At 36.0% G+C, this 144,179-nt stretch overlaps 1 protein-coding gene and 2 long non-coding RNA genes across 4 annotated transcripts; 2 read left to right on the top strand and 1 right to left on the bottom strand.

The window, feature by feature from the left end:
* Nucleotides 1–28,386: 28,386 nt before the first annotated feature.
* LOC116419374 lies at nucleotides 28,387–88,576 on the bottom strand. Of its 2 annotated transcripts, XR_004229670.1 has the most exons (4): nucleotides 88,053–88,576; nucleotides 59,479–59,568; nucleotides 30,610–30,811; nucleotides 28,387–29,369 (listed from the first exon to the last, which is right to left on the bottom strand). It is a non-coding gene; the product is annotated as an uncharacterized LOC116419374 (long non-coding RNA). The 2 variants fall into 2 exon arrangements; XR_004229671.1 differs by lacking the exon at nucleotides 59,479–59,568 and having other exon boundaries at nucleotides 88,053–88,571.
* On the top strand, nucleotides 75,426–91,275 carry LOC116419373. Its single transcript, XR_004229669.1, has 3 exons — nucleotides 75,426–75,526; nucleotides 78,755–78,886; nucleotides 90,206–91,275. It is a non-coding gene; the product is annotated as an uncharacterized LOC116419373 (long non-coding RNA).
* Nucleotides 91,276–93,092: 1,817 nt separating this feature from the next.
* Nucleotides 93,093–130,149, top strand: CCND2 (cyclin D2). Its single transcript, XM_031939014.1, has 5 exons — nucleotides 93,093–93,534; nucleotides 95,392–95,607; nucleotides 100,721–100,880; nucleotides 114,762–114,907; nucleotides 127,994–130,149. The coding sequence occupies exons 1-5, from the start codon at nucleotides 93,340–93,342 to the stop codon at nucleotides 128,147–128,149; spliced, it is 873 nt and encodes a 290-aa protein (XP_031794874.1). The 5' UTR covers nucleotides 93,093–93,339; the 3' UTR covers nucleotides 128,150–130,149.
* Nucleotides 130,150–144,179: the final 14,030 nt, after the last annotated feature.

Here is a 144,179-nt window from a genome sequence, read left to right as displayed (position 1 = left end):
AAAGAAAAGAAATACATAAAAAAAATCCTTTTCTTCAAGGAGTTAAGAATCTTTGAGGGCAGGGCAGGTAGGTGACACAGTGGATAGAGCATCAGCCCTGGAGTCAGGAGGACCTGAGTTCAAATTTGACCTCAGACACTTAACACTTCTTAGCTGTGTGACCCTGGGCAAGTCACTTAACCCCAATTGCCTCAGACCAAAAAAAAAAATCTTTTGAGGGAAAAGATGAAGAAATCTGAACCACTTAGAAATAAATATCAACAGTATATAATTAAGTGATCAATTGACTATCAAGGAGTGCCAAAATCTATGTGGGATGAAGTCACTTTTATTTGTTAACATTCTTCTTTTTAAATTTCAAAAATGGTTTGGTATGAATATACTCTCAGGAAACCATTTCTGTTTAAGCTAATATTTTTGTAACTTCAAGGAATAGATATTTTTAAGTAATAATAAATGTGTCTGGTTCTATCTGAAGAAAAAAAAAGGCATGCTGGTCAATGTTATTAACAACCAGCTCTCTGGGGGGGAAATATGCATGATACACTTTTAAGTTTACTCTGTGTTATTGATATTTTTCCCACTGCTTTTTAAATTCTAGATAATCAACAAAACAAATAAATCAAGCCTTGATTTGTAATGTTTGGTGATTTCCAAGCTATCACCATTACTAAGATCATTAGGATCACATAGCATTGAGACACAATTTACTATTATAAGACTAGCATTCTATCTACTATAACATTTAGCTGCTTGTCATGTTAAGCTTGAGGAGACTATGGTGCATCCAGAAGAATCTGCCCTTGGCATGGTAGGAATCAATTAGGAAAGAATTGATTATATAGAAATGGGAATCATTTTCACAATATGATAATTGAATAAAAAGATCTGATGAGATTAAAAATTTTGAATTTTTAGAAAAAAGTCTTTGGCAAAGCTTTGTGGGATGACTATAGACAATGGTAAACAAATGATGATTTAGAAAAAGAGGCTACGAAGTGGTCAGACTGGTAAGGGTAAAACCAGTAAAGAGTATTGTAACGAAAGCTGAAAAAGGAAGTGGTACCTAGGAGGAGGCAAGAGTTAACAAAGGCAAAAGTGAGATGGTGAGATAAGATAAGGAGTGGAAGGATTACTCCTGGGTTGCAAGCTTGAAGATGGTGTTGTTCTCTAAAGTAATAGAGAAGGTTAGAAAGGAAAAAGTTTTCAGGAGAAAGATAATGAGTTTTGTTTGGACATACTGAATTTGAGATGTCTAGTGGACATTAAATTTGAGATGTCTGAAAGAGAAACAAATTGGAGTTAGCTGAATTCCTCTGTTGGAATAGCACAGTTTTGTCTTAAGAATTTAAGAATCATCAGTATTGAGATGATAATTAAATCCATGGTACCTACGATTGGCCAGAGAAGTAGTATACAGAGAAAAGAAAAGGAACCAGGACAAAACCCTAAGGGACACTTATGGTTAAAGGTCATTATATGGAAGACTATCAAACAAAGGTGACTGAGAAGGAGTAGTCATAGAGGTATGAGGAAAACCAGGAAAGACTGTTGTCCCAAAAAACCTAGAGAGATGACAGTATCAAAGAGGGATGGGTAAACAATAGTACCAAAAGTAGCAGAGAAGTCAAAGAGAATGAGACTTGAAATACCATTGGCAACTAAGATCACTAGTGACTTAACAGTTTTGGTGAAATGATAAGGTTAGAAGCCAAATTATAAGAAATTAAGATGAGAATAAGAGAAGAGAAAGTAGAGGCACCTATTATAGATGTTAAGATTACAAAAACACACAAAACCCCCCCAAAATTTTATTTGTTAATCAGATATATTGATAAAATCAGGAAATGATAGCAGAAACCTAGGGAAAGACAAAAGATCTATAAAGTACCAGTTCAGGAGCTCAAAAAGCACAACAGTTTGGGGAACCATTTAGTCAACGAACTTTGTAAACCTTGAATATCTCTCTATAGAAATGTGTTATTTTTATTAGGGCAAATAGCTCTATCCACTTTATTAATACATGATGGCATCATTTGATTATAGCCCAGTAAAATAATGGGTATTTTCAATGCTAATCCCAAGTCATCATGAAACAGTTATTTTCAATATAGGCTGTTTCTGAAAAAATAGTACAGTCTATATTTTTTAATCTATAAAATTTTTCATAAAAATTATGACCTTCAAAATTCTTCATACTTAAAAAGTTAAAATAACAACTATATATATATATATATACATATATATATGTGTGTGTGTGTATATATATATATATATATATATATATATAATATATATATCAAGACTATTCTTTACAACCATGTGGGAGGTAGGCTATTTAGCTATAACTAATCCTCCCACTTTATGGAAGTGAAAAGACTCTGAAGAGTTAACTGATTGGTTCAAAATAATAATAATCAGTGTAGCACTGTCTTTGGGACTGTTCCTCCAATCTTTACGCAAAGGTTACATCTAGGCGGGGTCACCCAGGAGTGATCAAATTGCCCCATGGATTCACATACCTAAAACTGTAGTTCACAAGTCCCTACCATTGTATTTGCTTTTAGTAGTCAAAAGGCAAATACAATTAGCTCAAAGAAAGGAATTTACTGAGATGGTATAGTCAGAATAGTAGTTATAAAACATTCCTTTCATAAATCTGGAACATGCTCCCCTCTAAATACCCACAACTTAGTGGAAAGAAGGAACATATACAAATAGTACATCAGGAGATTGGGGACATAAGAGGATAAGTGGGCTTTCATCCATTTATAAGTCATTTAAACAGCAAAATGGTGACTCTTAAGATTAATCCTAATAACCAATGACTTATGGGGTCAGTTCAGAATTTTTGTCAGTTGAAGAGTTCCATTAAAATTGGAGAGATTATAGAGAATTTGTTGTTGGCCAGTTGAACCAGTCAGAGGTTGAGATAGATAACAGGTGATAGATAGATAGATAAGTACATTAGATAGGTACATACATAGATATATAGAAAGAGAGAGAGAGAGAGAGAGAATGAAAGGAAGGAAGGAAGGAAGGAAAGAAAAAGAAAGACACAAACATAGATACATTAGATAGGTACATACATAGATATATAGAAAGACACATACATAGATCTATTAAATAAGTACATAGATAGATAGATAAAGCAATCAGAAAGAAACATAGAATCATTGTACACTGAAGCATGGTGGAATATCAAACAAATAGAGATTTCTAGGTTCCAGAAGCCAGGTTGCTATTATTCCAAGGGATCCTCTATATCTCTGTAAGGGCATACCAGTTTCCGTTGCAATTTTGTAGAGAAGAAAACTGAAAGAAGGTGCACTATTGCTCAGATGGAATCAAGTCATTCGACTAATGAGGAGAAGGTATAGATTTTTATGAGTTTTTGGAAACGAGTACTTCTGTGCGTGCTTATGGCAGCCTCTATGCCATTTATTGTAGGAAGGGCTAAATGGAAGTCCTTAAAGTTGCGTGTAGTTAATACTAAAAATAACGAGTGCACAGGTTGGGGATGGAGGCGGGGGAATAATAGAGAAAGTTCCTCCCCAGTAATTAAGATAAAATAAGCCAGAGCATACCCACTATTCAAACTCTTCTTATAACATCCCTGTGTGATCAAATGATATCTATTGATTTAGATTATCAAGAGTTGAATAAAATTGTTATGTCAATTGCTAGGACAAAGATAAGTGGTATGGAGTTATTGATACAGTCATTGGCTTTGTCTCTATTCCCATGAATGAGACTCATCTGAAGCAGTTTGCTTTTACTAGGGAAAGAGTTCAATATACCTTCATTGACCAAGCTCAGGATCAACTGTGTTGTTATTGTTCATCCTTCATTCTCAAAGAAGATTAATGACATCAGAATTATCTGAATCCAGTGACAAGACATAGGTCAGGATGACTGGCAATGGCTCCAGATGGAGTGAGACTTTAGACTTTTTAAGCTAAGGTCTCAATTTATCTGAGGCAAATCCCATTCAGAAATTAAAGGCTAGGTAAGAATTGAGGTGAAAGCTGGCTTAATTTGCCTTCATAAAAGAATCAGTCTGAGAGGAAAAGACTCTCAGAGTTGCTCATCGAAGTAGAAACAATTATATTTACCGTTTCGTAGTCCTTTGGGATGAATTCTTCTCCCCCCACAGGCAAGAACAGCCGCTCAGACCTGAATTACAATTCTGGAGTATGAAGGTTTTACTTATTTCTCAATCAAGGAACAATCATATTCCAGTGATTAGATTGTTCTGTGAAGAATTATGTAAATCCACCGCAAACAATAGTGTTGAGAAGTCCTGGTGTGTGACTGTATTTTTCCTTTCTTCAGGACACAATGCTTGAGCAACGTGGGCTTTCTCCCTCTAGCAGCAGCGAACAAGCAGTAGAATTAGTGGTGGCGGGGGCAATAAGGAGGACAATGGTCATAATCAGAGAGGTGTAAGGACTGTTTCTAGTTAGAAAGTGTCACTTGTGCAGCAAGAGCTCCTCATCAGGAGGAAATGCCTTCAAGAAAAGACCAATGAACTGAACAGTACAACTCTGCCCAGCCCCATTTCTTACCCGTGCACTTAGGCTTTTAATAGGTATTCATTTACAATTTTTTTTTTTTGTTTATTGGATTCTAAGTTACGATCTTTGTGTTGATTATTACTTTTTTTTTTTTTTTAACTGTAAGTTGGGACTTCAATTGAAGTGAGGCCGTGCCCAGAGGGGAAGTCAGGGCTGCTGGTTTACATAATACTTAATTATCTGGGAATTTCACTTTCCACCTTGGTGGCTAGAAGTCACCTGGAGGCCATGAGTTATTGATTTTTATTTTCTAATAATAATCCAATAAATCTCCCAACAGGCAAAATCTTCTAAAATTGGAATACTGGCATTCCTTTTCCACTAGAAAAAGGAGATTATTGTTATAAAGCAGACGTGACCTGCTGGGAAAGGGCACAGCATTGAGGCACCTGGAACTGGGAAATTTCTCTTTCTGCCAGTCTCTAGAGAGAGAAATACCAAGTGGAAAGAAAAGAGAGTATAGTTGCCAGATGCCAGAAGGGAGGACTCCATCCTAAACCAATCCTACTGTGAGATCTGGGATGATTATGTTTTTACTCCTTTCCTAGAAGGAATAAGATGGAGGAATGAATTTCCCAGGCAGATATCTTTGTTCTTTACACTAATACTAAGTAACTGCATTTGAATTTTCCTTCATATCGCCACAATTTGCTGAGCAGAGTCTTGAAAGAGACCCTATTCCCAACAATGTTGTTCACCGTTATACTGATGGTACAATATTAAGCTGTCTACATGAAGTTCTTATGAGAGCCAATGGAAGGGAGAACATTATGGGATCTGCCATATTGAAATTCAAGTTATAGGCCATATTTGGGGAAACTGGATGGGAAAGCCCATAATAAGATACTGATATTTGTTCCTTCACAGTCCAACAAGGAGACTCAGAAAATCCATATTGGATTTACACAATCCACTTGGATATTTTTACTGAATCACTCATAAGTCTGCTTCTCTTGAGTAGGGCCTTAAAAACCTAAAAGAGGCTGTTCAGGCATCTCTCCCTGGGTATTTATGAATCTATGATCACATACTCTTGTAAGTATCTGTATATAAGGATCAGACTAAATGGAACAGTCTTTAGTAGGAAGGAATGGAAGAAACAAATACTTAGTAAATACCTACTATGTATCAGGTATTTATGCGAAGCACTTTCCAAATATTTTCGCCTTTCACAGCATCTGAGGTGCTATCATCCCCATTTAATAGTTGAGGAAAATGAGACAGATAAAGTGACTTGACCAAAATTATATTAGTGTCTGAGCTTACTTTTGAACTGAGACCATTGAGACTTCAGTTCCAGCACTCTATTCACTGTGCTATCTAAAAGAACAACAGTTGAAAAATTATAAAAATCATGAAAGTCCATCACCCAGAGCCTCAACTTCATTCCTTTGCAGATCTACTGGTGAGAAACATCACATATAACATCTAACTTTTTCTAGGTATTGACTGATTTTACTGAATTTTTTCTCTTCTTTTAAAAAAATCTTATATTGTAGGGAATGGTTCTTTGGCAAGTAAAAAGGGAAAGATGTAAGGAGAAATGCAGGCAATAACAAAACATAAAATATCAATAAAGTCATATTTTTTTAAAGAAAGTGGCAGAATCTCAAACTATTGCAAAGCAGTAATTATCAAAACAATCTGGTATTGACTAACAAATAAAATGATGAATCAGTGGAATATATTAGATATGCAATACAAGAAGTAAATAATTAGTTTTTGATAAATGCAAAGATGCAAGCTTTTCAGACAAGAACTCATGACTTGACAAAAACTGCTTGGAAAATTGGAAAAGAGTTTGGCAGAAACTAGATAAAGACCAGCTTTTTATACAATAAACCTAGATAAGGTTAAAATGGGTTGATGATTTAGACATAGTGATACCATAAGCAAATTAGGGGAGCATGGAATAATGTACCTGTCAGATCTATGGGTAAGGAGAAAATATATGACCATAAAGAGATAAGTATTACAGCATATAAAGTGGAAATTTTTTTTATTACATTAAGTTTTAAAGAGCTTACACAAATAAAATCAATATATCAAGACTAGAAGGCAAGCAGAAAATTGGTGGAAATTTTTTTAAAGTCTTTTTGATAAAGCTCATATCTCAACTATATAAAGAACTGAATTGAATTTACAAGAATATAAGTCATTCCACAATTAATACATGGTCAGTGACCCTGGGCAAGCCAATTGCCTCAGCAAAAAAAAAAAATAATAATATATGGTCAAAAGATATGAACAGGTAGTTTTCAGACAAAGAAATCAAAGTTATTTATATTCGTATAAAAATGTTCTAAATCACTATTGAGTAGAGAAATGCAAATTAAAATAACTCTGAGGTACCACCTCACACATATCAGAAAAGTAAAATGAAAAATATTGAAGAAAATGTAGAAAAACTGGGACATTAATACATTGTTGGTGGAGGTGTGAGCTGATCCAACCATTCTGGAAAGCAATTTGGAACTTGCCCAAAGAATTATAAAGTGACCCAATAGTTAGTCATAGTCTCGGTTAGGAGAGAGAGAGAGAGAGAGAGAGAGAGAGAGAGAGAGAGAGAGAGAAGGAAAGGAAGGAAGGAAGGAAGGAAGGAAGGAAGGAAGGAAGGAAGGAAGGAAGGAAGGAAGGATGGAAGGAAGGAAGGATGGAAGGAAGGAAGGAAGGAAGGAAGGAAGGAAGGAAGACAGATGGGGGAGGAAAGAAGAGATAAATAAGGGTGAGGGAGTGAGGGAATAATGGAATAAATAAATGACTTGGCTATTCTCAGCAATAAAATGATCCAAAATATTTCTGAAGGATTTATAATGAAAAATTCTACCCACTTGCAGAGAAATAACTGTTAGAATATGAATGTAGATTGAAACATACTATTTTTTCACCTTTATTTTTCTTCTTTAGGAGCAAGGGTGATCCTGTTTTCTTTCACAATAGGATTAACATGGAAATATGTTTTGAAGACTTCAAATGTATAATCTGTTTCAAATTGCTTGCCTTCTCATTAATGGGGAAAAAGAGGAAGAGAATTTGAAACTCAAAATTTAAAAAAAAAATTTTTAAGTTGTTTTTACATGTAAGTGGAAAAAATTGAAAATAAAAAAAAGCAAACAAACAAAACAAGTAGCAGAGATAAGACTTAAGTTTGTCTATTTGAGAATTCAGAATCTGAAGATCTGGGACTTGACTTCATTTTCTGCAAGTGTTTAAATTCTTAGAAGCTCAGTTTTCTTATCTATTAAAAGCAAGACAATAACACTCACTTTCAAGAGGCAATTTGGTACAGTGGATTAAAAATTGACTTCTAGAAATGATGACTGTCATGATTTCAGAAAAGCCTGGAAAGATTTATATGAATTGATACTAAGTGAAGTGAGCAGAACCAAGAGAACATTGTACACAATAACAAGATTATGTGATGATTAGCTGTGATGGAGTTGGCGCTTCTTAATTCAAAACAATTCCAATAGACTTGGGTTGGAAAATACCATCCACATCCAAAAAGAGAACTATGGAGACTGAAGGAGGACTGAAGCACAGTATTTTCACCTTTTTTATTGTTTTTTTCTTTCCATGGATTTTTCCCTTTTGGTCTAAGTTTTCTGACACAATATGACAAATATGGAAATGTGTTTAAAAGGATTGCCCATATTTAACCTTTATCAGATTGCTTGCAGTCTTAGGAGAGGGGAGGTAAGGGAGGAAGAAAGAAAAATTTGGAATACAAAATCTTACAGAAATGAAGGTTGAAAACTGTTTTTATATGTATTTGAGGAAATAATATACTATTGAAAATTTAAAAAAAAAGAATTTATGTCTACACCAGGAAGACCTGAGTTTAAGTTTTTCCTTTGACACATCCCTGATGCATGATGACTTAATTTCTCAGTGTTCTAGGTCAGATGGCTCAAGTATTTAGCCTGAAAGTCACAATGAAGCCTAAATCAGATTAAAATAAAACTGGGAAGTATTTTACAAAATAATTGTAAATACAATAAAACATGGATAATATTTTAAAATTAGGTCAATGTGAGGCTGGCAAGGATCTTTGTACAGATTTCTGTTTGAGTTGGACACCATAGTTCTAGGCTACTTCTCTAAGACTATGAGTTATAGGGAAATACTAATCTACATTGGAAGAGAGTATTTCCTCCCTGGAAATATTTTACAGAAATGAAATAAAAAGCTACATGATCATATTAGGCAAAGTCCAGCCCTAACAATGGATGTCTGGAACAGAAAGGATAAAAACTCTTTCTTATCCTGGATAGCCTACTACTAGTAGCAAAGGGAGGGAGGGGGATGGAAATGCTATGAAAGACTGCCCATCACAAATCTAGAAGTTTGAATATAGTTTCTTATCTGCACCTTCTGAGCATATTCATATCGCTTTTAATGTTGTCCAATGAATTATGTTTTCTTTCTTATTTGACACCCCATTTCCCACTATTTCAGGAATCCAGTGCCTTTATGATACTCACTGTGCCATTGATAATTGAAGGGATTGTAGGATTTAAACCTGAAATCTGATTCAATATAATTATAAATTAGAATACAAAGAAAAAAAAAATAAAACCATCATATTCCCTTATAGAACTTGGAAATTCTAAAGGGAATCAACACGAATCCAGAGAGCATATATAAAATGTACAAAAAATCATTTTGATATGGTAGGGACTAAGAAGGGTCTTCATATAGAAGTACAAAAATGTTATCTTACAGAATCATAAGGATTCTAAGTAAAGGTGAATAAGGAGGAATTATTGATATGGATTACAGACTGCATAAAGGCAAAGGCAATAAAATGCATGGAAAATAGAAAAAAATTACATAGAGCATAGAGTAATGTGAAATTAATCTGGAAAAATAAGTGGAAGACAGATTACAAAGTACTTTTAATATCCTATAGAAGTATCTAAATTTTATCCTGAGACAAGAAGGAGCCACAAAAATTTCTTGAGCTTGGGAATGCCAGAACTATATAGCTATAAAGTACAGAGCAGGATATTTACTGGTAAAAGTTTTCTCATACAACTGAAATCACAAGTCTAAATCCTCCAAAATATAGTAATAATCAATGTAAAATATTATTGTTATTATTATTACTGCCCATCCCAGGGGAATTTTCATGTTACAATATTGTTTTATCATTTTGTGTGTTTATAGTTTTGTAGATACTCATCCGTTTTTTTTACATTCTATTTTGTGGGCATAGTGTAACAATTTATAATAATTTTCTTTATTTCTTTTTTAATTATGATTTCTTCTTCATTTAAATTTTGTTAACTTGATTTTCTTTTTTTTTTAATTTTTAGTTAAATTAACATAATATATGACCAGGAATCCTCTAAGAATTTGAGCACACAAACTAACACACAAACTGATCTTGGAACCTGACAACAAGTTGGGTCATGGGTCATTATCTTTATTTGGGTCATTGCTCTCATCTGCAATTACTACCAGAAGTCCCAACTCTGAGTATAATTAGGTTTCCCCGAATTGACTTAAAGGGATCCCCAGTCCCTGTCTAAATATTTATATGCAAATAAGGCATGTGACAACCTTTATTAAACCTCACATGTAGAAGTCTCAAAAGATTTATTGGAGCCCATAAATAGACACAGAAACACATAAAGTACCCAAATAACTAATCAGCTCACTCCAGGATAGAAAGGAACTCAGGGTTGTTATAGCAAAATCCATTGATATTTGGGTGACTATTTCTCACAGGATCCTCAATAGTTCCCCAACCCACAAGACACTGGGAAGAGAAAATTCAGCAACAATCTACCAAGAATGGACAATGAATAAATTTGACAAACAAGATTACAAGATAAAATGTGATAGATGCATAAGAGAGATACCAAGAAAGGAAAATGTAATTCCAACAAAAGAAAATTCATTTACAATTATGGGAATCAAGAAAACTTTCATGGGGAAGCTGGAGCTTCCTTGCCTAGATTTCTTGCCTAGATAAGTTGAAAGATTCCCTTGATACAAGAACTGTTGTGAGTAAAGTTAGGAGGACCCAGAATCCATGCAGGGGGTAGTTGATAGTAGTCACAGTGGCAGTTAGGTGAGACATAGAGCACTGGCTTTGGAGTTCAAATCTCAAATATGAATTGGCTATGTGATTTTTGGCAAGTCACTTAACCTCTGTCTGCCTCAATTTCTATTTCTGTAAAATGGGGATAATAATAGGACCCAATAGGCCCCTAGGATTCAGAGCTGGGGGTAGGGAGTTTTTTTTTTCTTTTTTTAATTGGATTTTTAATTTTTTTATTATAGCTTTTTATTGATAGAACATATGCATGGGTAATTTTTCAACATTGTCCCTTGCAATCACTTCTATTTCAATTTTTCCCTTCCTTCTTTCCACCCCTTCCCCTAAATGGCAGGCAGTCTTATACATGTTAATCATGTTAAAGTATATTTTAAATACAATATATGTGTATACATCTGTACAGTTCTCTTGTTGCACAAGAAAAAACAGATTTAGAAAGGTAAAAATAAACTGGGAAGAAAAACAAAAATGCAAGCAAACAATAACAAAAAGAGTGTAAATGCTATGCTGTGGTTTTCACTCACCAGTTCTTCCGGTGGGTATAGCTGGTTCTATGCATTACTGATCAATTGGAACTGAATTGGATCCTCTCACTGCCAAAGAAATCCACTTCCATCAGAATACATCCTCATACAGTATCGTTGTTGAGGTATATAATGATCTCCTGATCCTGCTCATTTCACCCAGCATCAGTTCATGTAAGACTCTCCAAGCCTCTCTATATTCATCCTGCTGGTCGTTTCTTACAGAACAATAATATCCCATAACATTCATATAACACAATTTACCCAACCATTCTCCCAGTGATGAGCACCCACTCAGTTTCCAGTTTCTTGCCCCTACAAACAGGGCTGCCACACACATTTTGGCACATGTGGGTTCCTTTCCCTCCTTTAAGATCAGGGTAGAAACACTGATGGATCAAAGGGTATGCACAGTTTGATAACTTTTGGGGCATAATTCCAGATTGGTCTCCAGAATGGTTGGATCTGTTCACAACTCCACCAACAATGTATCAGTGTCCCAGTTTTCCCACATCCCCTCCAACATTCATCATTATCTTTACCTGTCATTTTAGCCAATCTGACAGGTGTGTAGTGGTATCTCAGAGTTGTCTTAATTTGCATTTTTCTGATCAATAGTGATTTGGAGCACCTTTTCATATGAATAGAAATAGTTTCAATTTCATTATTTGAAAATTGTTTATATCCTTTGACCATTTATCAATTGGAGAATGGCCTGATTTCTTATAAATTAGTCAGTTCTCTATATATTTTGGAAATGAGGCCTTTATCAGAACCTTTAGGTAGGGGGTTCTTAAAAATCATTTTATCGAGTGCTGTCAAACTCAAATAAAATTGAATCCTTGCCAGTGCTTAATATTGCTTTAGAAAATCACAAATTAACACTGTTTATTTTGTATTACATTTTGACTTTTTAAACATCTCCCAATTATATTTTAATCCAAACTAGATTATACTTGAGAGTATTGCTATCTCATGTGGCTCATAGCCTGATTTTAATATCTCTGAACTGAGATCTACCAGCTCCAAACGCAGGACTCTTTATACCATAACACACTAGTAAGCATTCATCTTTTTATGGTGGTTCAGATTAATTCCAGGTTAGAGATAAGGAGAAGGGTGAAATTACATCTGGAGAGCCCTGTGATCCTAAAGAATCTAAGTTTTCCAAGTTCGTTCATTACCTAGTCAAGAAAAATAATATAATAAAGAATGCATAATTTTTAACCTCAAATGATTTAATTATGTTCTTATTTCCAAAATATGTCCATTTTTTAAAATCTAGCAAAAAATGAATTATGTTAGAGGAACACCCATTCATAATGCAGTAACAAGATGATCAACAGAAATCCCACTTATTTTGTTATGTATTTGTCAGATGAGTCTTAACCAGCTCAAAAGCTGAATAAATCATTGTAGCACAATTCTCTCTTAATGGAAAATAGCCTGTGCTCCAACACAACAAACTGTAGAAAGATACTTTATGTATGTCTATGGAACATGTTGTAAAAAGTATTTTCCTGATTTATTCATTAAAAGCAATTCCTGCTTATTATTCCTCTTATTATCACTGTAATAACAATCAAATAGTGTTTGAACATGTTACCTTAGCACTGGGAGTGGCCTGAAGGTCCAGTATTATTTAAGAGCATTTATTACTCATCTAATAAGGGAAACATGTGAATCAACTGGTATGACAAGGAAACAGAGAGGATGTCTTTTCCCAGAAAAAATGGAAGTTCAGTGGAAAATTGTACAAATGTAGAACAAACATGTTGTTCCATTGCTACATGATCCTAATTGAGTTTCTCAATTTTGGGGTGCCTGTGGCAGTATATACAAGTGTTGGCAATAATGTCTCCTACGGGCCCCTTTCTTTCCTATGATATTGTTACCACTTTGGTGCAGATCCTCATGGCTTTCACACCTGGACTATTCCTGGTTCTCCTGTGAGAAGACTTTCCCCATTCCAGTTCTTCTTTCACTTGGATGTCAAAGTAATCTTTCTAAAAGACTGATCTGACCATGCCAACCTCCTATTCAATAAACTTCATGACTCTCTATTATCTCCAATATCAGATAGAAAATCCTGTCTGGCATTCGAAGTCCTCCCATAATCTGGCCCACTTTTACCTTTAATCTTTTTATACCTAACTCCATCTCCCCACTCCTGCCACTTACTCTACAATTCTCCACAAGAAACTCCCTCAAGTAGACGCCATGTGTTTTTCCCCATAAAGAAGACTCCAGGGTAGAACAGTTGTCCTCTGTGTCAGGAATTTTTTTCTTCATCTCTTTCTTCTGGATTCCTTTGAATAATTTCATTTAACCCCTCATCCTCTATAGTAAGAAACTTTTCCTGATTCTCCTTAGAGCTAGTGCCCTCCTTTTAAGAATTGGAGCAAGTCCCCACAGTTCTGACTTTTTCTCCACCCTTCAGTCTTGATATTCCAATGGGAAAAGCCAGTGTCTGATGCAAGCTAGATATGAGTGGGAAGAAGGGAGGAAAGGTCGGAGTAACCCAAGAAGATCTGAGGTCTGGAAAGAATGGATATAGTCAGTTTGGGGGCAAATTGGTCTATAAAAACTTTCTTTCATCCATGGTTCAGAGATTTTCTGGCAAAAAATCAACTATATAAGAGAGAGAAGGGAGAATAAGAGGTACACATGGAAACCTTTCCCCACTAAGACAAATGTGTGTCAGGCATTGTGCTAAAATTCAAAAAAGCAGAAAAAGCAGGCCCTGATCTCAAGGAACTCACAGTCTAAGGGGGGAGACAACATGCAAACAACTATCTATAAACAAGATACAGATAGGCTAAATAGAAGAGAATAAACAGAAGGAAGACACTAGTATCTGTAAAACCTTTTTCTTGCACCCAGTGGATTGATGTGGATATTTCTCATTCCAACAGAAAAGCTTGTCTGTGGTAGAGAGATTCCAAAATCCAGCAGGAAAGACTTAAGAACCAAGGGCCCTCCATCCTTTTCTGGCTCTCCTTGTTGGTTCTTCCTGTGCCTTCTGGCCAATTGCTCAACATCTTGGGAAATTGGTCTCTCCGGATGCTAATAACAGTAGGAATGAGTTTAGTTAGCTCTGATGTTTTTATAGCACTTTCCCTCTGAGGAATCTGAAGAGCTTTCACATCTACCCATTATCTCAATGATGTTTACAACAGCCCTGCAGGACAAAGTATGATATAGCATGTTCCAGCCACCATGAAGTTCAGAGATTCAATGATTTCCTCAAGATCACATAATAAAACTGAAGCTGAGTTGGAGCTCGAACCTATTCTCGCAGGATCCCTTTCAGTATTCTTTCAACTTGCAAGGAATTGGATTATCTATTGGCTCTATGAGCCCTTTTCAAAGTCTGAATTAATTGAAATTAGCTGTGGCATTGAAAAGCTAGGTGGTGCAGCCAGGTGATATAGAGTGCCAGGCTTGGAAGACTCATCTTTCTGAGTTAAAATCCATCTTCATTTATTAGTTATGGGTAAGTCATTTAACCTTGCTTGCCTCAGTTTCCTGATTTGTCAAATGAGCTGAAAAGGAAATGGCAAACTACTCCAGTATCTTTGCCAAAAAAACCCAAATAAGATCAAAGGAGAGTCCAACATGACTAAAAAGATTGAATAGCAACAATTTGTATCATAAAACTGTTGCTGAAATGCAGATATGACTACAAATGCATTCATTCCAATATCAATTTTTTCAATATTTTTAACTATACGTTCTTTTTCTTCTTTTATTACACTTTTAATATATACTTACCATTCTACTTCTCTGAAAAAGATAAAACAATTAAGTAAAAACAACTATCACAAAAACCATGTTTAATAACATTCCCTATTATTATTGGAAAACTCTGTCAAATGAAATGTTTCCTTATTACTTCTCTGAGTCAAAAGTGATCATTATACTTATCTAGAATTCAGCTTGTTTTATTTTTTAAATTTCATTTACATGTGTGTAGTCATTGTGTACATTATATTTTTGGCTCTGTTTAAATTACCTGTATAGTCTCTACATATTTTCCTATGGTTGTTTAAATTCTAAAATACTTACATGCCACAATATATTTAGTCATTTTCCAATCTAAAGACACCCACTTTGTTTCCAGTCTTTACTGCTACAAATAGTGTCTGAGTATTTTGATTTGTGTATTGTCTTTGGTCTCCTTCAGACACATCCTAAGAATGAGGTTTTTTGGTCAAGTAAGAACATTTAGTCACTTTTCTCTTATAAATTCAAACTGTTTTCCAAAAATAATTAGAGATATTCATAGTACCAACAGTAGTACACTAGTGTTACTATCTTTCTAAAACCCCTTCAATATTGACTGCTTTGTGATCCAACCATTCTGGAGAGCAATTTGGAACTCTGCCCAAAAGGTTATAAAATTGTGCATACCCTTTGATGCAATAGTCACACTACTAGGTTTATATCCCAAAGAGATCATAAAAAAGGAAAAAGAACCCACATGTGCAAAAATGTTTGCAGCAGCCCTTTTTGTAGTGGCAAGAAAGTGGAAATCCAGTGGCTGTCCAAAGATTGGGAAATGGTTAAATAAGTTATGGCATATGAATATTATGGAATACTATTGTTCTATAATAAATTATGAGCAAGCTGATTTCAGTAAAGCCTGGAAAGACTTAAATGAACTTATTCTGAGTGAAGTGAACAGAACCAAGAGAATATTGTACACCGTAACAAGAAGATTATGTGATGATCAACTGTGATGAACTTGGCTTTTTTCTACAATGAGAGAATTCAAGGCAATTCCAATAGACTTTGGATAGAAAGAGCCATCTGCAATCAGAGAGAGACCTGTGGAGACTGAACATGGATCAAATCATAATATTTTCACCTTTTGTTGTTGTTTACTTGTTTCCCTTGTCTTTCTCATTTTCCCCCCCTTTTGATCTGATTTTTCTTGCGCAATATGATCAATATATAAATATGTTTAGAAGAACTGAACCTGTTTAATCTGCATAGTATTGCTTGCTATCTTAGAGCAGTGGTGGGGTGGGAGGGTGGCACAAGACCAGAGAGGGAGAAAAATTTGGAACACAAAGTCTTACAAAAATGAATGTTGAAAACTATCTTTTCATGTATTTGAAAAAATAAAATACTATAAAATATATTGACTATTTCTGTTTTTTTCCATCTTTGACGATTATATGCCAGTCTCTTCTTTTTATAGATGATGACACTGAAAACTTAAAGGGGAAAGTGAGTTTTTCAAATTCACACACTTAGTCGCAGAGCCAAGACTAGAACCCAATTCTCCTAACTTCTTCTTCAGGACTCTTTCTATTATATCATGAGCTGCTTTAATGTTTAAGGATCAGGAGCTCAAAATTTTAGGTACTATCTAGTTCAAAAAATAATCCATTCCATTTATGAAACTTTCCTCAATTTAATCCACAAAATCCGTTTTGTGGATTTTGTGCATTAAATTGAGGAAAGTTTCATTGGATTTTGTGCATTAAATTGAGGAAAGTTTCATAAATGGAATGAGTTTGATTGATACTTGATAATTTCCTCCATTATAAAAGCACACTTAAATTATCAAGTAAAAACTCCATTCTTAAAGCAGCTTGAATTTGCCTTTTCTGATGGGTAATATAGAGAGCATGCTAGGATATTTCCTGCCTATTTTAAATCCAACAGATAGAGACTCGGTGAACATACTTCTGCTAATGAATGATGATAAGGCTGGTACTGTGTTTCAGGTGTTCTCCCAGTCTCTTTTCTGGAAGCTTTTAAGATTCCTTTGAGATGACAGGTGAGAGTACGGGAGATGGTAGATTTGGAAACTTTCTCCCCACATGGCGAATGTCATCTCTTTTTCTTTGATGTTCCTTATTTCCTAATCTCAGGTGAATGAATATCCTGAGATGGAAGTGACTGGTAATTCAAACGGTCCATCAGAGACACCTACTGGGTCCCCCTGGCAAACAGAATCATTGGCAGAGCCCTCAAGAGTGGTAATAGCCAACAATAAAAGATGGAAAGATAATTCCAAAAGTATGGCAGTAATTTCATGGATTGCAAGCCTTTCTGACAGAGAAGTCAGTATGGATGGGTATGGATGCTATATCGGCATCCATTCATCTTGCTCAGCAGACAGCTACACCTAAGAAGAACTTCATGAGGAGTCCATGAAGGAATAAAAGAACTTTTAGATCTTGGAGGCAAAAGGCATCTGTTGGCCACATGTGTTTTCTACATATATACCTCTCATTATATTTTTAATTTGAGCCTAAGAGGATTAGTGTACCCAAGTGTTACAGAGGAAGGCGGGATTTGTACTTTTATTCTTCCTACATTCTCACAGTAAAAGTCTCTTTGTAAAAGTGAATTGATGTAAATTGGTTAATTGGAACTTGGGCATTAATCAATGATTAGTGGGGAGAATATGCTAGAATGGCGGGTCAGGCCAGAGATATTGGAAAAGAAATACTACAGAAGTTTCAAGAGTACACTAAACTCTTGGAAAGAAAATGTAAGTAACCTCACTCTGGAAAAGTAAGTTGTCTCATTGACAATAGAGCAAATGCTATCATTTCATTTTATTCAAGGAGGAAACTTGGGTTCTGATATGTGCAGTAACTTGTTCTAGGGAAATCAAAAGGACTGGACTAGAACTTAAATCTCTCCCTCTCTCTGTCTCTCTCTGTCTCTCTCTGTGTTTCTGTCTCTCTGTCTCTGTCTGTCTGTCTCTCCCTTTCTCTCTCTCTCTTTCTCCCTCTCCCTTTTTCCCTCTCCCTCTCTCTGTCTCTCTCTCTCCCTCTTCCTTTCTCCCTCTCCCTTTCTCCCTCTCCCTTTCTCTCCCTCTCCTCTCTCTCTCTCTCTTCCTTTCTCTCTTCCTTTCTCTCTCTCTCTTTCTCTCTCTCTTCCTTTCTCTCTCTCTCTTTCTCTCTCTCTCTTCCTTTCTCTCTCTCTCTCTCTCTCTTTCTCTCTCTATTTTTCTCTCTTTCTCTCTCTCTGTCTCTGTCTCTCTGTCTTTCTGTGTGTATCTCTCTCCCCCCTTCTCTCTCCCTCTGTCTCTGAGTGTCTCTGTTTCTCTCTGTGTCTTTCTCCCCCTCCTTCCCTTTTCTTTCCCTCTGTCTCTATCTGTTTCTCTCCCCCCCCCTTCTTTCTCCTATCTCTGTGTGTGTGTGTGTCTGTCTTCTCTGTCTTTCTCCCCTTTCCTCCCTTCTCCTTCCTTGTCTCTGTCTCTCTTTCTGAATAATCAGGGTTTAGTGACTTGTCCAAGATCATGCAGCTAATAAATAATCTGAGGCCAAATTTGAATGGAGAGACTCCTGACTCTAAGTGCTCTATTCACTGTTCCACCTAAATGCTCCTGAACCTGTATCTCTTGATTGCAAATCCAGGTTTCTTCCCACTCCATTATGGATACAAATGAGGAAGTTGGGCAAGATGACTTTCAAGGACCCTTTCAACTCTAAAATCCTAACTGCTGTATTTTAACTGATTAAACAGCCATGTCAGGGCTTCTGCTCTAAAATTCTTTGGAGATAAGGGTGAAAAAAAACTTCAGTGGTCTCTTCTGACCCTAAAGGTTTCATGATCCCTAAGGAGGGATGAATTGACTAATGTTAGATAGTCATTTGATGCCAGGAATTATAAAGTCTCTGTTTTAGATTGTTAAAATAAGGAGTAATATTTGGGCTAGGAATTTTTTAAAAAGCCTCTGGCAAATTTTTTTTTAAAATCCTGACCTTAAGGATCCTTAATTTTACTGGTGAATGCAAGTAAATAGATAAGTCAATACCAGATAATGTAAGGATAATGAGAACAGTAATAATTGGAGTGATCAGAAAAGTCATGTAGATAGGCTGAATACTAAAGCAAGCTAGGAATTCTAAGAAATGTAGGTTGCTACTATGCAATGGAAATGCTTGTTTTATTTTTTAAGATCATAATAAAATTAATTTTTAAAAAAGAAAGAAACAGGTGAGGAAAGAGGGCAAGCAGGGGAAGGGAGAGCAGTCTATGGAAACAGAAGGTGAAGTAATCAATGGGATAATAGCTACTATATTAGCTGCAACCTAGGATGTATGAAAGGGATAATAAGAAAACTCTGAAAAGGTAAGTAGAAGCCAGATTATGGAGGACTGACAGCTTTAATGTTAGGCTAGGGAGTTTGCATTTTATCCTAGAGGCAAAATACAGCCAACTAACTGTTTTGTTTTGTTTTGTATAACATGGGAATGGTGTAGCCAGACCCACCTCTTCGAATATTATTTGGCAGCTGTATTTTAAAGGAAAGGAGGTGAAATAATATTGTATATTAAGAAAATACACAGATGTGAGGAAATCCAGGAAATAGAAGCGGAAGCCATGGTAAAGAGCATTTGGATGAAGAAGCAGAAAGGAAAACAGTCTTGTCATCAGCACATATTACAGACCACATGGGCAGAAAGGAAATAGATGAGGAGTTTGAGAAACAGATCACGAGCCTGACACAGAGGTATGTAATAGCAGTTGTGGAAGATTTCAATTATCCAGACATCTGCTGGAGAGAGATTTTTCCTCTTTCCCCACCCCCAAACAGACCAAATAACAATTCCTTGACTAGTCTTCATGATAATTTTTTTCTTCAAAACCTGGAGAAATCAACAAGGAAAGCTTCTGTTCTGGATCTTATTATCGCAAACAGGGAAGCACTCATTTCTGGGGTGGACATAACTGGAATTCTGAAAGGGAAGTGACCATTACCTGTTAGAATCTGGGATAAAAATGGAGAGGAAATCCTGGCATGATAAGACATGTACCCTATTTTGGGAGAAAACTTTTCAAAAATAGGATTCTATAGCTTAAAATTCTACAAGGAAAATTAATCCAAGAGGGAAAGGGTCCCCCAAGATAAAAATTTTGAAAGAAAAAAGATTTCAATGATAAAGGAAAAAATGGAGATGTCTAAAGAAACTAATGTGGATACACAGGACATTCATCAACTAAAATATATTTTTTTTTAACTAAAATAGATTTTTAAAGAACATGAATAGATATGGAAGCCAGGGCAAGTACCAAAGGATAAATATAGAGATATGCTATAGTCCTGTAAGATGGCATAAAGAATGCCACAGATCAAAATGAGTTGAGGTTAGCAAGAAAGACTAAGAAGTAGTAAAAGGTTGGTTTGGGGCCATACCAAATTCAAGAAGATCTAAGAAGGGATAGGATTTCTATTTAGGGTAAATGGAATGATGAACATAGACAACAGAGAAAAAGCAGACCTGCCAAACTTTTAGTTTACTTCTCTTTTCCCTACCAAGGAGAACAATATTTGGACTTGAAAGGATAGGGGTGAAATGGTAAATATGAAAATGAAACCAACAGAATCTGTGAGACAAAAAGAGAATTTAGAAAGCCTTAATTGGGTTCAAGTTACCAGGCTGAGATTAACTAAATCTCATCACCTTTATTGCTCTGTTTTTCTGTGAAGCTCCTTATGAGATGATGGTCAGTAAAGGATAAACTCATGGCCACTGGAAGATGAGTTCCTTAAATTCTAGGAAAGCTTCTCATATTCTACTCAAGGTTATAAGAAATTCCTATCCCTATGAAAGCAAACCCAGGAATAGAGGTGATTCTGATTAATATAATATGAAAAATTTCTAGGAGAATCAATTGAAGACATCTCTAAGGACATCACTCTCAGTTCAGGTTCAATGTTGGGATGAAATGAGGCATTTTAAAGTCACTGAACAATTGACAAGAAGGAAGTTTACTTTTCTCTAACTCTTATGCAACAAGTATACTGCAGCACTTCTTTTTAACTTTTGGTAAATGGAATCTCTCTTTCCCCCTTATGGAAATGCATATGAATCAGCAGGACATCAAGGTAGAGCATTGCATTTCTCATGGTCTCAGACAACTACCAAGTCTGAAAGGCTCAGAATCCTTGTGTGGGGGACTTTTTGTGTACTCGGGTGAGCAGGAAGCTGCAAGGAAACCAGAACCAATCAGGTCCAGGGTCAATTTTTAGGAAAAGCTAATCTTTGTCACAGGAAAGGAGGAGGCTCTTGGGCCTATGCCATTTTGGAGACATTTAGGGGTAAGGAAGTTTTATTGGGGATATGTTCAGGATAAGGATGACAGAATTATAATGTCACATCAATAAGCTTGTGGGAGAGTTTTAGCAGCTAGTTCTAATTAGAATTGGATGTGGCTAAGCTTTAAGTATGTCAGCTTTGTGTAACAAAAGCCAAGCCTAGGAGAATAGGATCATCATTTCTTCTGGCTATTCACCAATTAAAACTAGAATAAAGCTTATATGTAATTGAGAAAAGTTAGAAACCTTTCCAGTAAATCAAGGGTAAACCAAGGATGTCCACTATCACAATTATTCTTTAAAATAGTTCTAGAAATGCTAGCTATAATAATAAAACAACAACAAAAAAGAAACCAAAAGAATAAACATAAGGAAGAGGAAACAATACTCACTTTTTTGGCATATGTTATATAGCCTATATAAAAAACCCTGAAAATATACTAAACAATTAATTGAAACAACTGCTTAAAGTTGCAGAATATAAAATAAATATGCATAAATTAGCATTTCTGTATATAACTTACAAAAACCAGCAGAAACAGAGACTATTTGACATTCACAACAGCCTTATGGGATAGATAATTCTTTACTGATGAGGAAATTGAAAGTGAAAGAGATTAAATAATTCACTTTGGATCAAACATCTAATAAGTCTCTGAGGCAGGATTCAAACTTGTCTTCTTGACTACATTTTGTCCATTATGCCCCAGCTTCTTAAACTGTGATTTGAGACCCCATATGGGATCATATAACTGAATGTGGGGGTCGTAAAATTATGATTTATTGTCAGTAAATGTTTGATTTATATACCTATTTTACATACCTATATACACAGGGTCACATAAAAATTTTTCAGACAAAAAGGATTTGTGAGTAGAAAAAGTTTAAGAAACCCTGCACTATGGCTCCAGGTCTCCTGCATAGATACTATGCTTATCAAACTTGCAAACAACAAAAAATTAGCCAGTATATGAGAACAAAAACTTGGGATTTTAAAAGATTTTCATGAATTAGAAGATGGGGCTATATGTAATTAGCTGAGATTCAATTTTTTGCTCTTGTCGAGGCATTTCAATCATGTCTAACTCTTACTGACTTCTTTTGGGGTTTTCTTGGCAAAGATACTGGAGTAGTTTGTCATTTGCTTCTCCAGCTCATTTGACAGATGAGGAAACAGAGTTAAATGACTTGCCCAGGGACATGCAGCTAGTAAGTGTCTGAAACTGGATTTGAACTCAGGAAGATGAGTTTTTCTGATTCCAGATACAGCATTCTCTCTATCCACTGTGTCACCTACCTGTCCTAAAATTCAAAAAATAAAAACTATAAAATCTTATACTCAAGTAGTACAAAAAAATATCAGCTTTATAAATATAAAATGAGGCTGGCATAGAGAGCAATTTTTTGGGAAAAAAAATCTGAGGGTGTTAGTGGAGTACAACCTCAATATAAATTAGCACTTTGGATGTAATAGACAAAAAATGTAATTCCATTGTGGGATGCAAACTCTGGGGGGAGAGGGAGATTGGATAATCCGCTCCATACTCTGTTCTTACCAGATTCTATCTGGAGTGCTTTTTTTCCCAGATCTGGGGTGCCTCAGTTTAAGTAAATTGAAAAACTGGAGAGTGTCCAGACTATAACAACCAGGAAAGTTTAGGGGGCCTAATTCTATGTCATGTGAAGATCCATGAAAGGAACAGGATGTGTTTAGCCTAGAGGAAAAAAAAAAAAAAAAGATTCTAAGGACACATGATAACTATTTTCCAGTATTCGAAAGGCTGTGTTGAAAAGGAGATATAACACTTGATCTGTTTGATCCTTGAGAATAACAGGCAGATGATCCAAAGGGGCCAATTTAGATTGATTCAGGGGAAAAAATCTCCCCCCAAAAAAACTTCCTAATAATTAAAGCTGCCCCAAAATGCAATGGACTTCTTCAAGCGATGATAGGTGTCCCTTTTAGGAGAGTCTTTAAGCAGATCCTAGACAACTATTTATCAGGTATGCTATAATGGGGATTCCTTTCACATATGGGTTAGATTAGAGAACTGTCGAGTTCTTTTTTAACTCTCCAATTCTGTGATTCTGTGATAAATCATAGATTTAGAACTGGAACAAACCTTAGATGCCAATATCTATCTATGTGACCATGGGAAAATCATTTAGTCTTGCTGGACCTCAGATACCCTCTATTTAAAATAAATAGATTAAATTATGTGATATGTTTTATCAATCCATTATAAATGGAGTGCCCTATATCTCATAAAAGCCCTAGGGAAAAAAAAAAGAACTTAGATGGAAATTACTTTCAAAATCTGGGTTAATGTAGTGAGAAAAATAACTTAGGCTGTAAAGATATAGAAATACAGAACTGCAGGGAACTTTGCAAAATTGTCTAGACTATAGTAAAAGCCAAGAAGAGGCCTGTGGTTACCATTTGCCTCTGGGCTGCATATGTTCTTCCTTTAAGGCACTGCCCAAATCCTTGTATTGCTTTGCTTTCTGTTTCCTTATGACAGAGGTTGAATGCTGGTGGGTGGGGGAAAACCTGGCCCTTCACGTATTCTGTAACGCTTAATAAGCATGCAATTAACGGTAATAGCACTGGGGCCTCTGATACACTCCCAAGTCCTGCACCTTAACTTGTTCAAACTTAGACAACACCCAGATTGCTCTGGGAGCACCTGGCCCCAGTTCAAGGTTCTGACCCTTATCTATAAGGGCCTTAATAAAAATTTGAACAATACCCTTAATGGCCCCTTCCCTCTGCTCACCTGGCCCACCATTGTATCCTGACCAGATTAGAAGCAGGAGTTTTTCTCAGCCATGTGTATATGCAAGGGAGAGAGAGGATAAGAAGGTATCTACTTCCACTGAATTATAGAATTTAAAAAAAAAAAAGTTGAACTGAAAGAGACACAGAACCAAAGAACTTTAAGGGACCTCAGCCATCTAGTCCAATCTCTCCCACTGCAAAAATTCTCTCTGGAATACATCTATCAGATAGTCATCTGAGGCATCTTTGAATTCCTCCAATGACAGGGAATTCGTTATCCCTGAGCTGTCTGCTCCATTTTCAGATGACTCAACCTGTTAGGGAATTCTTTCTTTTATTGGGCTGAAATCTACCTCACTCCAACTTCCACCCATTGCTCCTCATTCTGCCCTCTGGGGCCAAACAGAACTCAGTCCCTCTGCCAAATAACAACCCCTCACATGTGTAAAGATGGCTATCATTTCCCAGACTCACAGAATCTGAGAAGTGGAAGGGTCCTTGGAAGTCATCTTCTCTCCCCTACACTAAGAGATTCCTCACTGCAATATACTCAACATGTAGCTTGAACACCTTCACGGAGGAGAGGAGGTGCCTCTCAAGGCAGGCAATTCTATCTTTCGATTGCCCTGATTATTAGGAAATTCTCCCAAATCAACTCTTCTCTAAAGTAAACATCCTCAGTTCCTTTGCCTGATATCCTTATACTTTGCCCAAAGATTATCATTCCCTTGTTTCTAGGCAGAATTGTAGCAACATTACCAGTGATCTCTCAATTGTACCTAGACATGGGTACAAATGAACCCAGACAATCAATGAACTTTTGTATGCCTCAGCTTCCTAAACTGTAAAGAAGGGCTAATAATAGCAACTACAGGTTAAAATATTTGTAAAGCATTTAGCACAGTGTCTTTATCTAACTTGACTTCCAGTCACCTTTTTCTTGATAATCTTTTCTCTCTAGGTTTTTGTGACCTGGCTCTCTATGGCTCTTCACCTGTCTAACCTTTCTTCTTTTAGTTTCCTTTGCTCTGGGTCTTTATCCAGAGCATAACTGCTATCTGCGAATTGAATGTCCCCCAAAGCTCTCTCCTGGGCCCTCTTCTCTGCTCCCTCTATACTATTTTGATTGATGATCTTATCAACTCCCAAGGATTCAGTTATCATTCCTCTGTGTTGATTCTGAGATCTATTTATCTAGATCTAAACTTTCTCCTGATCTCCAGTCCTACATGTCTATTATTATTAGTCTTCTTGAATCTTACTCTCTCACCCCACCCTGATATACTTTCTGAATTAGTGATGCATACCGATCTCTTTGCTGTTCACCTCACAAGACACTTCATTTCCTGACTCCATATTTTTTACCTTGCTGTCTTCCATTCATCCCCCCTCTCCTGGCTTCCCTAGGATCCTTCTGATCTCAGCTAAAATCTCAATTCTCTAAGAAGTTTTTCCCAATCCTTCTCAATGCTAGTGCCTTCCCTCTAGATTATTTGTAATTTTATCAAGCCTATTATCTTGCTTTTTACATAATTACTTGCATGTTGTCTTCCCCATTAGACTGTGAAAGGAGGAACTATTTTTTGCCTCTCTTTTATAACTAGTACTCAGTACTGTTCCTGACATAGGTGTTGCTTTATTATCCCGTGTTGACTTGACTATCAAAACTTGCCCCAACCAACTTATCTTCTCTGGATCCGTCTCTATGTTTACTTTCTGGATTCCTTCTGTCCTAAGTGTTGGTAGTAGTCTTTTTGCAAGATGCATGAATAATGAACTAGTACTTCCATCTTCAGTAAAAGGATGTTCCCAGAGAAGAGGAATTGCTAAATCAATAGCTGAATGCCTTATGATCAATGTTTTTTTCTCTTTGCCTAGCCCAACCAAAAGTGAATTTTGTCTCCTCAGAATTCCTACTATTTATCTAACTCTTAGAAACATGAAATCTTAAAGCAAGAAAGAGATCTCAAGATATCATCTATTTCACTTATATGAATATATGAATGTGACCAATTGTGTTTGCTTTTCCCATGTCATCTTCCCCAACTGAACTACAAGGTTCTTAAGAACAGGAATTAATCTTGTACTATTATTTCATCCACAACATCTACCACAATATGGGTAGATATTCACTAAATACAAAAAAAAAAAAAAAAAAAAAATCAATCAAACCCCAATTTGTGGCGTTTGCCAATTTCCAAGGAATAAATTCTCACAGTGAAAGTTTAACTCTCCATTTTTATGAACTGACATGAATTGGTTATAGCACAAATTCACAAGGTCCCTCAAACCTGGACTCATCCATCCCAAGAATGACATTCAATTACTTATTTAAAAAAAAGAAATACAAAGCCAAAAAATGGAGCCAGTGTCCCAGGTACAGGCTAACCTAATTGAATTGTCATTCCATATAGAAGTTTTCATGATGTTGGGGTGAGAATGGCCAGCTCATCCCCTACCCCTCACTAAAAATCAAAGAATTATCTGATTCCTCTTGGAGGGTTGAAGGAAGAGTGAATGTTTTAAATGACAAAGGATCCTTTCATGGAGTAGAGGAAAGATCAATTAGATAATCCTGGATTTACCAAGTCATACCAAAATGCCAAAACCTTTCAATTTTGGAAAATCAAATAGCCAGAAGTTCCCAAGGAACTTGTCATCTCCAGTGTGCCTAAATTTTGAGTTATATATACGATTAGCTCAAAGTCAAGTTGCAAATACTTGCGTGATCTGGGTTGAGCCTGAGTCAAGTCAATCCCCAGGTAATTTATGTTCAATACTGGAATGAAATGCCTAACATGGGTCATCTAGCAGTCAATGAAAGGAGATTTTCTTCACCATATCAAGAGGAAGTTATTCAACAAGCATATTTATTGAAGTCTCTCCGAGTTGCCTATCAGTCTGAGAGCTAAGCTTCAGAGAGTACCTGGAATTCCTTGTGTCTGCTGTGTTGTGTAGGAAATAACATCAAAATCCTGAGCCTTTAGTCCCAAGAATAGTTTCAATACCTTGTAAGGAAAAAACTATCCTAATGTGGGAGGGGAAAGGTTAGAATAATAGCCTCCATCACACTGCACATGATCAGTTATACTTGTCTTATGTGAGTTCAGCTGATCAGATTCATCCACTTTCTTTAGTTTTCTCTTTCAACAGCCACTCAAATTCATTAAAAAGTCACTGCCCCCTTCCTATCTACTTCAAAAATTTTGGGGGACTGAAACCAAAGAAGAGGGGAATGAAATCTCTCCAGTTCTGAGTTTCATGTTTCCTAAGATTTCACTGCTCCCCCCCCACCCCCCCAGCCTCAACCAGCGTGATGATTATTCTCTTTCTCACACTCTTGAAACAGCATACTCTTGTCAGACAGCTGTTGCTTGCTAGCTCTTCTCTTTGGCTTAGGTCATTTTTTTCCCATGTTTGTATCCCCAGATTGTTCCTTTTTCTTCTCCTTTTCCTCCAAATTTCTTTTGCTTTTTTTTCCCCCCCTTCAACTCTTTCTTTCACTGAACAGCTGTGTGCTGAGAATACTTTCTGTACTCAACAGCAAGCTTACAAACAAAAGGGTTTTAAGAACTCTAATAAGTGAACAAGGTCTCTGGGAAGATGAACTGTTACCAGGATTTCAAACAATCAGAATCCTTGTGAATTTTGAAGAGTTTGCCCTTTCAAGGCAGCGCAAGCCCAGTGCTGCATATTTTCTCTCTAAGCTTCCATGACTGTTCACTTTTTAAAAATTTGGTTGTATATGTGCATGCATGTGAGTCTGTCTTTTTTTAATAACCTCCCGATCACATTGACATTGGAAAGTTGGTCAGTAGTCAAGCCATTCTAAGAATCAAACCTATTCTGTCAAAAACTATTGTGTTATAAGGAATGGGTCTTCTGCTACTGAGTGATGGGCAGACAGACTTCAAGGGAACAGTACTAAGATGAATATGATAGAATAAAAAGAAACTGGAGCTAAGTCAGGACTTCATTGGAGAATAAACTTCACCACCATATGACCTTCTGAACATCGACTTCCTTATCTTTAAAATAAAGAGTAGATTAGATTATCTCTGAGTTAGCTCAACTCCCAGGGTTTTCAAGTATAGATATATAAAAATATATTTGTGTATATGTATGTATACATATTATATATATATATATATATATGTGAGTATATGTATGTACATACACATATATGTGTGTACATGCATGTGAGCATGAGTTTGTATATGTATATATTTATGACTATGTGTATGTACACATGCAAACATATATGTGTATATATGTGTGTGAGCATGTGTGTGTGTGTATGTATGGCAAAGATAGAGTGGTTTGCCATTTCCTTCTCATGTGGTAGATAAGGAAACTGAGCTAAACAGGGTTTGGTGACTTGCCCAAAGTCACACAGTTAGTACGTGTCTGAGAAAAGATAAGTCTTCTTGACTTTGGGCCCAGCATTCTATCATTGAATCAGAACAAAACAATAAACAGAAATGAGCATAAAAACAGAGCCTCTCAATGCTAGAAGGGATCCACAAAAGGGAAGCTTCAAAATTCCCTGATCTTTAATCAGTGCTGCTTCCCAAACATACGACTGGATTTGTGACCTTGAAAAAGTCCATTTCTGCTCTGAGCTTCAATTTTCTTATTTCCAAAAATGGGGTGTGGACTAACGGAACTCTAAGGTCCTTTCCAGTGTTAGCATTTATCATCTTTTAACCTTAGGTATGTCCTTTTTGAAACAGACCCTGAGAAGGACAGTTTTTATGCTTCCTTTTCCTCTCCTATTTCAGTATCATGAGGACCTCTGGCAAATTGCTCCAGTTCACACAGCAGAGAATTCAAGGGGGCCAAGACCAACCATTTGGTTACCGCGTTCAGACCTCTTCTCCAGCACTGCCTTACATGGGAACAGAGAGGTCAAGGCTTAAAGTAAAATGACAGATGGGAAGAAAAACCCCCTTCAGTCTGTAGAGCTCCGTGAAATCCTTCATTATGGGATTTCCCTTGTCAGGACTTTACAAGAAGCCTGGAGGCTCCTAGCTAAAATATACAAGACAGAAAGACACTATATACACAAGCATTGCTCATTGGAGTGAACACATCTGACAAACAGTAGAGTATGAGAGAGCTTTGGAAGGAAAAGAACCTAGGGAGTCAGAAGAAGGGAGAGAGTGAAATGATCAGCTTCTTTTCCTGATCAAAAATGTCTTGCCAGTGGTCTTCTTCCTCTGAGGTCAAAACAAGATGACTCTTTTTTAATGCAATAGAAAGGAGTCAAGCACAACCTAAGAGATAATGTCACTCTCATTTCTATGGTACTTCAAGGTTTACACAGCAAAAGACTTCCCTTGAAACAATCCTGTAAGACAGAAAGACAAGATTAGTTAGTATTATTATTCCTGTTTTACAAATGGAGAAACTTTCAAAGAGCTTCAGTCATTCGCCCCAAATAACAGCTGATATATGACAGAGCCAGGACATGGACACAAAGCTTTTGATTCCAAATCTAATGTCCTTTCCATTCTACTGTACTCCCTTTGGCAAGTGGTGAAACTGCAGAACAGATTCATGACATATTTTTCCATGAAACTGTTTAAGAAAAGGATTTGAAATAGGCATTGATAGAATTGTCAGCGTTGGCAGCTCCTTCCACTGAAGTCAAAGTGGACCAAAAATATACAGAGACAGCATTTGGAATTAAATAAGGATAGAGGAATCCTCTCCAGTTTCTTTATACTTTCTGGTCTTCCTTCCAAGAAGATGTGCTATAACAACCAGTTATGTTTTCCATGATCTTTGGCAAATCACCTAAGTTCTCTGGGCTTCAGTTTCCTCCTATGAAAATTAAGGAATTTAATTAAGGAATAAGCTCTGAATATAAAAATATAAAGCATCTTCTAGTGCTCCATATGCTCTGTGAGTCGATCTAAGTTTCTATTGTCATTGCAGAAAAGTAGTATAACATGTCATTGGTCATGATACTACTCTAAATCAGAAGTGTCAAATGTCAAACTCAATGTCCCAAGAAAATTTAAATGTAATAGGGAAATTTTTAACAAAATAAATAAAAATATAACACAATTTAATTTGTGGTTTTCTAAGTCAATATGAGATCTGCTTCTATTTGAGTTTAATACAACTGCTCTAAACTTTCTATCTCCTAAAAGGAATTATGTACAAGTTGCCCCAAAGAATAATAGGGATATACTCTGTCTGATCTATCTTGCCTAGGATTATGGTTTTGTGGAAAGGGTATAGCATCATTTTTTTGCTTACTTTCCCAAGTATAGCTCTCAGGTTGGGACTCTACAAGGCAAAAGACTTCTTTTACTCCCGTGATTTCTAGAAGTAACTCTGAGGAGTTGAAGTTTCTATTAGAATCTCTTATGAGACCCATCTGGTGTCCTTCCTAATATCAATCAATTAGTTAACATCAATTAGTTTTTACAAAGAAATAATCAGGACAGAAGTTACAAAACACCACCCCCAAACAAGGAATATATTCTCTCCTCTGCACATATAGTTATTGGAAAGAGTGGGCTAAGAGTCTCTACCAAATTTATTTCAGGGCAAGGTCTAAGCAATAGATGAACTACAACCTTGTTTAGTTGGGTTGGTTCCTTGGGAAGCAAGGCATCTCAGCTGATGGATAAATCAAGTTGGGATGGATCATTCAGTTGATATTTGCTCATCTGTTTTTCTGGATCCTCTCACTGGGCTTAATTGCTGCTACTATTGGATCCAATTGTCTTTGCTACCAGTTCTGGTTGCTAGGTGACTTCTGATGGCTCTTCTGATGTCCTGAAGGTCACAAGTTATCACTTGGTCAGTCCTATCTCTAGATACTCATTCATTTACGATAATAAAAGAAAAAATATAAAGAGAGTCAAAAGAAAATAGTCAATACAATCACACCCATTTGACAAATGGGGGAGGAGAAAAGGCAGTTGCTGCTCCTCCCCTGACTGGTGACTCACATCATTATTGGAAAGAAAAAGTATATTGGAATCAGGCAGAAAATATCAGATGTGCTCTACCCACCCTGAATGGCAAATCTGAGCATGTGCTAATGCTAAAAACGGGACCCTCTCTCGTGGCCAGGCTCTCCATGACAAGAGTATGAGCTCTAGTCCCAACCTTCTACTACTAACTAATGGTCACGTGATTTACCTAAGACCAATGAATACAATATTTTATAGTTAAAGTCTTTCAAAGTGATTTTTCTCAAAATTACTCTTTGAAGTATGTAGCAAAACTATTATTATCCCCAAAATCGAGGTATAAAGATTTCACTTAACTTCCCAAGACCACATGGTTGACAAATGTCAGCAAACTCAAATCTTCTATTCTGTCACAAAGTGATACAGTGGATAGAACACTGAACTTTGAGACTGGAAGACTGAAATCAAATCCAGATTCAGATAATTACTAGCTGTGTGACCCTAGGCAAGTCACTAACCTATATCTGTATCAGTTTTCTCATCTGTAAAATGCAAATAATAATGGAATCTACCTCCTAGAGTTGCTGTGAGGATAAAATGAGATTATATTTGTTAAAAACTTGATAATCCTTCAGGCACCACCATGCAAATGCTAACTATTATTATTAATAGTAAGTTGCCAGTATACTGTTAAAAAATGATAAGCTGGGTTGGTTTTGGAAAAACGAGGAAAAATTTGCATGAAATGGTGAAGAATTAAATGAACAGAAATGAGAGAATGTTTTGTAGGATAACGGCAATATTGTTCAAAGAATAACTGTGATGTATATATATATTGTATTTAACTTATACTTTAACATATTTAACATGTATTGGTCAACCTGCCATCTGGGGGAAAGGAGAAAGAGGGAAAAAGTTGAAACAAAAGGATTTGCAATTGTCAATGCTGAAAAATTACCTATGCATATATTTGTAAATAAAAAGCTATTAAAAAAAGAATAACTGTGAACAACTAAGTTATTCTGAGAAATATAAATATTCAAATAAACTACAAAAGACCCATGAAGGAAGATGCTATCCACTTCCAGAGAAAGAACTGATAAATAGAAGTATGCATAGTTTGGTTTTATATACACATACACATCTTTTGTCAAATGATGGCCTTCTCTAGCATTGTGTGGGTAGGGAAGGAGAAAGTTCAGAATTTAAACTATAACAAAAAAAATTAAATTTTAAAAAATAGTATGTCACCATTCTCAGGCAATAAAAATTTCTCCATTTGTCAATATAGACAATAATGTCTCTCTTGCTTATAACTCAAGGAAATTAAAAGATATGTAGATATATATAGATATATAAAAAAGACTTTAAATTCATTCATTCATTCATTATACAAAGGAGAAACAGGCTCACAGAGGAGATAGGACTTGCTTAAAGTCATCCAAGAAATAAGATGACAGAACATGGATTTAAGCCCAATTGCAGTGCCCTTCCCACTATGCATCACTGCCTATATATTATAAAGAAATGTACAAAATTGTTTCTAAAACTATAAACTGCTGTAGACAAGCAAGGTGACAACATTATTGTCCTGTATTTCAGCAGTGAGCTAACTCCCATCAAAGCCCTGCCCAACAGACAGCATCATCAATATTTTAGTGGGAGTTGTAACTCCCTTTCAAAGGCAGCCTGAAGAAGAAAAGGCACCATAATGGTAGAGTAGTTGAGATCAGAATCAAGTGTTATAGACCAAGCACAAAACAGAATCTCTTCTAGCCCTGACTGAGCCTGTTTTAAGCCAATTGGGAAGGTTAAAGCTTCCATAGCAGCTTAGTGTGGGAGGGGGTAGGGAAGAAGGGCATCCCTGCCAATTGCCGTTGGCTCATGACAATAAGCATGGAGGGGGAGCAACAGCTGCAGGGTAGGGAGTGAGAGGGATCCAGAGGCACCCCTCTGTCATCTATGACAGGCCACAGCGTGCCTGGGGCCGGGCGCCTGCTCTTAATTTAGGCCAAGTATCAGACGGAAGCTCTATCTGGAGGTAGGGCATGTCTTTAAGGCTTATCTGATGGAAGCTGGAGAAGTCTTGAGCTACAAAGCTGGGCAAGAGGCCCACACCACCCATGAAAACCTGTAGGATAGTTGGCCCGGAAGCCTCAGACAGACGATGCTCTTGGACCAATGTGTGACTCTTTGAGTAAAAAAAAAAAAAAAATGATGCTATTAGCCCACCCTTAGTGAGAACACACTTAATATGGCTTGTCCAACAGAGGGGACAGATTTGTGCCAATCCTTGAGCCCAGACCTCAGGGGCACACTTGCTGGTTGATTTGCCATAATTAGTATAACCTGTGTAGAACTAAAGCCTTATGAAAATTTATAGAAGGAATCTGAGAACATCTAGTCCTATATCACTCATTTAAAGATATGAAAATGAATCTCAAAGACATTAAACAACCTGCTTGATATCACACAGTGGTACCCAATGAACATCCCAAAACAACTTAGCTAGACTGATGGGGTTTATCTAATATTATGATGTTTAATAGAGATAAGTATAAATTCTTATACCTGTGGTCAAGAAATCAATTGCAAAAGAAGAGGGAAGGATTGGTCCAGACAATAGTTGTTATACTAAAGACTAATGGGTTTTCATTGGACTATAAGTTTAAGGTGGGTCAAGAATATGACAATGAGTAAAAAATCAATGTATTCTTGCACTATATCCGTAGAAACACAGTGCTGGGACAAGGGAAGGAGGTGATAGTCCCACTATAGAATACTATACCACATCTGATACTGTGTAACTCTAGACATCCCACTTTAAGGAACACCTTGACAAGATATTATATATCCAAAGGAAGCTGATGGAGCAAAGAACTGGAAACAGAATGGATGTTCATCAATTAGGGAATGATGGAACAAACTGTAGCCCTAAATGTAATGGAGTATTACTATTGTAGTCCAGAAGACTCATTTTCCTTAATTTAAATCTGGCCTCAGATACTTAGTAGCTGTATAATTCTGGGCAGTCACTTAACTTTGTTTGCCTCAGTTTCTTCATCTATAAAATGAGCTGGAAAGGGTCAAGAAGAATCAAACATGATTAAAACAACTGAACAACCACAGCAAATAAAAGAACACTATGAAAAAAAGAAGCCATGAGAAAACTTTTAAGAACTGATAAAAAGTGATGGAAGTAGAAGCAGGAAAACAATATACACACTGACTACAAAAATGTAAATAGAAGGAAAGCAACAGTAAAAATAAAAATAATGCTGTATAATTTTAATGAATAAGTCTGGTCCCGAATAAAAAGATATGAGAATGTGATTCTCTTCTTTACTAAGGTGGAAGATTATGGAGATGGAACATAGCAATATACTATCATTTTATTTATTTGTTGCTAAGTTTTGATTAACTCAGTTCTTTGTTAAAGGGATGGTTGTCTCAAGGTGAAAATAGGGCAGATATATTAGGAAACAAAGATGATGTTTAAAAATATCAATGAAGATTTTTAAATGAGGTTGCTGAGTCTGGTGAGAAGACTAAAAACTGTGTCATTTGTACCTGTTGAAGGATGTTTAGTATGAAGAAGGAAAATATTAAAGGGATGTGTTGAGTTTCTATGATAGCATTCATATGGAAGAGAGAATAGATTTGTTATGTTTAGCCTCAGAGAAAAGAAAGAACTACAGGAAAAAGCTGCAGAATTATGGATTTCGGTTCAAAGGAAAGAAAATTTTCTAAGCTAGAGTTCTGCAAAAGTATACTGGGTAGTGCTCAGATCCAATCTGCAGATGGTGTCTGACCTGGTTAGAGTAAGAACTATCACATTCACTTCCCTGGACACTAAATCATCTCCATTCCCCTCTATCTCTGGCTTCCACCTTGGACCAGAAGCTAAGTTCCACCCCTATAACTCTGAGTTCTGATTGGTGAACAGTTCACCATATTATATTCATTCTGTTCTCATACTCACCATACCACTTCCTACCCATCACTATGATATATTGCTGAGAACACACTTTTTTCCCCCCTTCTTCTCCATTCTTTCCTTTTTCCAACTCTATCTCCGAGAACAATAATTAAATCAACCCTAATATCGCTGTAAAGAACATGACAACCATTTGCCCTCAAATCACCATTCTTTCTGATCTCCCTAACCAAAACATTCCTCCAAAATCCTCTAGATCTATGGTCTTCTCTTTTTAGAGAGTAAGCTCCTTGACGACAGGAATTGTCTTAGCTTTTTATTTGTATCCATAATGCTTAACACAGTGCCTGGCACATACTAAGCATTTAATAAACACCTTAAAATTTTTCATTCATTCAAAAGTTGTACTATGTTCTTGGTTTCTTTGGCATATTGATTCATTTTGAACTTGAAGTTCACTAAAATCTCCAAGTTTTCACAGAAATTGCTATTTGGTCACACCTCTGCTATCTTGTATTTGTAAGTTTGTATAAGCATTTTTGGTAACTCTCTTTTTTTCTTATTTCTTCCTGAAATTCTGATCAAGGCCTGAATTCAAGGTACTCCACATTAGTTCCGCATCTAACTCACTGGAAACTTTCTCCTCTTAGACTCAGTCACTAAAATTCACTTAGGTCTGTCTCATGTCAAATATAAATAAATAAATATTTTACTCCAATTAGGAAGCAAAACATATAATATTCAAAATGCAGCAGACAGAGGACACCTCCCAAGTCAAGACTCTCTTGCTCTCACTCCCTCCTTTACACTTAATTAATAGGGTGCCAAAAATCAAGAGTTCTTGACTAAGCTACTATCTCAGAGCACTCAAAATCTAGGAGACAAATAGACAAAAACAGACGATAAACAGACAGATCATAGCTAGATAGAACATGTATTGTGTATGTACTTCCTATTTATCAGATATGGTGCTAAGCACTAGGGATACAAATATGAACAAGCAAAGAGTTCCTGCCCTCAAGGAAATTATATTCTAATAAGTGAAAACAATATATAAAGAGATTAGGAAAAAGGGAAGAGAGTTTACTGGTGGTGGCCTAGTTTAAAGATGGCCAGAGAGATGAAGAAATATAGGGAAGACAAAACCCAGGAAGGGAGTTCAAAATTAAATGAGGACAAATGAAGATGATGGCCAAAGTATAGACAACATAGTGAGGAGATTCCTAGGAAGTAACATGAAGGTCTCTTTCTGGATAAGATAAGAAAACAATGGGAGATGAGTTTTGAAAAAGGCCTTGCTCATTATGAAAGAACAAGGGCATTTCCACATTAGGAAATCATTTCCTAGACTTTACAAAAATGTGAAAGAAACTTTCACAACATGATTCATGTGGAAAGATGATTAATATGTTTGTACATGAATTACCTATATCTGATTGCTTGCTGCTTTGGAGAGGGGCAGGAGGGAGGAAGGAAGAAAAATTTAGAACTCAAAATCTTATAAAAATGAATGCTGAAAAGTTTCTTTATATATAATTGGGAAAAAATACTATGGGGAATGAGGGGGATGGGGTGGGAATATTACAAAGGTTCAAAAGAAAAAAAATGTGAAGAAAGGAAAATTTTCCAAGGTCTGTCTTTTATGGTTGTGCAGTCATGTCTGACTCTTCATAACTCTATAATATCCATGAGGTTTTCTTGGCAAAGATACTGGAGTGGTTTGTCATATCCTTCTCCAGTGGATTAAGTCAAACAGAATTTAAGTAACTTGTCCAGCTAGTAAATGTCTAAGGTCAAATTTGACCTCCAGGTTTTCCTAACTTCAGGTTCAAAATTCTGTGCACTATGGTGCCACCTAAATGCCTTTCCAAGGATATAGAAGAATGCAAACTATTAGAGCCCTTCAAATCAGGCACCAACATAAGCAATGAAATCTCTTAGCACTGTCTCATGCTATATCAGTATGCAACATCTGACTTTGGTAAGAGTAGAAAAGATAGCTCAAATTCTAAAACCCTAGCAGGACATAAGCATTCTTATACTCTCATCACTCTCCACTGTTACTTCCTTCCCTCCTCTGTATGAAGTAAAAACAATCTGGACTCTGCTAAATATTCCATTGGGAACCTGATGCCATGTCTTTTACCCCTGGGTCTGTAAAATGAGGCATTTAATTATTGTTTGGTAAGAAATGACCAGCAGGATGATTTCGGAAAGACCTGGAGAGACTTGCATAAACTGATGCTGAGTGAAATGAGCAGGACCAGGAGATCATTATACACTTCAACAACAATACTATATGGTGATCAATTCTGATGGATGTGGCTCTCTTCAACAATGAGATGAACCAAATCAGTTCCAATAGAGCAGTTCATTAACTGAACCAGCTACACCCAGAGAAAGAACTCTGGGAGAAGATTATGAACCATTACATAGAATTCCCAATCCCTCTATTTTTGTCCTCCTGCATTCCTTCACAGGCTAATAGTACACTATTTCAAAGTCTGATTCTTTTTGTACAGCAAAATAACTATTAGGACATGTATACTTATATTGTATTTAATTTATATTTTAACATATTTAACATGTATTAGTCATCCTGCCATCTAGGGGAGGGGGTGGGGGAGAAGGAGGGAAAAAATTGGAACAAAAGGTTTGGCAATTGTCAATGCTGTAAAATTACCCATGCATATAACTTATAAATAAAAAGCTATAATAAAAAATTTTATATATATATACATATATATATATATATATTAGAGAATTCTACAAAAAAAAAATGAGGCATTTAGACAACATGATCTCTAAGGTCCCTTCCAATTCTAATTCTATAATCCAATGGTCCACTCTTATTATTTTCCCAATGTTAATTTCCAAAGAATCTTGGGCATTCTACATACTTACAATCAAAGTATACATTCAAGCTGTTCTTACACAAGTTTAAAGACATTATGTTTATTACATTTTATCTTGTTCAGTTTTCTCCAATTTATAACCTATTGATTTTTTTAAAATCCTGATTCTATCATCTAGGATGTTAGCTTTGTATCATGATAATAAGCAAGGTATCTTGGTGTTATACAAATCATTGATAAAATGTTAAACAGCACAGGGATGAGCACAAATTTTGAAGAATCCCCTTTGAAATGGATACCAAATCATTAATGACAAGGTCTTTTGCCATGTATCCATCTAAATCAGCCCCTTAACAGCAGACTACCAGACCACCCAGACTGGAGTAGGACTCCACATTTACTTCATGCCCTTCCACCCAGGAGGGGATGATCAAATCAACCTCACAGCTAGAGACTAGGGCACAATTGTCCCTACTAAAAAGGGAAAGAGAGCAAATCCATTGCCTCAGATCTCCATAACTAAAAAGCAGCTGAGGTATCAGAGCTCTTGCCATCTGGACATCTGGACCAGTCCCTTACCACCAAATTGGCCCAGGGACCAAAGATTTGGCCACCACATTTTTCCATCCAGAGGGCAATAATCAAGTCAACAACCAAGCTGGGATGTGTGCAATTAAGATGGCTTTAAGAACAGTCACAGAGGAGTCCAGTTCTCATACATGTCCTCTAGCAATGATCTAAAAAGAGAATCATATCAGATATTCATCAAGAAATCCAAAGAGAAATATAGTAGTGTCTTAATCCAGCGTAGGACTCCATGAAAAAAGATAACCAGAAATCTGTGGGCATTGGAAAAGGGATCCCATAAGAAAAGCTAGCATAAACAAAAAGTAAAACAAAACAAAACCCCTGTGAGAGTGTCTCAGAGACACTCCAGGGACCCCTCAAGTCTGCACTTGTCTATACCTGAGAGCAGATAGACCACTGTGTTCAGGTAAAAAGTTTCAAGGTCATCTGAAACTAGTCTCTCTGACCATAGAGTACATATTTAGGAGCTGGAATCACTCTGTTTGGGCTGCAAAATTCCCATGAATATTAACTTAAAATTATGGAGTAAAATATTAGTGCAAAGATTATAGCAACATACTTAAAAGATCATATGCTATCACTAGGCTATATGCCAAAAAATCAGCTTTGATTCAATATTTTAAAAGTTATAGATGTCATACACCATATTCATGACAAAAAGAATAAAAATCACATGAATTTATTAATAAATACAGAAAAATTTTTTGACAAAATATAGTACCTGTCAAAAAAAATCAAAAAGCATAGGGACAAATGAACTTTTCTTTAATGTGGCAAATGACAATTATCTATAATCAAAGAGCAGTATTGTCTGAATCATCAGCATTATTCAGAAATGCTGAAGAACTTCCCAGTAAGTTTAGTGGTCAATATAAAGATAACCACTATCTTCACAATCATTTAACATAGTGTTAGAAAGGCTAACTACAGCCATAAGATAAGAAAAAGAAACTGAAGGAATAAACGTGGGGGAAATGAAACAAAATTAATAGTTTTTAAAGGTTGCATGCTGATAAACTGGGAGAATCCTAGAGATTCAACTAAAAATTAATTGATTCAGCTAAAAGCTAACTTTGGGAAAGTAGTAGGATATAAAATAAAACAGCAAAATGCTCAGCTTTTCTAGATACTGTCAACTAAGAAAAGAAAAAAAAAGAGAGAGAAGTTCCATTCAAAATGATTGCAGATTCTTTTTGTGGTGGCAAAGAATTAGAAATTGAGGGGATGCTCATATCAGGGGACTGGCTGAACAAGTTGTGGAATATTATGGTAATGTAACACTATTACGCTTTAAGAAATGTTGAGGGAGATAGTTTCAGAAAAACCTGGCAAGATTTATATGAACTGCTGCAAAGTAAAGGGAGTAGAATCAGAACATTGTACACAGTAAAAACTATATTGTAACAATGATCAACTGCGAAAGGCAGCTACTCTGAACATTACAAAGATCCAAGACAATTCTGAAGAATATATGTTGTAAAATGCTGTCCACCTCCAGCGAGAACTCTTGAAATGTGAAAAGATTTCACACTTTTAAACATTATTTTTCTTGCCTTTTTTTTTTGCAATGTGACTAATATGAAAGTATGATTTGCATGACTTCATGTGAATAATTTATACCACATTGCTTGCCTTCTCAATGGGTTGGGGAGGACCTGGAAATAGAAAAAGAATTTAGAATTCAAAAATGTTTTACATATTTAACATGTATTGGACTACCCACCATCAAGGGGAGGGAGTGGAGGGAAGGAGGGGAAAAGTTGGAACAGAAGGTTTGCAAAGGTCAGTGTTGAAAAATTACCCATGGAAGGTCTTTATGACCAAAGCAGAATTAGAGATCATTACTGATCACAAAATAGAAAATTTCAATTATACCAAACTGAAAAGTTTTTGTACAAACAAAACTAATGCAGACAAGATTAGAAGGGAAGCAATAAACTGGGAAAATATTTTTACAGTCAAAGGTTCTGATAAAGGCCTCATTTCCAAAATATATAGAGAATTAACTCTAATTTATAAAAAATCAAGCCATTCTCCAATTGACAAATGGTCAAAGGATATGAACAGACAATTCTCAGATGAAGAAATTGAAACTATTTCTAGTCATATGAAAAGATGCTCCAAGTCATTATTAATCAGAGAAATGCAAATTAAGACAACTCTAAGATACCACTACACACCTGTCAGATTGGCTAAGATGACAGGAAAAATAATTATGATTGTTGGAGGGGATGCAGGAAAACTGGGACAGTGATCCATTGTTGGTGGAGTTGTGAAAGAATCCAACCATTTTGGAGAGTAGTTTGAACTATGCTCAAAAGTTATCAAACTGTGCATACCCTTTGATCCAGCAGTGTTACTACTGGGATTATATCCCAAAGAGATTATAAAGAAGGGAAAGGGACCTGTATGTGCACGAATGTTTGTGGCAGCCCTTTTTGTAGTGGCTAAAAATTGGAAATTGAATGGATGTCCATCAGTTGGAGAATGGTTGAATAAATTGTGGTATATGAAAATTATGGAATATTACTGTTCTGTAAGAAATGACCAACAGGATAATTTCAGAAAGGCCTGGAGAGACTTACATGAACTGATGCTGAGTGAAATGAGCAGGACCAGGAGATCATTATATACTTCAACAACAATACTAGATGATGACCAGTTCTGATGGATCAGGCCCTCCTCAGCACCGAGATCAACCAAATCATTTCTAATGGAGCAGTAATGAACTGAACTAGCTATGCCCAGAAAAAGAACTCTGGGAGATGACTAAAAACCATTACATTGAATTCCCAATCCCTATATTTATGCACACCTGCATTTTTGATTTCCTTCACAAGCTAATTGTACAATATTTCAGAGTCTGATTCTTTTTCTACAGCAAAATAACGTTTTGGTCAGGTATACTTATTGTGTATCTAATTTATATTTTAATATATTTAGCATCTACTAGTCACCCTGCCATCTAGGGGAGGGGCTGGGGAGGGGGGGTAAGAGGTGAAAAATTGGAACAAGAGGTTTGGCAATTGTTAATGCTGTAAAGTTACCCATGTATATATCCTGTAAATAAAAGGCTATTAAATAAAAAAAAAATAAAAATAAAATAAAATAAAATAAAATTCTTCCATAAAAATTAAAAAAAAGGAAAAAAAAGAAAAATTACCCATGCATATGTTTTGTAAATAAAAAGCTATAAGTTAAAAATAATTTTTAAAAATTTTAAAAATCAAAAATGTTTTAAGTTAAAAATAAATAAATAAAAATAGCTAGAAAAAACTTCAGATTTTATGAAATATTTGGAAGTTCACTAACCAAGACACAAGGAATTATATGAATCCAATTACAAAGTACTCTCCACAAAAATTAAAAACAGAGCTAAAAACATTATAGAAATATTAATTGTTCCTGTTTGGGACATGCTAATAAAATGAAAATTATAATACTGCCTAAATTAATTTATATATTCATGCGGTCTTGAAGTCAGGAAGACATGGATTCAATTCCTGTCTCTGACATATGCTTTTTGCATAACCCTAAACAAGTCACAACCTTTCAATGTTCTAGGCACTTCTCTATAATACTAATCTTAGAATTCTAATTCTAATATCAAATTCTAATTCTGATTTTAATATCAAAATATTAGAATAGTGTTTGACACTATTACTAGAATGAGGACCCAATATTTGACAAAAATCACTGGGGAAACGGGAAAGTATTTTAAAAGATGTTAGATTTAGAAAAACATCGCATATCATATACCAATTATATACCAACATAAAAGACCACAACATAAAGGAGCAAAAGATGAGAAAAATTTTATAACTATAGATATGGAAAAAATTATTAACCAAATAAGATATGTAAAGAGTCATGAGAGATAAGATGTTCAATTTTGGTGACATAAAACTGAAAAACTTCATACACATAAAAATATGTATAATTAAAATGAGAAGAAAAAAATTAACTTGAGAGAGGGGAATCTGTTGCAAATTTCTCTTTTAATGGAGTGATAATAAAATATATAGGGATGAGATTTAAATATATAAGAAAAATAGCCTTTGCCAACAGATAAATGGTCAAAAGAAATAGTAAGCAGTTCTCTAAAGAAAAAAAGAAAAGGCAAACTATCAAAAACTACATGAACAAATTCTCCAAATCAGTAATAATAGGAGAAATGCAAATTAACAACTATGAGTTTTCTACTTCAAACCAATCAGGTTGACAAAAAATGTTCCCCAAAATGAAAAATGTCAGAAGGTCTATGGAAAGAGAAACATATTAATATGCTATTGACGCAGCTATCGATTTGTCCAACCATTCTGGAAAGCATTCAATCTACCTCCAAAGTTAAGTAACTGTACATATCCTTTGCCTCAGTAAGAAAAAAGAGAAAAGAAAAGATCCATAAATACAGAAATATTGTAATTCTATTATAATTATATTACAAAGAATTTAAAATTAAGAAAGTGGCCATCAACAGAAGAATAACTGAACAAATTATGGTGTATATATGTAACCTGATTAGAAACCAAGCTTGATAGAGGAGGGGCAGTCTTGTGTTGTATGCTGCCTACAGAATGGAATTCCAGATTGGTGAAAAAATAGGGATGCTCAGAACGAGTGTGAAAAAGCTTCTTCATTCCTGCTTTTAGAGAAGATGGTTCCACATGGTTCAAAACTCTCTTGGGAATTAATTCCAGACATATAAAGAGATAGTCTTTAGGAGGCCAATATAATCTAAAATGGTTTATCAAAATCATAATAATTTCTAGTTTTTCTCTCTAGAGACTTTAGGGAATTTCTGCTTGGGTGAGACTAATGCAGTTTACATTTTATACATATATAAGGGTGTTTCACCATATTTTAACCTTGATGTTTTAACTGAGTGAGAAGGTCTTACTCGGTCACTTAAAAGTTTTGAATTAAATGCCAAAAGGTTTTCAAACTAGAATAATTATTGAATAATAATCCAAGATTCAAACTGCTATGACCAAAAAAAAAAAAAAAACCTGACCATATTCCAGGGAATGTATATAAATTAATTGAATTGAAAAGGGATTACTTTCTAGATTAGGATCTTCATTCCAGTACACTCTAGTACAAGTATTGTGTAATCAGAATCCAGAATTATGAAAATGCTTTATCTGAATATAATCTTCCATTTTTCCATCATTCCCTGTGTCTCATCTCTTCTAAAAATAATGCTCATCCCTTACACATCTTCTACTTATCCATATTTACCCATGACTCTCTATCATATTTTCCAGTCTCTATTCCAAAGCATATTTCTTCTGTCTCCAAGTTAATCCATTATCTCCTCTCCATTTGCTTTTGGAAGATCTCCTCTCATACCTTACCAAAAAAATTGAGAACATCCATTTAGAGCTCTATGTCCTCCATAATTCTAAATCTCCTCTCTTCTATCCATTTCCTCATCCCTCCAAAAAAAAATTAAATATAGCCTAGTCTTTCTTTGGCTCTAGTTTTCTAGAAGGGTTGTCTTTCATCTTTTCAAAGCCTATTCCATTACTTGTGACTATGATCCTAATTCCTTGTCCCCTGAATTATCACTCTATAATCCTTTATTGACTAACATTGCTGTTGGCAAATATGCTCAGATCTTCCCATCTTTAAAAAATCTGCACTTAATCTTGTTGTATATTCAAACTGTCATCCTATGTTGTCCACATTTCTCTTCATTTTCAGACTTAAAAGACAAAAAGAAACTGACTCAATCTATATTCAATGCCTTCATTTCTGCATGTCCCACTCATTTTTCACTCACTTAATCTGACTTCTCACATAAGGACATTCAATTGAAACTGCTTTCTGACAAAGTCAGTAATTATCTCTTAATTGCTAAATCCAATAACTGTTTCTTAGTCCTCATTTGACTGCTTCTGTTTCTTGCTTATATGGTCTATTTAACCCCTCTGTCTCCGCCTAGCTCCCAAAACTAAATAATAATAGTTCCAAATAGTTTCCAAAGAAAGAATTGATTTTTTTTCATTTTAATTAGTTCTATAAAATAGCCCTCTTGAAATTTAATTAATTTAGCAATAAGTCTACAAATAATTGAAATGTTTATTTTTATTATATTGGCATAGTGTAATGATGATCAATGGCTCTCTCTTTAATTATTCAAGTCTCCCTTTAGATCTGTAACAAGTATATTGTAGCTCTATACAAATTTTGTGGGGAAGGGGTTGAGTGCATGTGCGTGTGTGTGTGTGTGTGTGTGTTGGAAGGTTAACTCTGGTATTTTATGTATTTTGTAACTACTTTAAGTGGAATTTCTTTCACTATTGATTATTCCTGATTTTTGCCAGTACTGTATAAAAATGTTGATGATTTTATGAATTTGTTTGTCTATACTGCTACTTTATTAAAGCTACTAAATATCTCAGTTCTTTGCTAATTCTCTAGAGCTTTCTAGTGATTTGTAAATAGGGATAAATTTGTCTGGACCTGGCCAGTGATTGAAGTTGTTCTCTTGCATTTCTATTATATATGTCAAATAATAAGAAAGAGATAACCTTGATTTATTTCATTTGTATTAGGGAAGTATCTTGTGCTTCTCCATTACAAAAATAAGTAAATATGCTAGTCCTTGATTTTAAGAAATCATGGATCTCCATTACACAGTGCTTTTAAGATATATAATATATATATTCATATAATAAATTCACATACTATTTTAGAATTTTTTTAAACATTTTTAAAGTTTTGAATTCCAAATTCCATTCCCTTCTACCCAGAGATATTAAGCTATTGGTTATAATGTGAAGTTATGTTAAATATTTCCAAATTAGTCATTTTGTACAAGAAGATTCAAATAAAATGGGGAAATTAAAAGAAAAGTAGCATGCTTCTCTATATACAATCAATATCAGTTCTTTCTCTGGAGGCATATAGTATGCTTGATCATTAGTCCTTTGAGATTGTCTTTGATTATTGTTTTGCCAAGAATAGCTGTCATTCACAATTCTTCATTAAACAATATTGCTGTTACTATGTACATTCTCCTGCTTCTGGTCACTTCATTATGCATCAATTCATATAAGTATTTTTAAGTTCTTCTGAAATCATCCTGCTTGTCCTTTCTTATTTCATTACAATCATATACCAGTTTGTTTAGCTATTACCCAGTTGATGGGCATCCCTCTGATTTTCAAGTCTTAAGCACCAGAAAAAGAGTTACTATAAATATTTTTGTATAAATAGGTCTTTTTCCATTTTTTTGGATGCTTTTGGTATTTGGATGTCTTTTGGTATGACCCAGCAGTGGTACTGCTGGATCAAAGAGTTTATAGAATTTTACAGCCTTTTAATCATAGTTCCAAAATGTTCTCAAGAATGATTGTATCAGTTCATAACTCTACCAACTCCAATTTTCCCACATCTCCTCCAATATTTATCATTTTCCTTTTTTGTCCTATCTGCTCCTCTGATAGGTATGAGGTAACAACTCAGTTACTTTCATTTGCATTTCTCTGATTAATAGTGATTTAAAGCATTTTTTCATGTGACTATAGATAGCTTTGATTTCTTTGAAAGTTGCATTTTCATATTCTTTCATAAAATATCAATAGGGGAATGACTTGAATTTTTTATAAATTTTATTCAATTCTCTATATTTGTTAAATGAGGCCATTATCAGAGATACTTGTTGCACAAATTTTCCCTCAGTTTTCTGCTTTCCTTATAATTTTGGTTAAACTGGTTTTGTTTGTGCAAAAGCTTTTTAATTTTATATAATTAAAAAATAATTTATTTAACATCTTGTAATGTTCTCTATATCTTCTTTGGTCCTAAATTCTTCCATTATCCATAAAACTGACATATAAACTATTCCATACTCTAATGCTTTAATAATTCACATATACTCATTTTGACCTTATCTTAATATACAGTGTGAGATTTTGGTTTATATTGATTTTCTGCCACACTTTTTCATTTTTCCCAACAGTTTTTGTAAAATAATGGGTCTTTATTTCAAAATCTTTGGGTTTATCATCTACTAGGCTAGAATTAATTCTACTAGACATAGAATTAAGCAATGATTAATATTTAGCATAATGTAATTCATGTCTAATCTATTCCACTGATCCACAACTCTATTTCTTAGCCAGCATCAGATTGTTTTAATAATTACCATTGTACAATACAATACAATTTGAGATCTGGTATGGCTAGACTACCTTCTTTTGCATTGTTTTCACTGATTCCCTTGATATTCTTGTGCTTTTTGTACTTCCACTTGAATTTTATTATTTTTTCTAACTTTATAAATTAATTTTTTTATTATAGCTTTTTATTGACAATAACACATGCATGGGTAATTTTTCAACATTGACCCTTGCAAAAACTTCTGTTCTAACTTTTCCCCTCCTTCCCTCCACCCCCTTCCCTATATGGCAGGTAGTCCCATACATGTTAAATATGTTAAAATATGTTAAATACACTATATGTATACATATTTATACCATTGTCTTGTACACAAGAAAAAATTGGTATGGCACTGAATAAATAAATTGAGATGGAATTGTCTTTTTAGTATATTGGCTTGACCTTTCCAGGAACAATTAATATTTTTTCATTTGCTTAGAGCTGACTTTGTTTTTCTGAGAAATGTTTTATAGTTTTGTTATATAGTTCTTGGATCTGTCTTGACAGGTAGACACACAAGTATTTTATACTGTCTAAGTTATTTTAAATGGAAGTATCCTGTCTCTGCTACTCCTGGACTTTGTTGGCAAGATAGAAATACTGCTGGTTTATGTGAGTTTGTTTTATATCCTGCATCTTTGCTAAAGTTGTTTAAAATTTCAAGTAGTTTTTTTAATTGATTCTCTAGGATTTTCTAAGTATAAAATCATATCATCTGCAAAGAGTGATAGTTTTGTTTCCTTTTGTCTATTCGAATTCCTTTAATTTCTTTTTTCTCTTGTTGCCATAGTTAACATTTTTAGTTAACTATTTAATATTAATATATTAAGTAGAAGTGATAACATGCATCTTTGCTTCACCCCTGATTTTATTGGGAAGACTTTTAGTTTATCCCCATTATAGATAATGCTTGCTAATGATTTTAGAAAATTACTTATCATTTTAAGGTAAGATCCATTTATTCCTACAATCTCTACTATTTTTATAAGAATGGGAACTTTATTTTGTCAAAGGATTTATCTCTATTGAAATAATCATATGGTTTTTGTTGGTTTTGTTGTTGATATGGTCAATTGTGCCAATAGTTTTCTAAATATTGAAGCAACCCTTCATTCCTGTTATTAATCTCACCTGGTCATAGTATATGATCCTAGTGATATATTGCTGTAATTGCCTTGAATGGCATTTTATTTAAATTTTTTGCATCAATATTTATTAGGGAAATTGGTCTATAATTTTCCTTCTCTGTTTTGGCTCTTCCTAGTTTGGATATTTATTAGCATGATATTTGTGTCATAAAAGAAATTTGGTAAGACTCATTCTTCACCTATTTTTTTCAAACACTTTCTATAGCATTAGGATTAATTGTTCTTTAAACATTTGGTGAAATTCACTTGTGAATCCCATCTGATCTTGGAGATTTTTTCTTAGAAAGTTCATTGATGGCTTTTTCTATTTCTTTTCCTAAAATTAGTTTAAACATTTTATTTCTTCTTGGGTTAATCTGGGTAATTTGCATTTTTGTAGATTTTCTTCCATTTCATTTAGATTGTCAAATTTATTGGCACATAATTGGGCAAAACAGCATCTAAGAATTGTCTTAATTTCCTCTTTACTGGTGATGAATTCACCCCCTTTTATTTTTGATACTAGTAATTTTGTTTTCTTCTTACCTTTTTTAAAAATTAAATTAACTAGTACTTTATTTTATTGGTTGGCTTGGTTTTTCATAAAACCAGTTTTTAGCTTTATTTATTAGTTCAATGGTTTTCTTACTTTCAGTTTTATTAGTTTCTCATTCAATTTTCAGAATTTCCAATTTGGTGTTTAACTGTAGATTTTTTATTTTTTTTGGGGGGAGGGGTGTTGTATAACCAATTCATTGGTCTCTTTTATTGATATCAGTAATTAGAAATGTAAATTCTCTCCAAGTACACTTTAGCTGCATCCCATAAATTCTGGGATGTTATTTCATTGTTGTTATTTTTCTTTAATAAAATCATCAAGTGCTTTTATGATTTGTTCTTTGACTCACTTGTTTTTTAGCATTAGATTAATTTCAATTATTTTTTAATCTTTCTTTCCATTTTCCATTATTTAATGTAATTTTTGTTGCATTATGATTTGAAAAGGATGTGTTTACTATGTCTGCTTTTCTACATTTGTATAAGTGCCTTGCCTTGTTGCAAAAAAAAAAAAAAAAAAAAAAAAAAGGCATATTTCTTTCTATTCCCCTTCAATTTTCTCCAGAGATCTATCATAACTTTTTCAGAATTTTTTCACCTCCTTAATGCTTTCTTGTTTATTTTTTTTATTAGATTTATCTGTTTCTGAAAGGGGAATAGTGGAGGTCCCCCACTAGTACAGTTTTATTATCTGTTCATTCAATTTAACTAATTTTTTTGAGGGGGGAGGCTGAGGCAATTGGGGTGCCTAGGGTCACACAGCTAGGAAGTGTTAAGTGTCTGAGATCAGATTTGAACTCAGGTCCTCCTGACTTCAGAGCTGATGCTCTATCTACTGCACCACCTAGATGCCTCCTCATTCAATTTCTCTAAAAAGTCAGATGCTATATCATTTGGTGCATGTATGTTTAGTACTGATATGACTTCTTTGTCTATGGTACCTTTCAGCAAGATACAATTTTCTTTTTTATCTCTCTTTTAATTAAATCAAGCTTTGCTTTTGCTTTGTCTGAGATCATAACTGCTACCCTTGCTCTTTGTTCCAGATAAAGTATAATAGATTTTGCTTCAGTCCTTATCTTTAACCAGTGTATATTTCTTCACTTCATACATGTTTCTTGTAAACAACATATTATAGGATTCTGCTTTTTAATTCCTTCTGCTATCCACTTCCATTTTATTACTGAGTTCATCCCATTCATATTTACAGTTATGATAACTGGGTATTTCTCTCCATGCTATTTTCCTTTGCTTATCCAATGCTTCCCCCCAATTTTTTACCCTACATCCTTCCCCTCCTCTACAAATATTTTACTTCTGATTACCACCTTCCCCAATATATCCTCCCTTTCTTCAATCCTTCCTCCACTTTTTACTTCCTTATAAGGTAAGATAGATTTCTATATCCAAGTGAGTGGATATATTTCCTCTTTGAACCACTTTTGAAGAAAATAAGATTTAAGCTTTGCTCACTATCCCCCATCTCATCTTCACATCATCATGTTATAATAGGTTTTTAATGTCTCTGTCACGTGGGATAATACCCCTTCAAATTCTCTTCTCCTTCTTCCAAACCAATTTTTTCTCACTCCTTTATTTATTTTTTGAGGTATCATTCTTTCAAAATCACCTTATATTTACAAATTGTCTACATATATTCCTTTTAATTGCTTTTATACTAAAAAAAAAAGTTGTTGAGTTACAAATATTATCTTGCCATATAGAAATACAAATAGTTTAACCTTACTGAACTTGTGTTTTCTCTTTTTGGTTTCTTTTTTTATCTTTTTATGTTTCCCTTGAGTGTTGTATTTATAGATTAATTTTTTTATTTAGCTCTTGTCTTTTGATTAGAAATGCTTAAAAGTCCTCTATTTTGTTAAATATCCATTTTCTCCTGAAAGATTACATTCAATTTTGTTGAATAGATGATTCTTGGTTGTATTCCAACTTCTTTGCCTTCTGGTATATCACACTGAAAGCCCTCCAGCTCTTTTTAAGCCACCAAATCCTATGTAATCCTGATTGTCCCTCCATGATATTTGAATTGTTTCTTTTTATCTATTTTTACTTCTGGTTCCAATAAATTAGGGTAGTTTACTTTCTTGGAAAATATCCAGGCTTTTTTTTTTTTATTATCATGCCCTTCAGGTACTCCAATAATTCTTATATTATCATTCCTGATTCTGTTTTCTAGGTAAGTTGTTTTTCTGATAAATAATTTCACGTTTTCTTCTATTGTTTTGCCTTTATGATTTTATCATATCTTGATGTCTTATACAGTCATTAGTTTCCACTTGTTTAATTTTAATGAATTCTTTTCTTCAGTAAATTTTTGTATATCATTTCCCATGTTAGACTCTTTTTTCATGATTCTCTTCAATGACTCTCCTGTTTTAAATTTTTCTTCTATTTCTCTAATTTGCTTTTTAAAATCTTTAAGTTATTCTTGGGGGGGGGGTGATAACAAATCACATTTTTTTGAGGCTTCACAGATTATTTTGACAGTATTGTTCTTTTTTTTAAGTTTAGTCTTTTTTTACCTCTCACCATAGTTACTTTCTATAGCCAAGCTCTTTTTGCTTTTTGCTCATTTTTTTCTGCCTTTTTTTTTTTTTTTGACTTGGTGTTTTTAATGTGAGAGTTGAGATCTGATCCTGCACTGTCCCAAGTTTTTTGTGCTGGGAGTCTGGGTCCTACTTCTGGATTTCACTGGGTTTCAGATCTTAGCTGTTTGCTGTTCTACTGGGTTGCTAGGAAAACAGGATCTCTCTGCTGCTAAGTCCCAGGGGCAGGGTCTTGCAGTGGGCCAGACCAGGGATATAGCTTCACTACTGGTCACGCATGGAGTCAAGGGGTCACTGGTGGTTTGGGTTGCAGGTGGGGTCACTGGGATGGAACCTTGCTGTACTACAGAAACTGCTCACCTGCCTATGGGGTCTGCTGACTTGCAGGAGGGGTGTACCTCACTGGGGGATTGTCCAAGGTTGGATCCCTACTGCAAGCCCTCTGATATGAGGCTGGCTGCTGTTGCTCTTAGTCTTTGCTCTTCTCTCATCTCAGTGGAACAGACCTTTCCTACTGGACTAGTAAGATGCTTACCTATTTTTAGACCAATTCTGAGCTAGTTCTGACCATAGTTTCTGATTGATTGGAGAGGAATTTGGGAGGGCTTCAAAGGGTTCCTTCCTCACTCCACCAACTTGGCACCGTAAGTCCTATATATTACTTTCTAAAACTGTCTTGAAAACTGGAAACTGAATGGATGCTTATTAATTGGAGAATGGCTAAATAAATAATGGTATATGAGTGTTATAGAATATTATTACTCTATAAGAAACGATAAATAGTATGATTTCAGAAAGACCTGGAGAGACTTACGTGAACTGATGCCAAGTGAAATGAACAGAACCAGGAGATCATTATTCACGGCAACAACAAGACTATATGATGATCAATTCTGATGGACATGGCTCTCTTCAACAATGAGATGATTCAAATCAGTTCCAATTTTTCAGTGATGAAGAGAGCCATATACAACCAGAGAGAGGACATTGGGAACTGAGTCGGGATTTCACTCTTTTTGTTGTTGTTTGCTTGCATTTTGTTTTCTTTCTCAGGTTTTTTTTTCCTTCTTGATCTGATTTTTCTTGTGCAGCAAGATAACATAACTATATATACATACATTGGATTTAACATATATTTTAACATATTTAACATGTATTAGATCACCTGCCATCTAGGGAAGGAGGTGGGAGGAAGGAGAGGAAAATTTGCAACAGATGATTTTGCAAGATTTCAATGATGAAAAAATTACCCATGCATATATATGTTTTATAAATAAAAAGCTTTAGTAAAAAAAATTAAATAATAAAACTGTCTTGCTTGTTTGTTCTTCCTTTAGTTCTCTTCTATATAATTTTAAAATATTTCAATGACCCTTTTTCTTTTTGGCATTACTATTGCTAACCTCCCTTCATCTCCTATCCCTTTCCATTAAAAAAATGAAAAAATGAAAAAAATTTTAATGAAAAAAGAAAAATCATTCTTTAATATTTTTGTTAATATGTTTGTGAATATGTAAAAATAATTATTTAAAATATTCAAGCAAAACAAATCCATACAGTGACTGTGTATTAAAATGTATGTCTCTTTCTACACCTCGACTTCACTTTTCTGTCAGAAGATACATAACATGTTGAATCCCAGGCTATTGATTAGTCAGTGTTCTTAAATCTTTAAAAGTTCATTTTTCTTTACAATGTTGTTGTTTTTATGTAAATTGTTCTCCTAGTTCTATTCACTACATTTTGCATCAGTTTACATTACCCATTATTTTATGAAATTATTGAATATTTCTTCTAACAAAATAATTTTCCATTATATTCATATTCCACAATTTGAGCAGCCATTCTTCAATTGATGGACATCTTCCTAGAATCTAGTTCTTAGCTTTTCTTTGTTTTCCTCTCAACAGTCCTCCCCTCACCTTCACACACACACCTTTCAAGAAGAGGAAGTTTGTTTTGCTTGTAGCTATTCTTACTTCTATATTATTTTCCCTCTTAACCACACCCCTCACTGTTCCTGCTTGTTTCTCTATTGAATTTGATATATATTTTTTTACCAACCGGTCTTGTTTGTATATTCAAACTTTTGTCCATTTCAGATAAGACAGATTCATCTATGACCACTCCCAAATTCTTTCCTCATTGTTTCTATACTCTGCTTCTCATAAATCCCAATTATGCAAATAGCAAGTTCTACTCCTTTTTTTCTACTTTTTACACTAGTGTATTTCCTTTATCCTCCCTTCTTTCTCTCTTCAAACCTTCTAAATAGAATTAATCCACCATTTGTTCTTTTCTTTTTTCTTATTTAACTCCATCAATATCCTTTGAAGATAGTAAGGATCTGAAGGGACACTTGTTTCTTCTCTTCCTATTAAAATCATCAGCATTACAATCCTCAGTTAAATTTATTTCCCCACATTTCTGTGAATGTTTGTGTTTATATTCCAAAGTTCCTTTTCATTGAAAAAAATGTGGAAGTCTTCTAATTGTATTAAAGATCCAGTTTTTTCCAGTAGGATGATATTTAGCTTAGCAAGATAAGATATTTTTGGTTGTCAATCTATATCACTTTTTGCTTTCTAGAATATCGTATTACAAGATCTTCTTTCATTTATAGTAGAGGCTTCCAAATTTCTTAAAACCCTGACCATAGTTTCCTGGTACTTCCTTCTAGATACTGGAAAGCGTTTTCTGTGGAATGGAAGCTCTAGATTCTGACTATAACATTCCTGGGACTTTTTCTTATGAGGTTTCTCCCAGGAAGTAATCAGTGGCTTCTTATCTTCACTGTGCCTTCTGGTTCTGGGAGATCTGGGAAGTTCCATTTGATTTCTTCATATATAATATCCCAAGATTTTAAAAAAACCATCATTTTAAGGAATTTCAATAATTCTTAAATAAGCTTGACCTATTTTTCCAAATCAATTATTTTAATATCATAAATATTACTGTTCCTTCTATTTTTAAGTCTTTTTATTTTATTCAGATATTTTTAATTGTCTCATGGAATCACTGATTTCTATTTGGTCTCCTCTAGTTTTCAGAGTTCATTACTTGGGCATAATTAACACTTTATTTTGTAAATTAGTTATTATCCTCCTTCCAGTTTTTTGCTCCAAAGCTTTTTAACATTTTACTTCCTCGTTCATTTCTTCTAAGTATTCTTTAATCCTAGTAGAAAATTTATTTTTTTCTCTGATTCTCTGCTTTCAATTGTAATTTTACTCTCCTTGATTTGGAAACTCTTTATATCTACAATAAATTTTATATTGGCTGATGTTTCTTTTAATTATTCATCTCTCGGGGCAGCTAGGTGGCACAGTGGAGAGAGCACCACCTCTCAAGTCAGGAGAACCTGGGTTCAAATTTGACTTCAGACATTTCACACTTCCAAGCTGTGTGATACTAGGCAAGTCACTTAACCCCAATTGCTTCAGCAAAAAGAAAACAAAAATTCTTCTCTCTAACTTTATTTCAGGGTCAGGCTTCACCTCCATTAAAATTTTGTATTTAGCCTTCCTTGGCCTTGCCCTGAGTTCTTGCACTAATCTCTACCTCTCTGGGTAATGATCTCCCTGGATCTTTGAATTTCAGAGCATTAAAAGTATCTGGCAACTTTGGGTAACAGGGTTGTCCCTATCTGATAATACTGCGATGGTCCCTGCTATTCTCCAAGACTTCTAGGGTTTTAGGGTTTGGGAATTTTCTGACTAAGCTAGATTTATAATGGGAAAAGAGAGGGTATTTGCTTTTGGTGCCTTTAGACCATTTCCATGAAGGCAACTTATATCTCTAGTTTGCCACTGAAAATTTGGGCTTGCCTATCTGAGCCATCAGGCTTGCTAATGGTCTTTTCTGTTCCATAGCTGGTGTTTTGTGCAGTCCTGGTGTGGAAGTTACTTACTTCTCATGGGATTTTAAAATTAACAGTATGGTATGAATTTCATATTTTTACTGGAGTAAGTATATGGGATCTAGGCAATCTGCCCCTGCTTTGATAATTAATGTGCCCAAGAGAGCCTCCAAATATATGCTTTTTAAAATCATATTCAATAAGTTTTTTTGCCTTTTATGCCTATGTTTTTTCAGTTGTTAAGATAAAGATATGCTGTATTTTATTGAAAGGTCTTTCTGTATCTACTGAAATAATCATGCACTTTAATTACTTTTCTTGTGTATGTATTAATAATAATAATAATCTGTTAATCTGTGTTGTGAATATAGTTATCTATGTTAATGTTAATCCATGTTGTATTTATATATGATGCAAATATAGTTTCTAAATAAATGGTGATGCATATATTATTCTTAATATATGCCAGACTTTGTAAGAAATTGTTCATAAGAAACTAAAGGAAGTGTTAAGGCTACAAAAACCAACAAACATAAGACAGCCTAAAGGACCTTCTAATCTAATAAGGTCAAAGCATCACATATAGGAGAATGATGGACAGGGACAGGTGGTATGGTCTGTAAGTCACAAAAAATGGTAAATGGAGTCAGGGCAATTGAATGACCTATCCTTTCTGGGAATGGTAATATTGGTTTGATTTCTGTTCCCACAATAACTGAGAAGGGGGTAATGAGGGGAAAGTATATATATGGCAGTGTGAATGGAAAATGGCTAACTAGACATAAATATAATAAATGCTCACCAACAAGGAATGCAACACAATGGGATAGAGTGTTGGGCTTTAAGTAATAAACACCAAAGTTTGAATTCAGCCTTGGATACTAGCTATATGACATCTAACCTTTCTGTGCTTCAGTTAATTCATCTATAGAATTATGAGTTTAAAATCCATGGTCTCCAAGATCTCTTCTAGCTTCAAACCTATGTTTTCCTGTTTCTGTGGTTTTAGTCACATTAGGAGTTGGAGTACCATGTTAGAGGTAGAATCTAATAGCAAGACAAAGTAGATGACCAGAGTGCAATTGGGAGGGCTCCAAAGCAGAAGCAGGATTGACAGGTTGGAAGTGGAGAATGAAACATCGCAGCATGGCAGGAAGGTACAGTATGGGACTAGTTAAATATAGTGAATTCTCAGCAAAGAGATACCAAGTGTTGGAGGCATAACATAAATAGAAAGATTGTTATAATCTCCTTATAAAAACTTTATTGAAAAAAATTTGTGTTAATAGTCATTGAGATTGCACTACAGTTTTTTTTTTTTCCTACTTTGTCTTTCCTGGTTTGGATACTGAGACTATATTTGTCTCATAAAAAGAACTTGAGATTGTTTTTTTCACAAAAATATTAATTTAAAGATATTAATTTCTTTATAAGTACTTGATGGAATTAATGTGTAAATAAATATAGCTTGGAGATTTATAATTGTGAATTTTAAAAAGATAGAGATTAAATAATTATATCGTTAATATAAGTAAGTTATACATGAATTGCCAAAGGAAAAAACTGAAGATGTGATTATATAGTTCCCCCATTTAGGTCTGTTTTTTGCTTAAATTTCCTTTTGTTCATCATTATTTATGATGTATTTTAAAGGATATGTTCATTATTTCTGCCTTTTTACATTTGTTTATAACTTCTCTTTGATATAGAACATAGTAAGTTTTTTTTTTTTTCTAAAGGTACTTTGAGATCCTAAGAAATAATATATATTCTAATTCTTAATCAGAAGTCTCCAAAAGATGATTTAGGCTTACTTTTCCAAATAATTCATTTATCTCATTATTTTTTCTTTTACCTCTCTGTTTGAATTACCCAGCTCTGAGACAATATTAATATCTCTATCTATTATTTATGTTACTATCAATGTGTTTTTGTAATTCATCTAGTTTTTTTTCTTTAATCATTTAGTCATTCTCACATGTGAGGCATATCTATTTAGTAAATAATATCATTACTTTTAAATTATGTATGGTGCTTCCATACATAATAGATTTTCCCTTGGTTTACTCTGGCATTGCTTATCTCTATTGTTATTTTATCTGACATCATAATTGCAGCTTCTTCATATGAAGCAAGGAGGATGTATGGTCAAAAGGCTCCTGGATTTGGAACCAAAGGATCTGGTTTTGACTTTAAACTAAGATACTTGTATGACACGGGCAAATCACCAACCCACCAATTTCTTCTGTAAATTGAGGTATTAGATTAGATGATTTCTAAAAACCTTTTCACTTCTGTACTCTATATCCAACAGATCATGTTGCAGAAAAACCCTCTTGTCTGGTATTAATTCTTCCTTTATCTTTATATACTTTTACGAAACACAAATCACAGAATTTCCTGATAGCATATATAGTCAATGCCTTTCTGGACAGAAACACTCTCACCAATATCTCTATCATATATTCATCCTATTTTTGTTCATAGACCTTAGTGAAGGACTATGCATTATTTTTTAAAACAGATCATATATTGTAATGATTATAAAGTTTTTCTTTATGTTGAGAAAATATAGTGCCATACTCTAGAAGGACACAATAAAAATCTAATCTTTTTTTCCCCCTACATGAAAGTTCCTTAAAATATCTGAAGATAATTGTACTTTATTTAAGCTTTCTTTTCTCCAGGCTAAATATTCCCCATTCCTTAAACTAATATTCACATGATTTGGTCTCCAGGCTCCAACCATTCTGGCAAACCTCCTCTGTGCACTACTCAAGATGGTTCATCTCCTAACTCTGAGACACCATTTTACACTTCTCTAATTGGGTAAGATGACAGGAAAAGATAATGATAAATTTTGATGGGCATGTTCTGCCCTGACACTAATGCATTGTTGGTGGAATTGTGAAATGCCTTGACCATTCTGGAGAGCAATTTGAAACTATATGCAGAAAAAAATGTGCATGTCCTTTGAGCCTTTGCATACTCTTTGAACTTTTATAATCTTTTTGGAGTACAGATCTAGTTTTTTTTTTTAAAGTTTTTATTAGATCTGTACTCCAAAAAAATCATTAAAAAAAAAAAAGGGGAAAAGGACCCACATGTGCAAAAATATTTGTAGCAGCCTGTTTTGTGATGGCAAGGAACTAAAAATTGAGTGAATGCCCATCATTTGGGAAATTGCTGACTAAGTTACAGTATATGAATGTAATGGGATATTATTATTCCATAAGAAATGACAAGCAGGCTGATTCCAGAAAAGCCTGGGGAAAACAACTTACATGAACCAATGCTGAGTGAAGTGAGCAGAACCAAGATAACTCAGCAACAGAAAGATTATATATTGAACAACTATGATAGACTTGGCTCTTCTCAACAATTCAGTGATTCAAGGTAATTCCAATAGACTTGGAACGGAAAATGCCTTCTGCATCCAGAGACAGAACGGTTGACATAGAATGTGAATCAAAGCATAGCATTTTCACCATTTTTTTTGTTTATTTTTTTTTTCATTCTAATGGTCTTGCACAGCATGAAAATTTGGAACTTAACAAAAATGAATGTTGAAAACTATCCTTACATTTGTTTGGAAAAATAAAATACTATTAAAATAAAAAAAGACTATGATGTCTTTCTTAAAACATATTATTAATAACTGTGTACAAAACTCCAATGTGACCTGATCTGGGCAGAATATAATAGGATAGTCACCTTATTTGTTCTGCACAGTGTCTCTCTTAATGCAACTTAAGTTTGCATTAATTTTTTCAGCTGCCATATTACATTGTTGACATAAGTTTACAATCTACTAAAAACTCCATATGTTTTTGACACAAACTATTGCATAGTCTTGCTTCCCCTTCTTTGTACTTGTAAAGTTGATATTTTGAACCCTAATCTGACTTCCATTTGTACTATTTATGTACAGTCTATTAAATTTATCCTGAAGTTCTAATCTTTTGTGGTCTCTTAGGGTAAAAATTCCATCATCTGAAACATTAACTATTTCTCACAGACTTATGTCATTTGTCCATTTGATGTACATACTATAAATGATTTCATTTAAGTTGGAGAGGAAAAATAAAAGCAGCATTGGGATATAAAGACAGATTCCCAGAGCAGCCCACATCACTCTTTCCAAATCAAAACTTACTCTTTCTTTGGCTCCTATCATTCAACAAATTCTAAAACTCCCCCTAATTGTAATATATTCTCTATCCCACATATTTAATATGTTGTCTTTATTGATATAATGTTATATCTCCTTAATTTCTGAAACTATTTCTCTTGAATCACATTCCATCTTTGAAACAAAGATTGGGAGAAGAGAGACAGAAAGACAGAGAGATAGGCAGTTCCACAAAACCATTCAACACAACACTCATGCTTGATAATATATGTATATGTGACAGTCCATACTCAAAATTGCCCACAAAGAGGAGAGGGAGGGAGATTCTAATTCTTCTCTAGAGTCAAGCTTGATCATTATTAATTACACAGAATTAAGTTTTCTTTTCCACTGTTAGAATCGTAATATTTTCCTGGTTTTGCATCACTAAGCATCAGTTCTTGAAATCTTCCCATATTTATAAATTCTTTCGATGTTATTTCTTATATATATTTCTTCTTTGTTACAAACACATACCACAATTTTAGCCATTCCCAAATCAACATACTTCTATCTTGTTTTCAGTTTTTTGCTATTTCAACAATAACAAAAATGCTATTATAAGTATTTTGATGTATATAATATATTCTATCTTTGGCCTCTTTAAGTATATAACTAACAATGGGCTCTAGTATAGACATTTTAACTACATTTAAAACATAATTTCAAATTGTTTTCCACAATATATTAATTTACCTGTCTTTTCTGAGATTCTTCAACCATAATTATTCCCATCTTTTGTTTTTGGATCCAGTTTCCTTGGAGTGATCTAAGTAATATTTTTTTCTGAAAAGAATAGTATTATAGACTTTGTCAAATGCTTTGATGACACCTAGATAAAGTGTCTATAATGTCTCTTTGATCTTTCAAACAAGTAACCTAAATAAAGTGAGTATAGCCTGGAATAACTAACTTTTGATGAACCCATGCTGGTATTTAGTAATCAATTTACCCTTTTAAACATCTATAAATCATCCTTTCATTATGTTCTAGAATTTTACCAAGAGTCAAAATTAAGCTCACTAATCTTTATTTGAAGACATTTTTTTTCCCTTATGGAAAACTGGACCATTTTTCATTTCTAATACTAAATTACTTCCCTAGTCTCCCTATCTTTCAAAGAGGACATAACAGTAGCTGAGCAATCATGTCTGCCAATTCTATTAGGAAAGTAGGTCTATTTACTTGAAATAATGGTAGCTAGGTATGCCACAATTCTTTCATAATTTCACTTGAGTTTCAAATCCCTATCAAATCATTTTCATCATATTTTTCTGAATGAAAGGATTACTCTCTTAGAGAAAACAAAAATGAAATGCAAACAACCATCAAAAAATAAAAATTCAAAAAGCCCTTTCAGTTATCATTATCATTATTTGTTAGTCTTCATTGACTCTGAGCTTTAGTGCTCCTGACAGTATTTTTAGAGATCATACTATGCTTGCAGTCAGCTTCAGTTGTCTTCTTTCACCTCTATCTTTTATGCATATCTTTTGTTGATTTAAATTAGTTAATGAAATCCCTGTAAATTCACATTGGTCTCTTTTAAAAGCTTTCCCTATTCTTACCCTTTGGAGTTGTTTTTGTTTGTGTTCTCAAAGTTTTATTTTTCAAAGCAGAATTCTCATTTCTCCTGGATTATTTCATTCCATAGGATCCTACTTTTATTTTTTCTGATTACTAAGTTAGACTATTCTAAGCTTCTGTCTCCTCTCTCACAAATTTTAGAGAATGATCAGTTTTTATGAACTTCCCATCTTTCCACTTTAGCAATTACTTATTTCTTATGGAACAAAATCAAAGGCATAGTAGCAATTTTCTCTAACTTTTTTAAATAATGAAATTATCATTAATGAAAATCAAATAATTATCAATTGATCTGCTTTAGTCAGAGAAAATTCTGATAAATGGATATTTGAAATGTTCATCCCTACTAAGAAATGTGTGGAAGGAATGATGATTTTATTAAGACAGAAGAAATGGTGGCAGAGAACTCTCATTTTGTATCCCTGTCCCTTCCATTTCCGTTTTTTATGCTTCTTAGAGGCTTATCAAAATTCTTTGGGTTCAGATAAGTTGGCAGGGACAACAAAGAGAGGTGAATGTATTATTTCTCAGTTTCATGAAAACACAATGTTGCCTGCCCCTAAAGTAAAAAAGTAATTTTTCAAAAAACACTCAACCTAACTCAGAAGTCAGGACTAGAGACCCTCTGTAGAGAAAAGCAAGAAGAATCTCAGAGTATCTGCCCAAAGAGCCCTTTTGAACACTACCTCAGCAGAGCTGCAGGAGCAGGAAGGAAAAAAAGCAAACTAAAGAAGGAATAGCCCATAGACATGGCCTCTGGAAATTCTGAACTTTAAGGGACCCATAGTAGAAGGAACAAAAAGCAGCTGAAGGAAGCTTCACTAAGAGGGCAATAAAAGAGCCTGAAGGAAACCACAACCAACAAAATAGATGATAGTTAGGAAGGGGCTGCTGTCTGGGATGGGCAGCAGTCAAGCCAGGGCTTCAACCAGTGATAATTGAATTGGCTTGGTGAGCTTGGTGTTACTTGGGTTACTTGATGAGCTTCTCTCTGGCAACATTTTCAAAGCAGCCTTTTCTTTCTTTTTTTTTGGGGGGGGGGGGAGAGGATGGTGATTTCATTCATTCTTCTCCTACAACTCCCTAAGGATTCATCTTTTTCATCACTGGTATAGAACTCAACAAGAGTAACGGTTGACCATTGGTTTACAACAATGTAAGAATGCTTTTATTGCATGGATTTTCTTGTTAATTATGTTTTATACAAAAAACTCAATACAATTAAAATTATTTGATTTCTTCATCTTCTTACACATTAAATTCCTCCACATACTCTACAATCCAACTATACCATTCTACTTGCAGTTCCTCACACACTATGCTCTTATTTCCATTTGCACTGGTTGTTTCCCATATCTGGAATGTTACTATACTTCTGCCTTTTAGGATGCCTGTAATTTCTTCAAGCCTCAGCTCAAACCTAAAGTTCTGTAAAAGATCTTTTCAAGTCCATCTTCTACATTGCTGTCAAATTAATTTTCCTAAAGTTTAGTTTGACCATGTCAATAACCCTTTCCAATAAACTCTAGTGGCTTCTTATCTCCATAATTAAATATAAAATTCATTCAAAGCCTTTCATAACCTAGAATTCTCCTATCCAAGATTTTACATGGTTGATATTCGTCCTTTCTTTCAAAGAAGCTCTGTGATATCATGAGGTGATGTCTTGACTTTCATATGAATTGGATTCAAATGAGGCAGGTTGCACAAATTCATAAGCCGCATTCTCTTTATTCCAGAATCAAGTCTAGTGGAAGTCTAGTGCAAAGATGAAAGTCAGGACTATTAGTGATTGCCTTGATTAAATACTAAACAACATACACACATATGTACACACATGCACATGTATGCATGTATGCACACAATCAACACTGGCCTTCTTGCTATTCCTTAAGCATCTCCTGACTCCATGCATTTTCTCTGACTTTCCCCTATGTTTGATAACCTTTCCATCCTCATCTTTACCTCCAGACTTCCTTACCTTCCTTCAAGTCCCAAGTAAATCTCAACTTCTACAAGAAGTCTTTCTCAATTCCTACTGTTTTCCCTCTGTTAAATATCTTCAATTTATCCTCTATGTATATTGTTTGTACAAGGTTGTTTTTAAGTTGTCTTCCCCATTAGACTATCAACTCCTTGAGAGAAGGGATTGTCTTTCATTTTTCTTTATAGTTTCAGCTCTTATCATAGGACCTGATACTCAGTAAGTACCTAATAAATGGTTGTTGATTGACTGACTAACCCAATTGGCAATGCCTTTCCCTCTAAAGTTACCTTCTATCTACTCTGCATGTATCTTGTAACTTCATTCTTCTCCAGTTTCTGAAATTTCTCACGTGAGCATATCATTTTAATTACATGAGGATGTTCATCTCTATCCCTTTTCATATGTTTTTATTCCTTCTAAATAAGATAAACTATTCCAGAGTCATTTTGAGCATGAGTTCCGTCCAGTAACGGAACTATATTGAACAAACTCACAAAAATCAATCGTTACATTTTTAGGGTGAGCATTTATACCTCAGAAATTGACAAATGCTGTAAATCAAGATTTCTTTTATAATTTTGATGACTTCTAGGTGTAATGGGCCAGAACTCTGTAAAAACAGACTTGAGGCAAGGATTCTTATAACAAGATGTTAACTCAGTGGAATTGATAAGACAATGGTTATCTAGTTTAGCATGGTGATTAATAGTTCTCTAGTTCAGTATAATTGATTTAATCTTACAACAAAAAATGGTTCTCTAATGATATAATGATTGGCTTATACTCAGTATGATGAATGGATTTAATTGTAATAGAGTATTTAAGAGGTCAAAGTCAGACTTAGAGGAGGATTTAAAGAGACTTGAAGACAAAGACCCTCATGATGGCTGGCCTGTCCTCCTTCATTTCTCCACTGAGACCAAGACCCGTCTGAAGCTCTCCCAGAAAGCTAGCCCAGCTCCAGGTGAAGGAGACAGACTGTGAAGAAGATAATAAAGACTTTGGACTTTATTCCTGACTATTCTTGTGGTGATTATTCTGCTGAAACCTAAGGCTGGTCCTGAGACTTCCAGAAAGCTAACCAGAACATTACATCTAGGCTTAAGAAATTAATGGAGAAGGTGTTAATAATGCACATTAAACTTTAAAATGACTCATAAGATAAAAATAAAAATCATTCCTAAAGTGATAAATGGTCAAGGATATAAACAGAAAAATTTTAGGTTAAAAAATTAAAGTCCTCTAGTCATATGAAAAAATGCTCTAAATCATTACTGATAAGAGAAATACAAATTAAGACAACTCAGAGGTACTATTTCACATATCTCAGATTGGTTAAGATGACAGGAAAAGATGATAAATGTTGGAGAAAATGTGGGAAAACTGTAATACTAACACATTGTTGGTGGACTGGTGAAATGATCAAACCATTCTGCAGAGCAATTTGAAACTATGCTCAAAGGACTATAAAACGATGCATACCTTTTGATCCATCAGTCTCACTACTGGGTCTGTAACCCAAAGTAGAGTAAGAAGGACCCACATATGCAAAAGTGTTTGTAGCAGCTCTTTTAGTAGTGGCAAGGAATTGGAAATTGAGTGGATGCCCATCAGTTGAAGAATGGCTGAATAAATTATGGTATATGAATGTAATGAAATGTTCTTGATGATGAGCAGGATGATTTCAGAAAAGCCTGGAAACACTTAGCTGAACTGATGCTGAGTGAAGTGAGCAGAACAAATCAGTAACAAGATTATGTGATGATCAATTGTGATTGATGTGGCTCTTCTCAACAATGCAGTGATTGGAGGCAATTCCAATAGATTTGAGATGGAAAATGCCATCTAAATCTAAAAAGAGAATTATAGAGCAGAATATGGATCAAGAAAATTCTATCGATAAAAAAAGACTCATAAGGTTTTTGTTTTTTTTTCTGGAGGACTTATTGTTAAAGATTTAACAGAACATTCCTGGTCTTATCCCACGAAATTTTAAAGATATTTAGAAAACAGAATATGTTTCCTTAGGTTCAAATTTTCAGTTTACTTTATTTAATTTATATGCAGAGTATATTATGCAAAATGTAGCACACTATTTGGAGGATTTATTTATATTACCTCTCAACTGCTAATTTTGAATTCTCTTTGCATTTTATACTTTCAGAAAGCAAGATCCTCAATTATATTTCTTGTCAGTAGTTCAAACTGCCACTATATCAAGAACACTTCCTTTTTAGGGGTCATTCCATAGGGGCACCTAACGAAGGCTTTATTTATAGTAGCCAGCCCAAATATTCTCTAGAGATGGTTAGCTTGCTCAATGGACAATTAACAGTCTCCTTTCAATACTGTAATAAAAACATTAGCTATTTTCTGTGAGATCTCAAGAAGAATCCAATTACTTTTTTCTTTCATCCACTTCACTGATTTGATTTTAGACATTTCCTTCTGACTTCTCTGTTCCCAATAGACCCTCTCAAACTTTTATAGTCTTCTTTCTTTTTGGAGATGGCAATAGTTCATTCAACTGCCTTTAATTGTAAATTAACAACTTCCTGCCAAAACTCCAGTACAAACAGAACATAACCACAATAATCTTGTGAAGTAGTGAAAATATTAGTTCCATTTTACAAATGGAGAAATTGGGACCACGAAAAGTTAAGAGATTTCATCATGATTCCAGAGATGGTTAGATGTCAGAGAGTGAATTTATTAACTTAGAAGCAATACGTTTTTCTTTTATACCACAAAGGTCATCTGTCAAACCTCTTCAATTTGAAAATAAGAAAACTTAGACTCAGAGAGTTGAAGTGATTTTCCTAAAGTCACACAGTAATAAATAGCAAAACTGGAATTTGAATTCCAGTCCTCATATTGTAATGCCAATCCTAAATCCGAGATCTCATGACTGTCAATGGTTCCCTTGCCCACAACTCACAATTCAGTAAAGATTCCAAAAAAAAGAAAAATACCTCCTTCTCACAAAACACGGGGAACTCCTATATTAACTCAAGTAAGTTCCTCAAGAGTAGGGATTCGGTCAGTCTTTGTATTTATATTGCCAGTGCCCAGAACACAGTAATTATTAAAAAGCCAATATTAATAAATTGTTCTTGATTGTTAGCATTCAGACACATTAGGAACCCATTGAGGTGACATCAATTTGCCAAATGCTGCAGTAAATTCTATATTTTTACTAGAGTTTAAGTTCCCTTGAGAATTGTGTTTTATAATATGAAAGACATTGGACTAGGTGTGAAAAAATTGGGTTCTAGTCCTCTCTCTGTCACGAATCAGCTATGTGATTTGAGAAAGTCACTTAAATTCTTATAGCCTTGGAAAGAAAGAGGGAAGGAAATAAGCATTTATATAACACTTACTCTGTGCCAGGCACTATGTTAAGTGCTTTACAAAGATTATAACATTTTATCCTCACAACAATCTGGCATGATAGATGCTACTATCATCCCTACTTTACAATTAAGGAATCTGAGGCAAACAGAGGGTATGTGATTTGCCCAGTCATATACAGTTGGTATCTAAAGTCAAAATTGAACTCTGGTCTTCTTTTTTTTTTTTTTTACAACTTTTTAAAAATTATTTTTATTATAGTTTTTTATTTACAAGTTATATGTATGGGTAATTTTTCAACATTGACAACTGCAAAACCTTTTGTTCCAATTTTTCCCCTCCTCTCCCCACTCCCTCCCCCAGATGGCAGGTTGACCAATACATGTTAAATATGTTAAAGTATGTGTTAAATACAATATATGTATACATGTCCATACAGTTATTTCGGTGTACAAAAAGAATCAGACTTTGATATAGTGTACAATTAACCTGTGAAGGAAATCAAAAAGGCAGGCAGACAAAAATAGAGGGATTGGGAATTCTATGTAGTGGTTCATACTTATTTCCCAGAGTTCTTTTCCTGAGTGCAGCTGGTTCAGTTCATTACTGCTCTATTGGATCTGATTTGGTTCATCTCATTGTTGAAGAGGGCCACGTCCATCAGAATTGATCATCATATAGTATTGTTGTTGAAGTATATAATGATCTCCTGGTCCTGCTCATTTCACTCAGCATCAGTTCATGTAAGTCTCCCCAGGCCTTTCTGAAATCATCCTGCTGGTCATTTCTTACAGAACAATAATATTCCATAATATTCATATACCACAATTTATTCAGCCATTCTCCAATTGATGGGCATCCACTCAGTTTCCACTTTCTGTCCACTACAAACAGAGCTGCCACAAACATTTTGGCACATACTGATCCCTTTCCCTTCTTTAAGATCTCTTTGCGATATAAGCCCAGGAGTAACACTGCTGGATCAAAGGTATGCACAGTTTGATAACTTTTTGAGCATAGTTCCAAATCGTTCTCCAGAATGGCTGGATGTATTCACAATTCCACCAATAATGTTTCAGTGCCCCAGTTTTCCCACATCCCCTCCAACATTCCGCATTATCTTTCCCTGTCATTCTAGCCAATCTGACAAGTGTATGAACTCTGGTCTTCTTGAATCCAGGCCCAGTGCTCTATCTACTGTATTGCTTTCCTCATTGCAGAATTACAGAATCAGAAAATCTCAAGATCAGAAGGGATTTCAGGAATCATCTGATCCATTTCCTACCTGCATAGGAATGTTCTTTATAATATTACTGAAAATCTCAGTAGCCCCTTTCTAGAAATCTCAAGAAATTAAATTGGATTTCAGGAATAGTTTCTTGTTTAACGTTTTTCCTGTACCTCACTGATAATCAGTTCTTTTCCTTAGGAGTATGACACAGAGTCATTGCTATTTGATTACAGCAATCATCAGTGTTAGACAATCACATAGGAAAACTGGAAAGTTTGTGCTCTTACCTGTACTTTCTATACTTTTCTAGGGAGGGACAATAATGACTAAAAACTAGAAATCTTCATGCAGTAGTCCAGATCAGTAATGTCATCAGCATCATTATTCCCATTCTTTTATTTCTACCTTTACAATATCTCTCTCATTTATCGTCTGTTCTCTCTTCCCACAGACACCAATCTAGATCTATAGATTCTAGATTTATCCTAGAGCTAACACTTGTGTGAATAACTGCACTAACCTGCTAACAGGTTTTCCTATCTTTCTTCTTTTTTTCTAATCTGTTCTCATACTATTATAAGATTAATGTTCCTTATGCATAGCTCTGTGTACAACGTTCCTCCACTCAAAACTCCCCATAACAGTCTACTAAAAATAAAGAGAGCACTTTTACTCCTTTGCCAGTTATAATAGTGTTCTTAGTCCATAAACATTTATTAAATACCTACTATGTGCCAGGTATATGCCAAGTGCTAGGGAAAGGCAAAGAACAGCCTGTACTGTTAAGGAGCTCACAATATAATGGTGGAGACATATTGAAAACAACTATGTACAAATAAAAAATATGCAAGACAAAATGGCAACAATTAACTCAGGGAAAACATATCCTGCCTCAAATTAGGAGGGATCAGGAAAGGTGGGGGTCTTTGAAGGAAACCAGGAAAAAGAGATGAGAAGAGAGAATTCCAGACATCAAGAACAACCAGTGAAAGTATTTGGAATCAGGAGATGGAAATTCTTGTGTTAGTAACATCAAGGAATCAAGATTCACTAGACTGAAGGGTATGTGGAGGAAATATGTTTAATTAGACTGTTGCAGTTGTCTGCTGGTTGGTTTGCCCGTTATGTCTGTTTCCACTCCAGTCCATCCTCCACTCAGCTACCAAAGTGATCTTACTAAATTGCAATCCCAAACATGTCACCTCTCTCAGAAAACTGCAATAGCTTCCTGTCACTCCCAGGATTATACATAAAATCCTTTGTTTGGTGTTCAAAGTTCTTAGTAATATATCCATCTGAAGATTTTAGATATAATCCTGGGAATGATAGAAAGCTTTTGGAATTTACTGAGAGAGGTGACATGTTTGGGATTGCAGTTTAATAATATCACTTTGGTGGCTGAGTAGAGGATGAACTGGAGTGGAAACATGGCAAGCAGATCAAGCAATAGGCTACTGCAACAGTCCAGACATGAAGTGATGAGTATCTGCACTAAAATGGTGGCAATGTCAGAGTAGAGAAGAGGCTATATGTATAAGATGGTACAAAGGTAAAATCAACGGGCTTTGGTAGTAGATTGAGTATGAGAGAGAATGCAGAGTCTCAAGTTTCAAGCCTGGGTAACTAAGGATGGTGGTGCTCTCAATTGAAATAAAGTTAGAAAGAGAGGAGAGTTTTTTTATTTTTGTTTTATTTGGGAGTTTTTTTTGTTTGTTTCTTTTTGCTGGAGAGAGAGAGAGAGTAATAAGTTCAGTTATGGATATGTCAAGTTTAAGATGTCTTTGGAACATCCAGATCAAGATGCCTAATAATTTGGTTGAAGATAAAAGTTCAGAGGTCAGCAAAAGGATTAGTCTGGATAATGAAATTTGAGATTTAGCAGTAAAAATATGGTAATTGAATTGTTGAGAGATGATAAGATCACCGTATGAAATAGGGAGAAAAGAAGAAAGTCCATGCCAGTGTCCTATAGGACACCCGGCCCAATTAAAAGGTATCACCTGGCTGAAGTTCAAACAAAGGAGATTGAAGAGCATAGGTAGAAAAAGAAATAGGTGAGAGTAGAGTCACAAAAATATAAAAAGAAGAGCGTATCAGGAAAAAGAGGGTGATTGACAAATTCAAAGACTGCAAAGAAATGAAAAAAATGAAAGAGAAGTTTCACTCCAATCATTCTGTCTCTAATTCCTGGAATGTCCTTGCTATCCCATTTTGAATTCCTGTCTATCCTTTAAAAATGATTACAAAGTGTCTCACTGAATATTTAGTACTAAGTAATAAATATGAAGTCCTTCCAATGGTCAAACTCTCTGAAAAAGAAGCAGATGTTTCTGTTCTGAGAAATAATGGAGATTCACAGACATTGCCGAGAGACAAATAAAGAAGAGATGAATAATTGTGGCTGGGCACCTAGCTGATAGATACCTAGGCAGCATTTTGGTAACCTGGTACTAAACATAAAGATGAACATTGATATGATTGCTTGGACCACTTTGCTTTCCTTGAACATGAAAGGAACTTAGTAAATGCTTGCTGATCAATTGATTGACCTGATGATCTGGATATAAATCATGACTATCTATAACATTCCTTGTTCCTAAGATAAGAAAGGATATTCATTGGATGCCCATCAATTGGAGAATGGTTGGGTAAATTGTGGTATATGAATGTTATGGAATAGTATTGTTCTATAAGAAATGACCAGCAGGATGAATACAGAGAAGCTTGGAGAGACTTACATGAACTGATGCTGAGTGAAATGAGCAGAATCAGGAGATCATTATATACTTCAACGATACTGTATGAGGATGTATTCTGATGGAAGTGGATTTCTTTGACAAAGAGACCTAATTCAGTTTCAGTTGATCAATGATGGACAGAAGCAGCTACACCCTAAGAAAGAACACGGGGAAATGAATGTAAACTGTTTGCATTTTTGTTTTTCTTCCCAGGTTATTTTTACCTTCTGAATCCACTTCTCCCTGTGCAACAAGAGAACTGTTTGGTTCTGCACACATATATTGTATCTAGGATATACTGCAACTTATTTAACATATATAGGACTGCTTGCCATCTAGGGAAGGGGGTGGAAGGAGAGAGGGGAAAAATCGGAACAGAAGTGAGTGCAAGGGATAAGGTTGTAAAAAATTACCCTGGCATGGGTTCTGTCAATAAAAAGTTATTATAATAATAAAAAAAAGAAATGATATTCATACTCTTTCCTCCCTTTCCTTCCCTTCCCTTATCTGCAGAGGAGAGTTGAATATGTGTTTTTATTCACTTCCATCCTAATTTCTTATGTTCCAACTAGGCTTCTGAAAGTCTAGTCAAGAGTTTTGGAAGTTTTCCTCTTTTCCTGAATTTTTCCTGAAATTAAAACTTGGCCAACAAAAAACAAAAGTGTTTGTTGTATTTTATTAACATGCAGAGAGAAAAAAAAAGTAGACCTTAGAAGAAGTCAGAAGGCAAAAATAAAGAAATAGCAAGTCTGGGCTGAAGGTCAGATCTGAAGAGGGACAGAAAAAGAAGCTGGGATGAATTTTCATGAGCCTTGCAAAAAATACCCAAAGATAGTCTAGTCTCTAGATTCTTTCCATTATGTAAAAGAGCTAATGAGCAAGAAGAGAACTGGTATATAGAAGAAAAAAAAAGGCATCACTTCCTTTATAACCTGGCTCCTTCCTACTATTCCAACCTTTTAAATCTTACTTTACTCCATTTACTTCATAACCCAGTGACATTGTCTTCCTGGCTGTTTCTTATACAAGACATGCCATCTTTTGACTCTATGCATTTTCATTGGCCACCCCTCATATCTGTAACTCCCTTCCTCCTCATGTCTGCCTTGTGGCTCCCCGGGGTTCCTTCAAGTCTCAGCTAAGTTCCCACTCTCTGCTCATTTCTGACTTGGCTTACTATCTGGGGGACTTTTCTAATTTCATTATGCCCATCATGGTGGAACATAATCATTGGGAAACTTCATGATTTTGCAAGAGCAAATCACCTCATCACCATCCTCTGCCTTTTTGATTGAAGGGCAGAGTCATGATCTCCACTAGCTCTACTTAAAGAGGATTCTCAGGACATACAAATCTCATTTCCCACATGGCCATACAGCCTTTTCTAACTCCTATGTTCCTCCATTGGGTCCCTCACTCTTGGGTTTTTTTTTTTTAATCCTCTTATATATGTTGTCTTACCACAAAAGATTTTAAGTTCCTTGAAGTAAGGAATTATCTTTTTTGTATTTATACACCTAGAACTTAGTACAGTATTGGGTCCATGACTTTCCATTATATTATAAAAGATGGAAAAAACCTGACTGACCTATCTTTTTTATATAAGAGAATTTCCTATTTCTATTTTGCCTTCATCCATTAGCTGCAGTAGTACTAGCAGTTTGATGATTTCATGAAATACATTATTCAGAGGTTTTTTGTTTGTTAATTTTCTTTTATTGTAGTTTTAAGGGAATTCAATAATTAAGTTATTGCTCTATATTTTCTGTTCCAAATCCATTATTTTTGATAATAGATTCTTTATCAATTCTAGTTTTTTCAGTCTTTTAGTTTTGTTCTATTTATATCACTGATATTTCACTGAATATATCACTGAATCATGATAGTGAGCATTTGAATGAAATTCAATGGAAAGAAAACTAGAAGCAATATTATAGTGGAGGTATGCTAGAGACAAACTGGAAAGAAGAAAATATAGAAAGAATTCAGGAAACAAATCACAAATCTAGCTATCATACTTAAAAGAGGGAAGTACCCTACTGAGATTTCAGCAAAAGCTGAGAGTCTATAGAAGTTAAAATGCGAAGGTAAAGGTAAAGGAGAAAGACTTCAGATGTAAAATAGACACTCCTTTCCCTAAAAAAGATGGGAAACTTGACTCCATTAATTGCATATGAAGAAGATAGCAAAAAAAAAACGAACAGACCTCTAGGATATAATCCCTAGTCATGCATCTACATAATAATCTCAAAAAAAAAAAAAAAAAAGGAAGATGATAAAAGATTTATCACCATAAAAGAAAATGAATTGTTTTATTAGGAAAAGGAGTTTCTAGTTAGGAAGAATTTGTCAAAGGGAATAGCAACTTTTTTCCCCACATCCTACCTAAAGTTGAAAAATAACATTGAGGATTCAGACTTTAAAGGAATCAAAGAGAAAAAGTTTCTGTCAATTCTAAATTAAGGTCAATGTCCTAACTGAAAGACTTGTAATACTCCAAATGAAAAGAGCATGGTATTATTTCCCCTAGAGAGAAGACAGTATACCTCAGCTCAGTTTATGGCTGAAGGTGGGGAAAGATTTCAGCTACCAATCAAAGAGCAAGTCCAGAAGGCCAGTGTATTGAATGATCCAGGCACTGATGTTACATTCTGATAAGAGCCTGGTCTGCTTGGTACTATCTGCCAGCAGGTACTAAAAGCAAAAGTCCTGTCTGGCAGTGATTGCTTACTATCAAAGAGACTTGCTTGACCTCATTTGGAAGTCATTCCCCACCAACTGCCCAGACTAATCCAAAAGCCAGGGTTTTATGAGGGAGCCAATACAGTCAGTGAGTGGACATCCTGGTTCAGCAGCAGACTGATTTATCCACCTGAAAGGAAGAGAAAGCCACTATACAGTGGCAACACCATGACATGCAAAGACCCAACTCAGCTGAATAATGGAGGGATTCATTCTGAAGGGATTCATTATGACTTCATAAGGATTTTCCAGAGAAAGAAAGGATATCAAAGTTCTAAAGTTCCAGAATTTTAAAATTTCTTAATAACATATGTCATTTACATATATGCCATGGTACTTTAAATTTCTGCCTACTTTTTTCTGCCTCCTGGACGGTGGGTATATTTGAGGAGAAATGCACCCCTGATGTTGGAAGAAATTATTTATATTACTATTCTTGTTATGGCATTTGAATAAAGGCCTTTCCTTTAAAAATCTTACTCTACTAGTTGCTTATCAAGGGAAAATACAATAGTGCATGCTCATGTACTAGTGTACAGTAGGGTAGTCTCCCATAGTGTTACTTAGAATTCTGGCTATAACAATAGCCACTGCTTTGAGGACCCAACTGGCCAGTGATGGAGCAAGTAAGCTCTGAGGGACTTCAATTATACAGATATAATTGTATCTCCTGGCCAAAGTCACAAGAACCAATAAATTCTGTATTTGTCTCAATGGTCACTCATCCTTCAAAAGAAAAAGGAAATGACAGGAAGCATCATTCTGGATTTGATCAAGGAGGAAATAGTTCTTAAAGTATAGATGACAGGGATTTTGGGAGAAATGGCCACTCTAAGAATTTGTGACAGTGAAGAAGGAAGCTAAACATAGTCTGATGACCCATTTTGATTTTGGAAAGAAGGCTTCTTATGGTTCAAAGAAAATGCATGTAAGATCCCTACAGTTTAAAACTATAAATGGAAAGTCATCCCAGAAGACACTGATAGCTCTCAAAAACAAAATTCCAAAGACATAAAGACAAAAAATTCTGATAACTAAGAAAAAGAGAAAACTGTGGGTTCTCATGCGGGAAATGTAGAATTCAGACTATCTTGGATTTTTAGAAGATGTATAGAAGATAGAAACAAAGGCAGTTATTTGAAGATGAATAGACCAAAAGGGAGATTGATCCCCCTACTGAATATACAAATTGTAGCATGATTCTGTAAGAATAATGCCAGCTCTGCTAAATTTCAAAATGAGCTGAGGCTGGCTAAGAATACTCAAAACACTTTGCTCTGGATAAATCTTCCAATTGACCACTCCATAGCTTTCTTTCCATGTGATCAGTGGGAGGAGTCAGATACCACTGGCAGCTGAAGTAGTTCACCAATCTTGGAGTCTAGGAAACATGCATTCAGATACCTCCTTACATCTTTATTAGTTGTGTGCTATTGGGTAAGTTACTCAACTTTTCTCAGACTCAGTTTCCTCATCTAATCAAAAGAAATAACTTGTGTAAAGCACTTTACTAATATTAAAGTAATTTATAAATGCTAGATCTCTGTATGTAAAAAAAAAAAAGGGGGGACAATAATAGTTTTTACACCAGGGTTGGTGTGAAAATCAAATAAAATAAGGCATGTAAAGCATTTTGTAAACCTTAAAGCGTCATGTAAATATTAGCTTCCATTGATTGTTTCTTGCCTTCGTTCTCATTGTCCACAGCACAAATTGGGTACGACAATGTTTACAACAGGACGGGTTCTATAAAACAATGATGACCTCAACAGAGGCCCAGAACAAAAATGGAAGAGAGGAGTTTAAGGTGGGAATTGACCTATATAGGCAAAAATGAGAATGAGACAGCTCACTGAAAATGCAAAAAAAGCTCACCTAGGATCATAGGATCATAACTCTTGAGCTCAAAGGGACTTTCCTGTTCTTTTATAGATGAGGAAAGCAAGACTGAAATTGTTTAGAAGCCTTGTCCATAGTCACAGAGGTAATAAGCATTAGAGGTGAGATTTAAACACAGGTCTTCTGATTCAAGAATCATTGCTCTTTTCCTGAAGATCAAAGATACAACCTCTTTAAAAAAATTTTTTTTAAATTATTTGAATTTTTTTTTGTTTTATATCAATTACATTTTTTAGGATATTTATCTCCCAAAGAAACGTTTCTTAAAATACTTCAGCAAAATTCACCAACCCATTTAAAAAATCTGAAATATTCATTGTTCAAAATCTCTGCAAAGAAGTAAGAGTACCTTCTCATTTGTTAGGGGCCAACTTCAGTCATCAGTTTTTTATATTTTTGTTATTGGTAGTAGTCTATCATTTAATTATTGCAGTCATTGAGTATATTTTCCTGGTTCTGTTTACTTCACTTTGCATCAATTCGTATATATTGTATCTTCCTATACTTCTTTGTAGTCACTGTTTCTTTATAGTATAACAAAAAGTTTTTGTGTACATGCAGACTTTCTTTTTATCATTGATATTGTTAAGGTATATATGCCTAGTAAGTGAAAAATTTGCCACATTTTAGTAACTTTCTTGGCATAATCCCAAAATGATTTGTATAATGGTTGGACTAAGTCATAGTTCCATAAATATGAATGTTTACCTAATTTTCCTTCCAACATTGATGATTCCCATCTTTAATTATCTTTGCCAGTTTGCTTTTGTAAAGTGAAACTTTAGAATTATTTTAATTTGCATTACTCTTATTAGTGACTAGAGGAAACTTCTCTTTTTAATCTTGTCACAAGCTTCACAAAAATGGGAATTTGGAACTTTTTCAAGCCCTAGATATACCCACAGTGCCCTCATACTCCAAGAGAAATAAGGGTACTTGGGAAGATTGTCAAGTGTTTCATAGAATAGGTCTTGACTGATCTCTGATTCATTTCTTTGAACAGTATAAGTGACTACAGTGTGGATGGTCTGTGTAACAATAAACATAGCAGGTCATAATTAAGAATATTCCAAAATCACAAATGGAGGTTTAAGAGCAGTGATAAAAGGTTCTTATTTAATACACTTGGAGCCTATTCTGCGTCATACTTCTAGATCTATATTGAACCTAGGACCAGTACAAAAGACCTACAAGACCTGAGAACTCAAAGTAGGTAGATGAAGTGGGAGTAATTTTAGAATTTATAAACTAAGCATCCTTTGGTGTGATTCCTACTAGATATAGTATAATTCTGTGCCTTTAGGATAGCCAATACATACACACTGAATACCCTCTGGCAAAGCCACTTGGCTGGTGGCTTGGGAGTAGTGCCATCCAGTGACCAAAATACATAGTACACTCCCTTGCAAATTAATTGACAATTTAATTAAGTGACAGCCTGCTTTTTTGTACAAAACAAGGGAAAGCCTGCTATGGAAGCCTATTGCTATTGAAGCACTGGGGAACCCAACAAGTTAAACTTAACCCACAGCACGATCATTCTGTATTAGTGGGTTGTTGTTGTCTGTCCTTCATTGTCGGAAACAACCATAACATCAGGGGGAGATGGATGACATGACATGAAAGTGACATTTGAGTGAGGAAATGTTGGGCAAGCTTACTAGCCTCACTTTTTCCTCCAGGGCTTTTTGGATCAGGACAACTGGAGATGGCCCTAGATGTAGTAGGAGACCTTGGCTTTTTTAAACTAGAAAGGAAAGGAAAAGAGAAAGGAAAAGAGAAGACAAAAGAGGGAAAAAAAAATTAAATTTGCATTCCTTTTGTCAGAGTACCCACAGGTAAGGTTATGATACCCTATGAGGAAAGGAAGGAAAAGAGGGAGTGGGAAAGAAGGAAGGAAGAAAGAAAGAAAGGGAGGGAGGGAGAGAGGGAAGGATTGCCCAATTGACCAATTCACTTAGTCTTTATTAGTTGAAAAAAAGATTAGAGAACAGGTAGTATCACTGCTTTAAAAGAATGGAAAAGTGCTAAAGGATTAAAAAAGATTACTCAAATTCTTTTGTTTCTTGGCTTCTCTAGGAAACTGGGTGGTGAAATGGATAGATAGAACATTGGGTCTGTAATCAGAAAGACTTGAGTTCAAATATGATCCCTTACAGTTATTAGTTATGTTACCCTAGACAAGTCACTTAAACTCTGTTTGTCTCTATTTCCTCAATTGTAAAATGGGAATGATAATAATACCTCCCTGGCTTTTTGTGAAGATCAAATTAAATTATGTTTGTAAAGCACTTAGCACAAGAATTTAATAAATGGTTTGGTTTTTTTTTTTTTGCCTTTCTTCCATTCCTCTCCTTTCAAACTTTCTTCTATCCTTTTTTCCTTTATTCACTATCAATAAGAATCAATCTTTGACCTGAAAAAAGACTTGAAAAGGACAGGAAAAAATAATAATTGGAAGAAAAATCCAAAATGTGTAAGGAGAAAAAAATTAGCCTTGATGAGTTCCTATCTAAGCCAAGATGAACCAAATCCTAGGGTACTGGAAAAAAAAAAAAAACAATAAAGGTTACTATTGATTTTTAAACTTTCATGGAAAATGGAAGAGGTGCTGCAAGACTGGGAAGGGGGCAAATATTGCCCTGGTTTTCAAACAGGAAGGGAGAGTCTAATCCATAAATTTATCTATAAATTAAGATGAGGATTCCTCACAAAAATTTCAAATGTATTGTCAAAGTGATGACTAACTATTGTTCAGAAAAAGAAAATGTGAAGAATCAGAATGGCTTGACCAAAAACAGATAAGATCACACCAATCCCTTTTACTTTTTTTGATCAGTAGATCAGGAATACCGAGATGAGCAAAACATTTAAAAGAGTATCTCCTGCTTTCTCTGGGGATAAGATAGAGAAATGTGGGCTAGAGAACTGTTTTAGGAGGGGTTGAATGATTGTACCTGAAGAATAACTATTTATGGCTTGGATGGATTTCTATAGGGCAGTACTTTAGGCCAGTGGTATCTAAATCAAATAGAAATGGGGACAGTGAGGTCACAATTTTGCCTTGGTTACTCCCAAATCTTCTCACCACTGATCTGAAAAAATGCCTCAAATCAAATTCTGAATCGAAAGCCAAAACAACAACAACAGGGAGTCACTTTTCTGACCCAAGGCAGCTCAGGAAAATGGATAAAAATCTGAGTTTAGGCTGGCCACGTGCACAGCAGCAGGAGGAAGTGACACTGGTAGTGCAAGCAAGAAACAATTCAAAGCTTAGAGACAGTAAAGGGACTGAACACCTGGGTAGAAAGAAATCTCAGGGGGCCTCTTTACTAGCACTGGGAGCAGGAACAGATGCCTCTGGCAACTCTGTCGCCCATTACCCAGTTTGGGGTCATGATTCCAGGGTGGAGAGAATTAGGTCATGAAGGATCAGGGATCTACATGTATAAGGAGGAAGGAACAAGTTTCAGAACATAACTGCATGGCTTTGAGCCCAATAGCAGAGGGGAGACTTAGTCCTAACCTTTAGCCACACATATAAGCCTGCAGTGCAATAAACCTGGGTAGGAGGCCAAAATGAAGGGGAAGTCAGCAGTTCTGGGGCTGCATTAATAGAAGCACAAAGTAAAGAATGAACTAAAAATGTTGAGTTCTGAGCACCAACAACTTCTTGAAAGGACACATAAATTGGAAAGCAACAAGGTGTAGATAATTGGAATAATGAAGGGTCTCAAAATTATGGGCTGCAAAGATAGATTATAGGAAATTGGGTGGTTTTATCTGAGGAATAGAATACAGCAGGGACAGAATAGTTGTTTCCAATAAGAAATGGTATCACTTAGATGGAGTAGACTATATGATTCCAGATGACAACAAACAGACATCTAAGTAGAACTTGCAGAGACTGTACATTGATTTAAGGAAAAACTTCCCAACTGTCACCCAAAGTGAAATGGGTTGCCATGGGAAATAGGTCTTTGAGTTAAGACCAGGTCACCATTTGATAAAAGACTGTAGGGGGAATTCTCAGTCAGGTACAGGTTGGGACTAGAATAGCTTTTGTTGGCCCTATGATTGGTACTCCCAAAGATTCCATTCTAGTTCAGGCATCTCAGCTATTTCAGCATGACTGAAGTTGTATGTTTCTGATATCTGCGTTGTTCTGTGGAAGGGTGGCTCCAACTATAATGGAACACTGTTAAATGTTTTATGGTTTAAAGTTGTTGGTTTTGTTATTGTTGTTAAGCCTTTAAACTTTGGTCCCAACGTCTGATGGTTTATTGAACTAATGAGATAAGCCCTAAGTTAAAAGCTATGGGGAAGATTTTATAATATCAAGAACCTAGGATAGAGTTGAAATAAAGAGATTTTGTAATAAGGCCAAAAGAAAAGTAAACAAAAATACAAACAAAAAATTACTTGTTTTTTCTTCAGAAAGGTTCTTTCACTTGATTTCTAGAAGAAATAATCATGAAAATCAAGATATACTTCCTCAATCACAGAGTTCACTGATTGGTAACTTTCAAAAGGCATTTGGCTCATCTCACCCACATCTATCATCACTGGGTAAGATATTGTACTATCATCTCATATAGGAACCTATCTACATAAAATTCTCTATAATATTTTTGATATCTTAAAAGATCAATATTTTGCAAGATGTATGATGTTATCAATTTGAGATATCATATACTGAATCAACAAGTATTCATTAAGTGCCTACTTAATTCATTAAGTGCCTACTCTTAAGTGTCTGACTCTAGACACTTATGAGTTATATGCTCCTGGACAAACCACAATATCTACCTGCCTCAGTTTCCTAAATTGCAAAATGGGAATAATAATACCACCTTCCTCCCTGGGTTGTTTTAACTTTCAAACAAGGTAATATTTGTAAAACACAACACAGTGCCTGGGGCACATGGTGGGCACTTAGTGTTAGAGATATAATAAAAAGAAAAGAAATAGTCCCTGATCTCAAAGAATTCATAATCTGAGAGAAATAAGATGCAAACAACTATATACAAATAGGAGAGATAAAGGATAGATTGAAAATAATCTTAGAGGCAAGACACTAAGATTAAGGAAAAGCTTCTTACTAAAAGTAAACCCTTACCTGACACTTGAAGGAATTGAGGAAAAAGAGAGATAAGGAGGGAGATAATCTCAGTGAAAAAGTCAATGAAAATACATGGAGTCAGGAGATGAAAGGTCTTTTGGAAGGAAGAGCAAGGAGTCAAGGGTCACTGAATCACAGAGTACATGGAGGGGAGTAAGGTAAAAGGAGACTGGAGGGACAGGAAATCACCAAGTAATGAAGTACTGTAAATGCCAACTAGAGGATTTTATATTTGATCCTAGAGGTAAAAAAAAAAAAATCCAACAATAAATGCCAGTGATTCCCAAAAGAAATTAATTGAATGGAGCATGGGAAAAGTCTGACATGATCATATACGAGCTTTAAGAAGATCAATCTGACAGCTGAGTGGAAGATTAACTGGAGTGGAGACATTTGAGGCAGGGAGACAAACCAGCAAGTTATTGCAATAGTCTAGGCATGAAGTAATGAGGAACCTGCACCATGGTGGTGATGGCAGAAAAGAGAGGAAAGTGTATAAAGGAGATGTTACAAAAGTAGAAATGGTAAGACTGGTAGCTAATTGTTTAGAGGGATAAGAAAAAGTGAGGAGTCAAGAATGACAGTTAATATGTGCTTGGCTTATTAAGGAGATAGTACATTTGACTATGGAATATGGAAGTTGGGAAGAGAAGGTCTGGGGAAAAATATAAGTTCTGTTTTTGACATGAGTCTATGAGAAATCCAATTTGAGAAGTAAAATAGGCAGATGGATATGTGAAAATAGATGTCAGGAAACAGGTTAGAGCTGGACAAATAGATCTGAGAATCAGTTGTATAGAGATAATGATTAAATCCATGGCAAATTAATTGATGAGATCATCAAGCTATATTAAGTGTAGAGAGAAAAGAGGGTCACAGAACAGTACTATCATTACAGGTGTGATCAATAAAAGAGACTAAAAAGGAAGAATGGTTAGACAGGAGAGAAGTATCCCCAAAACCTAGAGGTAAGACAGAATCAAAGAGAAGAGGGTGACTGATTGTTCGAAAGACTGTAGAAAGGTCAAAAAAGATGAAGACTTTCTGAAAAAAGATTATTCAATCTGACAATTAAGGGATCACTGGTAACTTTAAAGAGAGGAAGAAGCCAAATTATAGAATTAAGAAGAGACTGAGAGACACTTAACACTTACTAGCTGTGTGACTCTGGGCAAGTTACTTAATCCCAAATGCCTCAGCAAAGGAAAAAAAAAAGAAGAGACTGAGAAGAAAGGAAGTATAAGTATTCCCATTATAGATGGGCTTCTCAAGGACATTAGCCATAAGAGGAACAATATAGCTAGCAAGAATAGCTGGATCATGTGGGAGTTTCTTGAGGATGGAAGAGTCATGGATATGTTTGTAGACAGAAGGGAAACAGCTTATTGGCAGGGAAGGAATGAAGGTTAATGAAAGTAGTGATGATAGCAGGCAGCTAAATGGTACAGTGGATAGAGCACCAGGACTTATGATACTCTTAGTATTTTTGCTTTTGTTCACGTCCTTATAAGTTTTGGAGTTAGGAAATTAGGAGTTAGGATGATCTGAATTCAAAACCAGTTCTCGGACACTTATTAGCTGTGTAACCTGCCCTGAGTCACAATCACTTAATTCTGTTTGCTTCAGTTTCCTCACCTGTTAAAGTGAGCTTTAGAAGGAAATGGCGAACTACTCCTGTATCCTTGCCAAAAGCCTGCCTTGTTTCAACAGCCTAGATGTGGTCTAGCATCCAGGTCCTGTGAGTGGGATAAGTGAGTCCATTTTAACTCAAAGAGTTAAAAATAACTCTAAGGTTGAGAACCCAGGTGAGCTGGAGAATTATGCTGCTAAAAGAAATAGGAACATTATTAGGAAGAGGGTTGACTCTAGGGAAAGTATAGAAGACATGACATTCTCTCAGAATCAGATTTTCTCTCAGAGAGAATGATAGATTTTGAACACAAAAATATAGTGTTGAAAGGAAATTTGGCAGAAAATAATCAAAAAGCAAAAAATCATTAAAAGAATATCTGAGTTATTGCAAGCCAAAATGACCTTGTAGACAGAATGAATGAAATTAACTTAAAGATGTTAGGTCTCCCAGAAGTAAATGACAAATCAAAAAAACTTGATTGCTATACTGTAAGAAAAAAATACAAGAAAACTGTTCAGAACATTTGAACAAAGACAATAAAGGACTGAATAACAAATCCAAAGACCTTTTTCAGGAAAAAAAATTTTGAAAAATCTAAGCTTGAAACTCAAAGGCTTGAGTGCTTAAATTTTGCAATTTCAATAACAAATGAAATTTGTAAACAGCCAAGAGTAAGTACTTCAGTTATAGACACTAATAGAAAATCAGGGAAAATGATAGAAAAAGATAATGCAAAAATATACAATAAAAAATACCATATAATACAAAGTGAAACCTAATCATCAATGAAAAAAAGAAGTTGAATTTTCAACTAAGGAGAGGCATTCAATGCCCTTCGGCAAAAAACAAAAAACAAAGGAAAAAAAGCAAAGGTAAGCCTAATAAATATCTAAACTAAAAATAGTCCAAACAAGTAAAATACAAGAAAAATAAGTACAATTATTTTTTAAATAATGAAATTTTCTTATGTTTATAATCTTTCATTTAAAAAAGAAAAATAATAAATTGAACTAAAGGGATAGAAGAAAGAAGAGAAACAGATCAAGGACAGAGAGACAAAAAAGGGGAGGAATTTAAAGAAAAAGAAGAGAAGGAATATTTGAATATTCCATAGCCTAAATTCTATAATCATTATAAATAAAGAAATATCTGGGAAATTGAATGAAGGCAGAAAAGAAAGGAAGAAGCAGTTTTACTTAGTCGTGTACTAGAACCATCTTGTTGACTCTTAAAAGCTGATTGTTAAATTTTCATTGTGAGCATTTATACCTTGGAAATCAGAACTTGATTTATTGTTTTATTGATTGTCTAGACTTAAGAAAGTCATAGAGAAGATAATAATGCAAATTAAACTTAAAAGCCTGGTGAGTGTATATTTTTTCCCCAGAGAGTCAACTGTTAAACATTTACCAGCACACTCCTATATATACTACCCACCCAATCAATAGAGAAAAGATAATGATTTCCTTACTAAGAGTTAGGACTATGGGAGAATAGGATAAAAGCAATTGAGGACAGAGGCTGGAATGAAAGGAGTTCTGTCCCAAAGGAGTAAAGGAACAGTACTACAAAGAACAGGAGGGTGTGTAGATATTTACAGAGTTTTAGTGCCCAGAATTGTACCATCTCTCAGGCATAGTAATATATGAATACCTATAGGCAGCCAGAACCCAGGGTAATAAAAAAGACATGGAACCATAGAGAGACAACTGGTCCTTAGAATGGGAAGTGATTATTTTGAGGACAAGAAGCTAGTATTAGGCCTCAGGATCTAGGACAAATAATTCCCACATTACTCTTTTCATGAACTGATATTTCTAAGAGGGTGGTACAACAAATTAAAAAAAAAAAAAAAAGGATGGGATAAGATATATAAATGTAATTATTTAGAAATAGGATAGAGGAAGGAGTTCAAAGTAGGTTCTCCAGAAGCTTTACCTTCCTAAGGGACAGAAAATAAAAGAGGAACAAGTGCAGATATAATCCATGGGAAAATAGAATTCAAAACAAATTAGAAGAGAAGAGAAATTAGGAGGACAAAGCAAAGAAAAACCTCTTCAACAAGGGCACTGCAAAAGATTATTACTTCAAAGAAAAGTTGGAAGGAAGATTTTGATACACATTTAACTAGACAGGAAAACAAATGAGTCAAAAGAAGAACAAAAAAAAAATGAAAGAACAAAAAAAACTAATAATTTAAGCAAATTCAAGGAACTTGGAATAGAGCAAGGAAAAAGGGACAGAAAAAAGACTGGGAAATTACTATTATCATTATAGTGTAAACAAAACCAGTTTCAGGAACAAAATACTGCCTTTAAAAGGGTGATAAAAAGATAAATTTTTTGACTTATCAATATAAGAGCAACACAAGAAGGAAAATATAAGCTTAGCAATGATATCTTTAAATGTAAATGCTTTAAATGCTTAAATGGGAAAAAAAGGCAGAATGGATAAGAAAACAACATCTAACCATTTGTTGAATCAAAGCAGCACATCTAAAAATAAAAAGACATAAAGAATGAAAATAAGGGGCTATTGTCTAAATATTAAGTAGTTCCAGTTTCCAAGATTTGAAATCACTTTTTGTGATATCTCTAAAAATTTGGGAAGTAAAAAGAAATGAGAATTATTTGTATGCTTAAGGAAATCAAATACAATGAAATAATATCAGTTCTAAATATATATGCATCAAATGGCAAAATATTTCAATACATAAAGAAATGGTTAACTGAATGAAAAAAAATGCAGCAAATATAAAAAATTTTTTCACTTAAATTCAACACATAGGAAAATATCGAATATAAAATAAACCATTGATGTTAAATCTGAAAAACTTAAGTCATTTTCCAGATAGGAATATTAAATAATATACATATGTCTTATTACCACATAATATTTTATTACCAGGGCAGAGAAAAATTATAAGGAAGTGAACAAAAGCAAAAATACTAAGAGTATCATAACCCAATAAAAGTAATAATTAATACAGGGAACACAAACAAAAGATACAGACTTTAATGGAAACTTGATAATACTTTAGGGTTCTAAGCAGTCTATAGTCAAAAAACAGACCATAGAAAGAATTAATAACTATGTGAACAATAATGATAATGAGATACATAACAAAATTCATGGTATGCAGCTAAAATGGTCCTCCAAGGAAAAATCTTGCTTCTGAAAAAATAAATCAAAGAGGATTAATGAAATCTAGAACTAGAACATTAACAAATGCATAAACTCAAAAAAACAAAAAGGAATTCTTGAAAATTAGGGAAGAGATAAAATGGAAAACAAAAAGGCTACAGAAATAATAAGCAATACTGAAAGCTATTTCTCAGAAAAGAATAACAAATGTTGGAAGGACTACCGAAAACAGGTGTTTTGATGCACTGCTGGTAGATTTGTGAATTGATATTATCATTCTAAAAAGCAATTTGAAGCTATGCTCCTCAAATCATTAAACCGTGCATACCTTTTGACACAGGGATATTATTATCAGGCCTATATTTCAAGGACATCAGAGAAAGCAGAATATTGACTATATGTACAAAAATATTTACAGCAAATATTTTTGTGGTGGCAAAGAACTTACAACTGAAGGAGTGCCTATCAATTGGAGAAGGGCTGAACAAATGATACTATATAAATGAAATTTTAAAAATTGTATACTTTAAGAAATGAAGAAACTTGGAACAATATGAGGCACAGTGAAGTCAGCAGAACTAGGAGAATGATTTATACTATAACAATAACATAAAAAATGAACAGTTTTGAGACTTAATATCGCTGTTTACAAGGAAATCAAAGTATGACAGAAAGAACAGTAGTTTGGCAGTAACAGAACTTGAATTCAAAATTTGCTTTTCCCTTTTATTGCCTGTATAACTTAAGGAAAATGACTGTTCATCTTAGGATCTTAGTATCATCATCTGTAAAATAAGGGTGGTTTTAATCTTTTCTAGGGTTTTCTCAGCTCTCAATTTTGTGAATCGATGGGAAAAATCAGAGAAGTTTGGTACACTGAATTGATCCAACCATTCTGGAAAGTAATTTGCAATTAAAAGTCAAGAAATTGGCTCTATTCTTTGAACCAGATCCCCAAAGACAGAAGCAAAATCTTGTACTCATGTGCACAAATTTTACTTATGACAGCAAAAAATTGGAAACAAAATAAGTATTCTGTAATTGGAGAACTGCTGAACAATTTGTGACATATAATGCAATGGAATATTACTATACCCAAAAATATTTTGGCTTCAGATAAATGTAGAAAACTTGCATGAACTGATACAAAGCAAATTGAGCATAAACAGGAAAACAACTTATTGTTCTACAACATTTTAAAGGAACACAACTTTAAAAGCCATAAGGAAATCTGATCAATACAATAACCAATCATGATGCCAAAAGATTGCTAAAAAAAACATATTTTCAAGTTGCAGTGATGGACTAAATATTCAGAATGACACATGTATTTTATGTACTGATTGTTTTGCTTGGTTGTATTTATTTGTTACAAGGGAAGGCTTCTATGTGGAGGAAAGGAAGTTGGTAAGTAGAGATAGTAATGTGAAAATAAATCCTATAAACAGCAATCAGACGTTTAAAAAATACCCCAAAGAAAGCATGAGAAAGTTCAGAGCAAGACACAGACTGGCAGGGCAGTTCTGTTGCTATTACTTAAATATCAGTATTTCAGCAATGAAAGATAAACCCACATCAGTGAAATCCCCAAAATAGTGACATATTAAAATATAATTTTCTGACTTTATTATTATTTGCCATGACTACAGCTCAATTGTACTCTGTGATTTCCCCCAACATTTGATGCCCATTTAGGAATTCACCTCTAAATCCCACAAAGAATTATTTTACTCAAAGATCATTCAGCCATAATGATAATGTAAGTTAAGGTGAATCACATTAGGAATTAGCTTGGATTTTCTACTCTAATTTCATCTTTAATCATACACAATAACCAAGTTGAATGATTGATTTTATAATTTGTTTTGGTTATGCATAGTCATAAATCTTGTTTCAAGTTATCATAAGTACTGATGATCTTATTTAAAGCTAAGGGAGGAAAAATATTTCCTAGAATGGATTGACTGCTGTTATGATGTAGAAATGTGTTTTCAGATAAATCCTAAAACTTGGTATGTGCTCATTTATACATTTTGGAGATTACAAAACTTTGTGAACAACTGGTTTTGCATCTTTAAATTTACTCATTTTCAACATACTTAACCTCTGCAAAAAGGATTGAAAAAATAATTACTAAGCAAAATCTGTTCAGTGGAATGGACTAAAATATTATTGTAACATAAGAAATTAAGAATATATGAATTCAGAGAAACCTGGAACACTTGCAAGAACTGATGCAGAAGGAAATAAGTAGAACCAGGAGAACAATTTATATTACTATAAAATTATAAAAGAAAACAACTTTCAAAGATTTAAAAATCATTTTACCACAAAAATAAGAAACAAACCAAGAAAACTAAATACTAATTATTTGACTACAAAATGCGATATCAATATGTTCAATCTTCTTACAAATGGTATGGATATTCTACTAACAAGTTAACAAACTTTGCATTTTAAAAATAAAATGTGAAATTATTTAAAAATATTTCCAGATTCAATTTTGTTTTAATTGGTAAATGATAAAGAAAACTATAAAATCAAAAGTAGACTCAGTTTTATTAGGAAATGGATTGTAGAGGATGAGGATGGATTTCTTTTGTAATTTCTGATTAAACTAAGTGTAGATTGTCATTATTCTATAAAACAATTTCTGGATATGGTCTCAACAAACTAGTAACAATTTTCTTTTAAAAAGTATTTGGCTTAGTTTTTCAGAAATCCAAAAATATATCTAAATAAAATTTTAGAGACACATGGCTTATCGGCTCCTCAAACAATTCCTTTGGCCTCTTCACTTTTTAAAATTACATTCTTTTTTTATTGGCTTATTTATTTTTAACTAAATCATTTTATTACCTAACTTTGCACATACAAATCAAGTGTGAGTAAAATCAGGTGACGATGCAAGTCAGCCATAAACAACCACCAATTACATTAATACATTTTTAAAATTTCATTTTTTACTAATTTCTCAAGGGGTTATTATAAAATACTTGCTTGAGTCACATCTGTGGCTATTAAAAAGGAGTAAAAAGGGGTAGAAACATTTTTAAAAGAGCATTTCTTTTATAACTGAACTCTGACAATTTAAAAAATGTTTCTATATTCCATGATACCCCATAATACCCATGATACCCAATTTGGAGTACTGAAATCCCATAATCCTCCATCTCCCAATCTGAGACAAATGATTTTACTCAGGACTGTCTTTTTTTTTTCCTTAAGAGCTCAGCTCCAAACCATTTCCTCAATGATACAACAAATCTGCCTATGGATATAAATACAAGTTTACACTGTTACTTCCTGTGGTTTGACTGTGTACTTTTCCCCTTAATCCCACACCTCAAACCCCTCCAATGTCCCAGTTTTAAAATCTTCCACTATATTTCATTATAAAATCAGAAATTGCCAATTCAGCTTTGGGAAAGGAACCTTATCCCAAAGTCACCCCAAATGAAAGGTTAAAAGGATCAGCAAGACTTTAAAGAAGGTAATAAATGACTGGTTAAATTTACAGTTAAGGAATCTTAGCCCCGGGTACCGGATGCCGGTTGGATAATCAATTTCCCTTCCTCCCCACCCCTTGCATCCTTTACTCTTGGTCAGTGAAACCAATTCATATGGTATATTTGTAAACAAATGAGAATAAACAGCTAATCTAAAAAAAAAATACAAGTATGCTTGTATCCACAGGCAGCTTTACTCGGTGAATAATCACTCTCCCACCAAAGCCCCCATTCTCTTCTACGTGGAAGTGCAGGGAGGGTAGGCAGAGAGGAGAGTTTATTGAGCATGAAAACTACTTTTGTGGAATTGAATCTAGAACTGACTACCTGAACAACAGAAGAACACATTCACTCACTCCAAAGGTCCAAAGGTCTCTAGGTTTTCCTTTAATGCTACTTTTGCTTTTACTGGAGATGGAGGGAAGTCATAGTATGGACGTTAACAACAATCGCGTTTATTGTCAAATCTCTATATTCTGAGGCAACGGAAGAACGGTGGGTGGGGGGAAGCGTTAAGGGGGAAGGTTTAGCTCCCAGCAGAATTATCATGCTACTTAGCCCAACGTGAAAAGAAACTTCTTGGGAAATGAAAATGATGGCGGGGGAGGGTCGCGGAGCTGCAGGCCGAGAAGCAAAAGCAACTTTGGACCTGAGTGGCCTAAAAAGGTACTGACGGTGGCGATTTCTGCAAACAAAATTGTCGGCAACCCTAGGATTTGCGAGACTGGACTACGGAAGAGCTCAGCTTGGCCGAAGCAGAGGAGGCTGGGGGTGGAGTGGTGTGGGGAGACCCTAAAGCCAACACCCCCCACCCAAGCTGCGGCGTCTCTCCACACCCTTCCCTCTCTCCCAGACAGCTTCCTCTTACTCTCCCAGCCCCTTCCCCCCACGTGTGAATGACGTCAAAATTCCTCGAAAAAGCCGCGTGGCGGCTACAGAGGAGTGATTGCCAAGGTTGCGCCCCCCTCCCCTGTGTCCTCAAGGGGATGGATAGCTGGCCTGGGGCCAGGACGGCGCCCCAGGAGAGAAAACCATGGAGCAGATCAGTAGTTTTTTGTGTGTTTTTTTTTTCTCCTGGAGAGTCGGGGCTCTTCAGGATGTGGTGACTCCTTCAAGAACTCCCACCACCCATATTGTTGGAAAACACATTTCTCTGAAGCTGTAATAAATTTCCCGGCCCTGGGAAACGTGTGAAAAGCTGAACGAGGCAGGAGAGCCGTGGAAAATTTCGATCTTTTATTTATCTTTACTTTTCCAGGAAAAAGGAGTGGGGCGAGGAGGTGAACATAAGGCAAGCGGGCAGCTCCTAAAATGTACTTGCAGCATCTGCTGCCTCCGGAAGAAAACACGAGTTTGAATTAAAATATAGTAAATAAACAGAAGAATTAGACAGATAAAGACACAACACACACATAACACACACAAGACCTGACCCATCCTCTCACCTGAAACGCCCTGGGGATCCGATAGGGTTGCTCCCCTGGAAACTCAGACTACACCTTCATACCTGTGCTCCCCCGCCCAGGGCAAGAGAAACTCCCACTGCTGGTTCAGTCTACAGCCCATGCCCCCCACAGACTATTCTCCTTTAAACCTTATTCCTCTTCTTTTTCTCTCTCTGACCTTCCTTCATTTTTCTCCCCTTCTTCACTCTTCCTGGGTAACTCAGGAGATAATTTTGCGCTGAGATTAATTTTCTAGTGACTTTAGAGCTAATGATGTTTTAATTTTTTTCTGACCATCTCTTCCTTCATGAAATAAGAAAACATCCACAATCAAACAATTACTATTCTCTTCCTTACCCTGCCTCCCCTTCGCCTACATCCTCCCCAACCCCCCCCCCCCCACACACACCCCCTACCCTCGCATTTCGACCTCCAAGTTCGGCCAAGGGAGGAAATTCTCCCCAGTCTCCCAGTTTGTTGCTTGGTGAACACTGTTTACAATCGGAGGCTATGGGTCCGTGCTCTGAACACGTGCTTCTAAACTTTCACCCAGCTTTCTAGCTCACCTGGCCGGGGTGTATTTGCCAGGTGAGTGTGTTAGAGCAGATTCCAGCGCTGTTACACGCGGCTCGGAACACCGGGCTGGTCCCTACCCCTACAGCGTTTTGTACACTTTCCAACCGAAACTACATAAACACGTGGAGAAGGGGTGGGAGGGAGGGGAGAGTGTAGAGAGACAGGAAAACTTGTATTCCCCCAAATTTAGATTTAAAATTACGGACACTTTCCTTTGTGCAGTTGAGTTGCTTGGGGGAGAAGAAGCCACACAGAAGAAAACCTTGATCCCGAAGGGTATTTTTTTAAACCTCAAAGTTAAACCCAAGCGCTTACTTTTTAGCTAATGTACAAATAAACTCCTGACCCCCTCTCCAAAATGCGCTTTTTTATGTGTGCTTGGAAACCAAAGTGCTTTCTTTTTTGCGCCATAATGCCTTTTTACTTGTTTTTGTTTTTGTTCTTAACGCTACGTTTTAGCCTCGTAGACGGCTCGTGTGGACAATCCCCTTCCCCCACGAAGATAAATTGGACGCTGGAGAGTGATAAAAGAGCGCTGCTAGTGTACGGGAGCAGTCGGTAATGGGAAGAAGAGAATGAAGAAACTTTTAAAGAGGCTTTCATGGACTCAGCCTGGAAGGCGGAATTTGCCCGAGCTCACGATCTTAATGAATGAAGGATAGAATCGGAGATTTCTTTCTTGTCCCTCCACTCCCCTCCCCCTGTCTACTCAGCCTCCCTTTGCTGGTATTTCAAAGTAAAGCAAGCCTCGAGTCCGAGAGCGGGGGAAGGGCGGCAGAGTAGATTGAGCATCTTAGTCTACCCCCCAAAGGCTCTAGGACTAGTCCCCCCCAGCTTCCCTTCCCCGGGAGAAGTAAGGCCTGGGGGAATTGAGACTTGCTTCATCCCACCAAAGGGCAGCAATGAGATCGGTACTTTCCATTTTCTTGCACAGAGATGGGGCAGGGACGGTGACCAGTTATCAAATAATGCAAAATATGAATGACACACAGCCGGGCTGGAAACTGCCCCCGGCTTCTGTCCTTGCTCACCCAATTACATATCTTCTTCCTTTAAAATGCGCCTCCCTCCTTCCTTCTCTTTCCAACCCGCTCCCCCCCCACACACACACACATAAACCACGGCTGTTTGATCTGTAGGTTAGGTGAAGTTTGAGTTATTTCTCAATGGCTTTTAAAAATAAGAGATGTTTATTTATCCGAAATGACTCAAATCCCCAGTCGGGAACTCCAAGCTGACTAAAATCAATAGTTTAAATGAGTTTACTGTATTCCTAGTAATACTTTATTCAAACCGAGGATCATCTATGGCGCAGAACACTTTCAAGTTTGCAAGTTGGGTTTACCCAGGGAGCTTTTTAGCTTTTTTTTATTTCTACAAAATTAATGGCTTCCAATTAACAACCACACATCCCTCTACTCCTGCCCCCCACAGAGTATACGGGATACCGATTCTTTCCCTATTGATTAGGTCTGAGGGTTCCTCCTTCCTTTCCCCAGCCCCCTCTTCGCTTCTCGCCAACTTTGCTTTCTTTTGATATAGAGGGGAATGCTTCCTACTAAGAAAAAAAAAAGTAATCTGCCCAGTAACATTCAGCGCGCAGTAGCAAGAGTCTCGGAGCTATTGGCTATGCAAATAGAGGGAGGGGAGAGAAAGCTCCCCAAACTCTTACTCACCCTTTTAAAGTGATATGCCCCCTCCCCTCAACCATCCACCCCTTCCGCCCCACCCTCCTTTAAAGGGGCTGAATTAATTACATGTACTTTGGGTTTTCTCCATTTCTACCTACTCTTTGCTATTCCACCTCTGAGTCTTCATGAAAGTCTCATGAACAAGATCATCTAACCTTCACCGCCTCCACACCACACCACATCACCTTCTCCTCTACTCCCCCCTCCCCTTTGCTTTCACATCTCCCTTTCTCCAGTCCCTTGTCATTAAAGCATGCAAAACTTTTTAACCCAGTGTATCGGGTAGGAGAACCTAGCAGTGCCCGGTACCCCCCAAGCAGTGCTAACTCTGTCCCAAGGGCGTGGCTAGGAGATAACTAGGGTGACATCCCATTCTCCTAATATTAGATGCTATCAGGAATAGGTGGGAGAGAATAGCCGTGACCTAGAATCAGGGACCGGGCATTTAATAACTAATTAAAAGAAAGAAAACGATGTCTGCCAGCAATGCATCCGAGGAGCAACTTGGATGCACGCAAATTGACAGCGGAGATTGTCAGCTATGCGCAGAAGGGAGAGGTGGGGGAGGGGAGCTAAATCTAATCAGTCCCCTCCTCCACCTCCCCTCTATTTCCTAGAAAGCTGTATCTGTGTGGTCAGGCCCTGTTCAGAAACCTCCGGCTGCTTCTCCGCAGATAGAGGCAAAGTCAAGCTAGAGGGGGCTTAAACTCCCGAATGCTTGCTACTGGGGAACCCCTGGGGTTCATTCAGGCCTTATGCCAAACTCCTCTTTCCCTTCCTTACCCTTCTTTATCCTTATGATCCCCAGCCCTTCTAGCCAATTGCTTCTGGTCCCCCCACTACACACACACACACACACACACAAACCCCCTAGAGTAGAATGTTTCCCTCTAGGAGTTCCTGTCTGCTGGGGGTGCATCCACCCACCCTGGAACCGTCCCCCTTCCTCTTCCTTCTCTCGCTAGTCTAATGGAAAGGAAGGTGGTTTGTGCGAGCGCGCGCGCGGGACTCGGAGGGGAGGCGGGGACGGACATTGTATTCTGAGCACTTTTAGCTAAAGTGCTTTGAAAGAAGTTTATCTGGAGCACAGGCGAGGCTGGAGCCTCAACCCTATCAAAAGCTAGGCATGCAAATTTTCTTTTCAAATCAATCCCAATTTTTCACTTAAAGATCAATTTCAAAATTATCCACTCCCCCCCCTCCCTTGCACACATTCTTCACTATGCAAGCATCTGGAGAAAGATATAGGAAAGCCAAAGTGAGCATAGGCAGGGTTTTATTTGGGGAAATGGGAATGCTCCCACCCCCACCCAAACATACACTGCACTAAGACTTTTGGGACGTTCTGTAGGATACAATTCATTGAAAAAGTGGAGGAAAGAGGTGAAACGGGAAGCTGTCATTTTTTATGGGCTACCCTATACGTGGGCCCCTGGTTCCTTTTTGCTAGAGCGGATAGAGGGAGAGGGCAAAGGAGAAAAGAAAAGGGGTGGGGGGAGCGTTTGATGTTACATCTCACCAGCTGCTGTTCTCCATAATAACGAGAGGGGAAGGGAGGGAGAGAGGCTGAAAGAAGGAGCGGAGGAGGAACTAGGGGGAGGAGAGGGAGGGAGGGAGGGAGGGAGGGGAGCTAACTGCCCAGCCGGCTTACGTCACTGCCTCCTCTGCAGGAGGAAAGAGAGCCTAAGACCAGAAAAGTTTGAAGGGAGAGCAGGAGTGAGTGGAGCAGCTCTCTTAAAGCCTCTTCCTCATTTACCCATCTTGCTTCCCTCCCTTCGCCCCCTCCCTTCTTTTTCCAAAAGAAGGAGGTAAGGACTCCCACCCACCCCCCAAAACCTTTTCTAATCTTGAGGAAAAGGAGGGGGGCGGGGAGGGAAGAGGAGTAGATTCCTTGGGAACGTCATGGAGCTGCTGTGCTGCGAGGTGGACCCCATCCGGAGGGCTGTGCCGGACCCCAGCCTCTTGTTCGATGACCGCGTTTTGCTTAACTTGCTTACCATCGAGGAACGCTATCTACCCCAGTGCTCCTATTTCAAATGTGTTCAAAAGGACATTCAACCCTACATGAGGAGAATGGTGGCGACTTGGATGCTGGAGGTTGGTCTGGACTCTCCCCATGGAAAATCTCTCCCCCCCCCCCCCTTCACATCCTCACCTCTATTTCGGGGATCTTGAGGGATTGAGACCTCGGAACTTTTGCATCGCGCACTCTTAACCTAAACTCGGTTATTCCGCGCGCGCCTTTGCTGGACTCGTGGCCTTTTTTATGATCTGCGCGAGGCAGGATTGGGGGCGGGGGGGGGGGGGAGAGAAAACAAGGGGGATTGGGCTGAATCTGGGTGAGATTTGCCGTTGTGGGGTGGCGGCCCGAGAGGGTAAGGCTGAGGGCTTTTGAGCCAGCCCGCGTGTGCAGGTTCGCATGTGTTTCTCTGCTTCCAACCCCCAACCTGCGGAGGCTGCTTTCAGCGTGTCTGTGCAGCGTGTGTGTGTGTATGTATGTATATATGTGTGTGTCCGCGCGCATGTGTACTTTGTATGTGTGTATAGATATGTGAGAAGAAAAGTTGCAAAAAAAAAAAAATGTAAAAAGCCAATTTATCCCAGCCCCAAGTCTCCGCATGTGGTCGAGGATCCACTGTTGGCATTGAAGAGTGGGCTGGGGGGAGGGGGAGCGGAGAAGGAAGAAGGGCCGGGAATTAAAGTAGCCTCAAACTCTGCAAAAAATAGGGGGGCAGAGATGACCCCACACACACACATACCCTTTCTCCTCCCCCACCCAAATCTTTGCCCAGTAAGTTTCTCAAAGTGCCCACGTATGCATAGCCTTGGACCTGCCATGGTTTCGCCATGTTGCTTTGCAAATTCGGGTTCAAGAATCTTGAAATTACCACTGGATCTTCAGAAGACCTCCCTCATGACCCCAGAACCCCTCTTCTGCCTTTTTATTCTGCTCCCAATCCCACATCCCTAGAAGTATTGCTTAAGGAGTTCAATTTAGGAGTTTGCTTCCTGCGGAGATTTGGGTGGGGTGAGGAAGGAAAGGGGTTCAGGACACCCCCTAAAAGAAGTAAGAAGGTGGCCCACCCTCAGTTGCTCTTTAGAGCAACCCCATTTCTCCACCCCCACCCCCACTACCTTCCCTTGCTCTCATCCTTGTGGGGCCCAGCAGGACATAGCGGTCACTTGCTTTCTTAACTGCTTCTGAGCGAGTTGGACCTCTGTAAGAAGCATTCTAAAAAGTCGAAATAAAAGTGTCTAAGCACCCCCAGCAAACAAATTTGGAAAGCCGGAACCCTTCTTGGGGTTTTAGCGCTGAAATGGCTCCTCTAGAATTATTCCTCGATTTTTAGTAAATTTTTGAAACAGCCACGGCAACTTCTCCGACTTTGTGCAGCTGAGACTGCGACATTTCTTCCTCTCCTCCCTCCCCCCCCCTTTTCTGCACCCCCACCCCCACCCCACTAGCAACTACTGGATCTCGGAGCCACGATTTCCCACCGACACCACCCTAAGCATTTTTTTCAATTATATGGAATGATAGAGGAAGGGTCCTGAGGTTTGATTATGTCCAAGTACTGCCCACCAGTTGCCTGAGTAATTTTGATTTTATTTTTCAGTATGAAGAAATTTTTTTAAAAAAGAGTGAGAGCCAGCAAAAGAAGTATGTAGCAAGAGAAAGTGGGATGGGCAAGTTACTGCTTATTCCTTTGACTTGGGGATTTTATTTAATTCATTTCTTTTTTTTTTTTTTTCTTTAATGGAATCGGGATGTCAGATACCTGGTCAGCTGTCTATAACTTCCTGTCTCTAATCTTATAACTCCATCACATCCGCAGCCCTCCCCATCCCCTAAAATGAAATCGTTTGAGTTTGTTAACTATATTCTGGTTCTCCCTTTTTATCTCCCATACTCTCTTCTCCCTTCCCCCTACCCTTCCTATCCACCCGTTGTAGGTCTGTGAAGAGCAGAAATGCGAAGAAGAGGTTTTCCCTTTAGCCATGAATTACCTGGACCGTTTCTTAGCTGGGGTGCCCACTCCTAAGTGCCGTCTCCAACTTCTGGGTGCTGTCTGCATGTTCCTGGCTTCTAAGCTGAAGGAAACCATACCCCTCACGGCAGAGAAACTGTGCATTTATACGGATAATTCTGTCAAACCCCAAGAGCTGCTGGTAATTATTGCCTCCTCCTTCCAATTCTGTTCAGCCTTAGCCCCTTTCCTAGATTCCTGCATTTACTATAGCTCTTTAATACTGCTATCTTTTTCTTTTGTGGATGATATCTCTATCAAGATTGGGTTGTTGAAATTTATACTTTTATATCAGTAATAAGTATCTATTTGATAAGAGATAGGAATGATGACAGGAGTCTGCTGATCTACAGAGACTGAATTTGAATCTTTAAATGCTGACAAAATAATAATACAACTTTTCTAGATGGGAATCTGACCTGACTGTAGACTTAGAACTTGAAGAGATCTGGGAGATGTTCTCTTCAATCTACCTCCTTATTTTGCAAATGAGGAAACTGAGGTATGCAATGATGGAGTAACTTGCTCAGGGTACAGGTATTAGTAAGTAACTTCTGAGCTGCACCATGTATGTAATACCCTATGTCCCAGTGATACCTTAGAGGCAAAGTAGACTTTCAGTAGTTGACTTGGTTCTTAGCATATCTAAAGTAATAATAGACTTTTTTAGGGAAAGATTTTTTTTGCACCAAATTTGGAGGAAAAGGAGAGAGAGAGAGTTGACAGGTTACAAGCCAATGGCTCTGGTTTGATCCCTCCTTTTTGGGTTCATTAGGAAATAATACCCCCTTCTTTCACCCTATTCCCCCCCCCCCAAACCTTATAAAGAGAGATGAAAATCTTCCCTCTCCCTTTTTATACAAAACAACCCCTCTCTTTTCCCCTTGAGCTGTCTCTTATAAACTAGGATTGGAATAGTAGTCTCTATGTGTTCCATCTCTGTTATCTACATAGTGACCATGATCTATAAAAAAGTGGTTGGGGTTCTCCTAAGGAAATTACATTAACTGGTAAAGGGGGCCGTTCCTACGGGCGGTGCTGCCATCTAATGGCAGAAATTCATAACCCTAGAGGTAGGAGGAAGGATTTGCCAAGGGGTATATAGACAGCCACAGTGAATGACTTCACCTTTGAAACACTGCCAAATTTCAGCTGCTTCTCTGAGGCTGAAGAAAAGTGGTTTCCTCTAGAGAGATATCTCTTTTTAAAATTGTGCAAGAAAAAACTCTTGCACCAATATCCTTTTATAGAACTAGAGGCTGGGGTTTCAACCTAGCTTTGTAGTCAGTAAGACCTCAGGATTTCGCCAGTTTCCAAAAATAGTTGAAGTTGACTTTGGAGCTTATAGAGGGGAAACTGTAGGGTTTGGGGACCGGGCTATTATTCTGTGGGTAATGGAATGTGCCCATATCAATTCATAAGAGCCGGAAGAAAGATGTCAACATCAGTGACAGCTCCATTCATTTCAACACACTGGCAAATTCAGAAGTCATGTGTTTGATTTAACAAATATTCTTTAATCATGTCCTTTGTGCAAGACACTAGACTAATGGGTCAGGCTAACATTTTGTATGGTGCCTTGAGATTCAACATGCAAAGTATTCTGCTTGCTTAGGAAGAATGTAGAGATCTTCAGTTAAGGGCAAAATCAGTAGGAAAATAGTATGATCTCTGACTTCATAGAACTTGCAGTCAAGTGGGGTAATGAAATGTATTCACAGATAAATATAATACCAATTGAACTATACTATGCAAGACATTTTCAGAGTTCCCTGAAAACCTAGATTGGAAGCTTCATAGTGTTAAGTAGTCATCTTTAAAGGCTATGATACCATTCCCCATTCTCCTATCATAGACAGCTAATTTTATTGCTGGAAAAGGAATCTTGAACACCGGGGGTTCCAAGTCATTTTCTAGGTGAAGAAATCAAGGCTCAGAAATATGTGTGTCAAGATTAAAGAGCTAGTTAGTGGGTGGGTGGGGAGAGTGGGAGGAAATACTACCAGAACTTAATTTTCCAGACTAAGAAATTAGGACAATATTTTGAACAGCCTTTAAACTGAAAAAGAACAGCCTTTAAACAAGAAAAAGAGAGTTGAATTTCTTAGGACAAATGTGAGAGTATTATTGGAGGTTGAGTTTTCTTTCTTTTCCTTCTTTTTAAAGAAATCCTCTGGCAAATTTTTTTCTTCCAGCTGTTATATCCTTTTTAGTTGCTTCACCTTGGACAAAATTTCCTAAAGGAGCTCAGTGAGGACTGATCTTTAAGAGAACTGATGGTGCAAGACCTAGAAGATCTGATATTTGCATACTTAGCCCTTGGACTGAATAATAAAGGCAGTCTTATCAAAGCAGAAGGGAGAGCTAACACTAATGATGGGAATAAAGATACAAAAAAGAGCTTAAGCAAGAATGTTGAGTCAAATAATGACTATATTAGGGTTAATTTTTTTTTTTTTTAATCTATTTTATAAGTTCAAGATAGGGTAGTTGTGGCTAGACAGCAATTCATCTTAAAAAAAAAAATCTTGAGTTTTGTAGGCTGCATGCTCAAAATTCATCTTTATTGTGATATAGCAGCCAAAAAATAGTTGATTTGGGTATATTAAGAGAGGTATAATGTCAAGAATTAGGGAGGTAAAAGTCTCTGTATTCTGCCCTGGTCAAAGTATTTGTAGAGTTTTGTATTCAATTCTAGATATTACATTTTAGAAGGAATATTGATAAGCTGGAGGGTGTCTTGTGAAGGAGGGCCAAAATGGAGAAAGGCCTTGGAATGATTTGGGAAGTATCTTGGAAAAGAAAAGGCTTAGTAGATACAAGAGAGTAATAACCAAATGTTGGAAGGAAACTTATGTGGAAAATAGAGTGGCCTTATTCAGTTTGATTCTGAATAGTAGAACTGTGAGCAGTGAATGAGAGTTTCAAGGTATCAAATGGAAGGTTGATACTAGGCAACACCAAGAACTGAAGATATCTCAAAATAGAAGTTCAGATGTGACCTCATATACTTGTTGAATGTATGACCCTGGGCAAGTCACTTAATCCAATTTGCCTCAGTTTCCTTATCTATAAAATGAGCCAGAGAAGAAGATGGCAAATCACTATGGTGTCTTTGCCAAGAAAACCCCAAATGAGATCATAAAGTGTTAAGACATGACTGAACAAAAAACAAACAAACCTCAGGAAGTAGTAGATGCCCCTTCATTGAAAGACTTCAAGCAGAAACTAGATATCTATTTGGGGTATTATATTATAGAAAAGATAATTATCAGGGATAGGTTGGACTCTAAAATCCTTTCTAAATCTGAAATGATGATTCTTTGATCTTCAAAATCATGCCATCTAGAAAAATAAGATTTCTAATAACAGTCCCTGTTGTAGCACATTTAGGTGAGCATCTTAAAAGTGTCTCGTTTTCCAAAATTATTGCATGATTTGTCTGGGAAGATTTTATTTTATTCTACTTTTATCTTTCCTTCCTTCCTTTCTTCCTTCCTTCTTTCCTTCCTTCCTTCCTTCCTTCCTTCCTTCCTTCCTTCCTTCCTTCCTTCCTCTCTACAAAAATAAGTATGCCATTTTTTGCCATTGCCTAAGAAGTACAATCAGACTGTTGCAAGATGTAGGTTGTCATGGAGCAGGGTCAAGGAAGATTATTTCAATCTTCATTTTTCCACGAGGAATTAAATTACTAAACTTCACTGACGCAGACATTAAAAATAAATTTTTACAGAAGGACCACAGCGACCTTGGCACTATCTAACTGTTAGTTCAGCTTTCTAGGTGAACAAACAGCAGCATGGGATTTGGGACAAAGAGAAATAGAATCTTGGCAAAGAATAAATATCAGGGAAATATGCTCCCTAGACTCACCAAGAATTTATATTTTTAACAAAAGGAGAAAGTCAGTAATTTTAATAGTTTAAACTTGAGTCCATCTACTCCAACTTGTATCTATCTGATCAAGCAAAGTAATAGTATAGAGCTTTGTGGGTCTTAAATGTCAGCTATTGTTAACAATATTACTCTTTACACTGTCCCAATGAGTGGTCAATCTTCCTCTGTTTGGAAATCTCAAGTGGTAGAGGACCCAGTAATTCTGAAGACAGCCCATTTCACTTGGATAGCTATAATTGTTAGGGTTGGGTTGGAGCAGGGATGTTTTGGGTTTTTTAATTTGTTTGTTTTGTTTTTTTAAAGATCCAGTCAAATCTGTTTTTCTGTGATTGTTACAGATTGCTTCTCTTTTTGCCCTTTGGGATCAAGCTAAACCAATCCAATCCCCTTTTCCATATGATAACCTTCTATTACTTGATGCTAACTACCCTATCTACCAAGGCCTTCCCAAGCTCAATTTCTTTCATTTATTCTGGTTTGTCATTTTTTCAAGTCGCTCTAGCTTACTATGATCACACTGTAGCTTATCAGTATGTCATCACTAAAATGGGACATCCAGAACATGACGCAGTACTCTGGGTATTGTCTGCCTACCTTCTGTGGTAGGCATTCCTTCTTTTAATACAGCCTAAGTTATTGTTCTTTTTTCTTGTTATTATATTGCACATATATATATATATATATGATTTACTCTTATCTTCCCCATTTAATACTTGTGAAGTTGTTTTTTTGAATCCTCAATTAGGATTTTACATTTATTTCTATTTTAACAAATTTAGCCCTGCATCCTATATACTGTTAAGGTTATTTTTGGATTCTGATAATCATTGAATATTACATATTTAATCTTCCTCAGTTTTGCCTCTCCAAATCCTATCTTTTTCAAGGCTTCACATAAGTGTTATCTCCTAAACTATCTAATCTTGCTGATAGTTTGTGGCATATGTCGGCAGTAGAATATAAATCTTTCACAGCACCTTGTATAGAGTAAGCATTATAAATTAAACTCGACTCCCTTCCAGCTTTTTGTGTCTATGTCACCTGTAAATTTGATAAGTAATACTGTAGTCCCAGGCAGATTTCTGAGAGATGGCACTAGAAATCTCTTTTTGTATTAACCATAAATCATTTATTACTACTTCCTACTGTAAGTAAGATGTTACCTACATTTGCATTTTATTCTTCTAATAACATGAAGAGGTTCCCCACTATAAGATAGTGCACATTGAAGGTATGGGGGGAAGAGTTCAAGCCTAAAATCTTAGCAGTGATTTAATGCCATTCACCAGAATTCCTTGCATCTCTCCTTCCAGTATATTCAGATTCTATTCTTTTTTTTCCCCTTTCTTTCCCCCCAGGAGTGGGAATTGGTGGTATTGGGCAAGTTGAAGTGGAACTTAGCAGCTGTGACCCCTCACGATTTCATCGAACACATTTTACGGAAGCTGCCCCTGCCGAAAGACAAACTGCTTTTGATCCGAAAGCATGCACAGACATTTATTGCTCTTTGTGCAACAGGTAAGGGTAGTTTTCTGGTTTTCACGGGTTTGAAAAGACAGAGAAATGCGGAGTGGGGGCCACACTTTGGTAGGTTCCTCAAGGAAAAGTTCACATAAACCTGTCTTTTAATTGTTTAGAACAAATTTTTTGTGTCCTAATACTGGAATATCCTCAGTTTCATTGCTATAATATTTAATCTTTTGAGGGGATGCATAGTTTGGAGATAAGCTGAAAAGAAATTGAGGAGTGAGTTTAAATGTAAGTTAAAGAAATAATGTCAAAGTATAGATCCTCCTATTCTAATAAAGGAGAATAGTGGAAGTCTGGAAAAATATAATTAGCTGTTTTCTCTTCCTCCTTGAGTGAACACTACACTATCTTGATTCTTGGCATTGTAAAAATGGATTCAGCAAGCACATTCTTTATTTTAAAACATTTCAAACTTGTGTTATATTTCACCACATTTGATGGTTGGTTCTCTTGGACCCCCTTTTCCCTCAGTATCTAAAGAAAGTAGAGGTGAGATGGAACATCACCTCTCTGAATGAAAACCTTCCCATTGTTTATTATTTCTTTGTAGTAGGTTGCATTTAGTACATGAAGTCCAGGCTTCCAGTGGAAGAGTGTGACTTGGAATTGAGTTAGTTAAAGCATCACTTTACCTGAATACATATGGGCAGACCTGCCTGAGGAGATGGTCATTCAGCTTAGAAAGGAGTTGTATAGCTATCTGTATTTTAGGAATTGATTTCTGTGATACTTAGAGGTAGGATTCTTAAACATTTTTGTTATAAGCTCTTTGAGTATTCTAGTGAAGCCTATGGACCCTTCTCTGAATAATGCACAAAATAAATTATACTTAGGAGTGCAAAGGAATCCAAAAGTTAGTAAAATTAAAGTGTAAATTTTCCTAATTAAGTTAAAAAACTTCCAAGAGGTTCGGGAACCTTAGGTTAAGGAAAAAGGCATGGAAACATATATACAAAGCAAACTACATACGGGCTAAGTGGGAAATAATTAACAGAAGGAAGGCATTGGAATTAAGAAGGCTTGGTGAAGATACTTAAAGGAAGCCAGGAAAATCAGTAGGTAGAGTGGAGGATTCTATACCAATCTAATCACTGAGCCAGTCAAAAGAAAAGACTTATATTATAAACTTTATCACAAAATCTGATGAAGGGATGTCATCCTCTTTTGTCTTTTTCTTGTATGATATGGACTTTGGAGTGTAGCTTTATAATCTCAGGTTCCCAACATTTCATTCCACAGAGTTCTCATTTTCCTTGGTTTTCTCAGGATATCATTCCCTCGTAGCCTAATCTGTTCGGTGCAGAATATATGCTATATGTTTAGGTTGAAAGATGGTGACTTCTGTTCCAGTAATCCCACTGGTCTATTCTGAAAACCCCCGACAAGTTAGACTGAACCTTCTTTTTAGACTAAATAATTTTCTTCTTCTTTTCTACTTTGACTTCCTCCATAGAGGTCAATCCCTCCGTAACTCATTATTTTGTTCTCCTCAGGTCCTATCCTTCCTTTCCTCTCTGTTAATCATACAGCACTGGAAGAGTTAGGTTAACTTGTCCTTTCTCTGATCTTACGATGGCTGACTCCAGTTTCTAAGCTCCCTCACTGCCTAGCTGTTGGGAGCCTAAAAATCATTATTGTCCTTATATCCCTACTGACTTTTTTCTAGGATAGATCCTCTTCTGCTTTAACCTCTGCAAATCACTGGGTCTTAAAATGAGTTTTCTCATGTATAAAAATGAGGGAGTTGGATTACAAGATCAGTAAGGTCCCTTCCAGGTTGAAATGCTATAATCTCTATGATTGCAGGAAACAGAGCAATTTCCCCAAAGGACAGGCCCCCTTAATTTCACACCTATCCTAAAATATAGCAGTTTTTTCCTGGCTTCCTTAGCTAGCTGATTACGCTTAACTCTTCATTAGAACTAAAGACCATAACCTATTGAGTCAAAACAATAGATTCAGTTCAAACAGGACCTACTGTGAGAAATACCAGTCAAAATGTTTTGCCCTCAAGAGTTTTTTCTCTGCTTAGTAAGAAAGGGACATAAACAGGAAAAGACCTATTAGGAAGTATAAATACTGTGCAAACTGAGGATTTAATTAGGTAGGATTCATCTCAGAAAGCCTTATAGAAAGAAAGCTTGTTGGGTATGAAAGTAACCATATTATTAGAGAGTTTTGATTTAATTGTCTGTTAATGTTTAATACTATGCAAGACATTACACAGATATGTTCCAGAACTGAACTAAGGGCTTACAGTTTAGGGTGTTATCAGGAAGAAAGCTAATGTCTCAGGATATTAGCTTTCCATGATTCTAGCTCCTGGGATTAATGGATATATGAACATATGAGCTCTTAGCACTATGCTTTGCATATGGTATCTGGGGTGCAGGTACCACACACCTGCTAAGGTTCAGGTAAATCATATATCAAGAACTAGACCTTTTAACTAGTCCATTCTTTCCCTCTTGCTCTTGTGTCTTTCCTTTCCTCCCTGGTATATTAGGGGTAATGATCAACCACCAGCAAAATGAGAGATCTTCTGAGCTACTTGTTGATCCCAGAGCCAGTCATCAGGCCAGATCATGGAATAGATGGCTGTGAAAAAGAACTGTTGGTGATTTCAATAAGTGGTGATAGAGAGAGTATATGTGTGTGAAAAGGCAAGATAGAGGAAATAACAGAGAGGCCAGAGGAAGGGGAGTGAGACCTTCCAGTGTGTATGATTTAGAAATAAGATCCTATCAACACAAAAACTTTTTCCTTTCTTAATTGAGCCTGGCCTTAAATGACCATCAAAGTAGATTTGACTTTGATTTTTAAGACACCTGAATTCCCACTGGAATCTGACCCAAACCTCATACCATCCTTAGATTTACTCTTGATGAATGAAGGCCCCTGGGTGAATGCCTTTTTAACAAGTGATAAGGCCAGTCACTTTTCTCCCCTAGACTACATCCCCCAGGAATTAAACAGTCAGCTCTTGGACTTCATATTTCCATGTTTGGCAACAATAATAATAACTTACATTTATATCACACTCATAAAGTGCTTTTGTGTGTAATAATTGACTGTCCTGTGGATCATAGGTTTAGACATAAAAGGGAGCTCGGACTTGTCAATGGGACTCACAGAATAAAAGAATCATAGCATTTTAAACAAGAAAGGACCTTGAACATAATTTATTACAATCCACCTCATTTTACCAATCAGGAAACAAGCTCAAAAACATTGATTGCTTTTTCCTAAGGTCACACAGCAAGGTGCTAAGGATTTAAAGCCTTTTAACTCTAAATTCAGTATTCTTTCTTTAAAAAAAAAAATGACAAAAAAGAACATTGTAGATGACTTGAAATCCTAATTAAGTGCTTGGTGATTTTTGATTCCTTATGTCATGCTCATAGCCATCCAGTGAGAACAGAAGGACCAATGCCATCTCCTTTTGAACTCACCATTGGAAGGAAAAGAGAAGGTGATTAATACTCTTTCCAAAGCCCACAACACATCCTGCCTCACACCCCTTTTGGCACCATGATCCTGTCCCAGGCTTGCTTTGCCTTTAAAGCTTTTCATCCCTTATACAGTCAGTGTTAACCTACTTATGGTGTGTTTCATTGGAATTTTGAACTTCTAAACCCTATGATTCGAAAATAATATTCCCAGGAAGTCAGAAGCCGGGTAAGGACTGGGCCCGCCTCTTACTAGCCATGTGATCTCAGACCACTTAGTTCCCTTCTCTGGGCCTCAGGTTGCTAATCTGTAAAGCTAGAGGTTTGGGCTCTAAAGCTCCACAGGCTGTAATTAATGTGCTGTTGTGATCCGAGCCTGTATAAAGTGAACATCCTGGTTCTTCTCTTTCTTCCTGCCCCAACTTCTTTTTGTGCCTCTGAGTTAAGTTAGCAAAAGCTAAACATGGGTATCCACTTCTAATCCTGCACTTGGAAGCAGCAAGAGAGGTCTATATTAACTTCATTTGGGAGCCACTGGTAAGGAGCATGGGACACTGGTCCTAGCTTTATTCTTCAGTCTCTGTCTTTCTCAAGGATGTGGTTGCTATTGCCTCCTAGTGGTTACATTGCAGAGCAGTTATGTCTGTCATTTTCTTTCATTTGTATTTAATTTTAAAATTCAGTATCTCTTGGATTGTAGAATTTTTGTAATTATTTTCTGAACAACTAGCCTAAGGATAATCATATCTTTACCTTCTATTTGTATTGTCATAAAGATGGAACTTAAATCAATATATACTAACACTAATCCTAATAGAGGGTCCAAGAAGATAGCATTCAACCAATGACCAGGTGTTTATTAAACATCTTCTAAGTACCAGGGATGCCAGTGCAAAGAATAAAATTATCCCTACTCAAAAGGATTTGAGTGTTTCTTGGTCTTAGAGAGAGACTTTCAACCAAAGTACTATCTATTTCTGTGGTGCTATTCTCTAATCAGTATGTTAAGAGATCACACTCTCTCCAACTCTAAAGGGAAAATTAAAGTATTTTTTGGACTTTATTTGCTGTTTGTTACAAGAACCTGGAGGATCCTGAGGACAAAAAAATGCTTGATTCTGTGTCCTGTCCAAAGTGACCTTAAGCAAATTGCCTAACATGTATAAGAAGAAAGCCTGGGAACCATCAGAATTGGGTTCTTAATCATAGCACTACCATAGCTGGGTGTCCAATGGGCAAATTATCTTACCTGTGGGCTTCAATTTTCTCATTTACAAAATGGAAGTTATAGGGGATGATTGCGTTGCAGTGAGGATTTGATTTCATTTCTGGAACTCACACCAAATTGGTTGGATGGAAAGTACTACAGGAAATAAGAGTATTTGTTCTCCTAGCCCCTGGCATTCTTAGCTTTCTGTTATCAGCATCTTTCTTCATCCCAGTCTTTTCAGTAACTCTTTTACAGTCTATCAGTAAGCATTTACATTATGTGCAGATAAAAATCAAGCATCTTTGCCCTCAGGTGCTCACAATCTAATGGGAGATTTTACATGTAAATGATAGATATAAAGATCCATACTAATGGATTGGAGATGAGTCATAGGTCTCTTTTAGGTGCTGTCCTTCACTTACTAGAACATGAGCTCCTTGAGAAAAGGGATTGTCTTCCTTTTCTATTTGCATTCCCAGCCTTTAATACTGTGTTTAGTACAAGGCTCAAATTTTTTTTTTTAATTCACTTATTGGATGGAGTTAGGAATTCAGAAAGGAAGTAAAATCATTTAACAGTCAATTAATCCACATGATTTTAGAAAATGTATTTCTGAGGGACAGAACATAGATTAGGATGACCTAACTATATGGTTTCTTGGAAGAGGTTTGTAGGAGGAGAGTAAAAATGTAAAAAGACTGGCAAAGTAATAAAGACTGTAAAGATGCTGTACAATAAACTTCATATTTTTTGGCAGAGTGATCCTGGAGATAATGAATAGATAGCCAATGGAGTTTGTTGTGTAGAAATGTCACATAATCAGACCTACATTTAAGGAGGATTATAATGGCAACTATATGGAGAATGGTTTGAAATGTGGGGAAGACTTGGCATGGATATTAATTATAAGGTTATTGCAATATCCATGCAAGAAATGATGAGGACTTGAGATAGGGTGATAGCTGTGTGAATGGAGAAAAGGAGATAGATGATGATAAATGGTATAAAGAACAAAAAATTTTAACTGGTTAGATATACATGTTAAGTGAAAGTGATGAGTTAAAGGTTCACTTGAATTACCCAAAGAATAATGGTATCCCCATTATTTTGGAAAATTAAGAGAATTTCAGTGGAAAGTAAATGAGTTCTATTTTAGACATGTTGAGTTTGAGATTCCTCTAGAACTTCTAGTTCTTATATATCCACTTGGCAGTTGGCAATGTGGGAACCAAAGCTTGAGAGAGAGTTCTGAGACTGATTGTATAGATCTGAGAGAGATTTTCATAGATATAATACAATACATTAGAGCCGATGAAATCACTAGTTGAGATGAGAGAGAAGAGGACCCAGGATAGAGCCTTGGTTTAGTTTTATCACATGGATAAAGATCCTTAATAACAATAACATTAAGCAATAGTCAAGATAGATAAAAAGTAACCCAACAAAGAACAGTATCACAAAAATCCGAAGAGAGAGAGGGCAGAAGAGAGGCAGGAAAAATGAGGGTTTAGAAGAGAATGTTACATTTGTTAGTTAATAGGTTATTGGTGAGAGCAGTTGAATTATGAGGTTTAAAGTCAAATTGCAAAAGGTTTAGACTGGAGAGGAAGTGGAGGTACCAAATAGAGCTGTCTTTTTCTTGGGAGTTTAGCTGAGAGAAAGTGGAGAGATGCAGGAGGATAGCTATTAGATAAAATAAGAGAGCTCTGAGCATTTAAATGGTCTCAAATGGTTTTTTTTTTTTTGGACTTCCTGGAAGTCACTGTGGGGCACAGTGGGTAGAATACTGGGCTTCGAATCAAAAAAAAAAAAACAAAACTGAGTTCAAATATGGCCTTAGATACTTACTGTTTAATTGTAGGCAACTTATTCACTTCTGTTTCACCATCTGTAAAATAGATGTTGTAGTAGTAGTAGTACCTACTTCCCAGGATTGTTCTGAGAATCAATTGAGATAACATTTTTAAAAGAAATTAGTCCAGTGGTTGGTACAAGCTCTTAATAAAAGTTTGTGTCCTTCTATCCTTTTATTTATTAGGCACCCAAAAAGGTATGGGGGAAAGGTGTTTAGAGGCCTGAGGGAACTGTGATGTGATAGTTAACCAATTAGGGAAATAATAATAAAATAATATGACATAATTGCCTTGCTGCAGAAAAGACATAACTGAAAGGATAGAATTAATATTCACAGTATGTCCAATCAGGATAGTTGCAAAGCATGAGAACATAGGGGCAAGAGTTTTGAAAGTTAAGGATGTAATGTTGAAATATATTCACCAGAAGGTCAAAATTGGAAAGGGAGTAGGAGAGGGAAGCCAGGACAAAGGTGATAGCCTGGGAAAGCATTAGGGTTGAAATGAGAACGGAGAACAGAATTAGGCATTTTAAGATGTAGGAAAATAAGGAATAATGAAAGATTTTGACTAGGTAAAATTATATCAGAGTTCATAACAGTTAAAATACTTCTGGATAGTATTAAGATCTAGGGTCATGACCAATCTTATGTGTGTAATTGAAGTGGAATGGGGGAATAGATCATGAGAAATTAGTAGATTGAAGAACAGAGGAGTTAGAGGAGATAATTGAAGTAAAATCTGTATGTATGGTGGTATCCTCTAATACAAAGACAGAAGTTGGAGAGGGAGATGGAGAACAAGGCACTCAACTCATTGGGGTCCATTGAGGAAGGCAAATGATTAGAAGGTTCACAGTTATCCCCAACAATAGATGATGATAGTATATTCTCTGAGTATGTGGAAAGCCTGCTTTATGGTGAAAAGGAGGAGATCTGCAAAAAGGGCAGGAGACAGGATTGTTGAGGAGTGGAGGACTTCCAGATGATGCCAGTCAAAAAGCAAGAGGTAGTCTATCTTGACCTCCATAGGTACTGACTAAGGTTTCCAAGACAGATTCCTTTCTAATATTAATAAACAAAATTTCTAAAATGCTTTAAGATTTATAAAGCACTTTTACAAATATTATCTCATTTTGTCATTATAAAACAACCCCAGGAGGGAGATGTTGGTATTATTCTCATTTTACAGATGAGAAAACTGAGGAAGGCAGAGAGTAACTGACCAGTCCATAGTCACACAATTGATGCCTGAAGCCATATTGAAATTAAAGTCTTTTATTCTGTATTTATTATGCTATCTACTACTGACTGCCTAGATTTCTTGTAGTAACATGATTAATAAGAACCCAAGAGCTCTCCTCTGTGACTCTGTTCACTAAGTTGCTGGACCTTCCTTCCCTGAGATACTTAAGGTCCCTAAATTCACATCTTAAAGTTGGAATAGACTTGAAAGGAATCCAGTGTAACCCCTACCTGAAGCAAGAAGTATTTGCCCCTTTTCAACTCCATCTATGCTCATAAGAGATTCTTAACCTGAAGTTGGTAAACATGGTTTCTTTTGGTATGTTTTTTAAAAATATATTTTGATAACTCTATTTCAAGATAATGGATTAACTTTGTAATCCTGTATATTTTATACATTTAAAAATTATTTTGAGAAGGGGTTTATAGCTACAGCATACTGCCAAAGGAGTCTGCTTCTCTTTTCTTAAGCATGCTCACACACAGAGAATCTTTGATCTAAAGAAATAGTGAGGTTTCAATATAGATTTCCCAAGTAATTAATAGAAATTCCAATTAATGAGTTCTGATGGCCTGAACTGATTAAAACCTGAAAAATGAAGACATTTCAGAAACATGCTAGAGAATTCCCTATCTCCTTCCCTCAGCTCCTACAAAGATTTCTGCTTTTCTCCCAAAGGTAAAATAGGAAATTCTTCATCCACATATTGAGAGAGAACTGAGGGAGAGTCCCCTAAAGTCTCTCTGGACCATTTCTGTATACATTTCAGAAAGGTGAGAGATAGCAGCCATGTGCCTCCTTCCTGCCCTCCCAGCCAGTGGAAGAGAAGGTTTCTCTCTGAGACTCCCCAGAAATATGTAGCTGTACTCTATAATCAACCCAGAGGAATTCTGTATCAGGGCCAAAACCTCACTCTGACCCTAGAGATTTATAAAATGTTTCCTACTATCATTCCCATTGAGTTACAGAACCTTGGGAGGAGAAGTCCTTGAGAATAAGAATGGTTCCCTTCTTTGTATTTGGGCTCCCCACAGTTGGCATCTAATAAAATGCTTGTTGATTGCTTGGTAGGTTGGGGTAGAGACATTCTTGAGCCCCCTTTCCCTTTGTATATACCCTCGCCAGCACCCCCCCTCCCCCGCCCCCCACGTGTCCTGCCTTCAGAGTCTCACTGGTATGGTTTACCCCTTCTCTCTATCAAATCCTACTCAAGTCCAGCTCTTCCACAAAATCTTCTTAGATTATTCCAGCTCACACTGAATTCTCTTTTCTCTGAACTCAACCATCTGAACTACCCCACAATTTATTACATCATCCCATTCTTTCTGACTAAGGAAGCTGCTAATATTAAGCTACTAGTTGGCATGTTGCCCAAGGCCCCTTGGAATGTTTCCATATGTCTGGCCTGTTTGAGGGTAGTTAATGTTGTCCTCCCTTCAAAGTCCCTATCTAGGGAATCAGGTGAGAGTAAGGATGCTAAAGCAAGTTGGGGGCAGGGAGTAATTTTTCTTCCTTGAGACTCTGCAGAGAACAAGGGCTGTTGGGTTAGTCTGAGGCCAGGAAGCACTGCTGTTGAGCTCAGAAGGGTTGTAAGCATCGTCTTAGATAATGTTCATCAAATGCATTATAACTGAAGGACTGATTTGGGGGGTGTTTTTTGTTTGTCTTGGGTATTGGATTGGTTTTTTTGGCCGGAGTGAATTTAAGTGAATTGCTATTATTATGAAAGACAATATGACTCCCCCAGCCATCATCTAGAAAATAACTTATTTGAGGCTTTCTGGCTCTGTCTTTTTCATCTTTTTTTCTCCCTAAATCTGGTAAGGAGGCTACTCTTTTTAAGTATCTTTTTAAGATGCCCTTTTGATTGGGACATCTTCCAATGGTATTTCATTTTTGTGATTATCTTGAGCCTAAGGTAAAACAATAAAATTTTACAAATTGGATAAGCATTAAGTACTTTTTTCTTCCAGTTGGAAAATTAGTGACAGGCCCCAGAGCAACGTGTGTCAGAGAGAAAGCAGTAGAATCTAGATCCACTAACTCCCAATGGAATGTTCTTCCTGTAACCACAGGATATCAGCCTGCTGGCCAGTAAATGGTAAAGCAGAATTAAAGTCTTAAATTTTTTGCATTGTTGGTGGAGTGGTGAACTGGTCTATGCATTTTGTAAAATAATTCAGAATTATGCCCAAAAGTCTGTAAAATTGCAAATATACCCTTTGACCCAGAGATACCATTACTAAATCTGTAACCTAATGAGATCAAAGGAAAAGGGAAAAGATATCTATCTAATTATCTATATTTATAGCGACTCTTATGGTGGCAAAGAATCGGAAACTAAGAGGATAGGTAATGACTAAACAAGTTCTTCATATTCCAAGTTCAATGTTCTTTCTCTTACACCATGCTGCCAGCCTGGGTGCCCTCACACTGCACATTGGCAAACTTTATGGGCCTGTGGTGGCCTTCACAGAACATTTCCAAGGATTTTTGACTCTTAGTCATTTCCTTGGCTCCTTTTCCATTTCCTGCCCTAAATCCCCTGTGGGTAGCCTGTCATCCAGAGAGCAAGTGAACATCTGTCCAGAGGTAACATAGGACTTTTTTTGGAGCTGGCTTGTTGGTTGGAGCCCAGCAGTGCCCTGAACCACTGGAAAAATCTGCCCCAGCACCAGACAGTTTTCATTTTTCCCAGTATAAGATTGACCACAAAGAAGCTGTACTAATCATTCAGCAAACATTTATCAAGCATATACTGTGGCCTCTAGGCATTGTACTAAGGGCTGAGGACACAGAAAAAGGCAAAATAAGATTTTGCCCCCCAGGGGTTCACATTTTTCCTGGAATCAGAATATTCATACTTAGATTAGCAGGCAAGAAACCTTGCTTTGTAGCTAACAGTTTAAATGTCCTCTTTGCAACTTTCCTCAGTTCATAAAAAATGAATTTGGATAATATGCTTCAACTTTCTTGCTTCATGCTTTCTCCAAATTTCCTTCCATACTCACCCTCCATGTGTGCAGTTTTACTTCAATCAGTTAATTAGTGTGTAATTAATAGGAGCTGACCATACAAATCATCAGTTTGTTACACAGCAAAGTCCAGGCATTTGTGAGCTTTGAAAGCCCCGGTTCTGGGGCTTGTGGCAGAAGCAAGAGAAAGGCCAGAGTTAGTTTCTCTTCTCCCTGCCCCCAGATGCTTCCAGCCAGAGGCCTCTGTCGGTCTCGGATGTCTGTCTCATTTGCATTGTGAATGACACAGAGGGGAGCTAACGAGGTTATTGGGCAGAGAAACATTCTCATGTGACCCATGTGGAAGTAGACCTACAGCAGAGCTAAATGGGGGCAGGGGCATTCTTTCATTCAGCTTGGCAGAGCAGAGTGGGAAGGAAACAGGTTAGGACGGGACAGTTTTTATCCAAGACTCTAATAAACCTTAAGGGGACAAAGAAGGTGGAAAGGGGGAACGACCTGCTGTCTAGATCAGTGTAGATGAAGCCACTGGGGATCCTTGTGTTTTCTGGCTAAGAGTTCATAAGAGCCTCATGGACTAGGAGAAAGAATATTAGCTTTGAAAAAAAGACTTCTTGATTCTGAATCTGGGGACAGGTGGGTTCCCATCCTGGCTCCCATATTTTCTCTTTGAGGTAATTTTGGTGAGCAAAGTACTTCTTTGGGGACAGTAATGCTTACATAGAGTTGTTGTGAGGAAAAGACCTTTTATATACCTGAAAGTGTTTCATGACCTGGTATCAAAATACAGAGGTAGCTGGAGCTTGTTTTGATCATGGGCAAGTCACTCAACTCTGTAAGCTTCAATTTCTTTAACTGTAAAATGGGGATAATTCTTAACCTCACAACTACTACTGTGAAGCTCAAATGAGGTAATATATGTGAATTACTATGTAAGTATCTATTATTTAATATAAAATGCAAATATTATAAATAAGTACATTAAAAATTATCCTAGTTTCAGAGTATGCTACAGACCTCAGTTTTCCTAGAGTATTTCCTTGCTCAGAATAAGAGGGCTAGGACTTGGAGGAGTCATAATTTAGAAAGTAGCTAACTTGGGTTGTTCTTTAAAAACTCTCCTTTACCCTATCAGTAGCCTGACCTTAAAAATACTTAATCTCTGTGTAGTTAGGAATGTCAGTTAGGAGGAGGAATTCTCCTCCCCAGCAAGTAGAATTAGTAAACTCCTTAAAGAATTGGAATTGGAGGCCTAGTGTCCTCCCAAGTTAAGTGGAGCTTTGTGCTTAATATTAAGCCCTGAGTAAATGTTGAGTTCTGAATTAACTAAGAGTAAAGCTTCTAGGAGTCTGATCCTAGAATACTAGTAATTGAGAGTCAGTTGATAAACTGTTAATATTAGGGAAGGAATATTACTTAGAAGACCTACATTCCTTCATGACTGAATCAATAAGAATTTATTAAATGCTTAGCATATGGAAATAGAATAGACCTTGCCCTAATTGCACATTATAGTAAGGACATATAATAACACATTATAGCTCAACATAGCTAATCAGCCATCTTACCTGCCCATGCAACATCCCTCTCTCCAGTTCTGGAACCATAATTAAATCAATCAAATTAATATTAAAACTGTCACTTGAAGCATGTTTCCAAACCAAAATCATCTTCCTTGCCCACATTCTATACTCCTGTATTGACAGCAATCACTGAAAAAGGTCAGGAAATTCTGTTGTTGGGTTTTTTTTTTTCTCCAACCTCACTGGACCCCTGAATTCTATGACCAGCCAAACAGGGCTTCGCTTAGTTCTTCACATGTAATATTCAGCTTCTACCTCTGTCTTTGCACTGGCCATTCCTCCCTGTAACTGAAATGCATGTGGATTCCTTAAATTCACCCCTAAATCCTCATTCTTTAAGCTACACGTCATTCTGCCAGAGCCTTTCCTGGCTTTCAAACTACTACCATCCTCAATTGCTAGTAACCTCCATTCCAAACTACTTTGTATTTATTAACTTTATATTTATTGTGTGTGTATACACATACACAAATATATATATGTTTACATAATATGTATAAACATATATATACATGCATTTTCTATTTTATATATGTGTACATATATACATACATGTATAAAATAGAAAATTCATGTGTATATATATATATATGTTAACAATATTATACATTCTAATTTATATTTTAATATATTTAACATCTACTGGTCATCCTGCCATCTAGGGGAGGGGGGGGGGGAAGAGGTGAAACATTGGAACAAGAGGTTTGGCAATTGTTAATGCTGTAAAGTTACCCATGCATATATCCTGTAAATAAAAGGCTATTAAATAAAAAAAACAAACAAACAAAAAAACAATATTATACATATGTATAAATATGATAAGTTTCTATGGAAATAAGATAAATACATAGTATTCTTCCATTAGAACTCAAGCTCAGTGACTGGAGGATTGTTTTTTCTAAATATTTGTTGATTTATTATTGATTCAGGATCCCCTTCAACTGCTTTCCCTAGAGTTCTTATTTTTCCTGTAAAATGAGTACATTAATTTTTGCTAATCACATTGGCTTTTTGTAGAGAAGGCATGAAATGAATGGCTTCAATTCTGAACAGAGGCACAAAGGATATTAGGTTTTCTCCTGGCTCATTTGGTGGGTTCTTGGACAAGTTGTCCATATTTTCCATCTTTGCCATTGTCCTTTCATCCCCTTACCACTAACAGGGAACTGACTATACTGGTCATCAAGAAATATGTAGATTATTCACAGGATGAAGAAGTGAAAAGGATCAAAGAAATTCTTAACTGAAACTCTTTTTATATACAAGCCAGTTTTAAAACCCTGAGAAATGAATCGATTTGTTTAAGGCCACATAGGGGGCAGAATCAAGATTCAAAATTAGATGCTCTTGGGTGGAAGGTACCTTTTGCATAAGGTTCCATTTTTTGGCATGTGACACTCCCCTCCCAGTCCATCTTGTCTAATAAGGTCTCCATTGGGGATATATCTTTAATAAGTTTTCTACCAACATAAAACAATCTGATTTTAATATGTCATCTTCCCCCAAGTTCTTTCTATGTCCTAATATGTCCTTGCACTTTCTTCTTATGCATAGACTTTAATTTTGCCATGTACCCACCCTCGATGATTGCAACTGGAAGTGTGGGAGCAGCCATCTGTGGCCTTCAGCTTGACAGTGAGGACAACTCCCTCTCAGACCATCTCACAGAACTGTTGGCGAAGATCACAAATACAGATGTGGTATGTAAGCCTCTCTCCCATCCCAAAAGACTGGGAATTTCTCTTTTTCTAACATAGGAAAATGGAAGTTTGGTTTTAATATTCACAAGTTGGATGGATTTCTTACCATTTTTCTTTTAAAGATTGATATAGAAAGTGGTATTATTGAAATTTCATCTTTTATGTTTTAGAGTTGTGTTCTACTTCCAGAAAACTTAGTGTGTGTGTAAATATAAATAATCGAATCTTAGAGCTAGAAGGAATATATCTAATGTAGGCTGATTCCTATTCAGAGTACGGACATTTTCTATAATAACCCAGACAAGTGGGCTATACAGATTCTGTTTGAATAACTCAAATGATGGGGAACTTATCACCTTTATATATGACCATTTACTATACCTGACAAAACAGATCAATTAATGAATGATTTGTTCATTTCACAAAAGGCTTCCTTTAAATGATCAGCCTTGTTAAGACATACAATTTAATTTGCAAAAATATGAGTAATTCATAACCTTTTAGGAGCACAATTTTCCATTAAATTGACTTCCTCCCAGTATTCGTTTAGAGTGCAGTGAAGCACAGTGTGAGAAAACCAACAGGCATGGGAAACTATGCAGCCTGATTTTCAGTCTGATATAAGGGAAGCTCTTTAATATGGTTTAGGCAAAAAGAACTTATAATTGAAAACTCAAACTTAGGAGGCATGGTGATGGTCTTGTTCGGTAGCCTTGGATAAGTGACTCCTTCAGCTTCTTAGCTTCCTTACCTATTAAAAAAAGAGATATCATTGTTATCCATTCAGTATCAAAGTGATAGAGAGATAAATTTTTAAAATTGATATTTCCTATTAAAATTCCACAGAATTCTTGTTGATTTTCTAATTTTCTAAAAAGAAAAGAAAAGAAAAGAAAACAACTTGATCAGCTGCTCCTCAGTGACTGAAAAGATTGCATTTGTGATTCTAGCTGAAAGTCATCAAAAAAGTGAGGGTTTATGCATATACAACATTTGATATAATCCCCTAGGAAACATTGTCAGTTCACCATTTTGTTAAGTGACTTGCCCAGGATCACACAGCTAGGAAATATTTTAATGAAGGTAGATCGAATGATGAAGGTGACTAAAGGAGGACCTCCTCTGCTATTCTTTCTCTTTGAGAAAGTATCATCCAGAATATTCACTGCACAATGACAGGGCATGCTGTCTTTAAAGTCAAATTCTATGTACTAAATGTACAAAACTAAAGATAAAGAAAATAAATAATTAGGCTTTCAAATAATGTTTTTGTAAGTCTATAGCATTTATATTTATGAGATTATATATAAAAGCTTAAACTTGCACTGAAACATTAGTAGACACATAGACACACACATACAGGCCCACAGAAGTGCTGTGTAAAGTGTAACTTCTTATATACAATGAAATGTTATATTATTGTCACCTGCATCTCATGATGGGGAATAATTCAAGGACCTCCCACAAGGGTCCTTGTATTTATTCAAGGACATCGGGTTCAGTTTTTAGGGAACTTCACCCTAAAGGGAAAGGTAAGGCTTTTCTTTTACACTCTGGTGCTTTAGGCTCACATCCTGGCACTCTAAATAAAATCTCTTAAACCTGTTTCAATTCCAGAATCTCCCCAAAAAGGATTAATAAAATCCTTTCTAGAAGTTATTCGTTATAAAAAAGTAGTAGAAATCAGGATCAGTGTAGGTAGCTTTCTGCCCCTCCACAAAAGAAATGCTAAAAAAAACAAAATTGTAATAAACCTGCATCAAAAGTTACTTTAAATCACAAACATTGTCTCTATTATTGAAGACCAGAAGATGAGCAAGAAAGACTTGCAAGAGGTTTGTGTGACTGTCCAGTAGCTTTTCAGGTTCTAGATCTTCTGCTCAAGTAGACACCCCCAGCTCTTCTGAAAGTGGTCACCTTCTCTAGCCACTAGCACTAGATTCTGGAACTCCCAAGCTTAAGGAGTAGCTGCTAGAGATATAGAAACTTCAATCTCAAGATCACTGTTGGATCACCCATATTTCAGAAAGGAAACAAAGCAGAAAAAACAGCAAAATCTTCAAAGCTGGTCTCAGGTTCACCAAAACAAGCCCAATTTCTACAAAGCCAGACATGGGCTCTCACTAGCTGGTATTCCCTGCCACGTAGAACCACCATACCTTAAATGGATTGTCCATAGGTTGCCTATTCAAGTTTCAAGCTGAACTTGTTATTTGTTACCAAAAAGGGAAAGGGAGAACAAGAGTGACAATTATTTCTTCTTTTAAAACTTAGTAAAGAATGAGCAGTTCTTTATGCTTGGTGAGCAGTCATCTTTACATAGGTTCTAATTATGAGGAATCTCAGCTTGTGGGGCCAGGGCATACAGCTTACTAGGAAATGTTCCCATTCAGCAAATCAAGGAGTATTATTTTCATATGATTATAAACACTGATTTTTTTTTTCTTCTTTAGTACCCCCAGAATACTTTTTTTAGGGGGTGCGCTTTTGCTTTGAACCCATATGAAGAAATGTAATGAATTACATCCCCTAAGGTCATGGAGGAAATCCAGCTGGGCAATTGGGAAATGTTTTAGAATTTCTGACTATTAAAAACCATCTTCTCCAACCCTTCATTTTAAAGATGGAGATACCAAAGCCTACAGGTGTGTAGTGACTTGATCAGACATGCACCTAGTTAAAAACAAAGTAGAATTAGAACCTAAGTAGCCTAATTGCTTCCTGCTTAGTGCAGTATGGGAATCATTTTGCTTCAAAGATTAAGATACATAGCAGGGATTCTTAATTTGTTTTTTGTCATGGACCTTTTTGGAAACATGATGTATAATCTTTGGATCCCTTCTTAGAACATTTTTAAAATTTAAATTTATTTATTTCAAACTTAAGTAAAAAAAGAAAAAAGCAGAAAAAAAATTGCTATGTGTACAGCAAAATATAAAAGAGAATGCAAAATATGAGATGATAAATTTCCAATTCAAGAAAGCCTATATAACAAATAGTACACATTGTGTTTAGAGCTGTCCGTCTTTTCTTTGGCCTCCTTGTATGTTTTGTTTGTTCTCCGGTATGCATTTTTTACTTTATTCTTTTTTCCCCTTTCTTCCCCGCCACTTCCCCCAAGAAAGCTACAATTAAACACTGAGATATATATATTACACATACAGAGATATTTATAATCATACACATACATATACATATATACATATATATTCATATTTATCTAAGTAAGGCCAGACTATCCTTGTTTCTTTCTCTGAAGGTAGATAACATCATCTTTTATATGTCCAAGTCTTCCTATATTTTTCTAAATCCACCATCTCATCATTTCCTACACTATAGCAATATTCCAACCCTATTCTATCTAGTTATTTTAAATAGTCTGAAAGAACATTAATATGGCTGACATAAAATATAGTTTCTCTGTTTTTTTTCTTTTGATTCATTTATTTTAGCTTTAACTTTGTCTGAAATCAGTAATTGCTACAGCTGCTTTTTTTTTTTATCCAATATTTTTTTTTTACAGCTGCTTTTTTATTTCTGATAAATTCTACTCCTGATCATTATTATCACAGTTTTTCTTAATGCAAAAAAAAAAAAAAAAAAAAAAAGAAAGAAAGAAATTTAAAGGAAACCAATTTATTGAAATATGTTATCAGAAGAAAAAAAATAGTTGTAGATCTCAGGTTCAGAACTCCTGTTTTATAGGAAACATGGTGAGAACATTTGTCTTTAATAGTGCTTGAGAATCACCATGACAACATGCAAGAATGCAGGAAAACTTTACCATGACACATTCCTGACATTCCATGGGCTTTGAGAATGTTCCAGTTTGGGAACAGGCTGCCTTGGGGCACCCTGGGCCCTTAAGTTAGTGTCTTCACATGAAGGGGGGAGCCTTGGGTAGCCACCCTGATCTCTCTGTAGCCCTGGTTTGAGAGATTGTCTTAGAAAAAATGCAGAGGACCACAGATGGTGTTTAAAGTCAGAATAAGCACTTCAGAATAAGCCTGCTTTCGATGAATGGTGTTTTTTGGTTTTGTTTTTTAATGAGCTCCAAAATATTCACCAGATTTCCCTACTATCATATAAACAGTGTCTACATTAGGTTTATAGAACCACAGAATTTTAGATCTAGAAAGGACTTGAGAATTCATTTAGTCTAAAGCTCTCATTTGTAGATGAGGAAACAAGGATTGTAAATTCCTTAATTTTCCTTGGAGGGATCTTTGATAAATCTTAACTTGCTTGGTAACTAATTGATTCTTTCCTCCTGAATTTTTCCTCTCTGCAATCCAGATTCCAGCCAAACAGGCAAACTCTTGCCCTGATCTCTTCAGAGATAAGGTCACTCCCATGATTGGAGTTTGAACCCAAAGCTTTGTTTTGCTTTGTTTTTTGATACCACATCATTTTTTTTACACGGAGCTCCACTTTGATGTGCTTAACTCTTGAGTCCTTGTCTCTTTTGTCCCTATGGGCATTGCCTTCTGGACAGAAACACTTAACATGGGTCCTGGCCCACAGTAAATGCTTTAAAAAGTTTGTTGATGAATTTGCTATTGAGTCAGTTTGGGGTTTCCAAAGTTCAGATGAATCTGATCCTTCTTGCTCAAGAGTGAGACTCCTTTCCCTTCATAAATACTATATTCCAGTCTGTTGGGCAACATATGATATAGAGTTGTATTGCTTGGACATGTGTGGTACCTGAAGATGTCCCTCAATGCAGAAGAGGTTAAATGCTAACATACAGTCCCTCTTAGGTAAGGAGCTAAGATCTGTGTGGGTCTGGAATCAGAGAGTAATAATAATGATAACTTACAATTACACTATGTTCTATGGGTTTTCAAGATACTTTTCTCATGGTGGCACTGCAGTATTAGCAAATATTTGTTTTGTTTGACTGTACTTATTTGACATAAGTATTATTTTTTATTTCTCCAGTGGGGAAACAGATGGGAGGGGGGGAAAATTAATGTCTAATAATTGAAAAGAAAAAAGAAACATTGCAGGCATCTAAAGTGGAGGGAAATTTTAGGTTCAGAAGGACTTTTTCCAAGTAATCACCCAACATGTGTATACTGAGCATCTTTAACAGTTCTAGATGCTGTGAGAGAATACAGAAGAAATGCAAAGTAACTTTTAGTATTCTCAAGGACTTCATTATGTAGCTGGGGAGACAAGGCTTAAAACCTGGACTAGAATGAAGAGTTGAATAGAGTTTCCTAATTAAGCTCCAAGTTATGTGGTAGAGGCTGTTGATACTTTTAAAGGAGGTTAGGAAGGATCAGGACCCTTGATTTGAAGTAGCACAGAAAATAGAAACATTGAACTCCTTCTAGAGACTTGTCGAAATTATTCCAGGTTGATGTTCAGCTGTTAAATACAGAAGATACTCAGGCACAATTAAGTAACATTTCTCAGGTAACTCACATTCAGGAGAAGCAGGAATCTAAGTTTCTGATTCATGGCATTGAATGTGGCATGTCATAGTAGTAACTGCATACCTGGCAGTAATAACTGCCAGGTATGCACCAGGTGTTGAAAAATGTCTCAGAAATTAATCTCAGTATCACAGATTTTTGGACCTGAAAAGAAACCTTTGGCAACATCCAGTTGGAAGATTCAGGGGAAGGGAAGAAGTATTTCTGTAGCACTGATTATGTGCCAGACACTCTGCTAAGTGCTTTACAAATACTATCACATTTAATCCCCATAACTCTGGGAAGTAGGTGCTATTATAATCTCCATTTTATAGTTGAGGAAACTAAGGCAAACATATTAAGTGGCTTGCCCAGTAAGTTTCTAAGGCCAAATTTGAATTCAGGTCTTCCTGCCTTCAGACCCACTGCATCACTTTGCTTCCTCAAGCAATTGAAGTGAATTCCTTTTTTACCTAGGCAATGGCTAAGTCTTTGAAAGGAAAGAGGAATGGGGCTCTGGGAAAGTTAGGCTTTTGTGGTTCTCTCTGGTTGCCAAAATAAACAAGAAATTCTTCATTCTAGTGAAAAGCTAAGTAAGAAGCCTGACAGTTTTATCAGTAATAAAAGTCTCTTGGTATGTTATATTTTAAGGATTTTTTCCTATACCTAATAATACTCCCAAAACAAGGACTAAATTTAAAGATAAATCACATTTTCAAGAAACTGAAAAAAAGCTGGTAAATGTGATTGCTAGGGCCATTGCCAAACAGTATGAAAAGCTATGGATATTAGGAGTTCTACAGGATTAGAGAAAAGCAAATGTTTAATTTTTTCAAATAAGGAGAAGACAGTCTGATTTATAGGCTAGCAATTTAATTTCAATTTCTGGAAAAAGTTTAGGTCAACTCATTAGAGTGGCTAATGACTATCAAGAAAAAGAAGTAGTGATTACAAAAATCCAGCATGTCTTCATTAAAAGCAAGTCATGTTTTGTTTTGTTTTTTAAAGAAGCTATCATTTCCTTAAAAAAAGGAGCTCATGTTAGACTAACCTTATCTCTTCCCTTCCCCCCCTTTTTTGACAGGGTTAATAACTGGTAAATGGGAAGAGTCTAGAGTTTTATTTTAGGGGAAAAAATTGATAAACTACCTTATCCTGTTCTTGTGGAAAAGAGAAATATGACTTAGACGATAATGGATAAAGGGCCCAGTTGTATGGCTGTCCTTCAAATGATGGTGTATGGTTGGCAGGGATTCATGAATAAAGTTCAACTATTGAGACCTTTTTTATCAATGTGACTTGCTTTTACATATGGGTAGCATACATTTCTGCTTGCAGATGATCCCAAACTGAAAGGGATAACTGATATTTTACAATGACAAATTCAGGATCCAAAATGATCTTGATAGACTAAAGTACTAGACTGGATCTACATAGATTATCTTTAATGGAGATAAATGTAGTTTTAAACTTGGATCCAGAAAGTCAACTTCACAAGTACACCATAAGGAAAGCATGGCAGCAGTATGTTGGAGTAGAAGGGAGAACATCTGGGGGTTTTCTAAAACAGATCAGATCTTGTTGACTTCAAGTGTAAAATTCTAGCATTATCAATTAGCGTTGTAATGTGGAAACCAAAACTATGTGATCATGGGCTACTTTAAGAGAAGTAGAGTTTCTAGAAATACGGAAGTAATAATTTTTCTGCATTCCACCCTGGTCAGGCTGCCTCTGGAATACTGGGTCCAATTTTGGATGCTACAATTTAAGGAAGCCCATCTCAGCATAGCATAGAGCCTTAGTCCATGCCGTATCAGAGAGTAGAGCTATTAAACATAGAGAAAGGAAGGCTCCTGTGAGACTAGATAGCTCCCATCAAATCTTTGAAGGAGTTTTATTTGGAAGAGGAATTAGATTGGTTCTGTTTGGAGGGCAGAATCACCATGAATAGAGGAAGAAGAGCAAAGAGACAAACTGAGGTTATTGCTTTTGGGGAACACTTCCTAACAGTGGGAGCTGTCCATAAATAGAATGGTCTGGAAGCAGTGAGTTCCCTGTCCTGAGAGCTCTTTAAGCAAAATGAGGGAGGTAGTAACAATAATGCAGATATTTATTAGCACCTGATCTCAAAGGGTTGTTGTAAAGCTCAAAATGAGTTAATATATAGAGAGAGCTTTGCAGACTTTAAAGCACTTAAAGTTACTCTTACTTAAAGCATAAATTTTATTTAAAGTATAAATATTACCACCTTTTTGTGCTATAATTTGTCTAATTGAAAAGTGTGGGGGTGGAAATGAGAACTAATGGGAGAACACAAAAGAGGTCCTATATGCTTTTGTTAGGGCAGAAATACAAAGTATCTTTCCCTCTGGGAAACATTATGCTCCTTCCTCAGAACTAAGATATACCTCAACCCCCTAGGACTGAAGTGTCTCATTTTTGAATGTCTTCAGCAAGGTAGTGTCTCTCTTTCAGCCTGCATAGGTTGGTTTGGGCAGGTGACATCTACAGTGCTGGGGAATCAAGGCAAGCTTACTGCTGTCACTAATAGGTCTCATAGGTCTCAGTCTAAATCTGGGCTTGGACATTTACTAGCTGAATAACCCTGGATAAGTCACTTAATGTCCCTGTACCTCAGTTTTCCTCATCTGTAAAATGGCAATAATAATAGTACTTGCCTCCCAAAGGGCTTTTGTAAGGAACAAATAAGATAATAATTATAAAGTGTTCAGTACAATGCCTGGCACATAGCAAGCGCTATATAGATGTTAGCCCTTCAGAAATGTAATTCTGTAATACTATCTTGACCCGCTTTGAGCTCTGTAGCTTTTTCAGCTAATAATATTAATTAAGCTAACATTTATGTATATTTACATGTGTAATCAAGAAGTGGCTAAGAAGAACTCTGCCGTCTAAAGTAGCAATGGGGGAAATGTGCTCTTGAATTCTGACCACAGGTAGTCCTCAAGGATATCTAAGTTCATCATTGTCACTCCTGCTGGTAGACCTAGCATCTCCTTCAAGAATCCTCCCCATCATTCATAGCCTCATCTCTGTGATATGTACCTGTCTCTGGGTTGAGGAGGTGGGTGGTATATTATGTTAGAAATAATCCTCCCTGTTTCTTTGCTTTAGGACATTTGGGAACATGGATCCTTGAAAGCTTTTGGGGGGTCCTTTTTACTCCAGTATAGTCAGCTTTTCATTAAACACACGCATAGAGCATGCTTCTTCAGGGCACTGGTGTTGTTTTTCTGGACTTCTGAGACTTGTAGTGGATTTGGGGAGGAGGGGAGTTGCGAGGGAAGGGGGCAGAAGGAATGGGAGAGGGAGCTCCAGGTTTCTCTCTACTGCCTTATTTTTCCCCTGGACCATATTTTGTATGCAAGGGAACGTCAGGCCAATCAGCCTTGGAAGAAAAGGGCAAAAAAAAAAGTTTCCTAAGTTGTCTTTGCCCGAGTTGGCAGCTGCTCTGGGGGTTTATTCAGGTTTTTGTTCCCCAGTGGAGTGCTGTGCGTGTGTGATGACAATGAAGAGACACAGTTAACACTGAGGTCTAATGGTAAAGTTCCGTCATCCCCATTCATGGGCAGAGGGGAAGCCAGCAAGTGGAGGAAGTGAGAAGCCCATGTAATGAGCCAGAGATCACAAACATGGCTGTCAGGGCTTGGAGCCTAGGGAAGGAAGGGGGAGAGATGGAAGGAAGGGTGAAAAGGGAATGGGGCTGGGGGGCACGGGTCTGAGATCGTGAGAGTTGGAAGCTTGCCTTGATTCTCTAGCATTATAGATGTCACCTGTCCAAGCTGACATGTGGAGGCTATGAAAAAGACAGAATGAGGTACTGAAAATAGTGTTGGACTGAGAAACAGACCTGAGTTCTGATCCCAAATTCATCTCCTCTTAATTTATCTCTTAATGGGGATGAAAGGGGAAAAAAGAATAAAGGAAATAAGGTGAGCAGCAGAGAATTAAAGAACAATTTACAAGGAAGTAAAGAAAAAAATGGAAATGTATCCCTTAAAATGGGAGGGAGGGATGTCAATCTCCAAGCAAAGGCTCCTTCCATAGCATAAAAATTCTATAAGATGTGTTTCTTTCGGATTTAGAGTTGGTTGGGACTTAAGAGATTATCTAAACCCTTTTGTCCTCTTTATTTTTATAGACAGAGAAACTGAGGCCCACAAGAGTGAAGTCATTTGTATCTGCTTTCTCCCCCTTCCCTAACTTTGGACCAGGGCAATTAATTTTTTACTTGCGACTCCTTTTCACACATGAAATTATTACATGATCCTAGGTATATAAGTATACAAAATAGGTATACAAATGATTTAAAAAAAAAAAAAACATTAGCTGTGTGATCCTGGGTAAGTGGTTTACCAATTGCCTCAGCAAAAAAAAATAAAGTCATTTCACAGTCCCCACATTTAGTCACAAGACCTCATATAGGGTTGAGAACCATAGTTTAAGAAGCTGGACTTTAATTCTCTAACAACCTCTAAGCAAAAATTAAAGATGAACCTCACTGATCTCCTCACTATCTCCTAATCCATAGTTAATTTTCAAATAAATAAGTCTTCTAAAATGACACTGAAAAATAGATTTTCATCCAATACTCAGAAAAAAGACATTAGACAAGATGATCTACAATGTCCTTTGCAACTTTTAAATTCTCTAAGTCTCAGTCCAGTGTCCTTGGAGAGCATGAAGAAAATAAGACCCAGAAAGTTGAAATGATTGATATTTATAAATCACTTAGCACAGTTCGCATAAAGTAGGTAATTAACAAACGCCTATTTCTTTCCTTTCTCCCAAGGTTATAGAACTTGTTGAAGGAAGAGGCAGGACTAGAACACATCTCTTAACTTCCCTACTTCATCATCTTTTGAATATACTTTTTAAAAAATTAGATGCTTTTTTTATATGTTTAATTTATTTTATTCTGAATGTTTCAAACACTAAATATAATGAGCATCTCATAAAAAGTAGAGAAATTTAAGGATTACATTTGAAACTGGTTCTATTATGTACAATTTGCTTTTTCTTTTTACTTGATGTATTACATTCAGAGCTACCTTTCTGACTTGCTTCTTTCTGAACTTTTTCCTATTCACAAAAATGTTCCTGACTCTCTTTTCTTTCTTTTCTGATTTTTTTGATTATACTATTGCAACCATCCAAAATACCTCCAAAATTTTTGAAGGGGAAAAAAATGTTGTTTAAAAAAAAAAAAAAAGCTGAGGTTTAAACTTCATGAACTGAACTTTCTTTCCTTCCTTGCCTCTTTCTACCTTATCTGCTTAAGAATTATGGAATCTCAGTGTTGGAAAGTATTGGGAGGCTATCTCTAAGCCTATCCATAGCTGAAAAATAATTTCTTCTTTACATAGCCATAGGTCATCACGCAACCTTGGCTTGAATATCTCCATTGATGGAGAAAGTAGTTTCAGTTCTGGACAGTTATAATTCTTGTATCAAGCCAAAATGTTCCTCTCAATAAATTCTTCCTATTGTTCCTACTTCTTTCCTTCCAATAGTATGTCTGCTCCCCATTAGAGAGTTTTCTTTATCCCTAGAATAGTGTTTGCCTTTACTTTTCCCTAATTCTCTTTAATTCTTCCCTCTTTGAAGCTGCCAACCCAATCTCCTAGACAGCATCCTCCTTTTGGACTACTCTGCTTTGGCGTTGGTTTCTCTGTCACCTCTATGGCATGATCTCTGGGCCACAGCCGTCAGTGCTGTTTACAGTTGGTGCAGTTAACATTTCACAGTACCACATGCCAGCTAATAAATAAAGATTTGCCTTCTGGAGTTTTGCCCAGCAATACCCCCCCCCCCCCTTCCCCTTAATTCATCATCTCAGAAAAAACTAGCACAGCCTATTAAGTCGTGATTCCTAGACAGGTTATTCATAATGGTCTGACATTTCTATAGCCTTTAAATAATGTTTACAGGGGATCAACTTAAACATTTTTTCCTCTCTCTTCTCTAGCGGGGAGGACTGCAGAAATTATTCCAGTTTTCTAGATGAAAAAAATTTGAGCTCCTACCTTTATTCCATTATTTTGGCTTCGCTTCCAAGATAAAGAAATTGAAGTTCATATCATTTATGTTACTTAGCCTGGTCACAATTGTGTGACCATAGTTAGGACAGAATTTGAACCCCAAAATCCAACATTCTTTCCAAAATAAGGTAGTAGAAAGAAAGCCCTTTCTCTAGACAGCTAATAGAAAGACCTGAATTGAAATCCAGTTGCAGGTAACTCTGTGACCCTAAGAAGCTCAATTAATTTCTTGATCTTACATTCCTCAACTGTAAAATGAGATTTGTTGTGAAGACCAAATGAGATAATATTTGTAAAGTGCTTGGCACATAGAAAACACTTAATAAATGCTTCTTCCTTTCCCTACATGAGGCTTTCTCTCTCATATTAGTCAATGTAAGTAGAGGTTGTACCTGTTCATTTTATATGTAGTAATATCATCTCATTTCTGACTCTTTGTGACTCCATTTGGGATTTTCTTGGTAAAGATACTTGGTATTTCCTTTACAGATGAGAAAACATAGGGAAACAGAGTCACACAGCTAGTAAGCATCCAAATTTCATTTCTGGACAGTTATAATTCTTGTCACTTTGAATTCATAAAGATGATTTTTCTTAATTCTGAGCCCAAACTACCTGCCATCTAGGGGAAGGGGTGGAGGGAAGGAGGGGAAAAGTTGAAATAGAGGTTTTTGCAAGGATCAATGTTAAAAAATTACCCATGCATATGTCTTATATATAAAAAGCTATAATGAAAATATATATAAATTCTGAGCCTACTGCTCCATCCATTGCTGTCCTGAATGTTTGTTCCAGCCATGTTTTCTCTATATTGTACTTGTGGAATTGATGTTTTGTACCTGTGTGAAAACTATAAGTAGATTCCAAGTTCATTTTCTTTTATTTTGTCTCATTGTTCTAGTATACTGATTTCTTCCTCTAATCCCACTATATCATCTGTATGTCATCTGCAAATTTGGCAAGCATTATTTTGTCATTGATAGAAATATTGAATTCCTCTGAGATCTGAGTGAAGATCTCTGGCACCCACCACAAAAAACTTCCCTCCTTTTTGATAGCCACTTATTGATGGCTATCTTTTGTATTTCTTCCTGCAGTCATATGCCTCTAACTATACCATCATCTGTTGCCACTTTTATCCACATTTACTGATTAGAGTACTTTGTCACATATTTTGCTGAAATCTAGGTATACTATAATTAGAGTATTTCCCTATCTATCTACCAGTGTAATTGGATCCTCCCCCCAAAAAAAGAAATTAACTCAGTCTGGTGTGATCTATTCTTGAAAAAGTCCAGCTAGTTTTTAGTGATTATTGCTACCATCTCTAAATTCTCACAAATCATCCCTTTAATAAAGTTATCTAGAATTTTGTCAGGACCAGAGGTCAAGCCCACCAACCTTTGGTTTGCAGCCTGTTCTTTTCCTTCTATGGAAGATTAAAACTCCTGCCCTCATACTATTGAACTCCATGATTTTTCCAAGTTTCTGACAATAGCTAAGTGGTGATCTCTGTGTTTCATCTAGACTTAATGGCTTGAGCTTATGGTGGACAGTAAGATATCATCTCATTTATGCTCAGTTTCAAATCACCTTTCTTCTAGGATTGCCTGAAAGCCTGTCAAGAACAGATCGAGGCCGTGTTGGTGAACAATCTGAGACAAGTTCGGCAAGAGGAGCAGCAGAGAAATCCTACAAAGACAGTGGATGAACTGGATCAAGCCAGCACCCCCACAGATGTGAGGGACATCAACCTGTGAGGATTGCCAATGCAGAGAGAGAAAAACAACAGAGAAAGAAAGAGAGTAGTAGTAGTACTGGCTCTCCAGACTTCCATTTGGGTGTTTTCTTACTTTGTGGGATTTTTTTTTGTGTGTATGTGTGTGTTTTTTAGAACAAAACTTTTTTTTAATCTACTCCCGCCTAGAAATATTTAAGGGTCTTTTAGAAAAGAGAAAAAGAAGCCTACAAAAAAAAAAGTTGGAACTATTAAAAAATATTTGGTGCCTATAATGTTAAAAAGAAGGGAATAAATTACTGTTTGGTTATATATAGTAAAATGCTTATATAAAAGCATACAAAGTAGCTAGAAAAAATGTGTGCCTGCAGATGTGGGAACAAAGCAGATTATACTCTATTTTTCCATATTATGAACTAGTGCGTACATCCCCAATTTAGATGGGAGAAAAGAACTATGTAATTCATGGTTTAATTAGATTGCAGAGCAATGGACTTAAAGGGGTTGGGGAAATGAGGAAGTAATGAGGGGGCAACACAGAAAGATAATTATCTCTGATGCAATTGAACCATTCTGGATGCAAAAGTTCTTTGGCTCTGAAGTCGCCTTTGGTTTAATTGGAAATGTTTGTTGGATTTCTCCGAGTTAGTTGTGCTTACTCCCATCTGCGGTAGCTGCTGCCAAGGAAAGAAAGAAGATGCTTTATTTTGCCAGGCAGATACAGGTGATTGGTTCCCAGGTGTGATACGCCACTTCTTCTTTTAAACATGGTCATTACCATTATAAGGAAAAGCCCAACTTTGGGCCATTTCCAGGAGTCGTGTTTTAAGGCAGAAAAACAGGACCAGAGTCTGAATTGTTGCAATAAACAAGGGTGATGAAGTCTTCACATCCTTCACCAGTCCAAATTAATTCCATGGACTGATGAACATTTCTTATCCACAGCTCAGCATTATTATAAACCATTCCATTCAAAAAGCACTTTGAAAATTATTCTTGAGGGATAAATGGGATGGTTTATGAAAATCATGTGGAATTAAGTATAGAGGGGGTGAAAAGTGCAGTCCTCCTCTGCCCCCTCCCCAGTCTGTATTATTATTTCTATATTGCATCTGATATACTCTCTCAGTAGCTCCTGCAATAATTTTAGAAGATGAGAGACACCCCATTCAGGTGACATTCCCATCACAACATTCCTGATGAAATTCCAAAGGAAAAAAAATGTTATTCCTGTGTCACAGAAGGATCTTAATACACCTACCTGCACACTTCTCCTTTGGGCCTTAAGAGAATAATTACTGTTAGTGCAAAAGTCAGTTGACTGAACACCAGGGGCGCAGTGTTGTATTTTATTTTTTCCTTTTTTTTGAGGGGGGTGGTGGTTAATTTTATTACAAAATTGTCTTCAGTGTACTTGAATTTTTTTTTTCCACTTTGTTTCAAAAGGGAGCAAAGGAGTTGGAGCAGAAAAAAAAAATTTGCACAGTTATATTAGCAGGATAGGGGGTATATGAAGCTGTTGTTTGAAATATTGTTTGCATTTTTTTTAAAGAAATCATAATGGGCTACTTTGAAGCATTATTTTATAAACAGACTTGTGTCTGGCAATATGAGGGTTGAAAATGAAATTTTAAGAAAATCTTAGGGTATCTTTCATTTGTTTTTATCTGTTTGGGTTTTTTTTTTTTTTTTGTTGTTGTTGTTTGCGCTGCTAAGAAGCTACGATCCTTCATTTTTATCCACATTAACAGTACTTAGCTGTAATGTTTCACTGAGTGTGCTGCTATTTTATAAACATTTTGATAATATATTATTTTACTGCTTAAATTTCAAATCCTAAAGCAGGTGGTTAAGTTGAGCTTTTAAGTTCTGTGATTTACTGGAAAAGCCCGTGTATACCTTTTGTTTTTCTCTGATAGTGTATTCATTTTTTTTCCTGCTCATTCTGCAAAAAAATGGCATTTACTTTACCTCAGGTTTACTGGATACAAAATAAAAGGTTCACACTCTTTTTTCCTAATACCTCACAACCTTCTGCTGGGGAGCCTTCTCAAATCCTTGATATAGGAGATGGGAGATAATCTTTTCCCTCTCAGAAAAAAAAGACAGGGCTACTTTGGCCTACGAAGAAGCAACTTGTCCATTGAGAACCATTTCTGACCACGAGGACATTGATTAAGGCTCCCATTTTGACTTAGGTGTACTCATCATCATAGTGGAAAAAATACACTGAACCCCAGGGAGCATATATTTGTGCCCCAGCAACTATGCAGTGGATTTAGAAGTCTGGTTTACTGTCATTGACCAGGTGTCAGGAAGAGAGAGTAAAAATGGATCTTGGCAGCTTGTTTGCAAATCCATATTTTGCATGCCTTTAAAGAGAAAAGGCCTTCCCCTTATCTATTCTGTTTATACAATGCAAAGTTCTCTCCCTCCTTCCCCAATCTCTGGCCCAATAAATTCCAAACACCAAACCTAGAATGTAATTTTGCAGTGTCTATTCTTCCTATCACTAGCAAACCAAGGCCTTCTGCCAGTGAGTCCTAAGCAAATTTCACATGGAAGATTTAGGTCTTATTTACCCAACTTGAACTTGGGCTTAAGGCCCTAGGATAAAACTAAAGGATAAAAAAATCCAATAAGAGCCATCAGTGATGAGTTGCTTCTGCAAAATCTTGGAAGAAAAGACATATTGCTTCCCCCAAGGTGACTTCTGCATATGTGAATGATTCTGTCACTCTGGTCTTTCAGAAAGATGCTTGGATTAAAAGGAATTTCTAGGGGGATTTCTCAGCCCTAAAATTAGGAGGCTGAGAATCCAATCAGTAAGCCAGCTCCCATTACTTTAAATGCTCATTTTTGGCAGGGAGTTATAAGTGAGATGATATCATTTTAAAATTAGAGATGAAGAGACTTTGGAACAATAATGTTTCAAGGAAGGAGCAAGAAACTGGGTACTTCTCAATCTAAACCTTTTCCCCCGGCACTTCTGGAGCTAGTTTTTCCTCTTCCTTTCTTTTTTTTAACTTTAATATCTCATAGGCCTGTGTAATAAAGTTAATTTTCAGGAAACACACTTAATAGAAGAATCCTTAGTTAACAAACTTAGGCCTTTTCTCCCTTGACACTTTTTTGGTTTTGGTTTGTTTTTTAGAAGAAGCTTCTGTTCAGGCTCCAGATTGCCCATTAACTTTAGCTTATTTCTTTGTCCTTTAATCCCATCAAAAGAAATGCCACCAGTTTTTTTTTCCCTTTTATCCATTCTCCTCTTTTCTTTCCTTCCTTTCTTTCCCCTCCATCAAAAGATGTTTAGAAATTTTTTTATTTTTGTGGTGCTTTCTGGCCAGTTTATTCAGATCCTTAAAAAACAAAATGCCAAATATAGAATAAAGCATAATATGATATATACAAGTTAATAAAAGCTGAGGAATCTGGAGGTAGGGATTCTCCCCCCCACATGAACATACAGAGGAGTCTTCCCCAAGGGAGAAAAAAGATAAATGCCTACCAAGAAAACCCTATCCTGGGGAATTCTCTGGGGAGTTACTTTAAGACAGCTTACAATGTCCACAATTAGTCTGTTAACTTAATCCACAGAAGAGATCCTTGCTGACCTCCCTTATTAGCTAAATCGGGATGCAATGGGGACCATAATAATTGTGTCCCCAGAGCAGAGATTTAAATGGTTAGGTCAAAGGATGGATTGTCTCTGAATTACAAGTTCTCTATAGCATTTTGGATTTCCCTCAAAAAGAAACTACATTTTTGCTTAGTTCAGAACTTTAAAAATCTATTTAGATTATGTCCCAATGTCCATACAGACAATATGACACTGTAGTACCTTAGTTAAGGAACTTTCTTAAAGAGGGAGCAAAATTCGCATTCTATGTGACTCTAAATAGGGCTGTTGAGAAGAAAATGACCGATTGCACCTTATAACATATAAATATTACTTTTTTGGGGTTTTTTTGCTGAGGTAATTGGGGTTAAGTGACTTGCCCAGGATCACACAGCTAGGAAGTGTTAAGTGTCTGAGTCAGATTTGAACTCAGGTCCTCCTGACTTCAAGGCTGGTATTCTACCCACTGTTCCACCTAGCTGCCCCTAAATATTATTTTCTAAATTTAAAAAAAAATGGGTTGGAAGATTAATATCTTTCTGATTCTGGGGAGAATATTTGAGCAAACCAACTTGAGATTAATCAGACTTCCAGGACACTAGCGTTTTTCCTCACAAAATCCAACCTTTGTAATCCAACCCTGTACATAGCTTTACATAGCTTTAAAGGGGGAAAATTAAAACTTAAGACTATAATGCCCCACTCATTTTCCCTACTCTCTCCAGAAAGGATACTCAGCATAGAAGAGGTCTAGTAGTATGAAACTTAGAACATCTTTCCAGGGTTAACATTGGGTGCAAGAATTCAAGAAGAACTTTGCTACTTCATCCAATCAAATGGTTACATACTCAATAGCCTGATATCTTCAATTCAGGAAGAATTACTCCCATGTATTTGTATGTTGTTGATTTTTGCTCCCCCCCCCCCCATTGTTAAATAAAAATGCATGATCTTGCTACTTCTTGTAGCCCTAGCTTACCCTTTCTACACAGCCTACTTTGGTGAAAGAAAGGGTTGAATGAAAATCCTTGAAAACTATACTTTTTTGCACATCCTAAGTATTTTGGCAAGCTCCTACCCTCAATCAAACACATGTATTTCTTCTGACCACTGCCCATAATTTGGCAACTCTTAAATTCCCATCAAATACAAGGCCACTGGATTTTTTCCATTATGTCTCATTCATTACCACGTACCTCAGTTAACTCAGTTGCAGAGTTTCCGGTCTTGAACTTTTTTTTTCTGCTTTAATGAGTGTGATACCACATCATTTCAATTTTCTTCTTTACAATGGGCTCTTTAAGAGGCATGGTTGTTTTAGAGGTGGGGGGATGCTAGAGAGTACTGTCATAGACATGCTTCATGTGAACAAAGTCTGGAGAAAGTATATGAGGTTGCATTATTCGATCAGACTGTGACATGTAGCTGATTGCCTCTTAAGAAGGCTGATTTGTTCAGTGTTTTTTTAAAATTAATAACCTGTTCTTCCAACTAGTTTGAAGTTGGATTTGAGAATGGTTTTGGCTGCAATTAGGTATGCTGTATGGACAATAAACTCACCGTGACCTAAATTCTCTGGCCATCTTGACTTGTATTCATAGGATCAGTAGACCTAAAAGCAGAATTATACTATTGCCAATCATACCTATTTTAAATTTGTTTGAACCTCTCTTATTGGCATTGGCCATTAAATTTGGGGCATGTAGTTACCAAAATAAATAAATAAAAAACATACTTCTAGTATGACATAAATCCCGGGGGACACATTAAGTATAATTCATGGGGGTAGACATTTAGGTCAAAATATTACAATATTAACCCTTTTTTTTCTTTGTGACAGTGTGGCCATTTTGCTTAACTCCACCACTTAAAAAGATAGGTAGCAAATATTAGTAGGGCTTAAAAATTGGCCTCATGGTTATTTATGGTGTGGGGTTTGTTTGTTTGTTTTTAAACACGAGACCTGAATGAGGTTCACATTACTTTTCTCGACACATGGGTTTCACCGTTTATCAGAGAATGTGTATTGGGTCCATATCATCTACCTTACTGCTTCTATAATTTAGACTTAACTCTCTTTAATCATTCTTCAATTCCCGACTTGGTGATCAGAACCTCAGATGTTGGACATGCAGTCCAACATCAGGCCTGTACTCAAAGCTTTTTGTTAAGACCTTCCAGAGCTTGTAAATCCCTAGCATACTTTTCAAGAATACAGTCAACTCTATGACCCAATGCGGCACCAAAGTACCATTTTAAAAGTGGATGGTCTCAATAATTTAAATATGAAAATTTATTTTCTCTTCAGTTTTAACTTTAACTAGTTCCTTTAATTTTGCCTGGATTCAGTGCATTTAACAAGACAATGTCTGGATAAAAATTAAAATTAACTCACAATCCTATTCTAGTGCCTTTTGGGGGTCATCAATTTAGTCCCAAGTTCTTGAGAGACCTATGCCAGCAGAATACAATTTCTAGAACAGTTCTTAGTTTGGGGGTAGTCACAATACCTTTGGCAGTCAGGTGAAACCTTATGGATTCATTTTCCAAAAAAAAGAGTTTTTAAATGCATTAAATGAAATTGAATTGCACAGGAAAGCAAATATATTGAAATGCAGGTATTAAAATATCTTTTTTTAAAAATAGATTCACAAATTCTAGGTAAAGAACTCTAGCCAGATATTCCTAACAATCTGGAAATGGCTTCAATTTCAGACCATAATATCTGTCATCTAAAAACCAACCTAACTATATTCAGAGAAAGTTTCAACAGATTGTCTGCAGTGATTAATTTTTCAGTCATTGTAACTCAAAAATAGTGGGATTCTGATCTTTTTCAGTTAAAAAAAAAACCTACTCTGATGAAATCACCAATTTTTGAACCAAGAGATACCACCAAAAGAGGATATTTTCTAATATTTTAAGCACGTTTCCCTTCGTGGTCAAGTTCAGTATTATAACAAATCATTCTCCCTCTATTAGGCAACCAAGTATGGTACTCAAAGAGCTGTCCAGGGACATTGGTTCATATTTCAGTTCTAACACTGACTGTCATCATGAGCAAGTCATTTAACTTGTCTCAGTTTCCTCATCTGTAAACTGGGAATAATAATACTTGTATTGGCTAGCGTAAGGGGATGGTCATCACTGAGAAAGTATTTTGAAAGTCTTGGTCTTATACATATAGATAGTAGGGTGTGTGTGTGTGTGTGCATTATTATGTTTTTGTTGAGATTTGAAGGAGGAGAAATCAAAGATTCCATATAGGCACTTCCTACTATGGAAACTTTCCTCTTACATAAACTCTGGGTTCAGCTCTTTCTGACACTCAACATGTTATATACATAAAAATTATTACCAAAAAGAAAAAATCATAACATTTCCAATAATCATAAGTCATAGCCCTTTATCAAGGAAACCAAAAAAAAAAAAAAAAACAAAAAAAAAACCTCAGCCAATAATAATTATACAATTTGAGGGAATATTAAAGAAACAGGAAGACATGGTCCCTACCTTCAATGAGTTTTCAATCTGATTAGGGAAATGACACACTGGGCTAAGAAACTAGTTCAAGAATACTTGAAAAGCAAATTTGTCAAGTACAAATTTCAAAGTCCCATGGAGCCAAAAAAAAAAAAAAAATTACAGGGGAAGTTACAAATTCCAAATTTTTAGAGAAATTTTCATAGGAGTTTTATACTTAACCATGAAGCATTAGAAATGAAGTTCTGAACAATTTAACTTGGGAAATTGGGGTAAGACTAAAGAATAAAATAATTATTTGAATAAGGTCTCAGCGTTTGCAAAATACATTATAAATGAAATGGGACTTGTTATATGCATTGTCTCTTTTGAGCCTCATAAGAATCCTGGGAGATAGGTACTACAAGCAGTAGTATCTCCATTTACAAGTCTGGAAAGAGTCAGCTTAAGTGACTGGCCTATCATAACTCAGTGGCAAGTTTCAGAGATAGGGTTTCAACTCGGGTCTCCTTAATGCATTACTCTATATTTATCTGCTTCCCCACACTGAAAAGTTAAGAAGCTAAATACTCCAAGAGGAGGTAGCTTCAAGCTGTCTAGCCAAATTCAGAAAACCACATTTGAATAAAATCTGAAATCACCATCCAAGTACTACTGAAGCTGAAGAAGTGATAAACCTAGATCTGAAAAAAATCTGATAACCTTTATTTTACCCTTTTACTCTTTACAGTTCTACTGGCTTTGCTTTCTTTACTCCAGAAAGGTCCCATAGCATAACAATTCAGACATAAGACCCTGAGACTGACAAAAACTTTAGGGAAAACGGGAAAATAGGCTGGCTGAAATTAGGTTTAGATTAACATTGTAAAGTAATTGGAAACAATGACCACCAAGTTATAAAATTCTGCCTCTCATTAAGATCCAGTGATACTACTACTAGCCTATACATTTAAAAAAAAAAAAAATCAAAGCAAGAGAGAAAAACGGGATAACTATCAATTGAGGAATGGCTGAACCATTCAGATCTTCTCTATGGTACATGAAAGGAATGCTATGGTGCCCTAAGAAATGGGACAATGTCAAGAAAAATCTAGGGAGACACACGAACTCACTCAAAGAAAAAGAAGTAAAATCATAACATTGTAAAGACAAATGACTTTGATAGACCTAAGAATTCTAAGCATTATTTTTTTTCTTTCTTTTTTTTTTTTTTTTTTAAATTTAATAGCCTTTTATTTACAGGATATATGCATGGGTAACTTTACAGCATTAACAATTGCCAAACCTCTTGTTCCAATTTTTCACCTCTTACCCCCCCACCCCTTCCCCTAGATGGCAGGATGACCAGTAGATGTTAAATATATTAAAATATAAATTAGATACACAATAAGTATACATGACCAAAACGTTATTTTGCTGTACAAAAAGAATCAGACTCTGAAATATTGTACAATTAGCTTGTGAAGGAAATAAAAAATGCAGGTGTGCATAAATATAGGGATTGGGAATTCAATGTAATGGTTTTTAGTCATCTCCCCGAGTTCTTTTTCTGGGCATAGCTGGTTCAGTTCATTACTGCTCCATTGGAAATGATTTGGTTGATCTCGTTGCTGAGGATGGCCTGGTCCATCAGAACTGGTCATCATATAGTATTGTTGTTGAAGTATATAATGATCTCCTGGTCCTGCTCATTTCACTCAGCATCAGTTCGTGTAAGTCTCTCCAGGCCTTTCTGAAATCATCCTGTTGGTCATTTCTTACAGAAAAGTAATATTCCATAAGAATTCTAAGCATTATGATAACCAACATGAGTCCAAAGAATTAATAATGAAACATGCTAGCCATTTCCTATTAGAGACATGATATACTTAAGATGGAGATATTCATTTATTGAAAATTGTCAAATAAATGTTAAAAATAACAAAGGACATTGAAGTTGGTTGAATAGGAAATTGAACTAACCTCCAGGAATACAATTAATAAAAAAAAAAAAAAAAACCCAATTCTGCTTACCAGTCTATGATTCTCCCTCTTTTTACCCATGTATCCCACAGATTTAATTACCATTTCTATGCTGATGATTCTCCTATCTACCTATCCTGCCATTATGTCTCTGCTAACAACCATTATATCTGCCTCTCAGACATCTTAAACTGGATGTCTTTAACTCAACATATCTAAAACCGAAATCCTTATCTTTCTAAGCTCTCCCCCATTCCTGTTTTTCCTATTAGTTCCTCATGCTCCCAACCTATTTGTCACCTTTACCTCCTCACTTTCTCACCTATAGCATCTCTCAAATACGCCCCCTTCTCTCCTGTGACACTTCCACTACTCTAGTGCAGACCCTCATCACCTCATGTCTGGACTATGCAATAGCCTGCTTATACAGTAGCCTGCTGGTGAATCGGTTGCCTCAGGTCTCTTCTCATTTCAGTCCATCCTCCATTCAGCCGCAAGAATGATTTCTTAAAGTACATGGCTGACTATGTCACTCCTTTCCTCAATAAACTTTGTTCTTTTTGTATCCCCAACACTTAGCACAGTGCCTGACACATAAAAGATGCTTAATAAATATTTATTAACTAATTTAACCAACACTTAATTTTGGCTTATTTAAAATGTGACTAGCATTATTTTCTATTCATAATTATTTCTGGCATAACAGTTTGATTAAATCTTCCATGTTGCTTCTGACAATACATTTGAACTGTGGAGTAATTATTCTATGGCCAGGAACTGGTCACTGCCATGCTTCCTGTCAACTCCACTAGATGGAGCAAATGTGGCTCTCATCTGAGCTCCCCAAAGCAACCCACGGATCGAGACTGCCCAGAGATGGCAGGCCACTCACTGCAGGTTTGCTCAGTCCCCTGAAATATCAGGTTTGCTTCAAATCTGAATATATATTGATATTAATGCAGGGATTTGGATGAGCATCTTCTTTCCTTCCCAGCTTCCTAAATGTCTGTTTTTATTTTTATTTTTAAAATTTTTCTTTTTCTACACTGGACAAGCATCAATTAATGTTTACATTTGCATATGCAAAAAAAAAAAGAACAGAACAAGAGAATTACACATGAAATAGCATGTCTCTAATACAAATAACTTCCCCCCTTTAAAAACATATAATAAACTTAACATTATTATTCATAAGTAAATTCTTTTTTTTTTAATGAATGAATGTACTTGTATAACCAGAAACAAACAAACAAATAAATGAAAGTTTAACGTTATCTTTAAAGATATCCATCTTTGCTGGGTCTCTCTCCAAATGTTATGCTCTTCTGTGTGTTTTTTCAGTGCTTTAATGATCCTTTTTCTTTATTTGGGACATCATTATCATTTTTTTTTTCATCATTATCATTTAAACTCTTTTTCCTGAAAGTGCAAAAATTAGGAATAAAAATTAGAGATAAAAAAATTGCTTATGATAAATAAGCATAGTCAATCAAAACAAACCCACTCATCAGCCATATTCTAATCTGTATATTTTATTACGTCTCCCTTCAGAGATAGCAAGTTTGTTACTTCACTAGATGTAATATAGATTCAATGTTGGTTATTGAAATGATCATTTCTTGCCACCTCCACATATATCTTCAGTTGCTAGTCCAAATATTTTCCTTAAAAATGTAAACAGTAGCATGATTTAAAAAAAAAAAAATTGAGCAGTTCAGCCTTCTCACCATCTTCAGTAATCTTTTTGACCCCTGGAGCATTTGACTCTCTTTTTGACCTCAAAACAGGTTTTTAAATATTGTATTATTGCATGTTTTTAAAAATAAATTTTAATTATAATTATAAAAATCTAAGCTATAAAATAATAAAAGTAATTATGACCATTATGTGCGGGGCATTCAGTAAAATTCCAGCAAATTTTTATTATTATTTATAAGACTTTACACTAAATTTATCTTATAAGTTGGTTGAATTTAAATAATATTTTTAATAAAATAAATTACAACTTGGAAGATGTTTAATATAATATAGTAATTGTACATAAGTTTAATTTTGGTGTTGGAGTTTTTATTTGGACAAAAGTTTGCAATATCTGGCTTATCATCAGACAAATACAATCTTAAATCTGGTTCCATCTTGAGTTTATACTTGAATTTTGATTTAAAACAAGAATAAAGTGAAAATGTGTTGTGGAAACAGTAGAAAATTTTATATAAACTTTCTAGCTGAGAGATAATTGTTTTTGTTTTTGTTTTTTGCCACCCAACCAATCAATGAAAACTAAGAGTTAGGATATAAAATACTTCCTTTTCTACTGGCTAATGACAACTTATGTACTTAAAAGTACAGTTGCATATATTGCTTCATTTTTTAACAATGTTAATATTTAAACAATCTTTTGTAATAGTCTCTCTAGATGTGACTTCTTTCTCTTCTATTATTGGAACACCAGCCACATTTTTACAGAAACTCTACAACTGGCCATAGTTGCTGATTCATTTTTAAAAAACCTACCAGGTAAAGAAATAGAAACATAAGCAAAAGATAAATTTAAACTGGAAAATGGTTTTAATGCTGCAAGGAGAGACCATATGTATTAGCTTAGGTATTTTTTTTTTTTTTTTTGCAATATTTGTGATGATCTAAGATGGTTTTAAAATGGCTTAAAATGTCCATGCCCAATAACTATTTATACTTCAAGAACACATAGCATTTTATTTCTTGATCACATGATTGCATAGCTTAGGAGGTATGATTATAGGGTAACAATGGGAAACAAGGGAGTTACTCCACAGAACACAAAGGTATGCCTATTGGAAATAAGTTTGTATTCAAATGTCAAGCTCTTATGGAAGTTTGGAAACAATTTGATAACTGGTTGAGAAACTGTTTAGTTGTACATGATCATCATGATTTCAGATCACCACAGATTTATGATCTTTAGTTGTATAGCATATACTTCAGAGATTAGAATATTACTATTGTTTGTATCTTTGTACTACCAAATTTTTTGGTATACAAATTCCAAATGATGTTTTATGTTATTCTCCATTTAATTTTTGATTCTCCTTCCAATATTCCAGTATATTTTATTTCAATAGCTCTGGCAACATTAATTATTTATGAAGTCTAAAATTAGATTGAAATTAGATTTTTATACCTTAAGCAATTCTTTATTGTTAGCTGCCAGTAATCAAGATTTCCATTTAACCATTGATCAGTGTTTAGTTTTTACAAAGGGATGTTTACATTGTAGATATATAGCAAAAATAGAAGTAAAAACATTCCTCCTCCTTTCCCCTACCCAAGACACTCTCAGACTATCTCTGACCCCAGAGAGAAGGGAAGACAATGAAATTTCTTCACAGCATTGGTCCCACTAATTTTATGTGCAAATGAAGCTTAACTTCTGGGTATGTCTGCATCAAAGTTATTGCTTGACTGGATTTCAAAGGTCATTTTTTTTTTTTTTCAGAGCTTCTATGATGAACCAAAAGGTCACAAAATCCAGCATCAACTGTTACAGGTAGTTCACTCTTCTGAACTTTTGAAGCTCATCTCCAATCTTCTTCACCAAACATAGAAAAAAAAATACAAAAAGGTAAAGGACAGAACCCTGTTTTAATGGACTATCGCCTCATTTCAGAAAAAGGTCTAAAACCTCTCCCTTAATCTTCTTAATCCTCATCTAAAGACAATTGACAGAAGAGAGATTAAGCAAAGCTAAGGCCAAACCCTTAACTAAGTAGGTTTTGAGTGTGTTGCACTTCCAGCTCCACAGATAATCAAAAAAGGCTCCTCTTCAGAAATCTATGCATACTTCAAAGTTGATATGGCATTTATATGAGTCAAGTACCCTTTGCATGCGCATAAAAATTGAGGTCACTGGCCAGTCCTATTATATTGCTTAAAAATAACAGTTCCTATGAATCTGGCCTCAGATACTTAACACTTACTAGCTGTGTGATCCTGTGCAAGTCACTTAACTATGTCATCAAAAAAAACAAAACAAAACAAAATTGTCCCTCACAATAAAGTATAACCGTGCAAAACAAATCACATTGGTCTAGGCTAAGGTAGTTATATTTCCTTCCATCATTTCTTTTCATTAAGGATGGAATAATGTTTCATCAGTGGTATAGTGGAGTTATGATTTATCACTGCAAATATCAGAGTTCTGATGTACAATGTTTCAGTATTATTTTCCTTCATATTATGGTAGTCAGCTACCATTCTTACACAGAGCTTACCCACAATACCCAATTAAAATCCTACCTTCTACAGAAAGCCTTTCCAAATTCCCCAGATCCTTCCCTCTATTCACTATTTCCTATTTATCCAGTGTATTAGTACATATTTGTTAGCTTATTGTCTCCTCCGTTAGATTATGAGTTCCTTCGGATAGGGACTATCTTTATTGCGATGCTTAGTATATAGTAGGCACTTAATAAATGCTTATTGACTTCATTCTCCTTGATGATATGGAAAATAAGTGGGAAACTAGATGGCATAGTGGATAGAGTGCTGGCCCTGAAGTCAGGAGGACCTGAATTCGAATTTGACCTCAGACATTTAACACTTCCTAGCTGTGTGACCCTGAGCAAATCACTTAATCCCAATTGTCTCAGGAAAAAAAAAGATCAAGGAATTTATGCTTCTAGCCTTTTCCCTTCCTTTTTCAGTTTGGAGATGAACTTGAATCTTACTTGCTACTGACAGAAATGCAAATCTAGAATCTAGGGTGTTTTAATAAATATTTAAGAACCAGCTCTCCACAAGAAAAAATATTTACCCACCACACACTTTAAAGTTTAATATGAATTATTAACATTTTCTTTATCACTTCAAGTCTAGACAATCATTAAAATCAAATCCTGACTTGTTTGCTTATTTCTGAGACATTATAAACCCACATTGAGAATTTAATAATAAGCTCCTGGGAGCTAGCATATCCCTACATGCTAACATACTCTGCAAATTAGTACAAAATTCTACTTGTTTTTTCCTATTTTCTTGAAACCAGGCCTTCAAACCATTCCTCCTATCCCCTCCCACCCAATTTTGGTAATTCAGCTAACCCTCGAAACTGTAATGGGGCAAGTTGCCTGTTTGCTATGATTATTTGCTTCAAAAAGCTCAGTTGCTGGGTGCTTCTAAGTAAAGTTTAATTTATTTAGAGTTGGTTTCCTGACTTTTCTGGTCATAGGACTAATAAGACTAAACTATCGGCCCAGCTGCCTTTAATTGGCAGTCAGTACATTCTTGCCTCACTGAAACAAACAGAACCCTATCCATAAGCAGATTATCTCATTAGATCTACCTTAGATAGTCTCTCCCCGCTGATGAGATAGCTCCCTGATCCCTAGCTCTAGGCTATCTGTCTTCAATAGGGTAGAAAGGATGAGAAGAGGGTAAAACTTAATTTATCAAACTAAAACAAGTACAATCCAGTCCACAAATAGATTCATACTATAAAATCTAAATTAACTTAATTTGGCTGCTCTGCTCTATCTACCACACCAGTTTTGCTTAATTTGTTTGCTTTGGGTCCTAAATCTTTACAGAATGCTAGGGCCTGGAGACTAGAGTTCTTAGCCCCAACAGGATTTAACTTTCCCTAACTTTGTTGCCTAAGGCTCCAGATAAGATCAAGAGCTTTTAAAGGCCTCCAAGTTTGCTTTTGCAACACAGCCAGTGCTTGCAAGTTTTAATGGTCTTTTGTGATTGCTCTTTTACTTTTTAGAAAACTATAAAATGTACTTGAAAGGTACAGAAGTACAAGAAGCACCAGTATTGTGGCATCCTAAACGCCCTGACTTCCTATCAGCACAAGGTCAATGTGTGTGAACCTCTTTTCATGTGAATCCAAGAAGAGGGAAGTTCTGTTGACTCTAAGGCAATAAAACTGTGAGCATTGGCAGTTCCCAAAGTAGCAGGCCCCCACTCCCACCCCCATGCAGCTTGTCATTTATTCCAGCTAGCAATCAGCTCAGGTTTGGGAGAGACTTGTTATACTAAGTGACAAGCTAAGGCAAGGCATGAAAGGAGATCAGCAAAGGGGTCATCTCCTATTCAAATGAGAAATATCTCTTCAGAAGGGAGTCAGATTGAGGAGGCACGGTTAAATTGTCCAGTGGGGGAAATCTGTTCAAATGACATAGAAGTTTTTTGGAACTAACTGTAATGTGGAGCTATGCCAGATGCCAGATTTTGGCAAAACAGCTGCCAAAACAAATCTCTTTCCACCTTTGGGCATCAAACTGATGGAAGGCCTGGCCACATTTGGGCTGGCAGCTCTGTTTCTCTTGGCTCATGGGTCATGTTATTATTATGTGAGTTCTGGACAAAGCAGATGGTTTGCCATATATTTGTGCATCTCTGTTGGTCTGAAAACCATCAGCCTACAGCATGTAATCAATTAGGACATTGAGTGACAAAAGAAAATCTCTGCCAGTAAATCCAAATCGCTTAATTAAAAAAAAGAAAAAATTTTAAGCTCAAAATAAAGTATCCTAAATCAAGTACTTGAAATTGACTAGAACGGAAGAGGAAAAGTTATGATTTGCAGATCCCAGACCGTAGGTAAGCTTTGAATTGTTCCATTTCAAATTTCATTGTTTTTTTGAAAGCAGAATCTCAATTTGCTAAATATTCTAGATTGTTTGATATTAGTTCTTTCTTTTTTGTAAGTTGAAAGACACTAATAACTGTATTTGAGTTAATTTAGAAGAACTTAAGTTTCATTCTTATTTCAATGGAAGACAACAAATGCTTTGAAACATTATTGGATGTCCAATAATTAACCATGTTTGAATATCCCAAACTATATGGATATTAAAGAGTAAACAGCTCTGTTCTGCATATTATATTAGACAGCCTTCAAATCCTGCCTCAGACATATTTATTAACTGGGTCTCTTTACCTCTCTGACTCGGTTTTCTCATCACTTTAATGGGGAGAACAAGAGTACTTCATAGGGTTGTTCCAA

The sequence above is a fragment of the Sarcophilus harrisii genome, chromosome 5, assembly GCF_902635505.1.
Source record: "Sarcophilus harrisii chromosome 5, mSarHar1.11, whole genome shotgun sequence".
Taxonomy (NCBI): Eukaryota; Metazoa; Chordata; class Mammalia; order Dasyuromorphia; family Dasyuridae; genus Sarcophilus; species Sarcophilus harrisii.
This window is presented reverse-complemented; position numbering and strand designations above follow the sequence as displayed.

What these genes read in the sequence shown, in the direction of transcription:
- CCND2 (XM_031939014.1), top strand. Translation starts at nt 93,340, where the DNA reads ATGGAGCTGCTGTGCTGCGAGGTGGACCCCATCCGGAGGGCTGTGCCG. An exon ending in TGGCGACTTGGATGCTGGAG is followed by an intron (nt 93,535 to 95,391) that starts GTTGGTCTGGAC and finishes CACCCGTTGTAG; the next exon opens with GTCTGTGAAGAGCAGAAATG. An exon ending in AGATCACAAATACAGATGTG is followed by an intron (nt 114,908 to 127,993) that starts GTATGTAAGCCT and finishes CCTTTCTTCTAG; the next exon opens with GATTGCCTGAAAGCCTGTCA.